The 144,179-nt window shown below is 61.6% G+C and overlaps 1 long non-coding RNA gene across 1 annotated transcript; it reads left to right on the forward strand.

Annotated features, from left to right (window-relative positions):
* Positions 1–15,585: 15,585 nt before the first annotated feature.
* On the forward strand, positions 15,586–63,432 carry LOC139825779 (uncharacterized). Its single transcript, XR_011735979.1, has 4 exons — positions 15,586–15,898; positions 18,765–18,846; positions 20,036–20,095; positions 61,833–63,432. It is a non-coding gene; the product is annotated as an uncharacterized lncRNA (long non-coding RNA).
* Positions 63,433–144,179: the final 80,747 nt, after the last annotated feature.

Genomic DNA, 144,179 nt, shown 5'->3' on the forward strand with positions numbered 1-144,179 from the left:
TTTTAGGAAGTAGGGCTGGGGTTAGGGTTACGTTTGGGTTAGAGTTAGTGGTAGGGTCAGGGTTTGATTAGGATTAGGGTTAGAGTTAAGGTGAGGGGTTTTGGGTGAGGGATAGAGTTTGGTTTTAGGTTTAGGCATAGATTTCTGATTAGAGTAAGAGGGCTAAGCATTAGGTTTAGAGTTGGAGTTAGGGGTAGAGGTTGGTCTTCGATTTAGCCTTGCTTTAGGATTACAGTAAGTGATTGGACTAATACTAGAAGTTTAGATGAAGGGATAGGTGTTAGGGGTAGGTTTAGGGTTATTATTAGGGTTTGATTAGGATTAGGTTTAGGGCTTATGGGTAGGGATGTGGTTAGTGATAAGGGTTAGTATTAGGGTTAATGTTAGGAGTAAGGATTAAGGTTAGGGGTTAGGGAATAGTGTTTGTGTAAGCAGTAAGACTTCAGGTTTAGGGGGAAAGGGTAGGAATATGGTTAAGGTTGGCATAGGGTTAGGAGTTTGGGTTAGGGTTAGGCTTAGGTTTTGGAGTTTGGGTTAGGGTTAGGCTTAGGAGTTTGGGTTAGGCTTAGACTTAGGGTTAGGAGTTTGAGTTAGGATTTAGGGTTAGTCTTAAGGCTAGGAGTTTGGGTTAGGGTTAGGGTTGGGCGTCTGGGTTGGGCTTAGGCGTCTGGGTTGGGCTTAGGCGTCTGGGTTGGGCTTAGGCGTCTGGGTTGGGCTTAGGCTTAGAGTTAGGAGTTTGGGTTAGGGTTAAGGGTTTGGGTTTGGCTTAGAGTTAAGGATTTGGGTTAGGGTTAAGGGATTGGGTTAGGATTGGGTTTAGGGTTAGGAATTAGGCTTAGGTTTAGGATTAGGATTAGCGTTATGGTCTGGGTTAGGAGTTTGGGTTAGGGTTAGAGGTTAGGGTTAAGAGTTAGGGATTAGGGTTAGGAGTTGGGGTTAGGAGTTGGGGTTAGGAATCTTAACCCTCGACAGGGACAAAGGGGGTCCCCAGGATGTCACAATGGGCCCTGGGAAGTCACAATGGGCCCTGGGGACAACGGGCGGTCCTGGGATGTCACAATGGGCCCTGGGGACAAATGGGGGTCCCGACGGTGTCACAATGGGCCCTGGGGACAAGTTGGGGTCCTGGGATGTCACAATGGACCCTGGCGACAAAGGGAGTCCGCAGCATGTCACAATGGGCCCTGGGAACAAAGGAGGCGTCCCCAGGATTTCACAATGGGCCCTAAGGACAATGGGGGGTCCTGCGACGTCACAATGGGCACTGGAGCCAAGGGGGGTCCCCAGGATGTCACAATAGGCCCTGGGGACAAAGAGGGTCCCCAGCATGTCACAATGGGCCCTAAGGGCAAGGGGGGGTCCTTGGATGTCACAGTGGGCCCCAGTGACAAAGGGATCCCCCATGGTGCGAAAATGGGCCCTGGGGACAAAGGGGGTCCCTAGGATGTCACAATGGGCTCTGGGGACAATGGGGGGTCCTGGGATGTCACAATGGGACCTGGGGACAAAGGGGGTCCCCACGGTGTCACAATGGACCCTGGGGACAACAGGGAGTCATGGGACGTCCAGTGGGCCCTGGGGACAATGGGGGGTCCTGTGAAGTCATAATGGGCCCTGGAGAAAAGGGTGGGTCCCCAGGATGTTACAATGGGCTCTGGGGACAATGGGGGGTGTCCAGGATGTCACAATGGGCCCTGAGGACAAGGCGGGGTCCCCATGGTGTCACAATGGGTTCCCAGTGAAAAGGGGGGGTCCCCATAGTGTCACAATGGTCCCTGGGGACAAAGAGGGGTCCCCTGAATGTCATAATGGGCCCTGGGGACAAAGTGGAGTCCTGGGATGTCACAGTGGGCTCCAGTGACAAAGGGGGTCCCCATTGTGCCACAACGGGCCCTGGGGACAAACGGGATCCCCAGGATGTCACAATGGGCCCTGACGACAAAGGGGGTCCCCAGCATGTCACAATGGGCCCTGAGGACAAGGTGTGGTCTCCATGGTGTCACAATGGGCCCTGGGGACAAAGTGGGGTCCTGGGATGTCAGAAGAGGCACTGGGGACAACGAGGGGTCCTGGGAAGCCTCGATGGTCCCTGGGGACAAAGGGGGTCCCCACAGTGTCCCAATGGGCCCTGGGGACAAAGGGGGGTCCCCAGGATGTCACAATAAGTCCTGGGGACAAAGGGGGTCCCCAGGATGTCACAATAAGTCCTGGGGACAAAGGGGGTCCTGGGACGTCACAATGGGCCCATGGGATAAAGAGTGGTCCCCTGAATGTCACAATGGGCTGTGGGGACAAGCGGGGTCCCCACGGTGTCAGAATGGGTCCTGGGGACAAAGGGGGGTCCTGGATTGTCACAATGTGCACCAGTGACAAAGGGGGTCCCCTGAATGTCACAATGGGCCCTGGGGACAAGAGGGGTCTCCACGGTGTCACAGTGGGCCCTGGGGACAAAGAGGTGTCCCAAGGATGTCACAATAGGCCCTGGGAACAAAGGGGGTCACCATGGTGCCACAATGGGCCCTGGGGACAAGGGGTTAGGGGGTTGTGTTAGGGGTTTGGAGGATTAGGTGGTGCAGGATTTGGGGGTTCAGGGTTTAGGGGTGCAGTGGTTTGGAGTGCAGTGTTTTGGGGTGCAGGGTTTGGGGAAGGAGGATATGGAGGTGCAGGGTTTAGGGTGCAGGATCTTGGGGTGCAGGGGTTTGGGGTGGAGGGCTTGGTAGGGCAGGATTTGGGGGTGGAAAGTTTATTGGGTAGGGCTGGGGGTGCAGGATTTGGGGGTGAAGGGGTTGTGGGGTGCAGGGTTGTGGGGTGCAGGGTTTGGGAGATCGGGACGTGGGGCTGGAGGATTTGGGGGTGCAGGGTTTGGAGCAGCAGGATCTGAGGGTGCAGAGTTGGGGGGTGCAAGATTGGGGGTAGCAGGGTTTTGGGGAGCAGGGTTTCGGGGTCAGGCTTTAGGGGGACAGGGTTTGGGGGGCAGGGTTGGGAGGGATGATTTTGGGGTGCAGGGTTTAGGTCAGCAGGATCTTGGGGTGAAGGGGTTTGGGGTGAAGGGTTGGGTAGGACAGGATTTGGGGTGCAGGTTTTTAGGGTGCAACTTGTGGGGGTCAGGATTTGGGGTACAGGGTTTGGGGGTGCAGGATTTAGTGGTGCAGGGTTTGGGGGTGCAGGTCTTGGGGACGCAGAATTGGGGGTGCAGGTTATTGGAGTTAAGGGATTTGGGGGTGCAGATTTTGGGTGTTCAGGACCTGGGGGTGCAGGATTTGGGGATGTAGGTTTGGGGGGGCAGGGCTTAGGGTTTCAGTATCTTGGGTTGAAGAGGTTTGGAGTGAAGGGTTGTGTACGGCAGGATTTGGGGGTGCAGGGCTTTGGGCTGAAGGTTTGGGGGTGCAGGGTTCGCATGTTCAGGAACTGGGGGTGCAGGATTTGTGTTTGCAGGTTTGGGGAATTTTGCGGTAAAGGATTTGGGGTGCAGGGTTGGGGACGCAGGATCTGAGGGTGCAGCGTTTGGGGTGCAGAGTTAGGGGCTGCAGGATCTGGGGTGCAGGGTTTGGGGGGCACTGTTTTGGGGGGAAGGATTTGCGAGATGCAGGGTTTAAGGGTTTAGAATTTGGAGGTGTCGAATTTTGGGGTGCAGGAGGTGTGGGGTTTGGGGTTGCAGGATTTGGGGCAGAATGGTTTGGGGGTGCAAGACTTGAGGGCGCAGGGTTTGGGGGTTTGGGACATGGGGCTGGAGGATTTGGGGGTGCAGGATTTGGGGTGCAGTGTGTGGGGGTGCAAGATCTTGGGGTGTACGAGCTTTGGGTGTGGGATTTGAAGGACAATGATTTGGGGGTGCAGGGATTGGGGGTGTAGGGTTTTGGGGTTGCTGCGTTTGGAGATTCGGGATGTGGAGGTCAAGGATTTAGGGCTACAAGGGCTGGTTGCAGGATTTGGGGTACAGGGTTTGAAGTGCAGGGCTAAAGGGGCCAGGATTTGGAGGGCCCATTGTGACAGGGTGGGGACCCCCTTTGTCTCCAGGACCCATTGTGAACATCCTGGGGACCCCTTTGTCCCCAGGGCCCGTTGTGACACCGTGGGTACCCCCTTGTCCCCCGGGGCCCATTGTGACGTCCCAGGACCCTCCATTGTTCCCAGGGACCATTGTGACACTGTGGGGACTCCCCGTTGTCCCCAGGGCCCATTGTGACATCCCAGGACTCCCCATTGTCCCCAGGACCCATTGTGACACCATGGGGACCCCCCTTTTCCTCAGGACCCATTGTGACATCCTAGGGACCCCCTTTGTCCCCAGGGCCCATTGTGGCACCATGGGGACTGCCTTTGTCACTGGGGCCCATTGTGACATTCCAGAATTCCACTTTGTCCCTAGGGCCCGTTCTGACACCGTGGGGACCCCCATTGTCCCCAGGGCCCATTGTGACACTGTGGGGACGCCCTCTTGTCCCCAGGACCCATTGTGACGTCCCAGCACTCCCCGTTGTCCCCAGGGCCCATTGTGACACCGTGGGGACCAACCTTGTTAGTGGGGCCCATTTTGACATCCTGGGTGACCTCCTTTGTCCCCAGGCCCCAGTGTGACAGGGTGGGGACCCCCCTTGTCCCCAGGGCCCATTGTGACATCCTGGGGACCCCCCTTGTCACTGGGGACCCATTGTGATACCATGGGGACCCCCCCTTGTTCTCAGGGCACATTGTGACACAGTAGGGACCCCTGTTGTCCCCAGGGCCCATTGTGACATCCGAGGACCCCCCATTGTCCCCAGGGTCCATTGTGACATCCTGGGCACCCCCTTTGTCCCCAGGGCCCATTGTGGCACCATGGGACCCCATTTTGTCACAGTGGCCCAGTGTGACATCCCAGGACCCCACTTTGTACCCAAGGCCCATTGTGACACCGTGGAGACCCACCTTGTCACTTGGGCCCATTGTGACACCATGGGAACCCACCCTTGTCCCCAGGGCCCATTTTGAGATCCTGGGGACCTCCTTGTCCCCAGGGACCATTGTGACACCGTGGAGACCCCCCTGGTCCCCAGGGCTCGTTGTGACATCCTTGGGAACCTCTTTGTCCCCAGAGCCCATTGTGACACCGTGGAGACCCCCCCTTGTCCCCAGGTCCCATTGTGACATCCCAGGACCCCCCATTGTCCCCAGTGCCCATTGTGACACCATGGAGACCCCCATTTTTCCCCAGGGCCCATTGTGACATCCTGGGCACCCCCTTTGTCCCCAGGGCCCATTGTGACATCCTGGGGACCCTCTTTGTCGCCCCGGCCCATTTTGGCACCATGGGGACCCACCTTGTCCCCACAGACTGTTGTGACGTCCCAGGACCCTCCTTTGTCCCCAGGGCCCATTGTGACACCGTGGGGACCCTCCTTTGTCCCCAGGGCCTATTGTGACATCCCAGTACCCCACTTTGTCCCCAGGGCCCATTGTGACACCGTGGGGACCCTCCTTTTTCCCCAGGGCCCATTGTGACGTCCCAGGAGCCCCCGTTATCCCCAGGGCCCATTGTGACATCCTGGTAACCCCCTTTGTCCCCAGGGCCCATTGTGAGCTTCAAGGGACCCCCCATTGTCCCCAAGGCCCATTGTGACATCCTGGGGACTCCCCTTTGTATCCAGGGCCCATTGTGTCATTCAGGGGACCCCTCTTTGTCCCCAGGGCCCATTGTGACATCCCAGGACCCCACCATGTCCCCAGGACACATTGTGACATCCTGTGGACCCCCTTTGTGCCCAGAACCCGTTGTGACATCCTTGGGAGCCCCCTTTGTTCCCAGGGCCCATTGTGTCATTCAGGGGACCCCTCTTTGTTCCCAGGGCCCATTGCGACATCCCAGGACCCCCCATTGTCCCCAGGGTCCATTGCGACATCCTGGGGACCCGCTTTGTCCCCAGGGCCCATTGTAACATCCCAGGACCCCCACTTGTCCCCAGGGCCCATTGTGACATCCTTGGGACCCCCTTGTCCCCAGGGCCCATTGTGACATCCTGGGGACTCCCTTTGTCCCCAGGGCCCATGGTGACATCCCAGGACCCCCCTAGTCCTCAGGGCCCGATTGTGAAATTCAGGGGACCCTCCTTTCTCCCCAGGGCCCATTGTGACATCCTGTGGCCCCCGTTTGTCCCCAGGGCCCGTTGTGACAGGGTGGACACCCCCTTTGTGCCCAGGGCCCATTGTGACATCTCAGGACCCCCCATTGTCCCCAGGGCCCCTTGTGAGTAGCCTGGGGACCACCCTTTGTCCCCAGGGCCTATTCTGACATCCCAGGACCCCCATTGTCCCCAGGGTCCATTGTGAAAGTGTGGGGACCCTCTTGTCCCCAGGGCCCATCGTGGCACCGTGGAGACTCCCCCTTTGTCTCCAGTGCCCAATGTGACATCTTGTGGACCCCCCTTGTCCCCAGAGCCCATTGTGACATCCCAGGACACCCATTGTCTCCAGGGCCCATTGTGAACATCCTGGGAACCCCCATTTATCCACAGGGTCCATTGTGACATCCCAGGACCCCGCATTGTCCCAAGGGCCCATTGTGACATCATGAGGCCGCCCTTTGTCCCCAGGGCCCATTGTGACATCCTGGGGACCCCCTTTGTCCCCAGGGCTCATTGTGGCACCATGAGGACGCCCCTTGTCATTGGGGCCCATTGTGACATCCCAGGACCCCACTATGTCCCCAAGGCCCATTGTGACATTGAGGGGACCCCTGTTTTTCCCCAGGGCCCAATGTGACATCCCAGGACCCCCTCTTGTCCGCAGAGCCCATTGTGACATCCAGGGGAGCCCCCTTTCTCCCCAGGGCCCATTGTGACATCCTGAGGACGCCCTTTGTCTCCAGGGTCCATTGTGATGTCCAAAGACTCCCAGTTGTCTGCAGGGCCGATTGTGACATCCTGGGGATCCCCCTTGTCACCAGAGCCCATTGTGACATTCAGGGGACCCCTCTTTGTCCCCAGGGCCCCTTGTGACATCCTGGGGACCCCGTTTGTCCCCAGGGCCCATTGTGACATCCCAGGACCTCCCATTGTCCCCAGGGCCCATTGTGAACATCCTGGGGACCCTCCTTGTCCACAGAGCCCATTGTGAACACCATGGGGACCCCCTTTGTCCCCAGGTCCCATTGTGACAGGGTGGGACCCCCCTTTTCCCCAGGGTCCATTGTGACATTCAGGGGACCTCTCTTTGTCTCCAGAGCCTATTGTGACATCCTGGGGACCCCCCTTCTCACTGGGGCCCATTGTGACATCCCAGGACCCCCTTTGTCCCCAGGGGCCATTGTGACATCCTTGGGACCCCTTTTGTCCCCAGGACCCATTGTGATGTCCCAGGACCCCCGTTGTCCCCAGGGCCCATTGTGACAGGGTGGGGACCCCGTTTGTCCCCAGGGCCCATTGTGACACCATGGGGACGCCCTTTGTCCCCAGGGACCATTGTGACATCCTTGGGACCTCGTTTGTCCCCATGGGCCATTGTGACGTCCCAGGAACCCCCGTTTTCCCCAGGGCCCATTGTGACATTCTGGGGACCCCTCTGTCACCAGAGCCCATTGTGATATCCTAGAGAGCCCCCTTTGTCCCCAGTGTCCGTTGTGACGTCCCAGGACCCCCCGTTGTCCCCAGGGGCCATTGTGACATCCTGGGGACCCCCTTTGTCCCCAGGGTCCATTGTGACACCGTGGGTACCCCCTTTGTCCCCAGGGCCCATTGTGACGTCCCAGGACCCCCAGTTGTCCACAGGGCCCATTGTGAACATCCTGGGGACCCCTCTTTCTCCCCAGGGCCCATTGTGACATTGCAGGACCCCCCATTGTCCCCAGGGCACATTGTGACATCGCAGGACCCCCCATTGTCCCCGGGGCACATTGTGACATCCTGGGGACCCCCCTTTGTCCCCAGGGGCCATTGTGACATCCCAGGACCCCACCTTGTCCCGAGGGCCATCGTGACATCCTGGGGACCCTATTGTCACCAGAGCCCATTGTGATATCCTGGGGACCCCCCTTTGTCCCCAGGGCCCATTGTGACATGCCAGGACCCCTATTGTCCCCAGGGCCCATTGTGAACATCCTGGGGACCCCCCTTTGTCCCCAGGGCCCGTTGTGATATCCTGTGTTCCCCCCCTTGTCCCCAGGGCCCATTGTGACATCCCAGGACCCCCTTTGTCCCTGTCGAGGGTTAAGATTGCGGGGTGACAATCAAACCCTGGCAGATGTGTTGTCAACCTCCTCTCCCCCCCACTCCCCCTTTTGCCCCTCCCTCTCCCCCCTTCCCACTCAGCACAGGCGATCGGGAGGGGAAGAAGCACAGAGGGGAGAGAGTTGGAAAAGTTCAAGATGTTTTACTGATGCTACTGATGAGAACAGAGAAAATAATACAAATATACAAAACCCATCTTGTAAGTCTGAGCAACTGCAGAGCCAGCACCCAAAGTCCTGGATCAGACTCTGCAGCCAACCGGAGCTGGATTCAGTCTCTCACTGGCCTCCGTTCGCAGGGACGACCAGCAAGGTCCTCTCCTGATGTCGGCCATGAGCAGAAGGGAAGGAAAAAGGCAAAAGGGAAGGGAAAAAGGGACGAGATCCTCGTGATCTCCCACTTTTATATGAAGTCTTCACGTGAACGGAATGTTATACACAGTTGGTCACCGGTTTCTCGTTGCCCCTCTCGCGAGATGTCCATCTGTGCTTGTCAATAAGTTTCCATTCCATTGCTGGGTTTGCCAAAACATGTGTCTGGTTCTCCAGGAAAATGCAGCTGACATGAAGGCTTTGGCTGACAGGCAAAATTCACTAAAAGAGAAACTTGTTTTTAACAAAACCAGGACAGGTGGGGGCGCAGAGGCTGCTGAGACATGGAGATGGACTGGGACACGGAGGTGGGCTGGGACATAGAGATAGGCTGGGACATGGATGGCCTGGGTCACAGAGACTGCTGGGATGTGCAGACGGGCTGGGTCATGGGCACGAGTCAGAGCCAGCACAGGAGCAGGGAGGCTGGGGCAGCTCCATCCTGCAGACGTGCTTGTCCTGGCCATGCCAGCCATGGGATACGTGCCCCAGCACAGACACACACCCGTGGGACACACAGCTGGCCACAGGGACCCCAGAGACACACGCACGCCCCGTGCCATCATTCCAGTTCACTGGTGGAGCCGTGGGGGTCACTGGGGTGGCGGTGGCCAAGGGTGGCGAGGGTGGCACCGAGGTGCTCACAGTCCAAACTGATCACTGTGTTTAAAAAGATAATCGAGGGGGAAGGGCAACCAAAGAGCCAGGAATCCATATTTCAAATAAATCAATAAGGTGAGAGGGTTGTTAATTAGATGAATGAGACAGGTAAACTGAGGCCAGCCCTGGGGAGTCTGTAACCCCTGCAGTGCCAAGCGCTGGGGAGCAGGGCAGGGAATGTGCAGCTGGGGTTGGGGGATGTGTAAGCGGGGGCTTTTTGTCCCATTCCCTGTGCTGTCTTTGGGTAGAACACCTGGTCTTGCCAAATCGTTTATAAAATACGCTTTGCTGAGAGATCCTGCCCGGGGCTGTTCTCTTGGCAAGGGGATTGTTTCCCACAGCAGGGTTTGGCAGCAGAAGTTTGGCAGGACAAGAGGGCCCATGAGGTCAGAAAGCACAGCAGAGCTGGAACGTGGGGTCACGGGCACCAAACCCAGCTCGGGTGGGAGCCAAGAGGGTCCCCTCGTGTGCAGGGCCCAAAGCGCCATCTGTGGCATCTGCCCGTCCTTCTGAGCGCCCAGAGCCTCCCTCTTGGGGCCAAATCCTCATGTTTAGGGTCCCAACGCATCTTTCATCACCCACGGCCTTTGGTCAGGGCCCGCAGCTTCATTTTCAGGTGGAGCTTGCTGCCTGGCAACAACCGCCCGGAAGTCTGTGGACAGCCAGGGGATGAAATGCAGCCAATCACATTTGAGGAGGCGGGGCAAGTCATGTGATTGAAACGTAAGCAGCCAATCGAGCTTTGAGACCTGCAGGACAGTTGGCGACAGTTGGACAAACTGGGCAGCGCTCAGGGGCGGGCAGTGCTGGCTGCACCAATCACACCTGGTGGGAGTGCAGCAGAGGGATGATTGACAAATAACCTGACCAATCATTTGGTGGGGGGAGCCAGTGGGAAATCCCAGACAGCCAATCAGAGAAAAGAGCGGGTCAGGGAAGGCGGACACTGTGGGGGCAGTAACCCCTCAGGCCGCCAATCAGAGAGAGTATCACCTCAGGGCAGGGCGAGCCCCAAAGCAGGACAGAATCACTGCCCAGGCAGCCAATCAGCTCAGGGGAGGAGACTGACAGCCCTCCCGACCAATGGTGGCGCAGCCCAGGCTGAGCAGGCGGTTGCTCTGCAGGCGGCCAGCGTGAGCTTTGCCATGGCGCCCGTGGAGCTGCCCGAGGCCGAGCAGCGCCCGGCCCAGCCCTGGGGCCCTTTTTCCTCCCTCTGGGGCCCTGGAGATGTCTTGCTGCCTCTGGCCCAGGTGTGTGTGGGCTGCTCTGGCCTTGTTCTGCTGGGCGGGGGAGGGGGCAGGGGGCACTTGCTGGAGAGGAGCTGCTGGGGCTGGAGCTGGAGAGAGCAGGAGAAGGGGAAGCAGCTGGAGGGTGAAGTGCAGGGGATCCCCACAGCTGCTGCTGCAGCTGCCCCAGAGACAGCTGCCCCTCTGGGTGAGGAAGAGTCCCTGTGAGCAGCCTCAGCAGAGCAGATCACAAACGTGCACCGCAGGGTCTGTGTAAGTGGGGAAAATCACTGTCCGGCCGTATAGTGTGTGTGTGTGTGGGGTGCGTCTGGGGAGCCTCGTGCTGTGAGAGCTGTCAGACACCCATGTGTTCTCTTAGGTGCGGGATGGACAAACGGCTGGAGCTACAGAATAGGAGGGGAGGGAAAGGCAGGCAGACAGAAGTGCCTGAACTGCACAGCTTACCTGGCAGTGCAGAGAGCAGGAACTGTGGTGAGTGCTGGGCCCTTGGGCTCATTTCGTCCTGTTTTGTGCTCCCCTCCCTCCCTCCCTGCTCCTTCCTCTTTCCTACCGTGTCCTTCTCCCTCTTCATCTCTTCTCTCTCTGCCCCTCTCTGCTTCTTCCTCACCGTTTCCTCCACCCGTCTCCACCTCTGTGCAGGGTTTCTCGTATCTCCCTCTCTGTCTCCGCTGCTCTGTGCTTCTCATCATCCCTGGTTTCTCTTTGTCACCATTCTGCTCTGTTGCTGTGTCCTGCTCCCTGCCCCATCATTTCTCACTGTATCCCTCTGTCCTGCTCCCTGCACCTATTCCTGCCCCTCTTCTTTTTTACTCCCTCTCCATCTTGCTGCCCGCCCCAGGATTTTTTCCCCAATCTCTGTCCTGCCCCCAACCCTTGTTGTTCTTTCTCTCTCCTGCTCCCCTTCTGTCTTCTGCCTGTCTTCCCTTTCCCGGCTGCTTCTTTCTCCAGCTCTGTCCAGATTACTGCCCCTCTTCCTTTTGATGTCTTTCTCGCCTGGTTTTCCTTCTGTCTCCCATCCCTGTTCCCAGTGCCATCCCTTCTCACTATATCACCCCTGTCCAGCTGGCTCTGCCTTTTCTTTGTCTTCTCTTCCTCTTTCCTGCTGCTCAGCCCTCTTTTCCTCTTTCTCCAGCTCCTTGCTGCATGTTTCCCCTTTCCAGTCTCTTCATTTGGATCCCAACTTTGCTTTATTTCTCACTCCCTTTGTTCTGTTCCCTGTCTTTCTTTTTGTCTCTCCATCTGTGCATCCCCCTCCCTGTCTTTCTCCAGCCCCTTCCTGCTTCTCCTCCTCCCCCCTCCCCATCTCTCTGTCCTGCTCATCAGCCCTGCTGGTTCTTCCTCCCTGTCTCATCCCAGCTCATTGTGCCTTTTTGCCTTCATCTCTCCGTCCTTTTCCCTGTGTGTTTGTTTCTCTCTCAGCTCCTCTGTCTTCTCTCTTGTCTGATTTGTCTCTTGCTAGTCCTCTGTCCTTCTCCCCAGCAGCTTCAACTGAATGGCCAGGTGTCCCTGCACTCTGGTGGTTCCTCATCACTGCCCTGGGCTGTGTCTGTAGGGCTGGGGATCATTTAGGAGCTGCTCTCCTTCTGCAGACAGCAGAGCCTGGTGCAGCTACAGCAGAGGTTGTTCTCAGCTGCTGCTTATGCAGCTCGTTGGAAGAGCAGCTGTGGGCCTTCTTTGGAAGGGAGGTTTCTTGTTCTGTGCTTACTGCTCCTGGGGACCCTGCACAGGAGCGGTGTTGGGGTCTGCAGGGACGGGTGGGACCTGCTGTGATTCCTGGTGAACGTGAACTGAACTTGTCCTGATGTACTCGAATGAAAACAGACTGACTGGAGATGGTTTACTGCCCTGTTTCAGTTCCAAACTACATGCTTGGCACTGGAGAACATGAGACTTTGTGCTGCTTTCCAGATGTCAGCTGAGAACATCACTGCCTTTGGTACCAGGGCAGGTGGTCTGTGATCAGGGCTGCGGACTTGCATGGCAGTGCTTTAATGAACATTTTATGGTCTTGCCACTTCAAAGCCCTTCATTTTCCTAGAAATTTGAAGATGGCATTTCTCATTCGGAGGTTCAGACTTCGGTTGGACTTGATGTTGAATGGTCCATACAATGGGGTGCATAAAAGAAGAATCTCGCTTCCTTGTTGTTGTTGTTTTCTAACGCTGTCTGAATTTGGTAAGCAAGAGGAAGAGTGGCTTGCAGTGTCTGCTTTTGAGAGGAACGTATTCCTGACTGTCTCCATCTCTGTATGGTGAAGCTTTCTGCCTGCACTATGATTTTGCTGGGCTGTGAGGCTGTGTTGGAGCAGCAGAGCTCAGAAGTGGTGGCTTTAAAGGCGTTGAAGCTGTGGTCAAACTAGCAGGAAAAGCTGGTTTCTTCCCAGAGAGCTGCCTGACAAATATAGCTACAAGTAAAGACCCTTGAAGTTGGCTTTTTTTATTTAAATTTACTATTAATATGTAGCTTTTGGGATTGATTGATTGATTGATTTCTGGGAAGCAAGAAGTGAGAGCCTGTGCACTCCCACAGGCAGAGCTGCCTCCCAAAATAGGTGCCCCCTTCTCCACTTCTGTTCCTTCCATGCTGGTGTAGCACAAGGCCATGCAGCAGTGTGCAGATGTGGTGATTCCAATGTGACTGTGAGGTCAGAGCCCCTCGGTGACGTGCTGTGCTGTGTCTTGGCAGCAGCAGCATCATGGGGCGAGCGTGGGGGCCATGGTCCTCACCCTGTTCCTCCTCCTGGTGTCCCTGCCAGCCCGGGACGCCCAGGCTGCTCCAGCCGAGCGCAGGGAGCAGGTGGGCGAGCAGGGGCAGCACCCAGCCCCGAGCAGCTCAGCAGGGCAGCAGTGGGGCCAGGGCTGGGGCTGGGGCCGGGAGAGCAGCCGGGCTGCAATAGTTGAGCCTTGCAGTAGCCAGCAGGCTCTGATTTAGGAGAAACATGGATGATCATTTTTTGCCCTGGTGCTCCATGCTCCCACGTTAGTGTGGGTTTCCTTTTGTGTGTGTGAGAGGTCTCCTGGTCAGAAGGCCCTGAGAGGCCCCGTGTTGGTCCATCTGGTCCTTGAGGGGTGTTGCATGTGGCCTGGACACAGTAGTTTGGAAGCTGCCAGGTCCCAGACAAGGGCTCTGCAGCCCCTCTGCAGCTTTGGCAATTTCAGCATGCGTCTGGGTCCCGTGTTGTTGCCTGACCCCCGTCCAGGCGCTGCAGGTCATTTCACAACGTGAAATGGAAACGCTTTTCCTTTCTGCTCGATTCCAGCCGTCCCTGTAGGCAGCGGCTCCTTGACTGCTTCACCTGAGTGTGTCCGTGAGCCTCGGGGCCATCCCACAGGTACGACCTGGGAACAGATGAGCGTTTCCATGTTAATTTTCTGTTCCTGTGAAATTTAGCTTGCTGCTTTCTTGGCTGACGCTCGGTCACGCAGAGGGGAAGTGGGTCCAGCTCAGTGCTGTGCCCCAGAGGGCTCTGCCTTGCAAAGCTCTTTGCCAGCTGCTCCATCTCTGCGCCGCTCGCAGTGCCGGCTGCCGAGGCAGCAGCAGGTTGGGGCTGAGTTTAGAGCTGGGTGAGCTCCAGGGAGTCCTTTCTCCTGACAGCTCCAGGCCTGCTTAGTGGCCACTGAGTTTGGGTTTGGGTTAGGGTTAGGCTTAGGTTTTGGAGTTTGGGTTAGGGTTAGGCTTAGGAGTTTGGGTTAGGCTTAGTCTTAAGCTTAGGAGTTTGGTTTAGGCTTAGACTTAGGGTTAGGAGTTTGAGTTAGGATTTAGGGTTAGTCTTAAGGCTAGGAGTTTGGGTTAGGGTTAGGAGTTTCCGTTAGGGTTAGGCTTAGTGTTAGGAGTTTGGCTTAGGCGTCTGGGTTGGGCTTAGGCGTCTGGGTTGGGCTTAGGCTTAGAGTTAGGAGTTTGGGTTAGGGTTAAGGGATTGGGATAAGGGTTAAGAGATTGGGTTAGGGTTAAGGGATTGGGTTAGGATTGGGTTTAGGGTTAGGAATTAGGCTTAGGTTTAGGATTAGGATTAGCGTTATGGTCTGGGTTAGGAGTTGGGGTTAGGAGTTGGGGTTAGGAATCTTAACCCTCGACAGGGACAAAGGGGGTCCCCAGGATGTCACAATGGGCCCTGGGGACAACATGGGGCCCTGGGAATTCACAATGGGCCCTGGGGACAAAGAGGGGTCCTCTGAATGTCACAATGGGCCCTGGGGACAAATGGGGGTCCCGATGGTGTCACAATGGGCCCTGGGGACAAAGTAAGGTCCTGGAATGTCACAATGGGACCCAGTAACAAAGGGGGTCCCCATGGTGCGAAAATGGGCCCTGGGGACAAAGGGGGTCCCTAGGATGTCACAATGGGCTCTGGGGACAATGGGGGGTCCTGGGATGTCACAATGGGCCCTGGGGACAAGGGGGTCCCCCGAATATCACAATGGGCCCTGGGGACAAAGGGGGTCCCCACGGTGTCCCAATGATCCCTGGGGACAATGGGGGGTCCTAGGAAGTCACAATGCGCCCAGGGGAGAAAGCGGGGTCCTCTGGATGTCACAATGGGCCATGGGGACAAGGGGGAGTCATGGGACGTCCAATGGGCCCTGGGGACAAAGGGGGTCCCCAGGATGTCACAATGGGCTCTGGGGACAAGGCGGGGTCCCCATGGTGTCACAAAACACCGTCCTCAGGGATACGGGTCAGTGCCAGGGGTGGGTTATGCTTGGCCTCCATGACCTCGAGGGTCTTTTCCAACCAAAATGAGTTTTTAGGGTTTATCCCAAATGATGGGAACCCCCGCTTCCAGCTCTGCTCTTCACCAAACACCTTTTAGAGGATGAAGAGGAAGGAGACGCAACACCTCAGCATACGGAGGGTCTTCCCCAAAGGGGTGGTCTGGGGTATCCAAAACACAAGGGGTGCTGTGGGCATCCGAAGCACAAGGGGTGGTCTGGGGTATCCAAAACACAAGGGGTGGTGTGGGCATCCGAAGCACAAGGGGTGGTCTGGGGTATCCAAAGCTCTCCTGGAGCGACTGCTGCTTCTTCTTGCTTTCCATCAGCTTCTTGATGTCTTCCCGCGTGGGGACACGCTCGTCATCTTCATCATCTTCGTCATCTTCGTCATCTTCGTCATCTTCGTCATCTTCGTCATCTTCGCCATCAGATTCCGAGGATTCTGGAGGAGCGAACAGCGAGAAATGGGCTGGGGAGGGTCCAGCACCGGCCCTGGCTCTTCCTGCCCAGCATCCCAGGCCCATCCCCAGCTGCTCCAGCTTCATCCAAAAGAGGTGGCGAGCTCCAAAAACTCAGTGGCTCCTCCAAGAGCGTCCAATGGGAAGAGGCCCCAGGCAGAGAAGTCGTGGGCTCAAAGGAAAGCACCACGTTGCGAGGATCTCCAGAGGATCCCTGGCCTGCTCCAGAAGATCCCCATCATCAACAAGGTGAGGTCGTCCATGTTGTTTTCAAAGGCGAGGAGGAGCTCAAGGGCCCTCAGCATCGGGGCTCGCGTGCGGTTATGAGAGGGCAAGGAGGGAAGGAAGGAGGGAAGGAAGGAGGGAAGGAAGGAGGGAAGGAAGGAGGGAAGGAGGGAAGGAGGGAAGGAGGGAAGGAAGGAAGGAGGGAAGGAAGGAGGGAAGGAAGGAGGGAAGGAAGGAAGGAGGGAAGGAAGGAGGGAAGGAGGGAAGGAAGGAAGGAGGGAAGGAAGGAAGGAAGGAAGGAGGGAAGGAAGGAGGGAAGGAGGGAAGGAAGGAAGGAGGGAAGGAAGGAAGGAAGGAGGGAAGGAAGGAAGGAAGGAGGGAAGGAGGGAAGGAGGGAAGGAGGGAAGGAAGGAGGGAAGGAAGGAAGGAAGGAGGGAAGGAAGGAGGGAAGGAAGGAAGGAGGGAAGGAGGGAAGGAAGGAAGGAAGGAGGGAAGGAAGGAAGGAGGGAAGGAGGGAGGGAAGGAGGGAGGGAAGGAGGGAGGGAAGGAGGGAAGGAAGGAAGGAAGGAAGGAAGGAAGGAAGGAAGGAAGGAAGGAAGGAAGGAAGGAAGGAACCGGGGGTTCCCATCATTTGGGATAAACCCTAAAAACTCATTAATCACTTTGGTTGGAAAAAAGCACCCACCTCCATAGGACCCCATAGGGACCCATAGAGACCATAGAGGCCCATAGGGAGCCACAGAGCCCCATGGAACCCCATAGGGACCCATAGAGACCCAAAGGGACCCATAGGGACCCATAGAGACCATAGAGACCCATAGGGACCCATAGGGACCGTAGAGCCTGTAGAGACCCATAGGGACCCATAGAGCTCCATAGGACCCCATAGGGACCCATAGAGACCATAGAGGCCCATAGGGAGCCGCAGAGCCCCACGGAACCCCATAGGGACCCATAGAGACCCAAAGGGACCCATAGGGACCCATAGGGACCGTAGAGCCTGTAGAGACCCATAGGGACCCATAGAGCTCCATAGGACCCCAGAGGGACCCATAGAGACCATAGAGGCCCATAGGGAGCCACAGAGCCCCATGGAACCCCATAGAGACCCATAGGGACCGTAGAGCCTGTAGAGACCCATAGGGACCCATAGAGCTCCGTAGGACCCCATAGGGACCCATAGAGACCATAGAGGCCCATAGGGAGCCACAGAGCCCCATGGAACCCCATAGAGACCCATAGGGACCGTAGAGCCTGTAGAGACCCATAGGGACCCATAGAGCTCCGTAGGACCCCATAGGGACCCATAGAGACCATAGAGGCCCATAGGGAGCCACAGAGCCCCATGGAACCCCATAGAGACCCATAGGGACCCATAGAGACCCAAAGGGACCCATAGAGAGGGAGGGTTTTAGGACCCTGGGGGTTCCATAGAGACCCATAGAGCATCAAGGAGCCCCATAGGGACCCATAGAGCCTGTAGAGACCCGTAGAGACCCATAGGGACCCGTAGAGACCCATAGAGACCCATAGGGACCCATAGAGACCCAAGGAGCCCCATAGAGACCCATTAAGACCCATAAGGACCCATAGGGACCCATAGGGACCCATAGAGCCCCATAGAGGCCCATAGGAAACCACAGAGCCCCATGGAACCCCATAGGGACCTAGAGAGCTCCATAGGGACCCATAGGGACCCATAGAGCTCCATAGGGACCCATAGAGCCCCATAGGGACCCATAGAGAGGGAGGGTTTTAGGACCCCGGGGGTTCCTGCTGGGCTCAACTATGGCAAGAAAACCTTAACGAATAATTAACCGAATATTAATGAATGCAAAAGGCCAGGAACCAATGAGGAGTGAGCACTGAGCCCTGGGACAGCGGGGACAGGGACAGCGGGAATGCGACCCTGGGACCCATTGACTCCCATTGACCCCATTGACCCCATTGACTGACCCCATTGACCCCCATTGACCCCCATTGACCGATTGACCCCCATTGACCCATTGACCCCATTGACCCCATTGACCCATTGATCCCCATTGCCCCCCATTGATCCCCATTGCCCCATTGATCCCCATTGCCCCATTGACCCCATTGACCCATTGATCCCCATTGACCCCATTGACCCATTGACCCCATTGATCCCCATTGACCCATTGATCCCCATTGACCCCATTGACCCCCATTGACCCCATTGATTCCCATTGACCCACTGACCCCACTGACCCCATTGACCCATTGATCCCCATTGACCCCCATTGAGTCATTGAGTCATTGACTTCATTGGCCCCCCATTGATCCCCATTGCCCCCATTGCCCCCCATTGATCGCCATTGACCCCCATTGACCCCCATTGACCCCGTTGACCCATTGATCCCCATTGCCCCCCATTGACTCCCATTGCCCCCATTGCCCCCATTGACCCCATTGACCCATTGACCCATTGACCGCATTGACTCCCATTGCCCCCATTGACCCCATTGCCCCCCATTGCCCCCCATTGCCCCCCATTGCCCCCATTGCCCCCATTGCCCCCATTGTACCCACTGCCCCCATTGTCCCCCATTGTCCCCCATTGCCCCCCACTGACCCCATTGCCCCCCACTGACCCCATTGCCCCCCATTGACCCCATTGCCCCCCATTGCCCCCATTGTCCCATTTCAGGTAAAAGAGGACATAAAGAAGAGAGAAAAAACAAAACACAACACATTTGGGTACTCCTGGGTCCTTTGGGGCACCCCTGGGTCCCTCCTGAACTCCTGGGTCCTTTGGGGCACTCCTGGGTCCCTCCTGAACTCCTGGGTCCTTTGGGGCACTCCTGGGTCCCTTGGGGTACTCCTGGGTCCCTCCTGAACTCCCCATAGACCCCCATAATTTCCCCCTTAGGGACCCAGGAGTGCCCCATAGTGACCCATAAGTGACTCATGGAGCCCCCTAAGTGTGTTCGGGTCCCTTCGGGTCCCTTCGGGTGAGTGCGGGCCCCACTCGGGTCCCTTCGGGTCCCTTCGGGTGTGTTCGGGTCCCACTCGGGTCCCTTCGGGTGCGTTCGGGTCCCTTCGGGTGCGTTCGGGTCCCTTCGGGTGCCTTCGGGTGCCTTCGGGTCCCCTCGGGTGCGTTCGGGCCCCACTCGGGTCCCTTCGGGTGCGTTCGGGTCCCTTCGGGTGCGTTCGGGTCCCTTCGGGTGCGTTCGGGTCCCTTCGGGTCCCCTCGGGTCCCTTCGGCTCCCTTCGTGTATCTTCGGCTCCTCTCGGAGCCGCCTCCGCGCACGCCACGCACAGTGGGCGTGGCCACGCACCCACCCCGCTTCCCATTGGCCGCCGCCTGAGGAAGGGGGCGTGGCCTCGCTCGCAGCCACCGCCGCGGCGGGAAACGATCGTGAGGCGGGAAAAGGGGAAGAAAGGGGGCGGGGGGAGGAAGAGGAGGGGCCGGGGGGGGAGCGGAACACGGGTTTTGGGGTAAAAAGGGGGGGATTTGGGAGTTTGGCGCCTTTTGGGGCACTTTCGGGTGGGTTCGGGTCCCTTCGGGGAGACTTCGGGTCCCTTCGGGGAGACTTCGGGCCCCTTCGGGTGGGTTCGGGCCCCTTCGGGGAGACTTCGGGTCCCTTCGGGTGCGTTCGGGTCCCTTCGGGTGCGTTCGGCTCCACTCGGAACCCTTCGGGTGCGTTCGGGTCCCTTCGGGTGGGTTCGGGTCCCTTCGGGTTTGTTCGGCTCCACTCGGGCCCCTTCGGGTGGGTTCGGGTCCCTTCGGGTGCGTTCGGCTCCACTCGGACCCCTTCGGGAAGACTTCGGGTCCCTTCGGGTGCGTTCGGCTCCACTCGGACCCCTTCGGGAAGACTTCGGGTCCCTTCGGGTGCGTTCGGCCCCGGCCGGGACTCGGGCGCCGCTCGGCTCCGCTCGGGCTCCGCTCGGGCGCCGCTCGTCTCCGCTCGGGCCCATTCGGCTCCGCTCGGGCCCATTCGGCTCCGCTCGGCTCTTTCCGTCTCCGCTCGTTTTCCCGCGCTTTCCCTCAGAGCGCGAAGCGAAGCGCGGGGACCCCCGGGGCCGCTTTTTTCGCGCTTTTCCCGAGGTGACAACAGCGGGGGCTTTGGGGACACAGCTCGGGGAGCCTCAGCGGGAGGGTTTTGGGTTGAAAAAGCGCTATTTTGGGTCAATTTTGAGGTGGTTTGTGGCCCTCCCGGCGGGGCAAGATGGCGGCTCCGGACATCGAGGGGCTGCTGGGTGAGTAATGAGGGGGAATTAGGGGTGATTAGCGCGAATTAGGGGGTAATTAGGGGGCAGCGGGGATACGGGGGGGTGGGGGGGGTGTTAATTAGCGCTGCTGAGGGTGTTAATTGTTAATGAATGCAGAGGAGGAGCCGTTGCAGGAGCTGCACCCCGGGCTGGCCCCGCTGAGGGGGATTGGGGGGGTGGGAGCGGAGCTGGAGAGGGAGGTGAGACAGGTAAGGGGGCATTGGGGACAATGGGGACAGAGAGAGAGAGTGTGTGCGGATCAGCAGTGATCACCCCAAACCTGCCCCGCAGACACGGCACCCAAAATCCTGCACCCCAAAATACTCTTCCCAAACCTGCACCCCAGATCCTGACCCCAAGCCCTGCACCAAAACCCTGCCCCTCAATCCTGCACCCCCAAATCCTCCACCCCCGATCCTGTCTTCCCAAACCCTGCACCCCAGATCCTGCACCCCCAAATTCGGCCCTACCAAACTCTGCACCCCTAAACCCTACAACTGAAACCTTGCACCCCCTAATCCTGCCCTCCCTACCTTCCTGAACCCCGAAACCTGCACCCCAAACCCTGCATTCCCAAATCTTTCCGTCCTATACCCTACACCCCTAAACCTGCCCCCAAACCCTGTACCCCAAAGAATTCCCTCCCAAACCCTGCACCTCCAAATCCTGCACCTCAAAGGCCTGGCAACCCAAGCCCTTCAACCCCATCCCTGCAACACCAAATCCTGTACCCCAAACCCAGCACCCCAGAATCCTGCACCCCAAATCCTGCCTACCAAACCTTTCACTGCAAACCCCTGCACCCCAAGATTGTGCTGCCCTAAACACTGAACCCCCAAATCCTGAAGACCCGGATCCTTGCCTCCCAAGACTCTGCACCCCCAAATCCTGCACCCAAATCTCTCACCCCCACCACCCTGCACTCCCAACCCCTGCACCCCAAAACTCCACACCTCCAAATCCTGAACCCTGAAACCCCGCACCCCCAAATCCTGTGCCCCAGTCCTGTGCACCCCACACTCTGCAACCTTAAATTTCCCCCCAAGCCCCTGCACCCCAAACGCTGCACTCTTAGACCTGACTTCTAAACCCAAGGGCCCATTGTGACATCCCAGAACCTCCTATTGTCCCCAGGGCCCATTGTGACATCCTGGGAACCCCCATTGTCCCCAGGGCGCATTGTGACATTCAGGGGACTCCTCTTTGTCCCCAGGGCCCATTGTGACATCCTGGGGACCGCCCCTTGTCACTGGGGCCCATTGTGACGTCACAGGACCCCCCGTTGTCCCCAGGGTTCATTGTGACGTCTTAGGACCCCCCATTGTCCCCAGGGCCCATTGTGACATCCTGGGGAACCCCCTTGTCCCCAGGGCCCATTGTGACGTCCCAGAACCCGCCATTGTCCCCAGGGCCCATTGTGACATCCTGGGGATCCCTCCTTGTCACTGGGGACCCATTGTGACACCATGGAGACCCCTGCTTGTCCTCAGGGTCCATTGTGACATCTTGGGCACCTCCCATTGTCCCCAGGACCCATTGTGACATCCTGGGGACCCCCTTGCTCCCAGGGCCCATTGTGGCACCATGTGGACATCCCCTTTGTCCCCAGGGCCCATTGTGACATTCCAGGACCCCCCATTGTCCCCAGGGCCCATTGTGACATCCACTGCACCCCCTTGTCCCCAGGGCCCATTGTGACATTCAGGGGACCCCTCTTTGTCCCCAGGGCCCATTGTGACGTCCCAGGACCCCCCATTGTCCCCAGGGCCCATTGTGACATCCTGGGGATCCCTCCTTGTCCTCAGGGCCCATTGTGACGTCTTAGGACCCCCCATTGTCCCCAGGGCCCATTGTGACATTCAGGGGACGCCTCTTTGAAACCCAGGGCACATTGTGACATCCTGGGGACCCCCCCTTGTCCCCACAGCCCATTGTGACGTCCCAGGACCCCCCATTGTTCCCAGGGCCCATTGTGACATCCTGGGGATCCCTCCTTGTCCCCAGGGCCCATTGTGACACTATGGGGACCCCCCCTTGTTCCCAGGGCCCATTGTGACATCCTGGGTACCACCCTTGTCCGCACGGCTCATTGTGACGTCCCAGGACCCCCCATTGTCCCCAGGGCCCATTGTGACATCCTGGGGATCCCTCCTTGTCCGCAGGGCCCATTGTGACGTCCCAGGACCCCCCATTGTCCCCAGGGCCCATTGTGACATCCTCTGCACCCCCTTGTCCCCAGGGCCCATTGTGACATTCCGGGGACCCCTGTTTGTTCCCAGGGCCCATTGTGACATCCTGGGGACCCCCTCTTGTCACTGGGGCCCATTGTGACGTCCCAGGACCCGCTATTGTCCCCAGGGCCGATTGTGACATTCAGGGGACCCCTCTTTGTCCCCAGGGCCCATTGTGACATCCTGGGGATCCCTCCTTTTCCCCACGACCCATTGTGACATCCTGGGGACCCTCCTTGTCCCCAGAGCCCATTGTGACATCCAAGGGACCCCCTTTGTCTCCAGGGCCCATTGTGGCACCATGGGGACCCCCTTTGACACTGGGGCCCATTGTGACACCGTCGACACCCCCCTTTGTCCCCAGAGCCCATTGTGACGTCCTGGGGACCCCCCTTGTCCCCAGAGCCCATTGTGACATCCAGGGGACCCCCTCTTGTCCCCAGGGCCCATTGTGACGTCCCAGGACCCTCCATTGTCCCCAGGACCCATTGTGACATCCTGGGGATCCCTCCTTGTCCCCAGGGCCCATTGTGACGTCCCAGGACCCCCCATTGTCCCCAGGACCCATTGTGACATTCAGGGGACCCCCTTTGTCACTGGGGCCCATTGTGACATCCCAGGAGCCCACATTGTCCCCAGGGCCCATTGTGACATCCTGGGGACCCCACTTGTCCCCAGGACCCATTGTGACACTATGGGGACCCCCCCTTGTCCCCAGGGCCCATTGTGACGTCCTGGGTACCACCCTTGTCCGCAGGGCTCATTGTGACGTCTCAGGACCCCCCATTGTCCCCAGGGCCCATTGTGACATCCTGGGGATCCCTCCTTGTCCGCAGGGCCCATTGTGACGTCCCAGGACCCCCCATTGTCCCCAGGGCCCATTGTGACATCCTCGGCACCCCCTTGTCCCCAGGGCCCATTGTGACATTCAGGGGACCCCTGTTTGTCCCCAGGGCCCATTGTGACATCCTGGGGACCCCCTCTTGTCACTGGGGCCCATTGTGACGTCCCAGGACCCCCCATTTTCCCCAGGGCCCATTGTGACATTCAGGGGACCCCTCTTTGTCCCCAGGGGCCATTGTGACGTCTAACGACCCCCCATTGTCCCCAGGGCCCATTGTGACATCCTGGGGATCCCTCCTTGTCCTCAGGGCCCATTGTGACGTCCCAGGACCCCCCATTGTTCCCAGGGCCCATTGTGATGTCCTTGGGAGCCCCCTCTCTTCCCAGGGCTCATTGTGACTCTCAGGGGACCCCGCCTTGTCCCCAGGACTGCTTGTGACGTCCTAGGGCCCCTCTGTGTCCCCAGGGCCCATTGTGACGTCCCAGGACCCCCATTGTCCCCAGGGCCCATTGTGACATCCTCGGCACCCCCTTATCCACAGGGCCCATTGTGACATTCAGGGGACCCCTCTTTGTCCCCAGGGCCCATTGTGACATCCTGGGGACCCCCTCTTGTCCCCAGGGCCCATTGTGACGTCCCAGGACCCCCCATTGTCCCCAGGGCCCATTGTGACATCCTGGGGATCCCTCCTTGTCCCCAGGGCCCATTGTGACGTCCCAGGAACCCCCATTGTCCCCAGGACCCATTGTGACATTCAGGGGACCCCCTTTGTCACTGGGGCCCATTGTGACATCCTGGGGACCCCCATGCCACTGGGGCCCATTGTGACGTCCCAGGACCTCGCATTGTCCCGAGGGCCCATTGTGACACCTTGGGGACCCCCTTGTCACTGGAGACCCGTTGTGACATCATGGGGACCACCCCTTGTCCTCAGGGCCTATTGTTACGTCCCAGGACCCCCCATTGTCCCCAGGGCCCATTGTGACATTCAGGGGACCCCCTTTGTCACTGGGGCCCATTGTGACATCCCAGGACCCCACATTGTCCCCAGGGCCCATTGTGAGTTCCTGGAGACCCCCTTGTCCCCAGGTCCCATTGTGACATCCTGGGCAGCCTCTTTGTCCCCAGGGCCCCTTGTGACATCCTGGGGACCTCCTTGTCCCCAGGACCCATCCTGGCACCGTGGAGACATCCCTTGTTACTGGGGACCTATTGTGACACCATGGGGACCTCCCATTGTCCTCAGGGCCCATTGAGACATCCTGGGGACACCCTTTGTCACTGGGGACCTAATGTGACATCCCAGGAACCCCATTGTCCCAAGGGCCCATTGTGACATCCTGGGGACCCCCCTTTGTCTCCAGGACATATTGTGACACCGTGGGGACCACATTAGTCCCCAGGGCCCATTGTGACATCCTAGGGATCCCCTCTTGTCCCCAGGGCCCATTGTGACGTCCCAGGACCCCCCATTGTCCCCAGGGCCCATTGTGACCTCCTCGGCACCCCCTTGTCCCTAGGGCCCATTGTGACATTCACGGGACCCCCCTTTGTCCCCAGGACCCATTGTGACATCCTGGGGACCCTCCTTGTCCCCAGAGCCCATTGTGACATCCAGGGGACCCCCTTTGTCCCCAGGGCCCATTGTGACATCCTGGGGTCCCCCCTTTGTCCCCAGGGCCCATTGAAATGTCCCAGGACCACCGTTTGTCCCCAGGGTTCATTATGACATCCTGGGGACCCCATTTGTCCCCACGGCCCATTGTGGCACCATGGGGACCCCCTTTGTCACTGGGGCCCATTGTGACATCCCAGGACCCCACTTTGTCCCCAGGGCTTATTGTGACACCATGGGGATCTCCCTTGTCCCCAGGGCCCATTGTGACATCCCATGACCCCCTTTATCCCCAGTGCTATTGTGAAATCCTGGGGACCCCTTTTGTCCCCAGGGCCCATTGTGGCACCATGGGGAACCCCTTTGTCACTGGGGGCCTTTGTGACATCCCAGGATTCCACTTTGTCCCCAGGGCTCGTTCTGACACCTTGGGGACTCCCATTGTCCCCAGGGCCCATTCTGACATCCTGGGCAACCCCATTGTCCCCAGGGCCCATTGTGACATCTGGGGGACGCCCTTGTCCCCAGGACCCATCGTGGCACCGTGGGGACCCTCCTTGTCACTTGGGCCCATTGTGACATCCTGGGCACCCCTTTTGTCCCCACAGCCCATTGTGGCACCATGGGGACCCCCTTTGTCACTGGGGCCCATTGTGACATCCCAGGACCCCACATTGTCCCCAGGGCCCTTGTGACATCCTGGGGACCCCACTTGTCCCCAGGACCCATTGTGACACTATAGGGACCCCCCTTGTGCCCAGTGACCATTGTGACACCGTGGGTACCACCCTTGTCCGCAGGGCCCATTGTGACATCCTGGGGACACCCCCTTGTCTCCAGGGCCCATTGTGACATCCTGGGAATCCCTCCTTGTCCTCAGGGCCCATTTTGACATTCAGGGGACCCCCCATTGTCCCCAGGGCCCATTGTGACATCCTCGGCACCTCCTTGTCCCCAGGGCCCATTGTGACATTCAGGGGACCCCACATTGTCCCCAGGGCCCATTGTGACATCCTGGGGACCCCCCTTTGTCCCCAGGGCCCATTGTGACATCCAAGGGACCCCCCCTTGTCCCCAGGGCCCATTGTGACGTCCCAGGACCCCCCACTGTCCCCAGGGCCCATTGTGACATTCAGGGGACCCCCCTTTGTCCCCAGGGCCCATTCTGATACCGTCGGGACCCCCTTTGTCCCCAGGGCCCATTGTGACATCCTGGGGGACTCTCCTTGTCCCCAGAGCCCATTGTGACATCCAGGGGACCCCCTTTGTCCCCAGGGCCCATTGTGGCACCGTGAGGACCCTCTTTATCACTGGGGCCCATTGTGACATCCCGGGACCCCCTTTGTCCCCAGGGCCCATTGTGACATCCTGGGGGACCCTCCTTGTCCCCAGAGCCCATTGTGACATCCCAGGACCCCACTTTGTCCCCAGGGCTTATTGTGACACCATGGGAATCTCCCTTGTCCCCAGGGCCCATTGTGACATCCCATGACCCCCCTTTGTCCCCAGTGCTATTGTGAAATCCTGGGGACCCCTTTTGTCCCCAGGGCCCATTGTGGCACCATGGGGAACCCCTTTGTCACTGGGGGCCATTGTGACATTCCAGGATTCCACTTTGTCCCCAGGGCTCGTTCTGACACCTTGGGGACTCCCATTGTCCCCAGGGCCCATTGTGACATCCTGGGCAACCCCATTGTCCCCAGGGCCCATTGTGACATCCTGGGGACCCCCATTGTCCCCAAGGCCCATTGTGACATTCCAGGACCCACCATTGTCCCCAGGGCCCATTGTGACATCCACTGCACCCCCTTGTCCCTAGGGCCCACTGTGACATTCAGTGGACCCCTCTTTGTCCCCAGGGCCCATTGTCACATCCTGGGGACCCCCGTTGTCACTGGGGCCCATTGTGACATCCAAGGGACCCCCCCTTGTCCCCAGGGCCAATTGTGACGTCCCAGGACCCCCCATTGTTCCCAGGGCCCATTGTGATGTCCTGGGGAGCCCCCTCTGTTCCCAGGGCTCATTGTGACTTTCAGGGGACCCCCCCTTGTCCCCAGGGCCCATTGTGACGTCCCAGGACCCACCATTGTCCCCAGGACCCATTGTGACATTCAGGGGGCCCCTTTGTCCCCAGGGCCCATTATGACATCCCAGGACCCCCCATTGTCCCCAGGGCCCATTGTGACGTCCCAGGACCCCCCATTGTCCCCAGGGCCCATTGTGACATCCTCAGCACCCCCTTGTCCCCAGGGCCCATTGTGACATTCAGGGGACCCCTCTTTTTCCCCAGGGCCCATTGTGACATCCTGGGGACCCCCCCTTGTCCCCAGGGCCCATTGTGACGTCCCAGGACCCGCCATTGTCCCCAGGGCCCATTGTGACATCCTGGGGATCCCTGCTTGTCCCCAGGGCCCATTGGGACGTCCCAGGACCCGCCATTGTCCCCAGGGCCCATTGTGACATTCTGGGGATCCCTCCTTGTCCCCATGGCCAATTGGGACGTCCCAGGACCCCCATTGTCCCCAGGGCCCATTGTGACATTCAGGGGCCCCCGTTTGTCACTGGGGCCCATTGTGACATCCCAGGACCCCACATTGTCCCCAGGGCCCATTGTGACATCCTGGGGACACCCCCTTATCTCCAGGGCCCATTGTGACATCCTGGGAATCCCTCCTTGTCACTGGGGCCCATTTTGACATTCAGGGGACCCCTCTTAGTCCCCAGGGCCCATTGTGACATCCTGGGGACCCCACTTGTCCCCAGGACCCATTGTGACACTATGGGGACCCCCCCTTGTGCCCAGTGCCCATTGTGACACCGTGGGTACCACCCTTGTCTGCAGGGCTCATTGTTTCATCCCAGGACCCCCCATTGTCCCCAGGGCCCATTGTGACATTCAGGGGACCCCCCTTTGTCCCCAGGGCCCATTCTGATACCGTGGGGACCCCCTTTGTCCCCAGAGCCCATTGTGACATGTTGGGGACGCTCTTTGTCCCCAGGGCCCATTGTGACATCCTGGGGACCCTCCTTGTCCCCAGAGCCCATTGTGACATCCAGGGGACCCCCTTTGTCCCCAGGGCCCATTGTGGCACCATAGGGACCCCCTTTGTCACTAGGGCCCATTGTGACATCCCAGGACCCCCCCTAGTCCCCAGGGCCCATTGTGACATCCTGGGGACCCTCCTTGTCCCCAGAGCCCATTGTGACATCCAGGGGACCCCCTTTGTCCCCAGGGCCCATTGTGGCACCATAGGGACCCCCTTTTTCACTGGGGCCCATTGTGACATCCCAGGACCCCCCCTGGTCCCCAGGCCCCATTGTGACATCCTGGGGACCCCTTTGTCCCAAGACTTCATTGTGACATCCTGGGGACCCCCCTTGTCCTCAGGGTCCATTGTGACAGCCCAGGACCTTACATTGTCCCCAGGGCCCATTGTGATATCTGGGGGACCCCCTTGTTCCCAAGGCCCATTGTGACATCCTGGGGACCCACCCTTGTCCCCAGGGCCCATTGTGACATCCTGGGGACCCCCCCTTGCTCCCAGGGCCCGTTGTGGCACCGTGGGGACACCCCGTTTGTCCCCAGGGCCCATTGTGACATCCCAGGACCCCCCTTTGTACCCAGGGCCATTGTAGCACCATGGGGTCCCCTTTGACCCCATGGCCCATTGTGGCACCATGGCAACCCCTTTTGTCCCCAGGGCCCATTGTGACATTCTTGGACCCCACTTTGTCCCCAGGGCCTATTGTGACACCATGGGGACCCCTCCTTGTCACTGGGGACCCATTGTGACACCATGGGGACCCCCCCTTGTCCTCAGGACTCATTCTCACATCCTGGACACCCCCCATTGTCCCCAGGGCCCATTGTGACATCCACTGCACCCCCTTGTCCCCAGGGCCCATTGTGACATTCAGTGGACCCCTGTTTGTCCCCAGGGCCCATTGTGACATCCTGGGGACCCCCCCTTGTCCCCAGGGCCCATTGTGACGTCCCAGGACCCCCCTTTGTCCCCAGTGCTATTGTGAAATCCTGGGGACCCCTTTTGTCCCCGGGGCCCATTGTGACACCATGGGGAACCCCTTTGTCACTGGGGGCCATTGTGACATTCCAGGATACCACTTTGTCCCCAGGGCTCGTTCTGACACCTTGGGGACTCCCATTGTCCCCAGGGCCCATTGTGACATCCTGGGCAACCCCATTGTCCCCAGGGCCCATTGTGACGTCTCACGAGCCCCCATTGTCCCCAGGGCCCATTGTGACATCCTGGGGATCCCTCCTTGTCCCCAGGGCCCATTGTGATGTCCCAGGACCCCCCATTGTCCCCAGGGCCCATTGTGACATCCTCTGCACCCCCTTGTCCCCAGGGCCCATTGTGACATTCAGGGGACCCCTCTTTGTCCCCAGGGCCCATTCTGACATCCTGGGGATCCCTCCTTGTCCCCAGGGCCCATTGTGACGTCCCAGGACCCCCCATTGTCCCCAGGACCTATTGTGACATTCAGGGGAGCCCCTTTGTCACTGGGGCCCATTGTGACACCATGGAGACCCCCGCTTGTCCTCAGGGTCCATTGTGACATCCTGGCCACCCCCTTGCTCCCAGGGCCCGTTGTGGCACCATGGGGACACCCCCTTTGTCCCCAGGGCCCATTGTGACATCCCAGGACCCCCCTTTGTCCCCAGGGCCATTGTAGCACCATGGGGACCCCCTTTGACCTCAGGGCCAATTGTGGCACCATGGCAACCCCTTTTGTCCCCAGGGCCCATTGTGACATTCTTGGACCCCACTTTGTCCCCAGGGCCTATTGTGACACCATGGGGACCCCTCCTTGTCACTGGGGACCCATTGTGACACCATGGGGACCCCCCCTTGTCCACAGGACTCATTCTCACATCCTGGACACCCCCCATTGTCCCCAGGGCCCATTGTGACATCCAGGGGACCCCCTTTGTCCCCAGGGCCCATTGTGGCACCATGAGGACCCTCTTTGTCACTGGGGCCCATTGTGACATCCCAGGACCCCCCTTTGTCCCCAGGGCCCATTGTGACATCCTGGGGACCCTCCTTGTCCCCAGAGCCCATTGTGACATCCCAGGACCCCACTTTGTCCCCAGGGCTTATTGTGACACCATGGGGATCTCCCTTGTCCCCAGGGCCCATTGTGACATCCCATGACCCCCCTTTGTCCCCAGTGCTATTGTGAAATCCTGGGGACCCCTTTTGTCCCCAGGGCCCATTGTGACACCATGGGGAACCCCTTTGTCACTGGGGGCCATTGTAACATTCCAGGATTCCACTTTGTCCCCAGGGCTCGTTCTGACACCTTGGGGACTCCCATTGTCCCCAGGGTCCATTGTGACATCCTGGGCAACCCCATTGTCCCCAGGGCCCATTGTGACATCCTGGGGACCCCCATTGTCCCCAAGGCCCATTGTGACATTCCAAGACCCCCCATTGTCCCCAGGGCCCATTGTGACATCCTCTGCACCCCCTTGTCCCCAGGGCCCATTGTGACATTCAGGGGACCCCTCTTTGTCCCCAGGGCCCATTGTGACATTCAGGGGACCCCCCCTTGTCACTGGGGCCCATTGTGACGTCCCAGGACCCCCCACTGTCCCCAGGGCCCATTGTGACATCCTGGGGATCCCTCCCTGTCCCCAGGGCCCATTGTGACGTCCCAGGACACCCCATTGTCCCCAGGACCCATTGTGACATTCAGGGGGCCCCTTTGTCACTGGGGCCAATTGTGACATCCCAGGACCCCACATTGTCCCCCGGGCCCATTGTGACACCGTGGGTACCACCCTTGTCCGCAGGGCTCATTGTGACATCCCAGGACCCCCCTTTGTCCCCAGGGCCCATTCTGATACCGTGGGGATCCCCTTTGTCCCCAGAGCCCATTGTGACATCCAGGGGACCCCTTTGTCCCCAGGGCCCATTGTGACATCGCAGGACCCCCCTGGGCCCCAGGGCGCATTTTGACATCCTGGGGATGCCCCCTTGTCACCGGGACCCATTGTGTCGTCCCAGGACCCCCCATTGTCTCCAGGGCCCATTGTGACATCCTGGGGATCCCTGCTTGGCCCCAGGGCCCATTGTGACGTCTTAGGACCCCCCATTGTCCCCAGGGCCCATTGCGACATTCAGGGGACGCCTCTTTGTCCCCAGAGCCCATTCTGACATCCAGGGGACCCCCTTTGTCCCCAGGGCCCATTGTGACATCGCAGGACCCACCCTGGTCCCCAGGGCCCATTGTGACATCCTGGGCACCCCTTTTATCCCCACAGCCCATTGTGGCACCATGGGGACCCCCTTTGTCACTGGGGCCCATTGTGACATCCCAGGACCCCACATTGTCCCCAGGGCCCTTGTGACATCCTGGGGACCCCACTTGTCCCCAGTACCCATTGTGACACTATAGGGAACCCCCCTTGTGCCCAGTGACCATTGTGACACCGTGGGTACCACCCTTGTCCGCAGGGCCCATTGTGACATCCTGGGGACACCCCCTTGTCCCCAGGGCCCATTTTGACATTTAGGGGACCCCCCATTGTCCCCAGGGCCCATTGTGACATCCTCGGCACCTCCTTGTCCCCAGGGCCCATTGTGACATTCAGGGGACCCCACATAGTCCCCAGGGCCCATTGTGACATCCTGGGGACCCCCCTTTGTCCCCAGGGCCCATTGTGACATGCTGGGGACCCTCCTTGTCCCCAGAGCCCATTGTGACATCCAGGGGACCCCCTTTGTCCCCAGGGCCCATTGTGGCACCGTGAGGACCCTCTTTATCACTGGGGCCCATTGTGACATCCCAGGACCCCCTTTGTCACCAGGGCCCATTGTGACATCCTGGGGGACCCTCCTTGTCCCCAGAGCCCATTGTGACATCCCAGGACCCCACTTTGTTCCCAGGGCTTATTGTGACACCATGGGAATCTCCCTTGTCCCCAGGGCCCATTGTGACATCCCATGACCCCCCTTTGTCCCAAGTGCTATTGTGAAATTCTGGGGACCCCTTTTGTCCCGAGGGCCCATTGTGGCACCCTGGGGAACCCCTTTGTCACTGGGGGCCATTGTGACATTCCAGGATTCCACTTTGTCCCCAGGGCTCGTTCTGACACCTTGGGGACTCCCATTGTCCCCAGGGCCCATTGTGACATCCTGGGCAACCCCATTGTCCCCAGGGCCCATTGTGACATCCTGGGGACCCCCATTGTCCCCAAGGCCCATTGTGACATTCCAGGACCCCCCATTGTCCCCAGGGCCCATTGTGACATCCACTGCACCCCCTTGTCCCCAGGGCCCATTGTGACATTCAGTGGACCCCTCTTTGTCCCCAGGGCCCATTGACACATCCTGGGGACCCTCCTTGTCCCCAGGGCCCATTGTGACGTCGCAGGACCCCCTGTTGTCCCCAGGACCCATTGTGACATTCAGGGGGCCCCTTTGTCACTGGGACCCATTGTGACACCGTGGGTACCACCCTTGTCCGCAGGGCTCATTGTGACATCCCAGGACCCACCTTTGTCCCCAGGGCCCATTCTGATACCGTGGGGATCCCCTTTGTCCCCAGAGCCCATTGTGACATCCAGGGGACCCCCTTTGTCCCCAGGGCCAATTGTGACATCGCAGGACCCCCCTGGGCCCCAGGGCGCATTTTGACATCCTGGGGATCCCTCCTTGTCCCCAGGGCCCATTGTGACATCCCAGGACCCCCCATTGTCCCCAGGACCTATTGTGACATTCAGGGGACCCCCTTTGTCACTGGGGCCCATTGTGACACCATGGAGACCCCCGCTTGTCCTCAGGCTCCATTGTGACATCCTGGGCACCCCCCATTTTCCCCAGGACTCATTGTGACATCCTGGCCACCCCCTTGCTTCCAGGGCCCGTTGTGGCACCATGGGGACACCCCCTTTGTCCCCAGGGCCCATTGTGACATCCCAGGACCCCCCTTTGTCCCCAGGGCCCATTGTAGCACCATGGGGACCCCCTTTGACCCCAGGGCCCATTGTGGTACTATGGCAACCCCTTTTGTCCCCATTGCCCATTGTGACATTCTTGGACCCCACTTTGTCCCCAGGGCCTATTGTGACACCATGGGGACCCCTCCTTGCCACTGGGGACCCATTGTGACACCATGGGGACCCCCCCTTGTCCTCAGGACTCATTCTCACATCCTGGACACCCCGCATTGTCCCCAGGGCCCATTGTGACATCCACGGCACCCCCCTGTCCCCAGGGCCCATTGTGACATCCAGGGGACTCCTCTTTGTCCCCAGGGCCCATTGTGACATCCTGGGGACCCCCCCTTGTCCCCAGGGCCCATTGTGACGTCCCAGGACCCGCCATTGTCCCCAGGGCCAATTGTGACATCCTGGGGATCCCTCCTTGTCTTCAGGGCCCATTGTGATGTCCGAGGACCCCCCATTGTCCCCAGGGCCCATTGTGACATCCTCTGCACCCCCTTGTCCCCAGGGCCCATTGTGACATTCAGGGGACCCCTCTTTGTCCCCAGGGCCCATTGTGACATCCTGGGGATCCCTCCTTGTCCCCAGGGCCCATTGTGACGTCCCAGGACCCCCCATTGTCCCCAGGACCTATTGTGACATTCAGGGGACCCCCTTTGTCACTGGGGCCCATTGTGACACCATGGGGACCCCTCCTTGTCACTGGGGACCCATTATGACACCATGGGGACCCCCCTTGTCCTCAGGACTCATTCTCACATCCTGGACACCCTGCATTGTCCCCAGGGCCCATTGTGACATCCACTGCATCCCCTTGTCCCCAGGGCCCATTGTGACATTCAGGGGACCCCTCTTTGTCCCCAGGGCCCATTGTGACATCCTGGGGACCCCCCCTTGTCCCCAGAGCCCATTGTGACGTCCCAGGACCCCCCATTGTCCCCAGGACCCATTGTGACACTATGGGGACCCCCCCTTTTGCCCAGGGGCCATTGTGACCCCGTGGGTACCACCCTTGTCCCCAGGGCCCATTGTGACATCCTCTGCACCCCCTTGTCCCCAGGGCCCATTGTGACATTCAGGGGACCCCTCTTTGTCCCCAGGGCCCATTGTGACATCCTGGGGACCCTCTTTGTCACTGGGGCCTATTGTGACATCCCAGGACCCCCCTTTGTCCCCAGGGCCCATTGTAGCACCATGGGGACCCCCTTTGACCCCAGGGCCCATTGTGGCACCATGGCAACCGCTTTTGTCCCCAGGGCCCATTGTGACATTCTTGGACCCCACTTTGTCCCCAGGGCCTATTGTGACACCATGGGGACGCCTCCTTGTCACTGGGGACCCATTGTGATACCATGGGGACCCCGCCTTGTCCTCAGGACTCATTCTCACATCCTGGACGCCCCCCATTGTCCCCAGGGCCCATTGTGACATCCACTGCACCCCCTTGTCCCCAGGGCCCATTGTGACATTCAGGGGACCCCTCTTTGTCCCCAGGGCCCATTGTGACATCCTGGGGACCCCCCCTTGTCCCCAGGGCCCATTGTGACGTCCCAGGACCCCCCATTGTCCCCAGGGCCCATTGTGACATCCTGTGGATCCCTCCTTGTCCCCAGGGCCCATTGTGACGTCCCAGGACCCCCCATTGTCCCCAGGGCCCATTGTGATATGTTGGGGAGCCCTCTTTGTCCCCAGGGCCCATTGTGAAATTCAGGGGACCCCAACTTGTCCTCAGGGCCCATTCTGATATCCTGGTGACACTCTTTGTCCCCAGGGCCCATTGTGACATCCTGGGGACCCCATTGTCACCAAAGCCCATTGTGATATCCTGGCGACCACCTTTTGTCCCCAGGGCCCATTGTGATATCCTGAGGACCGCCCTTTGTCCCCAGGGCCCATTGTGACGTCCCAGGACCCCCCATTGTCCCCAGGGCCCATTGTGACATTGAGGGGCCCCCGTTTGTCATTGGGGCCCATTGTGAGATCCCAGGACCCCACATTGTCCCAAGGGCCCATTGTGACTTTCAGGTGACTCCACTTGTCCCCAGGACCCATTGTGACACTATAGGGACCCCCCCTTGTGCCCAGTGCCCATTGTGACACCGTGGGTACCACCCTTGTCCGCAGGGCCCATTGTGACATCCTGGGGACACCCCCTTGTCCCCAGGGCCCATTGTGACATTCAGGGGACCCCTCTTTGTCCCCAGGGCCCATTGTGACATCCTGGGGACCCCCCCTTGTCCCCAGAGCCCATTGTGATGTCCCAGGAGCCCCCATTGTCCCCAGGACCCATTGTGACATTCAGGGGACCCCCTTTGTCACTGGGGCCCATTGTGAAATCCCAGGACCCCACACTGTCCCCAGGGCCCATTGTGACATCCTGGGGACCCCCCCTTTGTCCCCAGTGGCCATTGTGACATCCTGCGGACCCCCCTTTGTCCCCAGGGCCCATTTTGACATTCAGGGGACCCACCATTGTCCTCAGGGCCCATTGTGAGGTCCCAGGACCCCCCATTGTCCCCAGGGCCCATTGTGACATCCTCGGCACCCCCTTGTCCCCAGGGTCCATTGTGACACTGTGGGTACCACCCTTGTCTGCAGGGCTCATTGTGACATCCCAGGACCCCCCATTGTCCCCAGGGCCCATTGTGACATTCAGGGGACCCCCCTTGTCCCCAGGGCCCATTCTGATGCCGTGGGGACCCCCTTTGTCCCCAGGGCCCATTGTGACATGCTGGGGATCCTCTCTGTCCCCAGGGCCCATTGTGACATCCTGGGAACCCTCCTTGTCCCCAGAGCCCATTGTGACATCCAGGGGACCCCCTTTGTCCCCAGGGCCCATTGTGGCACCATAGGGACCCCCTTTGTCACTGGGGCCCATTGTGACATCCCAGGACCCCCCCTGGTCCCCAGGGCCCATTGTGACATCCTGGGGACCCCCTTTGTCCCAAGACTTCATTGTGACATCCTGGGGACCCCCCTTGTCCTCAGGGTCCATTGTGACAGCCCAGGACCTTACATTGTCCCCAGGGCCCATTGTGATATCTGGGGGACCCCCTTGTTCCCAAGGCCCATTGTGACATCCTGGGGACCCCCCCTTGTCCCCAGGGCCCATTGTGACATCCCAGGACCATACTTTGTCCCCAGGGCCCATTGTGACATCCTGGCGACCCCCCCTTGTCCCCAGGATCCATTGTGACATCCTGGGGATCCCTCCTTGTCCCCAGGGCCCATTGTGACATCCCAGGACCCCCCATTGTCCCCAGGGCCCATTGTGACATCCCCTGCACCCCCTTGTCCCCAGGGCCCATTGTGACATTCAGGGGACCCCTCTTTGTCCCCAGGGCCCATTGTGACATCCTGGGGACCCCCCCTTGTCCCCAGGGCCCATTGTGACATCCTGGGGATCCCTCCTAGTCCCCAGGGCCCATTGTGACGTCCCAGGACCCCCCATTGTTCCCAGGGCCCATTGTGATGTCCTTGGGAGCCCCCTCTCTTCCCAGGGCTCATTGTGACTCTCAGGGGACCCCATCTTGTCGCCAGGGCTGATTGTGACGTCCTAGGGCCCCTCTGTGTCCCCAGGGCCCATTGTGACGTCCCAGGACCCCCATTGTCCCCAGGGCCCATTGTGACATCCTCGGCACCCCCTTGTCCCCAGGGCCCATTGTGACATTCAGGGGACCCCTCTTTGTCCCCAGGGCCCATTGTGACATCCTGGGGACCCCCTCTTGTCCCTAGGGCCCATTGTGACGTCCCAAGACCCTCCATTGTCCCCAGGGCCCATTGTGACATCCTGGGGATCCCTCCTTGTCCCCAGGGCCCATTGTGACGTCCCAGGACCCCCCATTGTCCCCAGGGCCCATTGTGACATTCAGGGGACCCCCTTTGTCACTGGGGCCCATTGTGACATCCCAGGACCCCACATTATCCCCAGGGTCCATAGTTACATCCTGGGGACCCCCTTGTCCCCAGGACCCATCATGACACCATGGGGACCCTCCTTGTCACTGGGGACCCATTGTGACACCATGGGGACCCCCCCTTGTCCTCAGGGCTCATTGTGACATCCTGTGCATCCCCCTTTGTCCCCCGGGACCATTGTAACACCGTGCGGACCCCCTTTGTCCCCAGGACCCATTTTGACACTGTGGGGAACCCCCTTGTCCCCAGGGCCTATTGTTACGTCCCAGGACCCCCCATTGTCCCCAGGGCCCATTGTGACACCTTGGGGACCCCCTTGTCACTGGAGACCCATTGTGACAGCATGGGGACCACCCCTTGTCCTCAGGGCCTATTGTGAACATCCTGGGGAACCTCCATTGTCCCCAGAGCCCATTGTGAGTTCCTGGAGACCCCCTTGTCCCCAGGTCCCATTGTGACATCCTGGGGAGCCTCTTTGTCCCCACGGCCCATTGTGACATCCTGGGGACCTCCTTGTCCCCAGGACCCATCCTGGCACTGTGGAGACCTCCCTTGTCACTGAGGACCCATTGTGACACCATGGGGACCTCCCATTGTCCTCAGGGCACATTGAGACATCCTGGGGACCCCCTTTGTCACTGGGGACCCATTGTGACATCCCAGGAACCCCATTGTCCCAAGGGCCCATTGTGACATCCTGAGGACCCCTCTTTGTCTCCAGGACATATTGTGACACCGTGGGGACCACATTAGTCCCCAGGGCCCATTGTGACATCCTAGGAATCCCCTCTTGTCCCCAGGGCCCATTGTGACATCCCAGGACCCCCCTTTGTCCCCAGGGCTCATTGTGACATTCTAGGACCCCACTTTGTCCCCAGGGCCTATTGTGACACCATGGGGAACCCTCCTTGTCACTGGGGACCCATTGTGACACCATGGGGACCCCCCCTTTGTCCCCAGTACCCATTGTGACATCCTGCCCACCCCCCTTTGTCCCCAGGGTCCATTGTGACATCCTGGGCAACCCCATTGTCCCCAGGGCCCATTGTGACATCTAGGGGGACGCCCTTGTCCCCAGGACCCATCGTGGCACCGTGGGGACCCCCATTGTCCCCAGGGCCCATTGTGACGTCCCAGGACCCCCATTGTCCCCAGGGCCCATTGTGACATCCCAGGACCCCACTTTGTCCCCAGGGCTTATTGTGACACCATGGGGATCTCCCTTGTCCCCAGGGACCATTGTGACATTCAGGGGACGCCTCTTTGTCCCCAGGGCCCATTGTGACATCCTGGGGATCCCTCCTTGTCCCCAGGGCCCATTGTGACGTCCCGGGACCCCCCATTGTCCCCAGGGCCCATTGTGACATTCAGGGGCCCCCGTTTGTCACTGGCGCCCATTGTGACATCCCAGGACCCCACATTGTCCCCAGGGCCCATTGTGACTTTCAGGGGACCCCACTTGTCCCCAGGACCCATTGTGACACTATAGGGACCCCACCTTGTGCCCAGCGCCCATTGTGACACCGCGGGTACCACCCTTGTCCGCAGGGCCCATTGTGACATCCTGGGGACACCCCCTTGTCCCCAGGGCCCATTGTGACATCCAGGGGACCCCCCATGTCCCCAGGGCCCATTGTGACGTCCCAGGACCCGCCAATGTCCCCAGGGCCCATTGTGACATCCTGGGGATCCCTCCTTGTCCCCAGGGCCCATTGTGACGTCCCGGGACCCCCCATTGTCCCCAGGGCCCATTGTGACATTCAGGGGCCCCCGTTTGTCACTGGGGCCCATTTTGACATTCAGGGGACCCACCATTGTCCTCAGGGCCCATTGTGACTTTCAGGGGACCCCACTTGTCCCCAGGACCCATTGCGACACTATACGGACCCCCCCTTGTGCCCAGTGCCCATTGCGACACCGTGGGTACCACCCTTGTCCGCAGGGCCCATTGTGACATCCTGGGGACACCCCTTTGTCCCCAGGGCCCATTGTGACATCCTGGGGATCCCTCCTTGTCCCCAGGGCCCATTGTGACGTCCCAGGACCCCCCATTGTCCCCAGGACCCATTGTGACATTTAGGGGACCCCCTTTGTCACTGGGGCCCATTGTGAAATCCCAGGACCCCACATTGTCCCCAGGGCCCATTGTGACATCCTGGGGACACCCCCTTTGTCCCCAGTGCCCATTGTGACATCCTGCGGACCCCCCTTTGTCCCCAGGGCCCATTTTGACATTCAGGGGACCCACCATTGTCCTCAGGGCCCATTGTGAGGTCCCAGGACCCCCCATTGTCCCCAGGGCCCATTGTGACATCCTCGGCACCCCCTTGTCCCCAGGGCCCATTGTGACATTCAGGGGACCCCACATTGTCCCCAGGGCCCATTGTGACATCCTGGGGACCCCACTTGTCCCCAGGACCCATTGTGACACTATGGGGACCCCCCCTTGTGCCCAGGTCCCATTGTGACACCGTGGGTACCACACTTGTCTGCAGGGCTCATTGTGACATCCCAGGACCCCCCATTGTCCCCAGGGCCCATTGTGACATTCAGGGGACCCCCCTTTGTCCCCAGGGCCCATTCTGATACCGTGGGGACCCCCTTTGTCCCCAGGGCCCATTGTGACATGCTGGGGACGCTCTTTGTCCCCAGGGCCCATTGTGACATCCAGGGGACCCCCTTTGTCCCCAGGGCCCATTGTGGCACCATAGGGACCCCCTTTGTCACTAGGGCCCATTGTGACATCCCAGGACCCCCCCTAGTCCCCAGGGCCCATTGTGACATCCTGGGGACCCTCCTTGTCCCCAGGGCCCATTGTGACATCCAGGGGACCCCCTTTGTCCCCAGGGCCCATTGTGGCACCATAGGGACCCCCTTTGTCACTGGGGCCCATTGTGACATCCTGGGGACCCCCCCTGGTCCCCAGGCCCCATTGTGACATCCTGGGGACCCCCTTTGTCCCAAGACTTCATTGTGACATCCTAGGGACCCCCCTTGTCCTCAGGGTCCATTGTGACAGCCCAGGACCTTACATTGTCCCCAGGGCCCATTGTGATATCTGGGGGACCCCCTTGTTCCCAAGGCCCATTGTGACATCCTGGGGACCCACCCTTGTCCCCAGGGCCCATTGTGACATCCCAGGACCCCCCATTGTCCCCAGAGCCCATTGTGACATCCTCGGCACCCCCTTGTCCCCAGGGCCCATTGTGACATGCTGGGGACCCCCCCTTCTTCCCAGGGCCCATTGTGACGTCCCAGGACCCCCCATTGTCCCCAGGGCCCATTGTGACATCCTGGGGATCCCTCCTTGTCTCCAGGGCCCATTGTGATGTCCCAGGACCCCCCCTTGTCCCCAGGGCCCATTGTGACATTCAGGGGACCCCTCTTTGTCCCCAGGGCCCATTCTGACATCCTGGGGATCCCTCCTTGTCCCCAGGGCCCATTGTGACGTCCCAGGACCCCCCATTGTCCCCAGGACCTATTGTGACATTCAGGGGACCCCCTTTGTCACTGGGGCCCATTGTGACACCATGGAGACCCCCGCTTGTCCTCAGGGTCCATTGTGACATCCTGGGCACCACCCATTTTCCCCAGGACCCATTGTGACATCCTGGCCACCCCCTTGCTCCCAGGGCCCGTTGTGGCACCATGGGGACACCCCCTTTGTCCCCAGGGCCCATTGTGACATTCTTGGACCCCACTTTGTCCCCAGGGCCTATTGTGACACCATGGGGACCCCTCCTTGTCCCCAGGGCCCATTGTGACGTCCTGGGGACCCCCCCTTGTCCCCAGGGCCCATTGTGACGTCCCAGGACCCGACATTGTCCCCAGGGCCCATTGTGACATCCTCTGCACCCCCTTGTCCCCAGGGCCCATTGTGACGTCCCAGGACCCCCCCTTGTCCCCAGGGCCCATTGTGACGTCACAGGACCCCCTTTGTCCCCAGGGCCCATTGTGACATGCTGGGGACCCCCTTTGTCCCCAGGGCCCATTGTGGTACCATGAGGACCCTCTTTGTCACTGGAGCCCATTGTGACATCCCATGACCCCCCTTTGTCCCCAGTGCTATTGTGAAATCCTGGGGACCCCTTTTGTCCCCACGGCCCATTGTGACACCATGGGGAACCCCTTTGTCACTGGGGGCCATTGTGACATTCCAGGATTCCACTTTGTCCCCAGGGCTCGTTCTGACACCTTGGGGACTCCCATTGTCCCCAGGGCCCATTGTGACATCCTGGGCAACCCCATTGTCCCCAGGGCCCATTGTGACATCTGGGGGACGCCCTTGTCCCCAGGACCCATCGTGGCACCGTGGGGACCCTCCTTGTCACTTGGGCCCATTGTGACACCATGGGGACGCCCCCCTTTGTCCCCAGTGCTCATTGTGACATCCTGCGGACCCCCCTTTGTCCCCAGGGCCCATTGTGACATTCAGGGGACCCACCATTGTCCTCAGGGCCCATTGTGACATCCCAGGACCCCCCATTGTCCCCAGGGCCCATTGTGACATCCTCGGCACCCCCTTGTGCCCAGGGCCCATTGTGACATTCAGGGGACCCCTCTTTGTCCCCAGGGCCCATTGTGACGTCCTGGGGACCCCCCCTTGTCCCCAGGGCCCATTGTGACGTCCCAGGACCCGCCATTGTCCCCAGGGCCCATTGTCACATCCTGGGGATCCCTCCTTGTCCCCAGGGCCCATTGTGACATCCCAGGACCCCCCATTGTCCCCAGGGCCCATTGTGACATTCAGGGGCCCCCGTTTGTTCACTGGGGCCCATTGTGACATCCCAGGACCCCACATTGTCCCCAGGGCCCATTGTGACGTCCCAGGACCCGCCATTGTCCCCAGGGCCCATTGTGACATCCTGGGGATCCCTGCTTGTCCCCAGGGCCCATTGGGACGTCCCAGGACCCGCCATTGTCCCCAGGGCCCATTGTGACATTCTGGGGATCCCTCCTTGTCCCCATGGCCAATTGGGACGTCCCAGGACCCCCATTGTCCCCAGGGCCCATTGTGACATTCAGGGGCCCCCGTTTGTCACTGGGGCCCATTGTGACATCCCAGGACCCCACATTGTCCCCAGGGCCCATTGTGACATCCTGGGGACACCCCCTTATCTCCAGGGCCCATTGTGACATCCTGGGAATCCCTCCTTGTCACTGGGGCCCATTTTGACATTCAGGGGACCCCTCTTAGTCCCCAGGGCCCATTGTGACATCCTGGGGACCCCACTTGTCCCCAGGACCCATTGTGACACTATGGGGACCCCCCCTTGTGCCCAGTGCCCATTGTGACACCGTGGGTACCACCCTTGTCTGCAGGGCTCATTGTTTCATCCCAGGACCCCCCATTGTCCCCAGGGCCCATTGTGACATTCAGGGGACCCCCCTTTGTCCCCAGGGCCCATTCTGATACCGTGGGGACCCTCTTTGTCCCCAGAGCCCATTGTGACATGTTGGGGACGCTCTTTGTCCCCAGGGCCCATTGTGACATCCTGGGGACCCTCCTTGTCCCCAGAGCCCATTGTGACATCCAGGGGACCCCCTTTGTCCCCAGGGCCCATTGTGGCACCATAGGGACCCCCTTTGTCACTAGGGCCCATTGTGACATCCCAGGACCCCCCCTAGTCCCCAGGGCCCATTGTGACATCCTGGGGACCCCCCTAGTCCCCAGGGCCCATTGTGACATCCTGGGGACCCTCCTTGTCCCCAGGGCCCATTGTGACATCCTGGGGACACCCCCTTATCTCCAGGGCCCATTGTGACATCCTGGGAATCCCTCCTTGTCACTGGGGCCCATTTTGACATTCAGGGGACCCCTCTTAGTCCCCAGGGCCCATTGTGACATCCTGGGGACCCCACTTGTCCCCAGGACCCATTGTGACACTATGGGGACCCCCCCTTGTGCCCAGTGCCCATTGTGACACCGTGGGTACCACCCTTGTCTGCAGGGCTCATTGTTTCATCCCAGGACCCCCCATTGTCCCCAGGGCCCATTGTGACATTCAGGGGACCCCCCTTTGTCCCCAGGGCCCATTCTGATACCGTGGGGACCCCCTTTGTCCCCAGAGCCCATTGTGACATGTTGGGGACGCTCTTTGTCCCCAGGGCCCATTGTGACATCCTGGGGACCCTCCTTGTCCCCAGAGCCCATTGTGACATCCAGGGGACCCCCTTTGTCCCCAGGGCCCATTGTGGCACCATAGGGACCCCCTTTGTCACTAGGGCCCATTGTGACATCCCAGGACCCCCCCTAGTCCCCAGGGCCCATTGTGACATCCTGGGGACCCTCCTTGTCCCCAGAGCCCATTGTGACATCCAGGGGACCCCCTTTGTCCCCAGGGCCCATTGTGGCACCATAGGGACCCCCTTTTTCACTGGGGCCCATTGTGACATCCCAGGACCCCCCCTGGTCCCCAGGCCCCATTGTGACATCCTGGGGACCCCTTTGTTCCAAGACTTCATTGTGACATCCTGGGGACCCCCCTTGTCCTCAGGGTCCATTGTGACAGCCCAGGACCTTACATTGTCCCCAGGGCCCATTGTGATATCTGGGGGACCCCCTTGTTCCCAAGGCCCATTGTGACATCCTGGGGACCCACCCTTGTCCCCAGGGCCCATTGTGACATCCTGGGGACCCCCCCTTGCTCCCAGGGCCCGTTGTGGCACCGTGGGGACACCCCGTTTGTCCCCAGGGCCCATTGTGACATCCCAGGACCCCCCTTTGTACCCAGGGCCATTGTAGCACCATGGGGTCCCCTTTGACCCCATGGCCCATTGTGGCACCATGGCAACCCCTTTTGTCCCCAGGGCCCATTGTGACATTCTTGGACCCCACTTTGTCCCCAGGGCCTATTGTGACACCATGGGGACCCCTCCTTGTCACTGGGGACCCATTGTGACACCATGGGGACCCCCCCTTGTCCTCAGGACTCATTCTCACATCCTGGACACCCCCCATTGTCCCCAGGGCCCATTGTGACATCCACTGCACCCCCTTGTCCCCAGGGCCCATTGTGACATTCAGTGGACCCCTGTTTGTCCCCAGGGCCCATTGTGACATCCTGGGGACCCCCCCTTGTCCCCAGGGCCCATTGTGACGTCCCAGGACCCCCCTTTGTCCCCAGTGCTATTGTGAAATCCTGGGGACCCCTTTTGTCTCCAGGGCCCATTGTGACACCATGGGGAACCCCTTTGTCACTGGGGGCCATTGTGACATTCCAGGATACCACTTTGTCCCCAGGGCTCGTTCTGACACCTTGGGGACTCCCATTGTCCCCAGGGCCCATTGTGACATCCTGGGCAACCCCATTGTCCCCAGGGCCCATTGTGACGTCTCACGAGCCCCCATTGTCCCCAGGGCCCATTGTGACATCCTGGGGATCCCTCCTTGTCCCCAGGGCCCATTGTGATGTCCCAGGACCCCCCATTGTCCCCAGGGCCCATTGTGACATCCTCTGCACCCCCTTGTCCCCAGGGCCCATTGTGACATTCAGGGGACCCCTCTTTGTCCCCAGGGCCCATTCTGACATCCTGGGGATCCCTCCTTGTCCCCAGGGCCCATTGTGACGTCCCAGGAGCCCCCCATTGTCCCCAGGACCTATTGTGACATTCAGGGGAGCCCCTTTGTCACTGGGGCCCATTGTGACACCATGGAGACCCCCGCTTGTCCTCAGGGTCCATTGTGACATCCTGGCCACCCCCTTGCTCCCAGGGCCCGTTGTGGCACCATGGGGACACCCCCTTTGTCCCCAGGGCCCATTGTGACATCCCAGGACCCCCCTTTGTCCCCAGGGCCATTGTAGCACCATGGGGACCCCCTTTGACCTCAGGGCCAATTGTGGCACCATGGCAACCCCTTTTGTCCCCAGGGCCCATTGTGACATTCTTGGACCCCACTTTGTCCCCAGGGCCTATTGTGACACCATGGGGACCCCTCCTTGTCACTGGGGACCCATTGTGACACCATGGGGACCCCCCCTTGTCCTCAGGACTCATTCTCACATCCTGGACACCCCCCATTGTCCCCAGGGCCCATTGTGACATCCAGGGGACCCCCTTTGTCCCCAGGGCCCATTGTGGCACCATGAGGACCCTCTTTGTCACTGGGGCCATTGTGACATCCCAGGACCCCCCTTTGTCCCCAGGGCCCATTGTGACATCCTGGGGACCCTCCTTGTCCCCAGAGCCCATTGTGACATCCCAGGACCCCACTTTGTCCCCAGGGCTTATTGTGACACCATGGGGATCTCCCTTGTCCCCAGGGCCCATTGTGACATCCCATGACCCCCCTTTGTCCCCAGTGCTATTGTGAAATCCTGGGGACCCCTTTTGTCCCCAGGGCCCATTGTGACACCATGGGGAACCCCTTTGTCACTGGGGGCCATTGTAACATTCCAGGATTCCACTTTGTCCCCAGGGCTCGTTCTGACACCTTGGGGACTCCCATTGTCCCCAGGGTCCATTGTGACATCCTGGGCAACCCCATTGTCCCCAGGGCCCATTGTGACATCCTGGGGACCCCCATTGTCCCCAAGGCCCATTGTGACATTACAAGACCCCCCATTGTCCCCAGGGCCCATTGTGACATCCTCTGCACCCCCTTGTCCCCAGGGCCCATTGTGACATTCAGGGGACCCCTCTTTGTCCCCAGGGCCCATTGTGACATCCTGGGGACCCCCCCTTGTCACTGGGGCCCATTGTGACGTCCCAGGACCCCCCACTGTCCCCAGGGCCCATTGTGACATCCTGGGGATCCCTCCCTGTCCCCAGGGCCCATTGTGACGTCCCAGGACCCCCCATTGTCCCCAGGACCCATTGTGACATTCAGGGGGCCCCTTTGTCACTGGGGCCAATTGTGACATCCCAGGACCCCACATTGTCCCCAGGGCCCATTGTGACACCGTGGGTACCACCCTTGTCCGCAGGGCTCATTGTGACATCCCAGGACCCCCCTTTGTCCCCAGGGCCCATTCTGATACCGTGGGGATCCCCTTTGTCCCCAGAGCCCATTGTGACATCCAGGGGACCCCTTTGTCCCCAGGGCCCATTGTGACATCGCAGGACCCCCCTGGGCCCCAGGGCGCATTTTGACATCCTGGGGATGCCCCCTTGTCACCGGGACCCATTGTGTCGTCCCAGGACCCCCCATTGTCTCCAGGGCCCATTGTGACATCCTGGGGATCCCTGCTTGGCCCCAGGGCCCATTGTGACGTCTTAGGACCTCCCATTGTCCCCAGGGCCCATTGCGACATTCAGGGGACGCCTCTTTGTCCCCAGAGCCCATTCTGACATCCAGGGGACCCCCTTTGTCCCCAGGGCCCATTGTGACATCGCAGGACCCACCCTGGTCCCCAGGGCCCATTGTGACATCCTGGGCACCCCTTTTATCCCCACAGCCCATTGTGGCACCATGGGGACCCCCTTTGTCACTGGGGCCCATTGTGACATCCCAGGACCCCACATTGTCCCCAGGGCCCTTGTGACATCCTGGGGACCCCACTTGTCCCCAGTACCCATTGTGACACTATAGGGAACCCCCCTTGTGCCCAGTGACCATTGTGACACCGTGGGTACCACCCTTGTCCGCAGGGCCCATTGTGACATCCTGGGGACACCCCCTTGTCCCCAGGGCCCATTTTGACATTTAGGGGACCCCCCATTGTCCCCAGGGCCCATTGTGACATCCTCGGCACCTCCTTGTCCCCAGGGCCCATTGTGACATTCAGGGGACCCCACATAGTCCCCAGGGCCCATTGTGACATCCTGGGGACCCCCCTTTGTCCCCAGGGCCCATTGTGACATGCTGGGGACCCTCCTTGTCCCCAGAGCCCATTGTGACATCCAGGGGACCCCCTTTGTCCCCAGGGCCCATTGTGGCACCGTGAGGACCCTCTTTATCACTGGGGCCCATTGTGACATCCCAGGACCCCCTTTGTCACCAGGGCCCATTGTGACATCCTGGGGGACCCTCCTTGTCCCCAGAGCCCATTGTGACATCCCAGGACCCCACTTTGTTCCCAGGGCTTATTGTGACACCATGGGAATCTCCCTTGTCCCCAGGGCCCATTGTGACATCCCATGACCCCCCTTTGTCCCAAGTGCTATTGTGAAATTCTGGGGACCCCTTTTGTCCCGAGGGCCCATTGTGGCACCCTGGGGAACCCCTTTGTCACTGGGGGCCATTGTGACATTCCAGGATTCCACTTTGTCCCCAGGGCTCGTTCTGACACCTTGGGGACTCCCATTGTCCCCAGGGCCCATTGTGACATCCTGGGCAACCCCATTGTCCCCAGGGCCCATTGTGACATCCTGGGGACCCCCATTGTCCCCAAGGCCCATTGTGACATTCCAGGACCCCCCATTGTCCCCAGGGCCCATTGTGACATCCACTGCACCCCCTTGTCCCCAGGGCCCATTGTGACATTCAGTGGACCCCTCTTTGTCCCCAGGGCCCATTGACACATCCTGGGGACCCTCCTTGTCCCCAGGGCCCATTGTGACGTCGCAGGACCCCCTGTTGTCCCCAGGACCCATTGTGACATTCAGGGGGCCCCTTTGTCACTGGGACCCATTGTGACACCGTGGGTACCACCCTTGTCCGCAGGGCTCATTGTGACATCCCAGGACCCACCTTTGTCCCCAGGGCCCATTCTGATACCGTGGGGATCCCCTTTGTCCCCAGAGCCCATTGTGACATCCAGGGGACCCGCTTTGTCCCCAGGGCCAATTGTGACATCGCAGGACCCCCCTGGGCCCCAGGGCGCATTTTGACATCCTGGGGATGCCCCCTTGTCACCGGGACCCATTGTGACGTCCCAGGACCCCCCATTGTCTCCAGGGCCCATTGTGACATCCTGGGGATCCATGCTTGGCCCCAGAGCCCATTGTGACGTCTTAGGACCCCCCCTTGTCCCCAGGGCCCATTGCGACATTCAGGGGACGCCTCTTTGTACCCAGGGCACATTGTGACATCCTGGGGACCCCCCCTTGTCCCCAGGGCCCATTGTGACATCCTGGGGATCCCTCCTTGTCCCCAGGGCCCATTGTGACGTCCCAGGACCCCCATTGTCCTTAGGACCCATTGTAACATTCAGGGAACCCCTTTGTCACTGGGTCCCATTGTGACATCCCAGGACCCCACATTGTCCCCAGGGCCCATTGTGACATCCTGGGGACCCCATTTTCCCCAGGACCCATTGTGACACTATGGGGAACCCCCCTTGTTCCCAGGGCCCATTGTGACACCGTGGGTACCACCCTTGACCGCAGGGCTCATTGTGACATCGCAGGACCCCCCTTTGTCCCCAGAGCCCATTGTGAAAACCAGGGGACACCCTTTGTCCCCAGGGCCCATTGTGACATCGCAGGACCACCCTGGTCCCCAGGGCCCATTGTGACATCCTGGGCACCCCTTTTGTCCCCACGGCCCATTGTGGCACTATGGGGACCCCCTTTGTCACTGGGGCCCATTGTGACATCCCAGGACCCCACTTTGTCCCCAGGGCTGATTGTGACGTCCCAGGGCCCCTCTGTGTCCCCAGGGCCCATTGTGACACTTTAGGGACCCCTCTTTGTCCCCAGGGCCCATTGTGACATCCTGGAGACCCCCCCTTGTCCCCAGGGCCCATTGTGACGTCCCAGGACCCCCCATTGTTCCCAGGGCCCATTGTGATGTCCTGGGGAGCCCCCTCTGTTCCCAGGGCTCATTGTGACTTTCAGGGGACCCCCCCTTGTCCCCAGGGCTGATTGTGACGTCCTAGGGCCCCTCTGTGTCCCCAAGGCCCATTGTCACATCCCATGACTCCCCTTTGTCCCCAGTGCTATTGCGAAATCCTGGGGACCCCTTTTGTCCCCAGGGCCCATTGTGACACCATGGGGAACCCCTTTGTCACTGGGGGCTATTGTGACATTCCAGGATTCCACTTTGTCCCCAGGGCTCGTTCTGAACACCTTGGGGCCTCCCATTGTCCCCAGGGCCCATTGTGACATCCTGGGCAACCCCATTGTCCCCAGGGCCCATTGTGACATCTGGGGGACGCCCTTGTCCCCAGGACCCATCGTGGCACCGTGGGGACCCTCCTTGTCACTTGGGCCCATTGTGACACCATGGGGACCCCCCCTTTATCCCCAGTGCCCATTGTGACATCCTGCGGACCCCCCTTTGTCCCCAGGGCCCATTTTGACATTCAGGGGACCCACCATTGTCCTCAGGGCCCATTGTGAGGTCCCAGGACCCCCCATTGTCCCCAGGGCCCATTGTGACATCCTCGGCACCCCCTTGTCCCCAGGGTCCATTGTGACATCCCAGGACCCCCCATTGTCCCCAGGGCCCATTGTGACATTCAGGGGACCCCCCTTTGTCCCCAGGGCCCATTGTGACATCGTGGGGACCCCCTTTGTCCCAAGACTTCATTGTGACATCCTGGGGTCCCCCCTTGTCCTCAGGGTCCATTGTGACAGCCCAGGACCTTACATTGTCCCCAGGGCCCATTGTGATATCTTGGGGACCCTCTTGTTCCCAAGGCCCATTGTGACATCCTGGGGACCCCCCCTTGTCCCCAGGGCCCATTGTGACGTCCCAGGACCCCCCATTGTCCCCAGGGCCCATTGTGACATCCTGGGGATCCCTCCTTGTCCCCAGGGCCCATTGTGATGTCCCAGGACCCCCCATTGTCCCCAGGGCCCATTGTGACATCCTCTGCACCCCTTTGTCCCCAGGGCCCATTGTGACATTCAGGGGACCCCTCTTTGTCCCCAGGGCCCATTGTGACATCCTGGGGACCCCCCCTTGTCCCCAGGGCCCATTGTGACATCCTGGGGACCCCCCCTTGTCCCCAGGGCCCATTGTGACGTCCCAGGTCCCCCCATTGTCCCCAGGGCCCATTGTGACATCCTGGGGATCCCTCCTTGTCCCCAGGGCCCATTGTGACATCCCAGGACCCCCCATTGTCCCCAGGACCTATTGTGACATTCAGGGGACCCCCTTTGTCACTGGGGCCCATTGTGACACCATGGAGACCCCCGCTTGTCCTCAGGCTCCATTGTGACATCCTGGGCACCCCCCATTTTCCCCAGGACTCATTGTGACATCCTGGCCACCCCCTTGCTTCCAGGGCCCGTTGTGGCACCATGGGGACACCCCCTTTGTCCCCAGGGCCCATTGTGACATCCCAGGACCCCCCTTTGTCCCCAGGGCCCATTGTAGCACCATGGGGACCCCCTTTGACCCCAGGGCCCATTGTGGTACTATGGCAACCCCTTTTGTCCCCATTGCCCATTGTGACATTCTTGGACCCCACTTTGTCCCCAGGGCCTATTGTGACACCATGGGGACCCCTCCTTGCCACTGGGGACCCATTGTGACACCATGGGGACCCCCCCTTGTCCTCAGGACTCATTCTCACATCCTGGACACCCCGCATTGTCCCCAGGGCCCATTGTGACATCCACTGCACCCCCCTGTCCCCAGGGCCCATTGTGACATCCAGGGGACTCCTCTTTGTCCCCAGGGCCCATTGTGACATCCTGGGGACCCCCCCTTGTCCCCAGGGCCCATTGTGACGTCCCAGGACCCGCCATTGTCCCCAGGGCCAATTGTGACATCCTGGGGATCCCTCCTTGTCTTCAGGGCCCATTGTGATGTCCGAGGACCCCCCATTGTCCCCAGGGCCCATTGTGACATCCTCTGCACCCCCTTGTCCCCAGGGCCCATTGTGACATTCAGGGGACCCCTCTTTGTCCCCAGGGCCCATTGTGACATCCTGGGGATCCCTCCTTGTCCCCAGGGCCCATTGTGACGTCCCAGGACCCCCCATTGTCCCCAGGACCTATTGTGACATTCAGGGGACCCCCTTTGTCACTGGGGCCCATTGTGACACCATGGGGACCCCTCCTTGTCACTGGGGACCCATTATGACACCATGGGGACCCCCCTTGTCCTCAGGACTCATTCTCACATCCTGGACACCCTGCATTGTCCCCAGGGCCCATTGTGACATCCACTGCATCCCCTTGTCCCCAGGGCCCATTGTGACATTCAGGGGACCCCTCTTTGTCCCCAGGGCCCATTGTGACATCCTGGGGACCCCCCCTTGTCCCCAGAGCCCATTGTGACGTCCCAGGACCCCCCATTGTCCCCAGGACCCATTGTGACACTATGGGGACCCCCCCTTTTGCCCAGGGGCCATTGTGACCCCGTGGGTACCACCCTTGTCCCCAGGGCCCATTGTGACATCCTCTGCACCCCCTTGTCCCCAGGGCCCATTGTGACATTCAGGGGACCCCTCTTTGTCCCCAGGGCCCATTGTGACATCCTGGGGACCCTCTTTGTCACTGGGGCCTATTGTGACATCCCAGGACCCCCCTTTGTCCCCAGGGCCCATTGTAGCACCATGGGGACCCCCTTTGACCCCAGGGCCCATTGTGGCACCATGGCAACCGCTTTTGTCCCCAGGGCCCATTGTGACATTCTTGGACCCCACTTTGTCCCCAGGGCCTATTGTGACACCATGGGGACGCCTCCTTGTCACTGGGGACCCATTGTGATACCATGGGGACCCCGCCTTGTCCTCAGGACTCATTCTCACATCCTGGACGCCCCCCATTGTCCCCAGGGCCCATTGTGACATCCACTGCACCCCCTTGTCCCCAGGGCCCATTGTGACATTCAGGGGACCCCTCTTTGTCCCCAGGGCCCATTGTGACATCCTGGGGACCCCCCCTTGTCCCCAGGGCCCATTGTGACGTCCCAGGACCCCCCATTGTCCCCAGGGCCCATTGTGACATCCTGTGGATCCCTCCTTGTCCCCAGGGCCCATTGTGACGTCCCAGGACCCCCCATTGTCCCCAGGGCCCATTGTGATATGTTGGGGAGCCCTCTTTGTCCCCAGGGCCCATTGTGAAATTCAGGGGACCCCAACTTGTCCTCAGGGCCCATTCTGATATCCTGGTGACACTCTTTGTCCCCAGGGCCCATTGTGACATCCTGGGGACCCCATTGTCACCAAAGCCCATTGTGATATCCTGGCGACCACCTTTTGTCCCCAGGGCCCATTGTGATATCCTGAGGACCGCCCTTTGTCCCCAGGGCCCATTGTGACGTCCCAGGACCCCCCATTGTCCCCAGGGCCCATTGTGACATTGAGGGGCCCCCGTTTGTCATTGGGGCCCATTGTGAGATCCCAGGACCCCACATTGTCCCAAGGGCCCATTGTGACTTTCAGGTGACTCCACTTGTCCCCAGGACCCATTGTGACACTATAGGGACCCCCCCTTGTGCCCAGTGCCCATTGTGACACCGTGGGTACCACCCTTGTCCGCAGGGCCCATTGTGACATCCTGGGGACACCCCCTTGTCCCCAGGGCCCATTGTGACATTCAGGGGACCCCTCTTTGTCCCCAGGGCCCATTGTGACATCCTGGGGACCCCCCCTTGTCCCCAGAGCCCATTGTGATGTCCCAGGAGCCCCCATTGTCCCCAGGACCCATTGTGACATTCAGGGGACCCCCTTTGTCACTGGGGCCCATTGTGAAATCCCAGGACCCCACACTGTCCCCAGGGCCCATTGTGACATCCTGGGGACCCCCCCTTTGTCCCCAGTGGCCATTGTGACATCCTGCGGACCCCCCTTTGTCCCCAGGGCCCATTTTGACATTCAGGGGACCCACCATTGTCCTCAGGGCCCATTGTGAGGTCCCAGGACCCCCCATTGTCCCCAGGGCCCATTGTGACATCCTCGGCACCCCCTTGTCCCCAGGGTCCATTGTGACACTGTGGGTACCACCCTTGTCTGCAGGGCTCATTGTGACATCCCAGGACCCCCCATTGTCCCCAGGGCCCATTGTGACATTCAGGGGACCCCCCTTGTCCCCAGGGCCCATTCTGATGCCGTGGGGACCCCCTTTGTCCCCAGGGCCCATTGTGACATGCTGGGGATCCTCTCTGTCCCCAGGGCCCATTGTGACATCCTGGGAACCCTCCTTGTCCCCAGAGCCCATTGTGACATTCAGGGGACCCCCTTTGTCACTGGGGCCCATTGTGACATCCCAGGACCCCACATTATCCCCAGGGTCCATAGTTACATCCTGGGGACCCCCTTGTCCCCAGGACCCATCATGACATCATGGGGACCCTCCTTGTCACTGGGGACCCATTGTGACACCATGGGGACCCCCCCTTGTCCTCAGGGCTCATTGTGACATCCTGTGCATCCCCCTTTGTCCCCCGGGACCATTGTAACACCGTGCGGACCCCCTTTGTCCCCAGGACCCATTTTGACACTGTGGGGAACCCCCTTGTCCCCAGGGCCTATTGTTACGTCCCAGGACCCCCCATTGTCCCCAGGGCCCATTGTGACACCTTGGGGACCCCCTTGTCACTGGAGACCCATTGTGACAGCATGGGGACCACCCCTTGTCCTCAGGGCCTATTGTGAACATCCTGGGGAACCTCCATTGTCCCCAGAGCCCATTGTGAGTTCCTGGAGACCCCCTTGTCCCGAGGTCCCATTGTGACATCCTGGGGAGCCTCTTTGTCCCCACGGCCCATTGTGACATCCTGGGGACCTCCTTGTCCCCAGGACCCATCCTGGCACTGTGGAGACCTCCCTTGTCACTGAGGACCCATTGTGACACCATGGGGACCTCCCATTGTCCTCAGGGCACATTGAGACATCCTGGGGACCCCCTTTGTCACTGGGGACCCATTGTGACATCCCAGGAACCCCATTGTCCCAAGGGCCCATTGTGACATCCTGAGGACCCCTCTTTGTCTCCAGGACATATTGTGACACCGTGGGGACCACATTAGTCCCCAGGGCCCATTGTGACATCCTAGGAATCCCCTCTTGTCCCCAGGGCCCATTGTGACATCCCAGGACCCCCCTTTGTCCCCAGGGCTCATTGTGACATTCTAGGACCCCACTTTGTCCCCAGGGCCTATTGTGACACCATGGGGAACCCTCCTTGTCACTGGGGACCCATTGTGACACCATGGGGACCCCCCCTTTGTCCCCAGTACCCATTGTGACATCCTGCCCACCCCCCTTTGTCCCCAGGGTCCATTGTGACATCCTGGGCAACCCCATTGTCCCCAGGGCCCATTGTGACATCTAGGGGGACGCCCTTGTCCCCAGGACCCATCGTGGCACCGTGGGGACCCCCATTGTCCCCAGGGCCCATTGTGACGTCCCAGGACCCCCATTGTCCCCAGGGCCCATTGTGACATCCCAGGACCCCACTTTGTCCCCAGGGCTTATTGTGACACCATGGGGATCTCCCTTGTCCCCAGGGACCATTGTGACATTCAGGGGACGCCTCTTTGTCCCCAGGGCCCATTGTGACATCCTGGGGATCCCTCCTTGTCCCCAGGGCCCATTGTGACGTCCCGGGACCCCCCATTGTCCCCAGGGCCCATTGTGACATTCAGGGGCCCCCGTTTGTCACTGGCGCCCATTGTGACATCCCAGGACCCCACATTGTCCCCAGGGCCCATTGTGACTTTCAGGGGACCCCACTTGTCCCCAGGACCCATTGTGACACTATAGGGACCCCACCTTGTGCCCAGCGCCCATTGTGACACCGCGGGTACCACCCTTGTCCGCAGGGCCCATTGTGACATCCTGGGGACACCCCCTTGTCCCCAGGGCCCATTGTGACATCCAGGGGACCCCCCTTGTCCCCAGGGCCCATTGTGACGTCCCAGGACCCGCCAATGTCCCCAGGGCCCATTGTGACATCCTGGGGATCCCTCCTTGTCCCCAGGGCCCATTGTGACGTCCCGGGACCCCCCATTGTCCCCAGGGCCCATTGTGACATTCAGGGGCCCCCGTTTGTCACTGGGGCCCATTTTGACATTCAGGGGACCCACCATTGTCCTCAGGGCCCATTGTGACTTTCAGGGGACCCCACTTGTCCCCAGGACCCATTGCGACACTATACGGACCCCCCCTTGTGCCCAGTGCCCATTGCGACACCGTGGGTACCACCCTTGTCCGCAGGGCCCATTGTGACATCCTGGGGACACCCCTTTGTCCCCAGGGCCCATTGTGACATCCTGGGGATCCCTCCTTGTCCCCAGGGCCCATTGTGACGTCCCAGGACCCCCCATTGTCCCCAGGACCCATTGTGACATTTAGGGGACCCCCTTTGTCACTGGGGCCCATTGTGAAATCCCAGGACCCCACATTGTCCCCAGGGCCCATTGTGACATCCTGGGGACACCCCCTTTGTCCCCAGTGCCCATTGTGACATCCTGCGGACCCCCCTTTGTCCCCAGGGCCCATTTTGACATTCAGGGGACACACCATTGTCCTCAGGGCCCATTGTGAGGTCCCAGGACCCCCCATTGTCCCCAGGGCCCATTGTGACATCCTCGGCACCCCCTTGTCCCCAGGGCCCATTGTGACATTCAGGGGACCCCACATTGTCCCCAGGGCCCATTGTGACATCCTGGGGACCCCACTTGTCCCCAGGACCCATTGTGACACTATGGGGACCCCCCCTTGTGCCCAGGTCCCATTGTGACACCGTGGGTACCACACTTGTCTGCAGGGCTCATTGTGACATCCCAGGACCCCCCATTGTCCCCAGGGCCCATTGTGACATTCAGGGGACCCCCCTTTGTCCCCAGGGCCCATTCTGATACCGTGGGGACCCCCTTTGTCCCCAGGGCCCATTGTGACATGCTGGGGACGCTCTTTGTCCCCAGGGCCCATTGTGACATCCAGGGGACCCCCTTTGTCCCCAGGGCCCATTGTGGCACCATAGGGACCCCCTTTGTCACTAGGGCCCATTGTGACATCCCAGGACCCCCCCTAGTCCCCAGGGCCCATTGTGACATCCTGGGGACCCTCCTTGTCCCCAGGGCCCATTGTGACATCCAGGGGACCCCCTTTGTCCCCAGGGCCCATTGTGGCACCATAGGGACCCCCTTTGTCACTGGGGCCCATTGTGACATCCTGGGGACCCACCCTGGTCCCCAGGCCCCATTGTGACATCCTGGGGACCCCCTTTGTCCCAAGACTTCATTGTGACATCCTAGGGACCCCCCTTGTCCTCAGGGTCCATTGTGACAGCCCAGGACCTTACATTGTCCCCAGGGCCCATTGTGATATCTGGGGGACCCCCTTGTTCCCAAGGCCCATTGTGACATCCTGGGGACCCACCCTTGTCCCCAGGGCCCATTGTGACATCCCAGGACCCCCCATTGTCCCCAGAGCCCATTGTGACATCCTCGGCACCCCCTTGTCCCCAGGGCCCATTGTGACATGCTGGGGACCCCCCCTTCTTCCCAGGGCCCATTGTGACGTCCCAGGACCCCCCATTGTCCCCAGGGCCCATTGTGACATCCTGGGGATCCCTCCTTGTCTCCAGGGCCCATTGTGATGTCCCAGGACCCCCCCTTGTCCCCAGGGCCCATTGTGACATTCAGGGGACCCCTCTTTGTCCCCAGGGCCCATTCTGACATCCTGGGGATCCCTCCTTGTCCCCAGGGCCCATTGTGACGTCCCAGGACCCCCCATTGTCCCCAGGACCTATTGTGACATTCAGGGGACCCCCTTTGTCACTGGGGCCCATTGTGACACCATGGAGACCCCCGCTTGTCCTCAGGGTCCATTGTGACATCCTGGGCACCACCCATTTTCCCCAGGACCCATTGTGACATCCTGGCCACCCCCTTGCTCCCAGGGCCCGTTGTGGCACCATGGGGACACCCCCTTTGTCCCCAGGGCCCATTGTGACATTCTTGGACCCCACTTTGTCCCCAGGGCCTATTGTGACACCATGGGGACCCCTCCTTGTCCCCAGGGCCCATTGTGACGTCCTGGGGACTCCCCCTTGTCCCCAGGGCCCATTGTGACGTCCCAGGACCCGACATTGTCCCCAGGGCCCATTGTGACATCCTCTGCACCCCCTTGTCCCCAGGGCCCATTGTGACGTCCCAGGACCCCCCCTTGTCCCCAGGGCCCATTGTGACGTCACAGGACCCCCTTTGTCCCCAGGGCCCATTGTGACATGCTGGGGACCCCCTTTGTCCCCAGGGCCCATTGTGGTACCATGAGGACCCTCTTTGTCACTGGAGCCCATTGTGACATCCCATGACCCCCCTTTGTCCCCAGTGCTATTGTGAAATCCTGGGGACCCCTTTTGTCCCCACGGCCCATTGTGACACCATGGGGAACCCCTTTGTCACTGGGGGCCATTGTGACATTCCAGGATTCCACTTTGTCCCCAGGGCTCGTTCTGACACCTTGGGGACTCCCATTGTCCCCAGGGCCCATTGTGACATCCTGGGCAACCCCATTGTCCCCAGGGCCCATTGTGACATCTGGGGGACGCCCTTGTCCCCAGGACCCATCGTGGCACCGTGGGGACCCTCCTTGTCACTTGGGCCCATTGTGACACCATGGGGACGCCCCCCTTTGTCCCCAGTGCTCATTGTGACATCCTGCGGACCCCCCTTTGTCCCCAGGGCCCATTGTGACATTCAGGGGACCCACCATTGTCCTCAGGGCCCATTGTGACATCCCAGGACCCCCCATTGTCCCCAGGGCCCATTGTGACATCCTCGGCACCCCCTTGTGCCCAGGGCCCATTGTGACATTCAGGGGACCCCTCTTTGTCCCCAGGGCCCATTGTGACGTCCTGGGGACCCCCCCTTGTCCCCAGGGCCCATTGTGACGTCCCAGGACCCGCCATTGTCCCCAGGGCCCATTGTCACATCCTGGGGATCCCTCCTTGTCCCCAGGGCCCATTGTGACATCCCAGGACCCCCCATTGTCCCCAGGGCCCATTGTGACATTCAGGGGCCCCCGTTTGTTCACTGGGGCCCATTGTGACATCCCAGGACCCCACATTGTCCCCAGGGCCCATTGTGACTTTCAGGGGACCCCACTTGTCCCCAGGACCCATTGTGACACTATAGGGACCCCCCCTTGTCCCAGTGACCATTGTGACACCGTGGGTACCACCCTTGTTCGCAGGGCCCATTGTGACATCCTGGGGACCCCCCCTTGTCCCCAGGGCCCATTGTGACATCCTGGGAATCGCTCCTTGTCCCCAGGGCCCATCGTGACATTCAGGGGACCCGTCTTTGTCCCCAGGGCCCATTGTGACATCCTGGGGACCCCCCCTTGTTCCCAGGGCCCACTGTGACGTCCCAGGACACGCCATTGTCCCCAGGGCCCTGTGTGACATCCTGGGGTGCCCTCCTTGTCCCCAGGGCCCATTGTGACGTCCCAGGACCCCCCATTGTCCCCAGAGCCCATTGTGACATCCAGGGGACCCCCTTTGTCACTGGGGCCCATTGTGGCACCATGAGGACCCTCTTTGTCACTGGGGCCCATTGTGACATCCCAGGACCCCCCCTGGTCCCCAGGGCCCATTGTGACATCCTGGGGTCCCCCCTTTGTCCCCAGGGCCCATTGAAATGTCCGAGGACCACCCTTTGTCCCCAGGGCTTATTGTGACACCATGGGGATCTCCCTTGTCCCCAGGGCCCATTGTGACATCCCACGACCCCCCTTTGTCCCCAGTGCTATTGTGAAATCCTGGGGACCCCTTTTGTCCCCAGGGCCCATTGTGGCACCATGGGGAACCCCTTTGTCACTGGGGGCCATTGTGGCATTCCAGGATTCCACTTTGTCCCCAGGGCTCGTTCTGAACACCTTGGGGCCTCCCATTGTCCCCAGGGCCCATTGTGACATCTGGGGGACGCCCTTGTCCCCAGGACCCATCGTGGCACCGTGGGGACCCTCCTTGTCACTTGGGCCCATTGTGACACCATGGGGACCCCCCCTTTATCCCCAGTGCCCATTGTGACATCCTGCGGACCCCCCTTTGTCCCCAGGGCCCATTTTGACATTCAGGGGACCCACCATTGTCCTCGGGGCCCATTGTGAGGTCCCAGGACCCCCCATTGTCCCCAGGGCCCATTGTGACATCCTCGGCATCCCCTTGTCCCCAGGGTCCATTGTGATACTATGGGGACCCCCCCTTGTCCCCAGGGCTCATTGTGACATCCCAGGACCCCCCATTGTCCCCAGGGCCCATTGTGACATTCAGGGGACCCCCCTTGTCCCCAGGGCCCATTCTGACACCGTGGGGACCCCCTTTGTCCCCAGGGCCCATTGTGACATCCTGGGGACCCCCTTTGTCCCAAGATTTCATTGTGACATCCTGGGGACCCCCCTTGTGCTCAGGGTCCATTGTGACAGCCCAGGACCTTACATTGTCCCCAGGGCCCATTGTGATATCTGGGGGACCCCCTTGTTCCCAATGCCCATTGTGACATCCTGGGGACCCCACCTTGTCCCCAGGGCCCATTGTGACATCCCAGGACCCCCCATTGTCCCCAGGGCCCATTGTGACATCCTGGGGACCCCCCCTTGTCCCCAGGGCCCATTGTGACGTCCCAGGACCCCCCATTGTCCCCAGGGCCCATTGTGACATCCTGGGGATCCCTCCTTGTCCCCAGGGCCCATTGTGATGTCCCAGGACCCCCCATTGTCTCCAGGGCCCATCGTGACGTCCTCTGCACCCCCTTGTCCCCAGGGCCCATTGTGACATTCAGGGGACCCCTCTTTGTCCCCAGGGCCCATTGTGACATCCTGGGGACCCCCCCTTGTCCCCAGGGCCCATTGTGACGTCCCAGGACCCCCCATTGTCCCCAGGGCCCATTGTGACATCCTGGGGATCCCTCCTTGTCCCCAGGGCCCATTGTGACGTCTCAGGACCCCCTATTGTCCCCACGACCTATTGTGACATTCAGGGGACCCCCTTTGTCACTGGGGCCCATTGTGACACCATGGAGACCCCCGCTTGTCCTCAGGGTCCATTGTGACATCCTGGGCACCCCCCATTTTCCCCAGGACCCATTGTGACATCCTGGCCATCCCCTTCCTCCCAGGGCCCGTTGTGGCACCATGGGGACACCCCCTTTGTCCCCAGGGCTCATTGTGACATCCCAGGACCCCCCTTTGTCCCCAGGGCCCATTGTAGCACCATGGGGACCCCCTTTGACCCCAGGGCCCATTGTGGCACCATGGCAACCCCTTTTGTCCCCAGGGCCCATTGTGACATTCTTGGATCCCACTTTGTCCCCAGGGCCTATTGTGACACCATGGGGACCCCTCCTTGTCACTGGGGACCCATTGTGACACCATGGGGACCCCCCCTTGTCCTCATGACTCATTCTGACATCCTGGATGCCCCCCATTGTCCCCAGGGCCCATTGTGACATCCACTGCACCCCCCTGTCCCCAGGGCCCATTGTGACATTCAGGGGACCCCTCTTTGTCCCCAGGTCCCATTGTGACATCCTGGGGACCCCCCCTTGTCCCCAGGGCCCATTGTGACGTCCCAGGACCCCCCATTGTCCCCAGGACCCATTGTGACATTCAGGGGACCCCCTTTGTCACTGGGGCCCATTGTGAAATCCCAGGACCCCACATTGTCCCCAGGGCCCATTGTGACATCCTGGGGACCCCCCCTTTGTCCCCAGTGCCCATTGTGACATCCTGCGGACCCCCCTTTGTCCCTAGGGCCCATTTTGACATTCAGGGGACCCACCATTGTCCTCAGGGCCCATTGTGCGGTCCCAGGACCCCCCATTGTCCCCAGGGCCCATTGTGACATCCTCGGCACCCCCTTGTCCCCAGGGTCCATTGTGACACTATGGGGACCCCCCCTTGTGCCCAGGGCCCATTGTGATACTGTGGGTACCACCCTTGTCTGCAGGGCTCATTGTGACATCCCAGGACCCCCCATTGTCCCCAGGGCCCATTGTGACATTCAGGGGCCCCCCTTGTCCCCAGGGCCCATTCTGATACCGTGGGGACCCCCTTTGTCCCCAGGGCCCATTGTGACATCCTGGGGACCCTCCTTGTCCCCAGAGCCCATTGTGACATCCAGGGGACCCCCTTTGTCCCCAGGGCCCATTGTGGCACCATAGGGACCCCCTTTGTCACTGGGGCCCATTGTGAGATTCCAGGACCCCCGCTTTGTCCCCAGGGCCCATTGTGACATCCTGGGGACCCCCTTTGTCCCAAGACTTCATTGTGACATCCTGGGGACCCCCCTTGTCCTCAGGGTCCATTGTGACAGCCCAGTACCTTCCATTGTCCCCAGGGCCCATTGTGATATCTGGGGGACCCCCTTGTTCCCAAGGCCCATTGTGACACCCTGGGGACTCCCATTGTCCCCAGGGCCCATTGTGACATTCAGGGGACCCCTCTTTTTCCCCAGGGCCCATTGTGACATCCTGGGGACCCCCCCCTTGTCCCCAGGGCCCATTGTGACGTCCCAGGACCCCCCATTGTCCCCAGGACCCATTGTGACACTATGGGGACCCCCCGTTGTGCCCAGGGCCCATTGTGACACCGTGGGTACCACCCTTGTCCTCAGGGCTCATTGAGACATCCCAGGACCCCCCATTGTCCCCAGGGCCCATTGTGACATTCAGGGGACCCCCCCTTGTCCCCAGGGCCCATTGTGACGTCCCAGGACCCCCCATTGTCCCCAGGACCCATTGTGACACTATGGGGACCCCCCGTTGTGCCCAGGGCCCATTGTGACACCGTGGGTACCACCCTTGTCCGCAGGGCTCATTGAGACATCCCAGGACCCCCCATTGTCCCCAGGGCCCATTGTGACATTCAGGGGACCCCCCTTTGTCCCCAGGGCCCATTCTGATACCGTGGGGACCCCCTTTGTCCCCGGGGCCCATTGTGACATGCTGGGGACGCTCTTTGTCCCCAGGGCCCATTGTGACATCCTGGGGACCCCCCCTTGTCCCCAGGGCCCATTGTGACGTCCCAGGACCCCCCATTGTCCCCAGGGCCCATTGTGATATGCTGGGGAGCCCTCTTTGTCCCCAGGGCCCATTGTGAAGTTCAGGGGACCCCCCCTTGTCCCCAGGGCCCATTGTGACATCCTGGGGACCCCATTGTCACCAGAGCCCATTGTGATATCCTGGCGACCGCCCTTTGTCCCCAGGGCCCATTGTGACATCCCAGGACCCCCTTTGTCCCTGTCGAGGGTTAAGATTGCGGGGTGACAATCAAACCCTGGCAGATGTGTTGTCAACCTCCTCTCCCCCCCCCAATTCCCCCTTTTGCCCCTCCCTCTCCCCCCTTCCCACTCAGCACAGGCGATCGGGAGGGGAAGAAGCACAGAGGGGAGAGAGCTGGAAAAGTTCAAGATGTTTTACTGATGCTACTGATAAGAGCAGAGAAAATAATACAAATATACAAAACCCATCTTGTAAGTCTCAGCAACTGCAGAGCCAGCACCCAAAGTCCTGGATCAGACTCTGCAGCCAACCGGAGCTGGATTCAGTCTCTCACTGGCCTCAGTTCGCAGGGACGACCAGCAAGGTCCTCTCCTAATGTCAGCCATGAGGAGAAAAGGGAGAAAGGGAAAAGGGGCGAGATCCTCGTGATCTCCCACTTTTATATGAAGTATTCACGTGAATGGAATGTTATTCACCGTTGGTCAGTCTCTCGATCACCAGTTTCTCGTTGCCCCTCTCGCGAGATGTCCATCTGTGCTTGTCAATAAGTTTTCATTCCATTGCTGGGTTTGCCAAAACATGTGTCTGGTTCTCCAGGAAAATGCAGCTGACATGAAGGCTTGAGCTGACAGGCAAATTCACTAAAAGAGAAACTTGTTTTTAACAAAACCAGGACATTCCACCCCTTATCATATGACATTCACTGAATACTTAAACCTTATCAATACAATCTATCAATACAATCTAATTAATCACTACTACTATATATATATACATATATATATGTACATATATACACAGGAGTAATTAATCAGTGGACCATCCTTTGAAAAGTTCATTAAGTTCATTTTGTCACCACAGTCTCCCAGGGCAGGGAAAATGGTCCAAGTGCATCTCATGACCCCTGTTGGTGGGTTAAGGACACCAACTTCCAAGAAGGTGTCGGGCGCCACTCGAAGAAGCCAGCGCTGGTTTCATCACCATTGTCTTGATCTGAAAGACACTTATTAAACATTGTTAGTGCGGCAATTCACATCGTACAGTTCAGCATTGCATATTTTCACCTAAAATCAAATCCCCTTGAGGTGCACACCGAACTTCTCCATCCTTAAGCATCACCCACCAGGTGCTGCCAGGTCCCTGGGCAAAAACAATCCCACGAATAGGTTTGCCTGTGCCTGAGGCAGGAGGAACCCAGACTGCCTTTCCTAACATATTTTTCATGTGTACTACAGGGACTTTATCTCCTTCTACAGTCCATAGAATTTCTGATTGGGCAGGCCCGGCTCGATTGATTGATCCCCTAGTGTTGACCAACCAAGTGGCTTTTGCTAAATGTGAATCCCAGTTTTTAAAGGCTCCACCACCAAGTGCCTTTAGTGTAGTTTTTAACAAACCATTGCACCTTTCAGTTTTCCCAGAGGCTGGTGCATGATATGGAATATGATACACCCACTCAATACCATGTTCTTTGGCCCAATTGTCTATAATACTGTTTTTGAAATGAGTACCATTGTCTGATTCAATTCTTTCTGGCGTACCCGGCCACCAAAGGACTTGCTTCTCAAGGCCCAAGATGGTATTTCGGGCTGTAGCATGAGGTACGGCAGATGTTTCCAACCATCCAGTGGTTGCTTCCACCATTGTAAGTACATAACGCTTACCTTGGCGTGTTTGTGGAAGTGTAATATAATCAATCTGCCAAGCTTCTCCATACTTACACTTTAACCATCGCCCCCCATACCATACAGGCTTTAACCGTTTTGCTTGTTTGATTTCGGCGCAAGTTTCACATTCATGAATAACCTGTGAAACAGTGTCCATAGTTAAATCCACCCCTCGATCACGAGCCCATTTTCATGTTGCATCTCTACCTTGATGCCCTGAAGCACCATGGGCCCACCGAGCTAGGAAAAGTTCACCTTTATGTTGCCAGTCCAAGTCCACCTCAGCTACTTTAATCTTAGCAGCTTGATCCGCTTGTTGGTTGTTTCGATGTTCCTCGGTGGCTTGACTTTTAGGCACATGAGCATCTACATGACCAACTTCCCCAGGCAGGCTCTCCAGCCAAGCAGCAATGTCTTCCCACAGCGTGGTTCCCAATGGTTTCACCTCTGCGCTGCCAGTTACTTTTCTTCCATTGCCGTAGCCACCCCCACAAGGCATTTGCTCCCATCCATGAGTCAGTATAGAGACAAAGCATTGGCCACTTCTCTCGTTCGGCAATGTCCAAAGCCAGCTGGATGGCTTTCACTGCTGCAAACTGACTGGATTCACCTTGTCCTTCAGTGGCTTCTGTAACTTGTCGTGTGGGACTCCACACAGCAGCTTTCACCTTCGATGTTTTCCTACAGACGACAGGATCCACCTGTGAACAGTGCACACTGCTTATCAGTCTCTGAAAGCGGATTATATGGTGGTGCTTCTTCAGCACGTTTTACTTCCTCCTCATCTGCAGACATCCCAAAGTCTTTGCTTTCTGGCCAGTCTGTAATCACTTCTAATATCCCTGGACGGTTGGGACTTCCAATCCGAGCTCATTGCGTGATCAGTGCAATCCATTTACTCCATGTAACTTCGGCTGCATGATGTGGAGAGGGAACCGTCCCTTTGCACACCCAGCTCAGCACCGGCAGTCGAGGTGCAGGAGGAGCTGTGCTTCAGTGCCCATCACTTCTGAAGCAGCTCGAACTCCTTCATATGCTGCCAGTCTCTCCTTTTCAGTTGCAGTACAGTTGGCCTCATATCCTTTGTATCCTCGACTCCAAAAACCTAAGGGTCGACCTCGGGTTTCTCCTGGTGCTTTCTGCCAGAGGCTCCAGGTAAGTCCATTATCTCCGGCTGCGGTGTAGAGCACATTTTTAACACCTAGTCCAGTTCGGACTGGTCCCAGGGCCACCGCATGAGTTATCTCACGCTTCATTTGTTCAAAGGCTTGGCGTTGTTCAGGGCCCCACTCAAATTGGTTCTTTTTACGAGTCACTCGATAGAGAGGGCTCACAATGTGGCTGTAGTCAGGAATGTGCATTCTCCAAAAACCTACAATGCCCAAGAAAGTCTGTGTCTCCTTTTTATTAGTAGGTGGAGACATTGCTGCAATTTTGTTGATCACATCCATTGGGATCTGACGACGACCATCTTGCCATTTTATTCCTAAAAACTGGATCTCTCGTGCAGGTCCCTTGACCTTGCTTCGTTTTATGGCAAAACCAGCAAGGTCCTCTCCTAATGTCAGCCATGAGGAAAAAGGGAAAAAAGGCAAAGGGGACGAGATCCTCGTGATCTCCCACTTTTATATGAAGTATTCACGTGAACGGAATGTTATTCACCATTGGTCAGTCTCTCGGACATCAGTTTTCTCGTTGCCCCTCTCGCGAGATGTCCATCCGTGCTTATCAATAAGTTTCCATTCCATTGCTGGGTTTAACCAAAACATGTGTTGGGTTCTCCAGGAAAATGCAGCTGACATGAAGGCTTTAGCTGACAGGCAAATTCACTAAAAGAGAAACTTGTTTTTAACAAAACCAGGACACACCCCCACACACTGCACCCCAAATCCTGCACCCCCAAATCCTCCAGCCCCATGTCCCAAACCCCCAAACCCTGCACCCTCAAGTCTTGCACCCTAATTCTGCCCCCCCAAGACCTGCACCCCCAAACCCTGCACCACTAAACCCTGCACCCCCAAACCCTGTACCCCAAATCCTGGCCCCCACAAGTTGCACCCTAAAAACCTGCACCCCAAATCCTGTCCTACCCAACCCTTCACACCAAACCCCTTCACCCCAAGATCCTGCTGCCCTAAACCCTGCACCCCAAAATCATCCCTCCCAACCCTGCCCCCCAAACCCTGTCCCCCTAAAGCCTGACCCCGAAACCCTGCTCCCCAAAACCCTGCTACCCCCAATCTTGCACCCCCCAACTCTGCACCCCCAGATCCTGCTGCTCCAAACCCTGCACCCCCAAATCCTCCAGCCCCACGTACCGATCTCCCAAACCCTGCACCCCACAACCCTGCACCCCACAACCCCTTCACCCCCAAATCCTGCACCCCCAGCCCTACCCAATAAACTTTCCACCCCCAAACCCTGCCCTACCAAGCCCCCCACCCCAAACCCCTGCACCCCAAGATCCTGCACCCTAAACCCTGCACCTCCATATCCTCCTTCCCCAAACCCTGCACCCCAAAACACTGCACTCCAAACCACTGCACCCCTAAATCCTGCAACCCCAAATCCTGGCCCCCAAACCCGGCACCCCAAACTCCTGCACCCAAATATCCTACTGCCCTAAACCCTGAACCCCCAAATCCTGCACCCCTGGAACCTGCAACCCCAGACTCTGCAGCCACAAATCAGGCCCCGCAAAATCCTTGCACCCCCAAATCCTGCACCACCTAATCCTCCAACCCCCTAACACAACCCCCTAAACCCTTCTCCCCAGGGTCCATTGTGACACCCTGGGGATCCCCCTTGTCCCCAGGGCCCATTGTGACACCATGGGGGACCCCCTTCTCACTGAGGACCCATTGTGACACCATGGGGACCTCCCCTTGTCCTCAGGGCCCATTGTGACATCCTGGGGACTCCCCTTTGTCCCCAGGGCCCATTGTGGCACCATGGGGACCCCCTTTGTCCCCAGGGCCAATTGTGACATCCTAGGACCCCCCTTTGTCCCCAGGGCCCATTGTGACAGGGTGGAGATCCCCCTTGTCCCCAGGCCTGTTGTGATGTCCCAGGACTCCCCATTGTCCCCAGGGCCCATTGTGACACCTTGGGGACCCCCCTTGTCCTAAGGGCCCATTGTGACATCCTGGGGACCCCCTTGTCCCCAGGGCCCATAGTGAAGTCCCAGGACCCCCTTTGTCCCCAGGGCCCATTGTGACATCCTGGGGACCACCCTTGTCACTGGGGACCCATTGTAACACTATGGGGACCCCCCCTTGTCCCCAGAGCCCATTGTGACATCCTGGGGACCCCCCCTTGTCCCCAGAGCCCATTGTGACATCCTGGGGACCCACTTTGTCACTGGGGCCCATTGTGACGTCCTGGGGACCCCCTTTGTCCCCAGGGCCCATTGTGACGTCCCCGGATCCCCCATTGTCCCCAGAGCCCATTGTGACATCCTGGGGACCCCAATTGTCCACAGGGCCCATTGTGACATTCAGGGGACAGCCTTTGTCCCTAGGGCCCATTGTGACACCGTCGGGACCCCCGTTGTCCCCAGGGCCCATTGTGACATCCCAGGACCCCCCATTGTCTCCAGGGCCCATTGTGACATACTGGGGACTCCCCTTTGTCCCCAGAGCCCATTGTGACACCATGGGGACCCCCTTTGTCCACAGGGCCCATTGTGGTATCTAAGGACCCCCCAATTGTGCCCAGGGTTCATTGTAACATATCAGGACGTCCCATTGTCCCCAGGGCCCATTGTGACGTCCCAGGACCCCCCGTCATCCCCAGGGCCCATTGTGTCATCCTGGGGACCTCCTTTGTCCCCAGAGCCCATTGTGACATCCTGGGGAACCCTTTGTCCCCAAGGCCCATTGTGACGTCCCAGGACCCCCCTTTGTCCCCAGGGTCCATTGTGAAATCCTGGGGACCCCTCTTTGTCCCCACGGCCCAATGTGACATCCTGAGGACCCCCTTGTCCCCAGGGCCCATTGTGACGTCTCAGGAGCCCCCATTGTCCCCAGGACCCATTGTGACATTCAGGGGACCCCCTTTGTCACTGGGCCCATTGTGAGATCCCAGGACCCCACATTGTCCCAAGGGCCCATTGTGACTTTCAGGGGACTCCACTTGTCCCCAGGACCCATTGTGACACTATGGGGACCCCCCCTTGTGCCCAGTGCCCATTGTGACACCGTGGGTACCACCCTTGTCCGCAGGGCCCATTGTGACATCCTGGGGACACCCCCTTGTCCCCAGGGCCCATTGTGACATTTTGGGAATCCCTCCTTGTCCCCAGGGCCCATTGTGACGTCTCAGGAGCCCCCATTGTCCCCAGGACCCATTGTGACATTCAGGGGACCCCCTTTGTCACTGGGCCCATTGTGAAATCCCAGGACCCCACACTGTCCCCAGGGCCCATTGTGACATCCTGCGGACCCCCCCTTTGTCCCCAGTGCCCATTGTGACATCCTGCGGACCCCCCTTTGTCCCCAGGGCCCATTTTGACATTCAGGGGACCCACCATTGTCCTCAGGGCCCATTGTGAGGTCCCAGGACCCCCCATTGTCCCCAGGGCCCATTGTGACATCCTCGGCACCCCCTTGTCCCCAGGGTCCATTGTGACACTATGGGGACCCCCCCTTGTGCCCAGGGCCCATTGTGACACTGTGGGTACCACCCTTGTCTGCAGGGCTCATTGTGACATCCCAGGACCCCCCATTGTCCCCAGGGCCCATTGTGACATTCAGGGGACCCCCCTTGTCCCCAGGGCCCATTCTGATACCGTGGGGACCCCCTTTGTCCCCAGGGCCCATTGTGACATGCTGGGGATCCTCTTTGTCCCCAGGGCCCATTGTGACATCCTGGGGACCCTCCTTGTCCCCAGAGCCCATTGTGACATCCAGTGGACCCCCTTTGTCCCCAGGGCCCATTGTGGCACCATAGGGACCCCCTTTGTCACTGGGGCCCATTGTGACATCCCAGGACCCCCCCTGGTCCACAGGGCCCATTGTGACATCCTGGGGACCCCCTTTGTCCCAAGACTTCATTGTGACATCCTGGGGAACCCCCTTGTCCTCAGGGTCCATTGTGACAGCCCAGGACCTTACATTGTCCCCAGGGCCCATTGTGATATCTGGGGGACCCCCTTGTTCCCAAGGCCCATTGTGACATCCTGGGGACCCCCCCTTGTCCCCAGGGCCCATTGTGACATCCCAGGACCTTACTTTGTCCCCAGGGCCCATTGTGACATCCTGGCGACCCCCGTTGTCCCCAGGGCCCATTGTGACATCCTCGGCACCCCCTTGTCCCCAGGGCCCATTGTGACATTCAGGGGACCCCTCTTTGTCCCCAGGGCCCATTGTGACATCCTGGGGACCCCCTCTTGTCCCTAGGGCCCATTGTGACGTCCCAGGACCCCCCATTGTCCCCAGGGCCCATTGTGACATCCTGGGGATCCCTCCTTGTCCCCAGGGCCCATTGTGACGTCCCAGGACCCCCCATTGTCCCCAGGGCCCATTGTGACATTCAGGGGACCCCCTTTGTCACTGGGGCCCATTGTGACATCCCAGGACCCCACATTGTCCCCAGGGCCCATTGTGACATCCTCGGGACCCCCATGTCACTGGGACCCATTGTGACGTCCCAGGACCCCCCATTGTCCCCAGGGTCCATTGTTACATCCTGGGGACCCCCTTGTCCCCAGGACCCATCATGTACACCATGGGGACCCTCCTTGTCACTGGGGACCCATTGTGACACCATGGGGACCCCCCCTTGTCCTCAGGGCCCATTGTGACATCCTGGGCATCCCCCTTTGTCCCCCGGGACCATTGTAACACCGTGCGGATCCCCTTTGTCCCCAGGGCCCATTGTGACACTGTGGGGAACCCCCTTGTCCCCAGGGCCTATTGTTACGTCCCAGGACCCCCCATTGTCCCCAGGGCCCATTGTGACACCTTGGGGACCCCCTTGTCACTGGAGACCCATTGTGACAGCATGGGGACCACCCCTTGTCCTCAGGGCCTATTGTGAACATCCTGGGGAACCTCCATTGTCCCCAGAGCCCATTGTGAGTTCCTGGAGACCCCCTTGTCCCCAGGTCCCATTGTGACATCCTGGGGAGCCTCTTTGTCCCCACGGCCCATTGTGACATCCTGGGGACCTCCTTGTCCCCAGGACCCATCCTGGCACTGTGGAGACCTCCCTTGTCACTGGGGACCCATTGTGACACCATGGGGACCTCCCATTGTCCTCAGGGCCCATTGAGACATCCTGGGGACCCCCTTTGTCACTGGGGACCCATTGTGACATCCCAGGAACCCCATTGTCCCAAGGGCCCATTGTGACATCCTGGGGACCCCTCTTTGTCTCCAGGACATATTGTGACACCGTGGGGACCACATTAGTCCCCAGGGCCCATTGTGACATCCTAGGAATGCCCTCTTGTCCCCAGGGCCCATTGTGACATCCTGGGGACACCCCCTTTGTCCCCAGTGCCCATTGTGACATCCTGCGGACCCCCCTTTGTCCCCAGGGCCCATTTTGACATTCAGGGGACCCACCATTGTCCTCAGGGCCCATTGTGAGGTCCCAGGACCCCCCATTGTCCCCAGGGCCCATTGTGACATCCTCGGCACCCCCTTGTCCCCAGGGCCCATTGTGACATTCAGGGGACCCCACATTGTCCCCAGGGCCCATTGTGACATCCTGGGGACCCCACTTGTCTGCAGGACCCATTGTGACACTATGGGGACCCCCCCTTGTGCCCAGGGCCCATTGGGACACCGTGGGTACCACACTTGTCTGCAGGGCTCATTGTGACATCCCAGGACCCCCCATTGTCCCCAGGGCCCATTGTGACATTCAGGGGACCCCCCTTTGTCCCCAGGGCCCATTCTGATACCGTGGGGACCCCCTTTGTCCCCAGGGCCCATTGTGACATGCTCTGGACGCTCTTTGTCCCCAGGGCCCATTGTGACATCCTGGGGACCCTCCTTATCCCCAGAGCCCATTGTGACATCCAGGGGACCCCCTTTGTCCCCAGGGCCCATTGTGGCACCATAGGGACCCCCTTTGTCACTAGGGCCTATTGTGACATCCCAGGACCCCCCCTAGTCCCCAGGGCCCATTGTGACATCCTGGGGACCCTCCTTGTCCCCAGAGCCCATTGTGACATCCAGGGGACCCCCTTTGTCCCCAGGGCCCATTGTGGCACCATAGGGACCCCCTTTGTCACTGGGGCCCATTGTGACATCCCAGGACCCCCCCTGGTCCACAGGGCCCATTGTGACATCCTGGGGACCCCCTTTGTCCCAAGACTTCATTGTGACATCCTGGGGAACCCCCTTGTCCTCAGGGTCCATTGTGACAGCCCAGGACCTTACATTGTCCCCAGGGCCCATTGTGATATCTGGGGGACCCCCTTGTTCCCAAGGCCCATTGTGACATCCTGGGGACCCCCCCTTGTCCCCAGGGCCCATTGTGACATCCCAGGACCTTACTTTGTCCCCAGGGCCCATTGTGACATCCTGGCGACCCCCGTTGTCCCCAGGGCCCATTGTGACATCCTCGGCACCCCCTTGTCCCCAGGGCCCATTGTGACATTCAGGGGACCCCTCTTTGTCCCCAGGGCCCATTGTGACATCCTGGGAACCCCCTCTTGTCCCTAGGGCCCATTGTGACGTCCCAGGACCCCCCATTGTCCCCAGGGCCCATTGTGACATCCTGGGCATCCCTCCTTGTCCCCAGGGCCCATTGTGACGTCCCAGGACCCCCCATTGTCCCCAGGGCCCATTGTGACATTCAGGGGACCCCCTTTGTCACTGGGGCCCATTGTGACATCCCAGGACCCCACATTGTCCCCAGGGCCCATTGTGACATCCTCGGGACCCCCATGTCACTGGGACCCATTGTGACGTCCCAGGACCCCCCATTGTCCCCAGGGTCCATTGTTACATCCTGGGGACCCCCTTGTCCCCAGGACCCATCATGTACACCATGGGGACCCTCCTTGTCACTGGGGACCCATTGTGACACCATGGGGACCCCCCCTTGTCCTCAGGGCCCATTGTGACATCCTGGGCATCCCCCTTTGTCCCCCGGGACCATTGTAACACCGTGCGGATCCCCTTTGTCCCCAGGGCCCATTGTGACACTGTGGGGAACCCCCTTGTCCCCAGGGCCTATTGTTACGTCCCAGGACCCCCCATTGTCCCCAGGGCCCATTGTGACACCTTGGGGACCCCCTTGTCACTGGAGACCCATTGTGACAGCATGGGGACCACCCCTTGTCCTCAGGGCCTATTGTGAACATCCTGGGGAACCTCCATTGTCCCCAGAGCCCATTGTGAGTTCCTGGAGACCCCCTTGTCCCCAGGTCCCATTGTGACATCCTGGGGAGCCTCTTTGTCCCCACGGCCCATTGTGACATCCTGGGGACCTCCTTGTCCCCAGGACCCATCCTGGCACTGTGGAGACCTCCCTTGTCACTGGGGACCCATTGTGACACCATGGGGACCTCCCATTGTCCTCAGGGCCCATTGAGACATCCTGGGGACCCCCTTTGTCACTGGGGACCCATTGTGACATCCCAGGAACCCCATTGTCCCAAGGGCCCATTGTGACATCCTGGGGACCCCTCTTTGTCTCCAGGACATATTGTGACACCGTGGGGACCACATTAGTCCCCAGGGCCCATTGTGACATCCTAGGAATGCCCTCTTGTCCCCAGGGCCCATTGTGACATCCTGGGGACACCCCCTTTGTCCCCAGTGCCCATTGTGACATCCTGCGGACCCCCCTTTGTCCCCAGGGCCCATTTTGACATTCAGGGGACCCACCATTGTCCTCAGGGCCCATTGTGAGGTCCCAGGACCCCCCATTGTCCCCAGGGCCCATTGTGACATCCTCGGCACCCCCTTGTCCCCAGGGCCCATTGTGACATTCAGGGGACCCCACATTGTCCCCAGGGCCCATTGTGACATCCTGGGGACCCCACTTGTCTGCAGGACCCATTGTGACACTATGGGGACCCCCCCTTGTGCCCAGGGCCCATTGGGACACCGTGGGTACCACACTTGTCTGCAGGGCTCATTGTGACATCCCAGGACCCCCCATTGTCCCCAGGGCCCATTGTGACATTCAGGGGACCCCCCTTTGTCCCCAGGGCCCATTCTGATACCGTGGGGACCCCCTTTGTCCCCAGGGCCCATTGTGACATGCTCTGGACGCTCTTTGTCCCCAGGGCCCATTGTGACATCCTGGGGACCCTCCTTATCCCCAGAGCCCATTGTGACATCCAGGGGACCCCCTTTGTCCCCAGGGCCCATTGTGGCACCATAGGGACCCCCTTTGTCACTAGGGCCTATTGTGACATCCCAGGACCCCCCCTAGTCCCCAGGGCCCATTGTGACATCCTGGGGACGCTCTTTGTCCCCAGGGCCCATTGTGACATCCTGGGGACCCCCTTTGTCCCCAGGGCCCATTGTGGCACCATAGGGACCGCCTTTGTCACTGGGGCCCATTGTGACATCCTGGGGACCCCCCCTGGTCCCCAGGCCCCATTGTGACATCCTGGGGACCCCCTTTGTCCCAAGACTTCATTGTGACATCCTAGGGACCCCCCTTGTCCCCAGGGCCCATTGTGACATCCCAGGACCCCCCATTGTCCCCAGAGCCCATTGTGACATCCTGGGGACCCCCCCTTCTTCCCAGGGCCCATTGTGACGTCCCAGGACCCCCCATTGTCACCAGGGCCCATTGTGACATCCTGGGGATCCCTCCTTGTCTCCAGGGCCCATTGTGATGTCCCAGGACCCCCCATTGTCCCCAGGGCCCATTGTGACATCCTCTGCACCCCCTTGTCCCCAGGGCCCATTGTGACATTCAGGGGACCCCTCTTTGTCCCCAGGGCCCATTCTGACATCCTGGGGATCCCTCCTTGTCCCCAGGGCCCATTGTGACGTCCCAGGACCCCCCATTGTCCCCAGGACCTATTGTGACATTCAGGGGACCCCCTTTGTCACTGGGGCCCGTTGTGACACCATGGAGACCCCCGCTTGTCCTCAGGGTCCATTGTGACATCCTGGACACCCCCCATTTTCCCCAGGACCCATTGTGACATCCTGGCCACCCCCTTGCTCCCAGGGCCCGTTGTGACATCCTCTGCACCCCTTTGTCCCCAGGGCCCATTGTGACATCCCAGGACCCCCCTTTGTCCCCAGGGCCCATTGTAGCACCATGGGGACCCCCTTTGTCCCCAGGGCCCATTGTGACATCCCAGGACCCCCCTTTGTCCCCAGGGCCCATTGTAGCACCATGGGGACCCCCTTTGACCCCAGGGCCCATTGTGGCACCATGGCAACCCGTTTTGTCCCCAGGGCCCATTGTGACATTCTTGGACCCCACTTTGTCCCCAGGGCCTATTGTGACACCATGGGGACCCCTCCTTGTCACTGGGGACCCATTGTGACACCATGGGGACCCCCCCTTGTCCTCAGGACTCATTCTCACATCCTGGACACCCCCCATTGTCCCCAGGGCCCATTGTAACATCCACTGCACCCCCTTGTCCCCAGGGCCCATTGTGACATTCAGGGGACCCCTCTTTGTCCCCAGGGCCCATTGTGACATCCTGGGGACCCCCCCTTGTCCCCAGGGCCCATTGTGACGTCCCAGGACCCCCCCTTGTCCCCAGGGCCCATTGTGACGTCCCAGGATCCCCCTTTGTCCCCAGGGCCCATACTGATACCGTGGGCACCCCCTTTGTCCCCAGGGCCCATTGTGACATGCTGGGGACCCTCCTTGTCCCCAGGGCCCATTGTGACATCCAGGGGACCCCCTTTGTCCCCAGGGCCCATTGTGGCACCATGAGGACCGTCTTTGTCACTGGAGCCCATTGTGACATCCCATGACCCCCCTTTGTCCCCAGTGCTATTGTGAAATCCTGGGGACCCCTTTTGTCCCCACGGCCCATTGTGACACCATGGGGAACCCCTTTGTCACTGGGGGCCATTGTGACATTCCAGGATTCCACTTTGTCCCCAGGGCTCGTTCTGACACCTTGGGGACTCCCATTGTCCCCAGGGCCCATTGTGACATCCTGGGCAACCCCATTGTCCCCAGGGCCCATTGTGACATCTGGGGGACGCCCTTGTCCCCAGGACCCATCGTGGCACCGTGGGGACCCTCCTTGTCACTTGGGCCCATTGTGACACCATGGGGACGCCCCCCTTTGTCCCCAGTGCCCATTGTGACATCCTGCGGACCCCCCTTTGTCCCCAGGGCCCATTGTGACATTCAGGGGACCCACCATTGTCCTCAGGGCCCATTGTGACATCCCAGGACCCCCCATTGTCCCCAGGGCCCATTGTGACATCCTCGGCACCCCCTTGTGCCCAGGGCCCATTGTGACATTCAGGGGACCCCTCTTTGTCCCCAGGGCCCATTGTGACGTCCTGGGGACCCCCCCTTGTCCCCAGGGGCCATTGTGACGTCCCAGGACCCGCCATTGTCCCCAGGGCCCATTGTGACATCCTGGGGATCCCTCCTTGTCCCCAGGGCCCATTGTGACGTCCCAGGACCCCCCATTGTCCCCAGGGCCCATTGTGACATTCAGGGGCCCCCATTTGTCACTGGGGCCCATTGTGACATCCCAGGACCCCACATTGTCCCCAGGGCCCATTGTGACACCGTGGGTACCACCCTTGTCCTCAGGGTCCATTGTGACAGCCCAGGACCTTACTTTGTCCCCAGGGCCCATTGTGACATCCTGGGGACCCCCCCTTGTCCCCAGGGCCCATTGTGACGTCCCAGGACCCCCCATTGTCCCCAGGGCCCATTGTGATATGCTGGGGAGCCCTCTTTGTCCCCAGGGCCCATTGTGAAATTCAGGGGACCCCAACTTGTCCCCAGGGCCCATTGTGACATCCTGGGGACCCCATTGTCACCAGAGCCCATTGTGATATCCTGGCGACCGCCCTTTTTCCCCAGGGCCCATTGTGACATCCCAGGACCCCCTTTGTCCCTGTCGAGGGTTAGGATTGCGGGGTGACAATCAAACCCTGGCAGATGTGTTGTCAACCTCCTCTCCCCCCCCCAATTCCCCCTTTTGCCCCTCCCTCTCCCCCCTTCCCACTCAGCACAGGCGATCGGGAGGGGAAGAAGCACAGAGGGAAGAGAGCTGGAAAAGTTAAAGATGTTTTACTGATGCTACTGATAAGAACAGAGAAAATAATACAAATATACAAAACCCATCTTGTAAGTCTCAGCAACTGCAGAGCCAGCACCCAAAGTCCTGGATCAGACTCTGCAGCCAACCGGAGCTGGATTCAGTCTCTCACTGGCCTCCGTTCGCAGGGACGACCAGCAAGGTCCTCTCCTAATGTCAGCCATGAGGAAAAAAGGGAGAAAGGGAAAAGGGGCGAGATCCTCGTGATCTCCCGCTTTTATATGAAGTATTCACGTGAATGGAATGTTATTCACCGTTGGTCAGTCTCTCGATCACCAGTTTCTCGTTGCCCCTCTCGCGAGATGTCCATCCGTGCTTATCAATAAGTTTGCATTCCCTTGCTGGGTTTAACCAAAACATGTGTTGGGTTCTCCAGGAAAATGCAGCTGACATGAAGGCTTGAGCTGACAGGCAAATTCACTAAAAGAGAAACTTGTTTTTAACAAAACCAGGACATTCCACCCCTTATCATATGACATTCACTGAATACTTAAACCTTATCAATACAATCTATCAATACAATCTAATTAATCACTACTACTATATATATATACATATGTACATATATACACAGGAGTAATTAATCAGTGGACCATCCTTTGAAAAGTTCATTAAGTTCATTTTGTCACCACAGTCTCCCAGGGCAGGGAAAATGGTCCAAGTGCATCTCATGACCCCTGTTGGTGGGTTAAGGACACCAACTTCCAAGAAGGTGTCGGGCGCCACTCGAAGAAGCCAGCGCTGGTTTCATCACCATTGTCTTGATCTGAAAGACACTTATTAAACATTGTTAGTGCAGCAATTCACATCGTACAGTTCAGCATTGCATATTTTCACCTAAAATCAAATCCCCTTGAGGTGCACACCGAACTTCTCCATCCTTAAGCATCACCCACCAGGTGCTGCCAGGTCCCTGGGCAAAAACAATCCCACGAATAGGTTTGCCTGTGCCCGAGGCAGGAGGAACCCAGACTGCCTTTCCTAACATATTTTTCATGTGTACTACAGGGACTTTATCTCCTTCCACAGTCCATAGAATTTCTGATTGGGCAGGCCCGGCTCGATTGGTTGATCCCCTGGTGTTGACCAACCAAGTGGCTTTTGCTAAATGTGAATCCCAGTTTTTAAAGGCTCCACCACCAAGTGCCTTTAGTGTAGTTTTTAACAAACCATTGTACCTTTCAATTTTCCCAGAGGCTGGTGCATGATATGGAATATGATACACCCACTCAATACCATGTTCTTTGGCCCAATTGTCTATAATACTGGTTTTGAAATGAGTACCATAGTCTGATTCAATTCTTTCTGGCGTACCCGGCCTCCAAAGGACTTGCTTCTCAAGGCCCAAGATGGTATTTCGGGCTGTAGCAGGAGGTACGGCAGATGTTTCCAACCATCCAGTGGTTGCTTCCACCATTGTAAGTACATAACGCTTACCTTGACGTGTTTGTGGAAGTGTAATATAATCAATCTGCCAAGCTTCTCCATACTTACACTTTAACCATCGCCCCCCATACCATACAGGCTTTAACCGTTTCGCTTGTTTGATTTCGGCGCAAGTTTCACATTCATGAATAACGTGTGAAACAGTGTCCATAGTTAAATCCACCCCTCGATCACGAGCCCATTTTCATGTTGCATCTCTACCTTGATGCCCTGAAGCACCATGGGCCCACCGAGCTAGGAACAGTTCACCTTTATGTTGCCAGTCCAAGTCCACCTCAGCTACTTTAATCTTAGCAGCTTGATCCGCTTGTTGGTTGTTTCGATGTTCCTCGGTGGCTTGACTTTTAGGCACATGAGCATCTACATGACCAACTTCCCCAGGCAGGCTCTCCAGCCGAGCAGCAATGTCTTCCCACAGCGTGGTTCCCAATGGTTTCACCTCTGCGCTGCCAGTTACTTTTCTTCCATTGCCGTAGCCACCCCCACAAGGCATTTGCTCCCATCCATGAGTCAGTATAGAGACAAAGCATTGGCCACTTCTCTCGTTCGGCAATGTCCAAAGCCAGCTGGATGGCTTTCACTGCTGCAAACTGACTGGATTCACCTTGTCCTTCAGTGGCTTCTGTAACTTGTCGTGTGGGACTCCACACAGCAGCTTTCACCTTCGATGTTTTCCTACAGACGACAGGATCCATCTGTGAACAGTGCACACTGCTTATCAGTCTCTGAAAGCGGATTATATGGTGGTGCTTCTTCAGCACGTTTTACTTCCTCCTCATCTGGAGACATCCCAAAGTCTTTGCTTTCTGGCCAGTCTGTAATCACTTCTAATATCCCTGGACGGTTGGGACTTCCAATCCGAGCTCATTGCGTGATCAGTGCAATCCATTTACTCCATGTAACTTCGGTTGCATGATGTGGAGAGGGAACCGTCCCTTTGCACACCCAGCTCAGCACCGGCAGTCGAGGTGCAGGAGGAGCTGTGCTTCAGTGCCCATCACTTCTGAAGCAGCTCCAACTCCTTCATATGCTGCCAGTCTCTCCTTTTCAGTTGGAGTACAGTTGGCCTCAGATCCTTTGTATCCTCGACTCCAAAAACCTAAGGGTCGACCTCGGGTTTCTCCTGGTGCTTTCTGCCAGAGGCTCCAGGTAAGTCCATTATCTCCGGCTGCGGTGTAGAGCACATTTTTAACACCTAGTCCAGTTCGGACTGGTCCCAGGGCCACCGCATGAGTTATCTCACGCTTCATTTGTTCAAAGGCTTGGCGTTGTTCAGGGCCCCACTCAAATTGGTTCTTTTTACGAGTCACTCGATAGAGAGGCTCACAATGTGGCTGTGGTCAGGAATGTGCATTCTCCAAAAACCTACAACGCCCAAGAAAGTCTGTGTCTCCTTTTTATTAGTAGGTGGAGACATTGCTGCAGTTTTGTTGATCACCTCCATTGGGATCTGACGACGGCCATCTTGCCATTTTACTCCTAAAAACTGGATCTCTCGTGCAGGTCCCTTGACCTTGCTTCGTTTTATGGCAAAACCAGCAAGGTCCTCTCCTAATGTCAGCCATGAGGAAAAAGGGAAAAAAGGCAAAGGGGACAAGATCCTCGTGATCTCCCACTTTTATATGAAGTATTCACGTGAATGGAATGTTATTCACCGTTGGTCAGTCTCTCGGACATCAGTTTTCTCGTTGCCCCTCTCGCGAGATGTCCATCCGTGCTTATCAATAAGTTTCCATTCCATTGCTGGGTTTAACCAAAACATGTGTTGGGTTCTCCAGGAAAATGCAGCTGACATGAAGGCTTTAGCTGACAGGCAAATTCACTAAAAGAGAAACTTGTTTTTAACAAAACCAGGACACACCCCCACACACTGCACCCCAAATCCTGCACCCCCAAATCCTCCAGCCCCATGTCCCAAACCCCCAAACCCTGCACCCTCAAGTCTTGCACCCTAATTCTGCCCCCCCAAGACCTGCACCCCCAAACCCTGCACCACTAAACCCTGCACCCCCAAACCCTGTACCCCAAATCCTGACCCCCACAAGTTGCACCCTAAAAACCTGCACCCCAAATCCTGTCCTACCCAACCCTTCACACCAAACCCCTTCACCCCAAGATCCTGCTGCCCTAAACCCTGCACCCCAAAATCATCCCTCCCAACCCTGCCCCCCAAACCCTGTCCCCCTAAAGCCTGACCCCGAAACCCTGCTCCCCAAAACCCTGCTACCCCCAATCTTGCACCCCCCAACTCTGCACCCCCAGATCCTGCTGCTCCAAACCCTGCACCCCCAAATCCTCCAGCCCCACGTACCGATCTCCCAAACCCTGCACCCCACAACCCTGCACCCCACAACCCCTTCACCCCCAAATCCTGCACCCCCAGCCCTACCCAATAAACTTTCCACCCCCAAACCCTGCCCTACCAAGCCCCCCACCCCAAACCCCTGCACCCCAAGATCCTGCACCCTAAACCCTGCACCTCCATATCCTCCTTCCCCAAACCCTGCACCCCAAAACACTGCACTCCAAACCACTGCACCCCTAAATCCTGCAACCCCAAATCCTGGCCCCCAAACCCGGCACCCCAAACTCCTGCACCCAAATATCCTACTGCCCTAAACCCTGAACCCCCAAATCCTGCACCCCTGGAACCTGCAACCCCAGACTCTGCAGCCACAAATCAGGCCCCGCAAAATCCTTGCACCCCCAAATCCTGCACCACCTAATCCTCCAACCCCCTAACACAACCCCCTAAACCCTTCTCCCCAGGGTCCATTGTGACACCCTGGGGATCCCCCTTGTCCCCAGGGCCCATTGTGACACCATGGGGGACCCCCTTCTCACTGAGGACCCATTGTGACACCATGGGGTCCTCCCCTTGTCCTCAGGGCCCATTGTGACATCCTGGGGACTCCCCTTTGTCCCCAGGGCCCATTGTGGCACCATGGGGACCCCCTTTGTCCCCAGGGCCAATTGTGACATCCTAGGACCCCCCTTTGTCCCCAGGGCCCATTGTGACAGGGTGGAGATCCCCCTTGTCCCCAGGCCTGTTGTGATGTCCCAGGACTCCCCATTGTCCCCAGGGCCCATTGTGACACCTTGGGGACCCCCCTTGTCCTAAGGGCCCATTGTGACATCCTGGGGACCCCCTTGTCCCCAGGGCCCATAGTGAAGTCCCAGGACCCCCTTTGTCCCCAGGGCCCATTGTGACATCCTGGGGACCACCCTTGTCACTGGGGACCCATTGTAACACTATGGGGACCCCCCCTTGTCCCCAGAGCCCATTGTGACATCCTGGGGACCCCCCCTTGTCCCCAGAGCCCATTGTGACATCCTGGGGACCCACTTTGTCACTGGGGCCCATTGTGACGTCCTGGGGACCCCCTTTGTCCCCAGGGCCCATTGTGACGTCCCCGGATCCCCCATTGTCCCCAGAGCCCATTGTGACATCCTGGGGACCCCCATTGTCCACAGGGCCCATTGTGACATTCAGGGGACAGCCTTTGTCCCTAGGGCCCATTGTGACACCGTCGGGACCCCCGTTGTCCCCAGGGCCCATTGTGACATCCCAGGACCCCCCATTGTCTCCAGGGCCCATTGTGACATACTGGGGACTCCCCTTTGTCCCCAGAGCCCATTGTGACACCATGGGGACCCCCTTTGTCCACAGGGCCCATTGTGGTATCTAAGGACCCCCCAATTGTGCCCAGGGTTCATTGTAACATATCAGGACGTCCCATTGTCCCCAGGGCCCATTGTGACGTCCCAGGACCCCCCGTCATCCCCAGGGCCCATTGTGTCATCCTGGGGACCTCCTTTGTCCCCAGAGCCCATTGTGACATCCTGGGGAACCCTTTGTCCCCAGGGCCCATTGTGACGTCCCAGGACCCCCCTTTGTCCCCAGGGTCCATTGTGAAATCCTGGGAACCCCTCTTTGTCCCCACGGCCCAATGTGACATCCTGAGGACCCCCTTGTCCCCAGGGCCCATTGTGACACCGTGGGGACCCCCTTTGTCCCCAGGGCCCATTGTGACAACCTGGGGACCCCCTTTGTCCTCAGGGCCCATTGTGACACCGTGGGGACCCCCTTTGTCCCCAGGGCCCATTGTGACAACCTGGGGACCCCCTTTGTCCCCAGGGCCCGTTGTGACATCCCAGGACCCCCTTTGTCCCCAGCCCCATTGTGACATCCAAGGGACCCCCCTTTGTCCCTAGGGACCATTGTGACATTCCAGGACCCCCCATTGTCCCCAGAGCCCATTGTGATATCCAGGGCACCATCCTTGATCCGCAGGGCCCATTGTGACGTCCCAGGACCCCCCTTTGTCCCCAGGGCCCATTGTGACATCCCAGGACCCCACTTTATACTGAAGGCCCATTGTGGCATCCTGGGGACCCCCTTTGTCCCCAGGGCCCATTGTGACGTCCCCGGACCCCCCATTGTCCCCAGGGTCCATTGTGACATCCTGGGGACCCCCATTGTCCCCAGGGCCCATTGTGACATTCAGGGGACAGCCTTTGTCCCAAGGGCCCATTGTGACACCGTCGGGACCCCTGTTGTCCCCAGAGCCCATTGTGACATCCTGGAAACCCCCTTTGTGCCCAGGGCACATTGTGACCTCCCAGGACCCCACTTTGTCCCCAGGGCCCATTGTGACATCCTCGGGACGCCCCTGGTCCCCAGAGCCCGTTGTGACATCCTGGGGACTCCCCTCTGTCCCCTGGGCCCATTGTGACACCGTGGGGACCCCCTTTGTCCCCAGGGCCCATTGTGACATTTAGGGACCTCCCAGTTGTGCCCAGGGCCCATTGTGACATCCCAGGACCCCCCGTCATCCCCAGGGCCCATTGTGACATCCTGGGGACCCCCTTGTCCCCAGTGCCTATTGTGAAATCCTGGGGACCCCCTTTGTCCCCAGGGCCCATTGTGACATTCCAGGACACCCCTTGTCCCCATGGCCCATTGTGAAATCCTGGGGACCTCCTTTGTCCCCAGGGCCCATTGTGACGTCCCAGGACCCCCCTTTGTCCCCAGGGCCCATTGTGACAGGGTGGGGACTCCCTTTGTCCCCAGGGGCCATTGTGATGTCCCAGGATCCCCCTTTGTCCCCAGGGCCCATTGTGACATCTCAGGACACCCCAATTGTTTTTTTAGGGCCCATTGTGACATCCTGGGGACCGCCCAGTTGTCCCCAGGGCCCATTGTGGCATCCTGGGTACCCCTTTTATCCCCGGGGCCCATTGTGACATCCTGGGGACTCCCCTTGTCACTGGGGACCCATTGTGACACCATGGGGACCACCCCTTTCTCCCCAGTGCCCATTGTGACATCCTGGGGACCCCTTTGTCCCCAGAGCCCATTGTGACATCCTGGTGAGCCCCCTTTGTCCCCAGGGCCCATTGTGACATCCCAGGACCCCCCTTTGTCACCAGGGCCCATTGTGACGTCCCAGGACCCCTCTTTGTCCCCAGGGCCCATTGTGACATCCCCGGACCCCCCATTGTTCCCAGAGCCCATTGTGACATCCTTGGGACCCCCATTGTCCCCAGGGCCCATTGTGACATTCAGGGGACAGCCTTTTTCCCAAGGGCCCATTGTGACACCATCGGGACCCCCGTTGTCCCCAGGGCCAATTGTGACACCATGGGGACCCTCCTCGTCACTGCGGACCCATTGTGACACCATGGGGACCTGCCCTTGTCCTCAGGGCCAATTGTGACATCGTGGGGACCCTCTTGTCCCCAGGGCCCATAGTTGCACCCTGGGGACCCCCTCTTTTTTCCCAGTGCCCATTGTGACATCCCAGGACCCCCCTATGTCCCCAGGGCCCATTGTGACACCATGGGGACACCCCTTTGACTCCAGGGCCCATTGTCACATCCCGGGACCTCCCAATTGTCCCCAGGGCCCATTGTGACATCCTGGGGACCCGCCCTTGTCCGCAGGACCCATAGTGAAGTCCCAGGACCCCCTTTGTCCCCAGGGCCCATTGTGACATCCTGGGGACCCCCCTTGTCACTGGGGACCCATTGTATACACCATGGGGACCCCCATTGTCCCCAGGGCCCATTGTGACATCCTGGGGACCCCCCCTTGTCACTGGTGACCCATTGTGACACCATGGGGACCCCCGTTTGTCCCCAGGGCTCATTGTGACATCCCAGGACCCCCCATTGTCCCAAGGACCCATTGTGACATCTCAGGACCCCACTTGTCACTGGGGACCCATTGTGACACCATAGGGACCCCCGTTTGTCCCCAGGGCTCATTGTGACATCCCAGGACCTCCCATTGTCCCCAGGGCCCATTGTGACATCATGGGGACCGCCTTGTCCCTCTGGCCCGTTGTGGCACCGTGGGGACCTCCTTTGTCCCCAGGGCCCATTGTGACACCATGGGGACCCCTTTTGTCACTGTGGTCCAATGTGACATCCCAGGACCCCACTTTGTACCCAAGGCCCATTGTGACATCCTGGGGACCCCCCTTGTCTCCAGGGCCCACCGTGGCACCGTGGGGACCACCCTTGTCACTGGGACCCATTGTAACACTATGGGGATCCCCCCTTGTCCCCAGAGCCCATTGTGACATCCTGGGGACCCCCTTGTTCCCCAGGGCCCACTGTGATGTCCCAGGACCCCCCCTTGTCCCCAGAGTCCATTGTGACATCCTGGGGACGCCCTTTTTCCCCAGGACCCATTGTGGCCCCATTGGGACCCCGTTTGTTCACTGGGGCCCATTGTGACTTCCCAGGACCTCACTTTGTCCCCAGGGCCCATTGTGACTTCCGGGGGACCCCCTTTGTCACCAGGGCCCATTGTGACATTTCTGGACCCCCCACTGTCTCCAGGGCCCATTGTGAACATCCTGGGGACCCCTCTTTGTCCCCAGGGCCCATTGTGACATCCTGGGCTGCCCCGTATGTCACCAGGGCCCATTTTGACACCGTGGGGACCCCCTGTTGTCCTCAGGGCCCATTGTGACATCCCAGGACCCCCAATTGTCCCCAGGGCCTATTGTGACACCATGGGGAACCCTCTTGTCACTGGGGATGCATTGTGACACAATGGGGACCCCACCTTTGTCTCAAGTGCCCATTGTGACATCCTGGGGACCCCCTTTATCCCCAGGACCCCATTTGTCCCCAGGGCCCATTGTGACATCCCAGGGCCCCACTTTGTCCCCAGGGCCCATTGTTACAGGGTGGGACCCCCCTTGTCCCCAGGGCCCATTGTGACATCCTGGTGACTCCCTTTGTCCCCAGGGCCCATTGTGGCACCATGGGGACCCTCTTTGTCACTGGGGCCCATTGTGACATCCCAGGACCCCACTTTGTCTTAGAAGGTCACTGATCGGACTACTGGTACATCCTGACTCTGCTTTCTCAATAAACATTGAAGAACACCTGGGGTTTGTTTGCTCCAAGGGAAAACTTCCCTGCCACGGTTCCTGGTTCCCGGTCCTGTTTCCCGGTCCGGTTTGGCTTCGCTATCAGAACAGCTGCTGCCTCCACAGCCGCGCTCGAAGTCCCCGTTGTGACACCGGGATGGCGGGAGAAGGGGGGTGGCGGGGGCGGCAGCGGCGGCGATTGGAGGGGGGCAGTCGGGGCTGGGCGGACAAGCGGCGGCTGCTGCGGCTCCTCAGGCAGCGACAGCAGCAGCGATCGGGGGGACGTGGGGGGGCGGACAAGCGGCGGCTGCTGCGGCTCCTCAGGCAGCGACAGCAGCAGCGATCGGGGGGACGTGGGGGGCGGACAAGCGGCGGCTCCTGCGGCTCCTCAGGCAGGACAGCAGCAGCGATCGGGGGGACGTGGGGGGCGGACAAGCGGCGGCTCCTCCGGCCGCGGCCAGGACGTGGCTTCGCCGGCACCGGGGCCCGAGACCGCGCGCTGTGGGGCTGCGGGGCGGGTGTGGGGCCGGGGGTCTCCGGGGGTCCCGCAGCGGCCGCTGTGGGGAGGGATGGGGCGGCTGTGGAATTACCTGTGGGGCACTCATGGGGCTGCTGTAGGGGTCTTAAGAGGCATGTCTGGAGCACTTATGGGGCGACTATGGGGCAGGTGCTGGGCTGCTACAGCGGGACCTGTGGGGCAGCCATAGGGCTGCTATGGGGTTGGTTATGGGTCACAGATGGGAGGGGGCAGCTGGGTGTGGCCCCGCCTACATGGGGTGGGGTCAGTGCCGAGGGGCGGGTACTGAGAGGGCACGCCCACGGGGAGCCCCTCGGGGGGGCGGAGCCTCTGTGTCACGCCCCATGGGAGGTGGTCTGGGGGTGGGCATTCTCTGGGGCACGCCCCCATGGGAGGAGCCTCTTGGGGTAGGGAGAGGGTGCGGTCAACATGGCACGGCCCCAAGGGGGCGTGGCTTAGCTCGGGAAGAGGTGGAGCCGAGAAGGGGCTGCCCGACCCGGCTCTCCAGGCGGCTCTGAGACGGAGCGGAGCGGGCCGGGCGGGGCCGGGCCGGGCACTCCCCGGGGCCTCGCAGAAACAGCGGCGCAGCGAGTCCGCTCCGGGCTCCAACGGTGCGCGCACGTGGCCGCCGAGAGCGCCCCGTGCACCTCGCAGCGCCCATTTCTGCGCATGCGCATTGGGAAGCCCTCGAGACAACCCTTCCCCCGCGGCCCGCCCCTTCTCTTCCCTCTCCGCAATCTGATTGGCCAGCTAAGCACGTCAATTTCCATTCTCTCCGCCTATCATCACCCGTCCCCGTTTGCCCCGCGCTGCGCTCTGATCCAGTGTCTATTTACACTTAAATACATTTAAACTTCCATTTTAACACTCAGGTGTCTTTTCAAATTTACAGATTTTGACATATTTACAATTATATATATTTAGACTGGGATATCGATTTACATTTATTAATAAATTAAAGGTATGTATACGGGTGTGAGTGGATATATATAGATGATATTTATTACCTATTTAGACTATGTAACACGTAGTAATTATACAGAGCTCTGCCTACTCACACTTTTTTCTATTTTAAGTTCCTATCTAGATATTTTTTTCTTTTTCAAGTCCTTCACTTTTTAATCTACAAATAGATAAGATGTTTGTATTCTTAAAACCATCAACAGAAATTTTTTACATTCTAAAATCCTTTATATAACAGAGTAGAAAAGGGGTTTTATTTTAAAATCATTTTATATCTACATGAATACCATTCTGCAATATATAAATACAAACGACAGACTTCTCTCTGTTTGAAATTCTCACGCTCATATTTACAGGGTTTAATAAGTTTTATCCTCCCCCAGGAATTTTCAGGCATTTTTGGACTGTGACCCCCTCTTTTCAGGGGGACTCCCTTTTGAGCCCCACATTGTGGGGGATTTGAGGGATTTTCTTGCAGTCAGTGAACATTGTATGGAACTGAACTGAACTGAACAGGGCTCTGAGGCCTCTGTGTCCTGCAAGAGAGCAGGAGCGGAGCAGCCCCCGTGTCTACGTGACTGTACAGCCTTCTTCAGTGTTGGAACCGAGCTGCTTCGCCTTCTGTTTGTCCACGTGCACACACACCATTCCTCACTGGAAAACAGGCAGAAACCTTTCCACACGCACCCAGGTCTGTGCACCCAGGCCTTGTCTATTCCTGTCGGGTTTGCTGGGCTCTGTCAGGCTCCTCTGGCTCTGTCGTGCTGTGACAGCCTCTGTCAGGCCCGGCCAGACTCCACTGTTCGCTGTCAGGCGCTGTCGGGATTTGTCGGCCCCTGTTGAGTTCTATCAGGCTCTGTCAAGCCCTGTTGGGCTCTGTCGCGCTTTGTCAGGCTCTGCCTGGCTTTATCATGTTCCATAAGTGCTCCAAAAACTGGATGCTCTTGCGATGCTTGTATTCACACAATTATCGCATATTCATTACAATTTGGGGGAATTTTTAGCATCAAACGCATCTATAGTAAGAAAAAATGTCATAAACCTAGGGTTAGACTGAGGTTAATAATTTCATGGTCTTTGCTGCCATCTAGCGTCCCTTAAGAGAATGCACAGAACACACGTTCGGAGGGTGCCTGCAGGTATGTGCCTGTTCTTGGACGAACCTGTGCGCGAAAGCCTTAGTGCCTATAAACGTTGGTCTGTCCACATGTGAGTGCCTTGATGTCAGCTCCATTTATGCTAAAGCTGGAGCATTATCGTTCAGACGTGTGCGTGTGTGCAGTGTGCCAAACATCCACGCACGTGTTTACCCTCAAGCACGTCAGTACATTTCACGTACGTCTTTCTGTCAATAGATGGGACTGGGCACGCTTGTGGAAGTGTGCGTGTGTGTGGCCACGTGTTTGCTTACACATCAGTGTGTAGCTGCGTGTGCGTGCACGCGGTGCTGGGTGCACATACCTGGGTGCCCCACAGGTCCCGCTGTAGCAGCCCAGCACCTGCCCCATAGTCGCCCCATAAGTGCTCCAGACATGCCTCTTAAGACCCCTACAGCAGCCCCATGAGTGCCCCACAGGTAATTCCACAGCCGCCCCATCCCGCCCCACAGCGGCCGCTGCGGGACCCCCGGAGACCCCCGGCCCCACACCCGCCCCGCAGCCCCACAGCGCGCGGTCTCGGGCCCCGGTGCCGGCCAAGCCACGTCCTGGCCGCGGCCGGAGGAGCCGCCGCTTGTCCACCCCCCACGTCCCCCCGATCGCTGCTGCTGTCGCTGCCTGAGGAGCCGCAGCAGCCGCCGCTTGTCCGCCCCCCCACGTCCCCCCGATCGCTGCTGCTGTCGCTGCCTGAGGAGCCGCAGCAGCCGCCGCTTGTCCGCCCCCCACGTCCCCCCGATCGCTGCTGCTGTCGCTGCCTGAGGAGCCGCAGCAGCCGCCGCTTGTCCGCCCCCCACGTCCCCCCGATCGCTGCTGCTGTCGCTGCCTGAGGAGCCGCAGCAGCCGCCGCTTGTCCGCCCAGCCCCGACTGCCCCCCTCCAATCGCCGCCGCTGCCGCCCCCGCCACCCCCCTTCTCCCGCCATCCCGGTGTCACAACGGGGACTTTGAGCGCGGCTGTGGAGGCAGCAGCTGTTCTGATAGCGAAGCCAAACCGGACCGGGAAACAGGACCGGGAACCAGGAACCGTGGCAGGGAAGTTTTCCCTTGGAGCAAACAAACCCCAGGTGTTCTTCAATGTTTATTGAGAAAGCAGAGTCAGGATGTACCAGTAGTCCGATCAGTGACCTTCTAAGACAAAGTGGGGTCCTGGGATGTCACAATGGGCCCCAGTGACAAAGAGGGTCCCCATGGTGCCACAATGGGCCCTGGGGACAAAGGGAGTCACCAGGATGTCACAATGGGCCCTGGGGACAAGGGGGGTCCCACCCTGTAACAATGGGCCCTGGGGACAAAGTGGGGCCCTGGGATGTCACAATGGGCCCTGGGGACAAATGGGGTCCTGGGACGTCACAATGGGTCCTGGGGATAAAGGGGGTCCCCAGGATGTCACAATGGGCACTTGAGACAAAGGTGGGGTCCCCATTGTGTCACAATGCGTCCCCAGTGACAAGAGGGTTCCCCATGGTGTCACAATGGGCCCTGGGGACAATTGGGGGTCCTGGGATGTCACAATGGGCCGTGAGGACAACAGGGGGTCCCCACGGTGTCAAAATGGGCCCTGGTGACATACGGGGCAGCCCAGGATGTCACAATGGGCCCTGGGGAAAAGAGGGGTCCCCAGGATGTTCACAATGGGCCCTGGAGACAGTGGGGGGTCCAGAAATGTCACAATGGGCCCTGAGGACAAAGGGGGCTCCCCAGGATGTCACAATGGGCTCTGGGGACAAAGGGGGTCCCCACGGTGTCACAATGCACCCTGGGGACAATGGGGGGTCCTGGGACGTCACAATGGGCCCTGGGGACACAGGGGTCCCAAGGATGTGATAATGGGCTCTGGGGACAAGTGGGGTCCCCAGGATGTCACAATGGGCACTGGGGAGAAAGGGGTGGTCCCCATGGTGTCACAATGGGCCCTAGTGACAAGGAGGGTCCCCACGGTTCCACGATGGGCCCTGGGGACAAGGGGGTCCACCAGATGTCACAATGGGCCCTGGGGAAAACAGGGGGTCCCCACGGTGTCACAATGGGCCCTGGGGACAAAGGGAGGTCCTAGGACGTCACAGTGGGCCCTGGGGACAAAGTGGGGTCCCCTGAATGTCACATTGGGGCCTGCAGACAAAGGGGGGTCCTGGGATGTCACAATGGGCCCCAGTGACAAAGGGGGTCCCCAGGATGTCACAACAGGCCCTGGGGACAAAGAGGGCTCTCCTGAATGTCAAAATGGGCCCTGGGGACAAGGGGGGACCCCAGGATGCAACAACGGGCCCTGGGGACAAAGAGGGGTCCCCTGAATGTCACAAAGGGCCCTGGAGACAAGGGGTGTCCTGGGATGTCACAATGGGCCCCAGTGACAAAGGGCGTCCCTGTGGTGCCAAAATGGGCCCTGGGGACAAAGGGGGTCCCCAGGATGTCACAATGGGTCCTGGGGACAAAGGGCATCCCCATGGTGCCACAATGGACCCTAGTGACAAACGAGGTCCCCAGGATGTCACAACGGGCCCTGGGGACAAAGCGGGGTCCTGGGATGTCACAGTGGGCCCTGGGGACAAAGATGAGTCCCCTAAATGTCACAATGGGCCCTGGAGACAGAGGGGCTCCCCATGGTGCCACAATGGGCCCTGAGGAAAAAGCGGGGTCGCCAGGATGTCACAATGGGCTCTTGGAAAAATGGAGGGTCCAGGGACGTCACAATGGGCCCTGGGGACAAAGGAGGTCCCCAGTATGTCACAATGACCCCTTGGGACAACGGGGCCATTGTGGACATCACAATGGGTCCTGGGAACAAAGTGGGGTCCCCAGGATGTCACAATGGGCCTTTGGGACAAAGGGGGTCCCCAGAATTTCACAATGGACCCTGGGGACAAAGGGAGTCCCCACACTGTCACAATAGGCCCTGGGGACAAAGGGTGTGCCCAGGATGTCACAATGGGTCCTGGGGACAAAGGGGGTCCCCAGGATTTCACAATGGGCCCTGGGGACAAAGGGGGTCCCCATGGTGCCACAATGGACCCTGGGGACAAACGAGGTCCCCAGGATGTCACAATGGGCCCTAGGGACAAAGGGAGTCCCCACCCTGTCACAATAGGCCCTGGGGACAAAGGGGGTGCCCAGGATGTCACAATGGGTCCTGGGGACAAAGGGCATCCCCATGGTGCCACAATGGACCCTAGTGACAAACGAGGTCCCCAGGATGTCACAACGGGCCCTAGGGACAAAGGGGGGTCCCCAGGATGTCAAAATAGGCCCTGGGGACAAAGGGGGGGCCTAGGACATCACAATGGGCCCTGGGGACAATGGGGGGTCCTGGGATGTCACAATGAGCCCTGGGCACAATTGGGGGGTCCTTAGATGTCACAACGGGCTCTGGGGACAAAGGGCGTCTCCAGGATGTCACAATGGGCCCTGGGGACAAAGTGGGGTCCTGAAATGTCACAATGGGCCCTGGGCACAAAGGGGGTTCCCAGGATGTCACAATGGGCTCTGAGGACAACGGGGATTCCAACGGTGTCACAATGGGCCCTTGGGACAAAGGCTGTCCCCTGAATGTCACAATGGGCCCTGGGGACAAAGCGGGTCCCCAAGATGTCACAATGGGTCTGGGGACAATGGGGGGTCCGGGGACGTCACAATGGGCCCTGGTGACAAAGGGGGTCCCCCGGAAGTCACAATGGGCCCTGGGGACAAAGTGAGGTCCTGGGAAGTCACAATGGGCCCCAGTGACAAAGGGGGTCCCAATGGTGCCACAATGGGTCCTGGGGAAAAAGGGCGTCCCCAGGATGTCACAATGGGCTCTGGGGACAAGGGGGGGGTCCTGGGACATCACAGTGGGCCATGGGGAACAAGGGGGTCCCCAGGATGTCACAATGGGCTCTGGGGACAAGGGGGGATCCCCATAGTTTTACAATGGGTCCCAGTGACAAGGGTGGTCCCCACGGTGTCACAATGGGCCTTGGGTACGAAGTGGGGTCCTGGGATGTCACATTGGACCACAGTGACAAAAGGGGTCCCCATGGTGTCACAATGGGCCCTGGGGACAAAGGAGGTCCCCACGGTGCCACAACGGGCCAGAGGGACAAGGCGGTCCCCATGATGTCACAATGGGCCCTGGGGACAATGGGAGGTCCTGGGATGTCACAATGAGCCCTGGGGACAAACGGGGGTCCCCATGGTGTCACAATGGGTCACCAGTGACAAGGGGGGTCCCCAGGATGTCACAATGGGCCCTGGGGACAATGGGGGTCCCCATGGTGTATACAATGGGTCCCCAGTGACAAGGGGGGTCCCCAGGATGTCACAATGGGCCCTGGGGACAAAGGGGGTCCTGGGACTTCACAATGGGCCCTGCGGACAAGGGCGGGTCCCCAGGATGTCACAATGGGCCCTGGGGACAATTGGGAGGTCCTGGGATGTGACAATGGGCCCTGGAGTCAAAGGGGTGTCCCCATGGTGTCACAATGGGCCCTGGGGACATAGGGGGGTCCTGGGATGTCACAATGGGCACTGGGAATAAAGAGGGGGTCCCCAGGGTGCAACTATGGGCCCTGGGGACAAGAGGGTCCCCAGGATGTCACAATGGGCCCTGAGGACGAGGGCAGGTCCCCATGGTGTCACAATGGGTCCGCAGTGACGAGGAGGGTCCCCATGGTGTCACAATTGGCCCTGGGGACAACGGGGGTCCCGATGGTGTCACAATGGGCCCTTGGGAAAAAGGCTGTCCCCTGAATGTCACAATGGGCCCTGGGGACAATGGGGGTCCCAAGGATGTCACAATGGGCTCTGGGGACAATGGGGGGTCCGGGGATGTCACAATGGGCCCTGGGGACAAAGAGGGGTCCTGGGATGTCACAATGGGCCCTGGGGAGAAAGGGGTGGTCCCCATGGTGTCACAATGGGTCCCCAGTGACAAGGGGAGTCCCCAGAATGTCACAATGGGCCCCGGGGATAAAAGGGGTACCCAGGATGCCACAATGGGCCCTGGAGACAACTGGGCGGTCCCCAGGATGTCACAATGGGCCCTGGAAACAATTGGGGTGTCCTGAGATGTCACAATGGGCCCTGGGGACAAAGGGGGATCCTGAGATGTCACAATGGGCCCTGGGGACAAAGGGAGTCCCCACCCTGTCACAATGGGCCCTGGGGACAAAGAGGGTCCCCAGGATGTCACAATGGACCCTGGGGACAAAGGGGGGTCCTGGGACGTCACAATGGGCCCTGGGGACAAAGGAGGTCCCCAGGATTTCACAATGGGCCATGGGGACAAGGGGTGTCCTGGAATGTCACAATGGGCCCTGGGGATAAAGGGGGTGCCCAGGATTTCACAATAGGCACTGGGGACAAGGGGGTCCCCAGGATGTCACAATGGGCCCTGGGGACAAAGAGCATCCCCAGCATGTCACAATGGGCCCTGGGGACAAAGTGAAATCCTGGAATGTCACAATGGCCCCCAGTGACAAAGGGGTTCCCCACGGTGTCACAATGGGCCCTGGGGACAAAAGGGGTCCCCAGGATTTCACAATAGCACTGGGGACAAAGGGGGGTCATGGGATGTCACAATGGGCCCTGGGGACAAGGGAGATCCCCATGGTGTCACAATAAGCCCTGGGGACAAAGTGGGGTCCTGGGATGTCACAATGGGCTCTGGGGACAAGGAGGGTCCCCAGGATGTCACAATGGGCCCTGGAGACAAAGGGGGTCCCCACGGTATCAGAATGGGCCCTGGGGACAAAGGGGGTCCCCTGAATGTCACAATGGGCTCTGGGGACAGTGGGGGGTCCTGGGACGTCTCAATGGGCCCTGGGGACAAGGGGGGGTCCCCAGGATGTCACAATGGGCCCTGGGGACAAAGAGGGGTCCCCTGAATGTCACAATGGGCCCTGGGGACAAGGGGGTGCAGTGGATGTCACAATGGGCCCTGGGGACAATGGGGGGTGTCCAGGATGTGAGAATGAGTCCTGAGGACAAGGGGGGGTCCCCATGGTGTCACAATGGGTCCCGAGTGACAAGGGGGGGTCCCCATGGTGTCACAATAGGCCCTGGGGACAAAGTGGGGTCCAAGAATGTCACAATGGGCCCTGGGGACAAAAGGGGTTGCCATGGTGCCACAATGGGCCCTGGGGTCAAAGGGGGTCCCCATGGTGCTACAATGGCCCTGGGGACAAAGGGGGGTCCTGGGATGTCACAATGGGTCCTGGGGACAAAGGGGGTGTCCCCATGGTGCCACAACGGGCCCTGGGAGCAAGGGGGTGGCCAGGATGTCACAATGGGTCCTGCGGAAAATGGGGGGTGCCCAGGATGTCACAATGGACCCTGGGTACAAAGAGGCGTCCCCGGAATGTCACAATGGGCCCTGGGGACAAGGGGGTTCCCTGAATGTCACAATGGGCCCTGGGGACAATGGGGGGTCCTAAGACGTCACAATGGGCCCTGGGGACAAGGAGGGATCCCCAGGATGTCACAATGGGCCCTGGGGACAATGGGGGGTCCTGGGACGTCACAATGGGCCCTAGTGACAAGGGTGGGTCCCCAGGATGTCACAATGGGCCCTGGGGACAAAGAGGGGTCCCCTGAATGTCACAATGGGCCCTGGGGACAAGGGGGTGCCCTGAATGTCACAATGGGCCCTGGGGACAATGGGGGGTCCTGGAATGTCACAGTGGGCCCTGGGGACAATGGGGGTCCCCAGGATGTCACAATGGGCCCTGGGGACAATGGGAGTCCCCAAGGTGTCAGAACGAGCCCTGGGGACAAAGTAGAATCCTGGAATGTCACAATGGCCCCCAGTGACAAAGGGGCTCCCCATGGTGTCACAATGGGCCCTGGGGACATAAGGGGTCCCCAGGATTTCACAATACCACTGGGGACAAAGGGGGTGTCCTGGGATGTCACAATGGGCCCTGGGGACAAAGGGGGGTCCTGGGATGTCACAATGGGGCCCAGTGACAAAGAGGGTCCTCATGGTGCCACAATGGGCCCTGGGGACAAAGGGGGTCCCCTGGATGTCACAATGGGCTCTGGGGACAAGGAGGGTCCCCAGGATGTCACAATGGGCCCTGGGGACAAAGAGCGTCCCCAGCATGTCACAATGGGCCCTGGGGACAAAGAGGGGTCCCCTGAATGTCACAATGGGCCCTGGGGACAAGGGGGTGCAGTGGATGTCACAATGGGCCCTGGGGACAATGGGGGGTGTCCAGGATGTGAGAATGAGTCCTGAGGACAAGGGGGGGTCCCCATGGTGTCACAATGGGTCCCCAGTGACAAGGAGGTGTCCCCATGGTGTCACAATAGGCCCTGGGGACAAAGTGGCGTCCAAGAATGTCACAATGGGCCCTGGGGACAAAAGGGCTTGCCATGGTGCCACAATGGGCCCTGGGGTCAAAGGGGGTGTCCCCATGGTGCCACAACGGGCCCTGGGAGCAAGGGGGTGGCCAGGATGTCACAATGGGTCCTGGGGAAAATGGGGGGTGCCCAGGATGTCACAATGGACCCTGAGGACAATGAGGGTCCCCAGGATGTCACAATGGGCCCTGGGGACAATGGCGGGTGCCCAGGATGTGAGAATGAGTCCTGAGGACAAGGAGGGGTCCCCATGGTGTCACAATAGGCCCTGGGGACAAAGTGGGGTCCTAGAATGTCACAATGGGCCCTGGGGACAAAAGTGGTCCCCATGGTGCTACAATGGCTCCTGGGGACAAAGGGGGGTCCTGGGATGTCACAATGGGCACCGGGGACAAGGGGGTGTCCCCATGGTGCCACAATGGGCCCTGGGAGCAAGGGGGTGGCCAGGATGTCACAATAGGTCCTGGGGACAATGGGGAGTCCTGGGACGTCACAATGGGCCCTGGGGTCAAGGAGGGATCCCCAGGATGTCACAATGGGCCCTGGGGACAAAGAGGGGTCCCCTGAATGTCACAATGGGCCCTGGGGACAAGGGGGTGCCGAGGATGTCACAATGGGCCCTGGGGACAATGGGGGGTCCTGGGATGTCACAATGGGCCCTGGGGACAAGGGTGGGTCCCCAGGATGTCACAATGGGCCTTGGGAACAAGGGGTTCCCCCAGATAACACAATGGGCCCTGGGGACATTGTAAGGTCCTGGGCTGTCACAATGGACCCTGAGGACAAGGGGGGTCCCCAGGATGTCACAATGAAGTCCTGGGACAAAGGGGGTCCCCAGGATGTCACAATGGGGCCTGGGGACCAGGGAGGGTCCTGGGATGTCACAATGGGCCCCAGTGACAAAGGGGGTCCCTATGGTGCCACAATGGGCCCTGGGGACAAAGGGGGTCCCCAGGATGTCACAATGGGCCCTGGGGACAAAGAGCGTCCCCAGCATGTCACAATGGGCTCTGGGGACAAAGGGGGTCCCCTGAATGTCACAATGGGCCCTGGGGACAATGGGGGGTCCTGGGATGTCACAATGAGCCCTGCAGACAAGGGTGGTACCCACGGTGTCACTATGGGCCCTGGGCACAAGGGGGGGTCCCCATAGTGTCACAATGGACACTGGGGACAAGTGGGGTCCCCACGATGTCACAATGGGCCCTGGGGACAATGGGGGGTACCCAGGATGTGAGAATGAGTCCTGAGGACAAGGAGTGGTCCCCATGGTGTCACAATAGGCCCTGGGGACAAAGTGGGGTCCTAGAATGTCACAATGGGCCCTGGGGACAAGGGGGTATCCCCATGGTGCCACAATGGGCCCTGGGAGCAAGGGGGTGCCCAGGATGTCACAATGGACCCTGAGGACAAGCAGGGGTCTCCATGGTGTCACAATGGGCCCCCAGTGACAAGGGGGAGTCCCCATGGTGCCACAATACGCCGTGGGGAGAAACGGGTCCCCAGGATGTCACAATGGGCCCTAGGGACAAAGGGGGGTCCGCCGGATGTCACAATGGGCCCTGGGGACCAGGGGGGGTCCTGGGATGTCACAATGGGCCCCAGTGACAAAGTGGGTCCCTATGGTGCCACAATGGGCCCTGGGGACAAAGGGGGTCCCCTGGATGTCACAATGGGCTCTGGAGACACGGAGGATCCCCAGGATGTCACAATGGGCCCTGGGGACAAACAAGGTCCCCACGGTATCAGAACGGGCCCTGGCGACAAAGGGGGGTCCCCTGAATGTCACAATGGGCCCTGGGGACAATGGGGGGTCCTGGGATGTCACAATGAGCCCTGCGGACAAGGGTGGTACCCACAGTGCCACAATGGGCCCTGGGCACAAGTGGATGTCCACATAGTGTCACAATGGGTCCTGGGGACAAGTGGGGTCCCCAGGATGTCACAATGGGCCCTGGGGACAATGTGGGGTCCTGGGATGTCACAATGGGCCCCAGAGACAAAGGGGGTCCCCCTGCATGTCACAATGGGTCCTGGGGACAATGGGGGGTCCTAGGACGTCAAAATGGGCCCTGGGGACAAGGAGCGATCCCCAGGATGTCACAATGGGCCCTGCGGACTATGGGGGGTCCTGGGATGTCACAATGGGCCCTGGGGATAAGGGGGGGTCCCCAGGATGTCACAGTGTGCCCTGGGTACAAAGAGGCGTCCCTGGAATGTCACAATGGGCCCTGGGGACAAGGGGGTGCCCTGAATGTCACAATGGGCCCTGGGGACAATGGGGGGTCCTGGGACATCACAATGGGCCCGAGTGACAAGGAGGGGTCCCCAGGATGTCACAATGGGCCCTGGGGACAATGGCGGGTCCCCTGAATATCAAAATGGGCCCTGGGGACAAGGGGGTGCAGTGGATGTCACAATGGGCCCTAGGGACAATGGGGGTCCCCAGGATGTCACAATGGGCCCTGGGGACAAAGGGGGGTCCTGGGATGTCACAATGGGCCCCAGTGACAAAGGGGGTCCCCATGGTGCCACAATGGGCCCTGGGGACAAGGGGGTTCCCCTGGATGTCACAATGGGCTCTGGGGACAAGGAGGGTCCCCAGGATTTCACAATGGGCCCTGGGGACAATGGGGGGTCCCGTGAATGTCACAATGGGCCCTAGGGACAAGGGGGTGCCGAGGAGGTCACAATGGGCCCTGGGGACAATGGGGGGTCCTGGGACGTCACAATGGGCCCGGGAGACAAGAGGGGATCCCTAGGATGTCACAATGGGCCCTGGGGACTAATGAGGTCCCCACGGTCTCACAATATGTCCTGGAGACAAAGGGGGGTCCCCTGAATGTCACAATGGGCCCTGGTGACAAGGGGGGATCCCCAGGATGTCACAATGGGCCCTGGGGACAATGGGGGGTCCTGGGACGTCACAATGGGCCCTGGGGACAAGAGGGGGTCCCCAGGATGTCACAATGGGCCCTGGGGACAATGGGGGTCCTGGGACGTCACAATGGGCCTTGGGGACACAGAGGGGCCCTAGGACGTCACAATCAGCCCTGGGGACAAGGGGGGATCCCCTGAAAGTCACAATGAGCCCTGGGAACAGAGGGGGGTCCTGGGACGTCACAATGGGCCCTGGGGACAAGGGGGGGTCTCCAGGATGTCACAATGGGCCCTGGGGACAAAGAGGGGTCCCTAAAGTGTCACAATGGGCCCTGGGGACACAGAGGGGCCCTGGGACGTCACAATCAGCCCTGGGGACAAAGTGGGGTCCTGGGATGTCACAATGGGCCCCAGTGACAAAGGGGGTCCCCATGGTGTCACAATGGGCCGTGGGGACAAAAGGGGTGCCCAGGATGTCACAATGGGCCCTGGGGACCAGGGTGGGTCCTGCGATGTCACAATGGGCCCTGGGGACAAAGGGGGTCCCCTGTATGTCACAATGGGCTCTGGGGACAAAGGGGGGTCCTGCGATGTCACAATGAGCCCTGCGGTCAAGGGTGGTACCCACGGTGTCACAATGGGCCCTGGGAACAAGGGGGGGTCCCCATAGGGTCACAATGGGTCCTGGGGAAAATGGGGTCCCCAGGATGTCACAATGGGCCCTGGGGACAATGGGCGGTCCTGGGATGTCACAATGGGCCCCAGTGACAAAGGGGTTCCCTGAATGTTACAATGGGTCCGGAGGACAATGGGGGGTCCTGGGACATCACAATAGGCCCTGGGGACAAGGAGGGATCCCCAGGATGTCACAATGGGCCCTGGGGACAATGGGGGGTCCTGGGACGTCACAATGGGCCCCAGTGACAACGGGGGTCCCCAGGATGTCACAATGGGCCCTGGGGACAAAGAGGGGTCCCCTGAATGTCACAATGGGCCCTGGGGACAAGGGGGTGCAGTGGATGTCACAATGGGCCCTGGGGACAATGGGGGGTCCTGGAATGTCACAATGGGCCTTGGGGACAATGGGGGTCCCCAGGATGTCACAATGGGCCCTGGGGACAATGGGGTTGCCCAGGATGTCACAATGGGCCCTGGGGACAATGGGAGTCCCCAAGGTGTCAGAACGAGCCCTGGGGACAAAGTGAAATCCTGGAATGTCACAATGGCCCCCAGTGACAAAGGGGTTCCCCACGGTGTCACAATGGGCCCTGGGGACAAAAGGGGTCCCCAGGATTTCACAATAGCACTGGGGACAAAGGGGGGTCATGGGATGTCACAATGGGCCCTGGGGACAAGGGAGATCCCCATGGTGTCACAATAAGCCCTGGGGACAAAGTGGGGTCCTGGGATGTCACAATGGGCTCTGGGGACAAGGAGGGTCCCCAGGATGTCACAATGGGCCCTGGGGACAAAGGGGGGTCCTGTGATGTCACAGTGGGCCCCAGTGACAAAGAGGGTCCTCATGGTGCCACAATGGGCCCTGGGGACAAAGGGGGTCCCCTGGATGTCACAATGGGCTCTGGGGACAAGGAGGGTCCCCAGGATGTCACAATGGGCCCTGTGGACAAAGAGCGTCCCCTGAATGTCACAATGGGCCCTGGGGACAAAGGGGGTCCCCACGGTATCAGAATGGGCCCTGGGGACAAAGGGGGTCCCCTGAATGTCACAATGGGCCCTGGGGACAGTGGGGGGTCCTGGGACGTCTCAATGGGCCCTGGGGACAAACAGGGGTCCCCTGAATGTCACAATGGGCCCTGGGGACAAGGGGGTGCCGAGGATGTCACAATGGGCCCTGGGGACAATGGGGGGTCCTGGGACGTCACAATGGGCCCTGCGGGCAAGGAGGGATCCCCAGGATGTCACAATGGGCCCTGGGGACAAACAGGGGTCCCCTGAATGTCACAATGGGCCCTGGGGACAAGGGGGTGCCGAGGATGTCACAATGGGCCCTAGGGACAATGGGGGGTCCTGGGACGTCACAATGGGCCCTGCAGACAAGGAGGGATCCCCAGGATGTCACAATGGGCCCTGGGGACAATGGGGGGTCCTGGGACGTCACAATGAGCCCTGCGGACAAGGGTGGTACCCAGGACGTCACAATGGGCCCTGGGGACAAGGGGGTTCCCCATAGTGTCACAATGGGTCCTGGGGACAAGTGGGGTCCCCACGATGTCACAATGGGCCCTGGGGACAATGGGCGGTCCTGGGATGTCACAATGGGCCCCAGTGACAAAGGGGGTCCCCTGAATGTCACAATGGGTCCTGTGGACAATGGGGGGTCCTGGGACGTCACAATGGGCCCTGGGGACAAGGAGGGATCCCCAGGATGTCACAATGGGCCCTGGGGACAATGGGCGGTCCTGGGACATCACAATGGGCCCTGAGGACAAGGAGGGATCCCCAGGATGTCACAATGGGCCCTGGGGACAATGGAGGGTCCTGGGACGTCACAATGGGCCCTGGGGACAAGAGGGTGTCCCCTGGATGTCACAATGGGCTCTGGGGACAAGGGGGGTCCTCAGGATGTCACAATGGGCCCTGGGGACAAAGGGGGGTGTCGACGGTGTCACAATGGGCCCCAGTGTCAAAGGGGGTCCCCATGGTGCCACAATGGGCCCTGGAGACAAAGGGGGTCCCTTGGATGTCACAATGGGCTCTGGGGACAAGGAGGGTCCCCAGGATGTCACAATGGGCCCTGGGGACAAGGAGGGATCCCCAGGATGTCACAATGGGCCCTGGGGACAATGGGGGGTCCTTTGACTTCACAATGGGTCCTGGGGACAAAGAGGGGTCCCCTGAATGTCACAATGGGCCCTGGGGACAATGGGGGGTCCTGGGACGTCACAATGGGCCCCAGTGACAAGAGGGGGTCCCCAGGATGTCACAATGGGTCCTGGGAACAAAGGGGGTCCCCTGAATGTCACAATGGGCCCTGGGGACAAGGGGGTGCCGAGGATGTCACAATGGGCCCTGGGGACAATGGGGGTTCCTGGGACGTCACAATGGGCCCTGCGGACAAGGAGGGATCCCCAGGATGTCACAATGGGCCCTGGGGACAATGGGGGGTCCTGGGACGTCACAATGAGCCCTGCGGACAAGGGTGGTACCCAGGATGTCACAATGGGCCCTGGGAACAAGGGGGGGTCCCCATAGTGTCACAATGGGTCCTGGGGACAAGTGGGGTCCCCAGGATGTCACAATAGGTCCTGGGGACAATGTGGGGTCCTGGGATGTCACAATGGGCCCCAGTGACAAAGGGGCCCCCTGACTGTCACAATGGGCCCTGGGGACAATGGGGTGTCCTGGGACGTCACAATGGGCCCTGGGGACAAGGAGGGATCCCCAGGATGTCACAATGGGCCCTGGGGACAATGGGGGGTCCTGGGACGTCACAATGGCCTCTGGGGACAAGGGGGGGTCCCCAGGATGTCACAATGTGCCCTGGGTTTCAAAGAGGCGTCCCCTGAATGTCACAATGGGCCCTGGGGACAATGGGGGGTCCTAAGACGTCACAATGGACCCTGAGGACAAGGAGGGATCCCCAGGATGTCACAATGGGTCCTGGGGACAATGGGGGGTCCTGGGACGTCACAATGGGCCCCAGTGACAAGGGGGGGTCTCCAGGATGTCAGAATGGGCCCTGGGGACAAAGAGGGGTCCCCTGAATGTCACAATGGGCCCTGGGGAGAAAGGGGGTCCCCAGGATGTCAAAATGGGCCTTGGGGACAAAGTGGGGTTCTTGGATATCACATTGTGACACAGTGACAAAGGGGGTCCCCATGGTGCCGCAATGAGCCCTGGGGACAAAGGGAGGTCCCTAGGATGTCACAATGGGCCCTTGGGACAATGGGGTTCCTGGGATGTCACAATGGGTCCCCAGTGACAAAGGGGGTCCCCAGGATGTCTCAATGGGCCCTGAGGACAATGGGAGGTCCCCATGGTGTCACAAAGGGTCCCCAGTGACAAGGGAGGTCCCCACGGTGCCAGGATGGGTCCTGCGGACAAGGAGGTCCCCAGGATGCCACAATGGGCCCTGGGGACAAAGAGACTCCCCAGGATGTCACAATGGGACCTGGGGACAAGGGGGTCCCCAGGAACTCACAATGGGCTCTGGGGACAATGGAGGTTCCCCAGGATGTTCACAATAGGCCCTGAGGACAAGGGGTGGTCCCCATGGTGTCACAATGGGTCCCCAGTGACAAGGGGGTCCCCAAGGTGTCACAATGGGCCCTGGGAACAATGGGGGGTCCTGGGACGTAACAATAGGCCCTAGGGACAAAGGGGGTCCCCACGGTGTTACTATGGTCCCGGGTGACAAAGGGGGATGCCCAGAATGTCACAATGGGCCCTGAGGACAAGGAGGGGTCTCCATGGTGTCACAATGGGTCCCCAGTGACAAGGAGGGTCCCCATGGTGTCACGATGGGTCCTGGGGACAAGGGGGTCCCCAGGATGTAAGAATGAACCCTGGGGACAATGGGGGGTCCTGGGACGTCACAATGGGTCCTGGGGACAAAGGGTGTCTCCAGGATGTCACAATGGGCTCTGGGGACAATGCAGGGTCCTGGGACGTCACAATGGGTCCTTAGGACAAAGAGGGGTCCCCAGGATGTCACAATGGGCCCTGGGGACAATGTGGGGTCCTGGGATGTCACAATGGGCCCCAGTGACAAAGGGGGTCCCCTGAATGTCACAATGGGCCCTGGGGACAATGGGGGGGTCCTGGGACGTCACAATGGGCCCTGGGGACAAGGAGGGATCCCCAGGATGTCACAATGGGCCCTGGGGACAATGGGGGGTCCTGGGACGTCACAATGGGCCCTGGGGACAAGGGGGGGTCCCCAGGATGTCACAATGGGCCCTGGGGACAAAGAGGTGTCCCCTGAATGTCACAATGGGCCCTGGGGACAAGGGGGTGCAGAGGATGTCACAATAGGCCCTGGGGACAATGGGGGGTCCTGGGACGTCACAATGGGCCCTGGGGACAAGGAGGGATCCCCAGGATGTCACAATGGGCCATGGGGACAATGGGGGGTCCCAGGACATCACAATGGGCCCGGGGAACAAGGGGGTTCCCCAGGATGTCACAATGGGCCCTGGGGACAAAGAGGGGCCCTACAACGTCACAATCAGCCCTGGGTACAAGGGGGGATCCCCTGAAAGTCACAATGAGCCTTGGGATCAGAGGGGGCTCCCCAGGACGTCACAATGGGCCCTGGGAACAATGGGGGTCCCTTGAAGGTCACAATGGGCCCTGGGGACAATGGTGGGTCCCCTGAATGTCAAAATGGGCCCTGGAGACAAAGGGGGGTCCGCAGGATGTCACAATGGGCACTGGGGACAAAGGGGAGGTCCCCATGGTGTCACAATGGGCCCAAGTGACAAGGAGGGTCCCCACGGTGCCACGATGGGTCCTGGGGACAAGGGGGTCCCCCAGATGTCACAATGGGCCGTGGGGACAATGGGGTTGCCCAGGATGTCACAATGGACCCTGGGGACAAAGGGGGATCCCCAGGATGTCACAATGGGCCCTGGGGACCAGGGGGGTCCTGCGATGTCACAATGGGCCCTGGGGACAATGGAGTTGCCCAGGATGTCACAATGGACCCTGGGGACAAAGAGGGATCCCCAGGATGTCACAATGGGCCCTGGGGACCAGGGGGGTCCTGCCATGTCACAATGGGCCCTGGGGAGAAAGGGGGTCCCCTGGATGTCACAATGGGCTCTGGGGACAAGGAGGGTCCCCAGGATGTCACAATGACCCCTGCGGACAAGGGGGGTGTCGATGGTGTCACAATGGGCCCTGGGAACAAGGGGGGGTCCCCATAGTGTTCACAATGGGTCCTGGGGACAAGTGGGGTCCCCAGGATGTCACAATGGGTCTTGGGGACAATGTGGAGTCCTGGGATGTCACAATGGGCCCTAGTGACAAAGGGGTTCCCCATGGTGCCACAATGGCCCCTGGGGACAAAGGGGGTCCCCAGGATTTGACAATAGCACTGGGGACAAATGGGGGTCATGGGATGTCACAGTGGGCCCTGGGGACAAGGGAGGTCCCCATGGTGTCACAATAAGCCCTGGGGACAAAGTGGGGTGCTGGGATGTCACAATGGGCCCCAGTGACAAAAGGGGGTCCCCATGGTGCCACAATGGGCCGTGGGGACCAGGGGGGGTACTGCGATGTCACAATGGGCCCTGGGGATAAAGGGGGTCCCCTGGATGTCACAATGGGCTCTGGGGACAAGGAGTGTCCCCAGGATGTCACAATGGGCCCTGGGGACAAACGGGGGTGTCGACGGTGTCAAAATGGGTCCTGGGGACAAAGGGCGTCCCCAGGATGTCACAATATGCCCTGGGGACAAAGGGGGTCCCCACGGTATCAGAATGGGCCCTGGGGACAAAGGGGGGTCCCCTGAATGTCACAATGGGCCCTGGGGACAATGGGGGTCCTGGGATGTCACAATGAGCCCTGCGGACAAGGGTGGTACCCACAGTGTCATAATGGGCCCTGGGCACAAGGGGTGGTCCCCATAGTGTCACAATGGGTCCTGGGGACAAGTGGGGTCCCCAGGATGTCACAATAGGTCCTGGGGACAATGTGGGGTCCTGGGATGTCACAATGGGCCCCAGTGACAAAGGGGGTCCCCTGAATGTCACAATGGGTCCTGGGTACAATGTGGGGTCCTGGGACGTCACAATGGGCCCTGGGGACAAGGAGGGATCCCCAAAATGTCACAATGGGCCCTGGGGACAATGGGGGGTCCTGGGACGTCACAATGGCCCCAGTGACAAGGGGGGGTCCCCAGGATGTCACAATGGGCCCTGAGGACAAAGAGGGGTCCCCTGAATGTCACAATGGGCCCTGGGGACAAGGGCGTGCCGAGGATGTCACAATGGGCCCTGGGGACAATGGGGGGTCCTGGAATGTCACAATAGGCACTGGGGACTATGGGGGTCCCCAGGATGTCACTATGGGCCTTGGGGACAATAGGAGGTTCTGGGATGTCACAATGGGCCCTGGGGACAATGGGGGGTGCCCAGGATGTGAAAATGAGTCCTGAGGACATGGGGGGGTCCCCATGTTGTCACAATGGGTCCCCAGTGACAAGGAGGGGTCCCCATGGTGTCACAATAGGCCCTGGGGACAATGGGGTCCCCTGAATGTCACAATGGGCCCTGGGAACAAAAGTGGTTGCCATGCTGCCACAAGGGGCCCTGGGGTCAAAGGCGGTCCCCATGGTGCTAAAATGGGCCCTGGGAGCAAGGGGGTGGCCAGGATGTCACAATGGGTCCCGGGGACAATGGGGGGTGCCCAGGATGTCACAATGGACCCTGAGGACAAGGGGGGGTCTCCATGGTGTCACAATGGGTCCCCAGTGACAAGGGGGGGTCCCCATGGTGCCACAATGAGCCCTGGGGACAAAGGGAGGTCCCTATGATGTCACAATGGGCCCTGGGGACTAATGAGGTCCCCACGGTGTCACAATGTGTCCTGGAGAAAAAGGGGGGTCCCCAGGATGTTACAATGGGCTCTTGGCACAATGGGGTTCCTGGGATGTCACAATGGGTCCCCAGTGACAAAGGGGGTCCCCAGGATGTCTCAATGGGCCCTGAGGACAATGGGAGGTCCCCATGGTGTCACAAAGGGTCCCCAGTGACAAGGGAGGTCCCCACGGTGCCACGATGGGTCCTGGGGACAAGGAGGTCCCCAGGATGCCACAACGGGCCCTGGGGATAAAGGGGGTCCCCAGGATGTCACAATGGGACCTGGGGACAAGGGGCTCCACAGGATCTCACAATGGGCTCTGGGGACAATGGAGGTTCCCCAGGATGTTCACAATAGGCCCTGAGGACAAGGGGTGGTCCCCATGGTGTCACAATGGGCCCTGGGGACAATGGGGGTCCTGGGACGTAACAATAGGCCCTGGGGAGAAGGGGGGGGTCCCCTGAATGTCACAATGGCCCCTGGGGAGAAAGGGGGTCCCCAGGATGTCCAAATGGGCCATGGGGACAAAGTGGGGTTCTGGGATATCACAATGTGCCACAGTGACAAAGGGGGTCCCCATGGTGCCACAATGAGCCCTGGGGACAAAGGGAGGTCCCTAGGATGTCACAATGGTCCCCGGGGACTAATGAGGTCCCCACGGTGTCACAATGCGTCCTGGAGACAAAGGGGGGTCCCCTGGATGTCACAATGGGCCCTTGGGACAATGGGGTTCCTGGGATGTCGCAATGGGTCCCCAGTGACAAAGGGGGTCCCCAATATGTCTCAATGGGCACTGAGGACAATGGGAGATCCCCAGGATGTCACAATGGGCCCTGGCGACAATGGGGGGTCCTGGGACGTCACAATAGGCCCTGGGGACAAAGGGAGTCCCCTGAATGTCACAATGGGCCCTGGGGACAAAGAGGCTCCCCAGGATGTCACAATGGGCCCTGGGGAAAATGTGGGGTCCTGGGACATCACAATGGGCCCTGGGGACAAAGGGGGTCCCCAGGATGTCACAATGGGCCCTGGGGACAAAGAGGCTCCCCAGGATGTCACAATGGGACCTGGGGACAAGGGGGTCCCCAGGACTAACAGTGGGCTCTGGGGACAATGGAGGTTCCCCAGGATGTTCACAATAGGCCCTGAGGACAAGGGGTGGTCCCCAAGGTGTCACAATGGGCCCTGGGGACAATGGGGGTCCCGGGACGGAATAATAGGCCCTGGGGACAAGGGGGGTCCCCACAGTGTCACAATGGGCCCTGGGGACAAAGGGGGTCCCCACGGTGTTACAATGGTCCCGGGGGACAAAGGGGGATGCCCAGGATGTCACAATGGGCCCTGAGGACAAGGGGGGCTCCCCAGGGTGTCGGAATGGGTCCCCAGTGACAAGGAGGGTCCCCATGGTGTCACGATGGGTCCTGGGGACAAGGGGGTCCCCAGGATGTAACAATGGACCCTGGGGACAATGGGGGGTCCTGGGACGTCACAATGGGCCCTGGAGACAAAGGGGGTCCCCAGGATGTCACAATGAGCCCTGGGGACAATGTGGGGTCCTGGGACGTCACAATGGGCCCCAGTGACAAAGGGGGTCCCCAGGATGTCACAATGGGCCCTGGGGACAATCTGGGGTCCTGGGACGTCACAATGGGCCCTGGGGACAGGGAGGGATCCCCAGGATGTCACAATGGGCCCTGGGGACAATGAGGGGTCCTGGGACGTCACAATGGGCCCTGGGGACAAGAGGGGGTCCCCAGGATGTCACAATGGGCCCTGGGGACAATGAGGGGTCCTGGGACGTCACAATGGGCCCTGGGGACAGGGAGGGATCCCCAGGATGTAACAATGGACCCTGGGGACAATGGGGGGTCCTGGGACGTCACAATGGGCCCTGGAGACAAAGGGGGTCCCCAGGATGTCACAATGAGCCCTGGGGACAATGTGGGGTCCTGGGACGTCACAATGGGCCCCAGTGACAAAGGGGGTCCCCAGGATGTCACAATGGGCCCTGGGGACAATCTGGGGTCCTGGGACGTCACAATGGGCCCTGGGGACAGGGAGGGATCCCCAGGATGTCACAATGGGCCCTGGGGACAATGAGGGGTCCTGGGACGTCACAATGGGCCCTGGGGACAAGGGGGTGCCGAGGATGTCACAATGGGCCCTGGGGACAAGGGGGGGTCCCCAGGATGTCACAATGGGCCCTGGGGACAAAGAGGGGTCTCTAAAGTGTCACAATGGGCCCTGGGGACACAGAGGGGCCCTAGGACATCACAATCAGCCCTGGGGACAAGGGGGGGGTCCCCTGAAAGTCACAATGAGCCCTGGGAACAGAGGGGGTCCCCAGGACGTCACAATGGGCCCTGGGAACAATGGGGGTCCCTTGAAGGTCACAATGGGCCCTGGGGACAATGGTGGGTCCCCTGAATGTCAAAATGGGCCCTGGGGACAAAGGGGGGGTCCGCAGGATGTCACAGTGGGCACTGGGGACAAAGGGGGCATCCCCATGGTGTCACAATGGGCCCAAGTGACAATGAGGGCACCCACGGTGCCACGATGGGTCCTGGGGACAAGGGGGTCCCCCAGATGTCACAATGGGCCCTGGGGACATTGGGGTTGCCCAGGATGTCACAATGGGCCCTGGGGACAATGGTGGGTCCCCTGAATGTCAAAATGGGCCCTGGGGACAAAGGGGGGTCGCAGGATGTCACAATGGGCACTGGGGACAAAGGGGGCGTCCCCATGGTGTCACAATGGGCCCAAGTGACAAGGAGGGCCCCACGGTGCCACGATGGGTCCTGGGGACAAGGGGGTCCCCTAGATGTCACAATGGGCCGTGGGGACAATGGGGTTGCCCAGGATGTCACAATGGACCCTGGGGACAAAGGGGGATCCCCAGGATGTCACAATGGGCCCTGGGGACAAGGGGGTCCCCAGGACTAACAGTGGGCTCTGGGGACAATGGAGGTTCCCCAGGATGTTCACAATAGGCCCTGAGGACAAGGGGTGGTCCCCAAGGTGTCACAATGGGCCCTGGGGACAATGGGGGTCCCGGGACGGAATAATAGGCCCTGGGGACAAGGGGGGTCCCCACAGTGTCACAATGGGCCCTGGGGACAAAGGGGGTCCCCACGGTGTTACAATGGTCCCGGGGGACAAAGGGGGATGCCCAGGATGTCACAATGGGCCCTGAGGACAAGGGGGGCTCCCCAGGGTGTCGGAATGGGTCCCCAGTGACAAGGAGGGTCCCCATGGTGTCACGATGGGTCCTGGGGACAAGGGGGTCCCCAGGATGTAACAATGACCCTGGGGACAATGGGGGGTCCTGGGACGTCACAATGGGCCCTGGAGACAAAGGGGGTCCCCAGGATGTCACAATGAGCCCTGGGGACAATGTGGGGTCCTGGGACGTCACAATGGGCCCCAGTGACAAAGGGGGTCCCCAGGATGTCACAATGGGCCCTGGGGACAATCTGGGGTCCTGGGACGTCACAATGGGCCCTGGGGACAGGGAGGGATCCCCAGGATGTCACAATGGGCCCTGGGGACAATGAGGGGTCCTGGGACGTCACAATGGGCCCTGGGGACAAGAGGGGGTCCCCAGGATGTCACAATGGGCCCTGGGGACAAAGAGGGGTCCCCTGAATGTCACAATGGGCCCTGGGGACAAGGGGGTGCCGAGGATGTCACAATGGGCCCTGGGGACAAGGGGGGGTCCCCAGGATGTCACAATGGGCCCTGGGGACAAAGAGGGGTCTCTAAAGTGTCACAATGGGCCCTGGGGACACAGAGGGGCCCTAGGACATCACAATCAGCCCTGGGGACAAGGGGGGGGTCCCCTGAAAGTCACAATGAGCCCTGGGAACAGAGGGGGTCCCCAGGACGTCACAATGGGCCCTGGGAACAATGGGGGTCCCTTGAAGGTCACAATGGGCCCTGGGGACAATGGTGGGTCCCCTGAATGTCAAAATGGGCCCTGGGGACAAAGGGGGGGTCCGCAGGATGTCACAGTGGGCACTGGGGACAAAGGGGGCGTCCCCATGGTGTCACAATGGGCCCAAGTGACAATGAGGGCACCCACGGTGCCACGATGGGTCCTGGGGACAAGGGGGTCCCCCAGATGTCACAATGGGCCCTGGGGACATTGGGGTTGCCCAGGATGTCACAATGGGCCCTGGGGACAATGGTGGGTCCCCTGAATGTCAAAATGGGCCCTGGGGACAAAGGGGGGTCGCAGGATGTCACAATGGGCACTGGGGACAAAGGGGGCGTCCCCATGGTGTCACAATGGGCCCAAGTGACAAGGAGGGCCCCACGGTGCCACGATGGGTCCTGGGGACAAGGGGGTCCCCTAGATGTCACAATGGGCCGTGGGGACAATGGGGTTGCCCAGGATGTCACAATGGACCCTGGGGACAAAGGGGGATCCCCAGGATGTCACAATGGGCCCTGGGGACAATGGGAGTGCCCAAGGTGTCAGAACGAGCCCTGGGGACAAAGTGGAATCCTGGAATGTCACAATGGCCCCCAGTGACAAAGGGGTTCCCCATGGTGCCACAATGGGCCCTGGGCACAAAGGGGGTCCCCAGGATTTCACAATAGCACTGGGGACAAAGGGGGGTCACGGGATGTCACAATGGGCCCTGGGGACAAAGTGGGGTCCTGGGATGTCACAATGGGCCCCAGTGACAAAGGGGGTCCCCATGGTGCCACAATGGGCCGTGGGGACAAAAGGGGTCCCCTGGATGTCACAATGGGCCCTGGGGACCAGGGGGGGGTCCTGCGATGTCACAATGGGCCCTGGGGACAAAGGGGGTCCCCTGGATGTCACAATGGGCTCTGGGGACAAGGGTGGTACCCACGGTGTCACAATGGGCCCTGGGAACAAGGCGGGGTGCCCATAGTGTCACAATGGGTCCTAGGGACAAGTGGGGTCCCCAGGATGTCACAATGGACCCTGGGGACAATGTGGGGTCCTGGGATGTCACAATGGGCCCTGGGGACAAGGGGGGGTCCCCAGGATGTCACAATGTGCCCTGGGTACAAAGAGGCGTCTCCTGAATGTCGCAATGGGCCCTGGGGACAATGGGGGGTCCTGGGATGTCACAATGGGCCCTGGGGCCAAACAGGGATCCCCAGGATGTCACAATGGGCCCTGGGGACAATGGGGGGTCCTGGGAACGTCACAATGGGCCCCAGTGATAAGGGGGCATCCCCAGGATGTCATAATGGGCCCTGGGGACCAGAGGGGTCCTTCAATATCACAATGGGCCCTGGGGACAAAGGGGGTCCCCTGGATGTCACAATGGGCCCTGGGGACAAAGGGGGGTCCTGGGATATCACAATGGGCCCCAGTGACAAAGGGGCCCCCTGAATGTCACAATGGGTCCTGGGGACAATGGGGGGTCCTGGGACGTCACAATGGGCCCTGGGGACAAAGAGGCGTCCCCGGAATGTCACAGTGGGCCCTGGGGACAAGGGGGTGCCCTGAATGTCACAATGGGCCCTGGGGACAATGGGGGATCCTGGGACGTCACAATGGGCCCCAGTGACAAGGGGGGGTCCCCAGGATGTCACAATGTGCCCTGGGGACAAAGAGGCGTCCCCGGAATGTCACAATGGGCCCTGGGGACAAGGGGGTGCCCTGAATGTCACAATGGGCCCTGGGGACAAGTGGGGTCCTAAGACTTCACAATGGGCCCTGGGGACAAGGAGGGATCCTGGGACGTCACAATGGGCCCCAGTGACAAGGGGGGGTCCTCAGGATGTCACAATGGGCCCTGGGGACAAAGAGGGGTCCCCAGGATGTCACAATGGGCCCTGGGGACAATGGGGGGTCCTAAGACGTCACAATGAACCCTGGGGACAACGGGGGGTCCTGGGACGTCACAATGGGCCCCAGTGACAAGGGGGGGTCCCCAGGATGTCACAATGGGCCCTGGGGACAAAGAGGGGTCCCCTGAATGTCACAATGGGCCCTGGGGACAATGGGGGTTCCTGGAATGTCACAATGGGCCCTGGGGACAATAGGAGGTTCTGGGATGTCACAATGGGCCCTGGGGACAATGAGGGTCCCCAGGATGTCACAATGGGCCCTGGGGACAATGGGGGGTGCCCAGGATGTGAGAATGAGTCCTGAGAAGAAGGGGGGGTCCCCATGGTGTCATAATGGGTCCCCAGTGACAAGGAGGGGTCCCCATGGTGTCACAATAGGCCCTGGGGACAAAGTGGGGTCCTAGAATGTCACAATGGGCCCTGGGGCAAAAGGGGTTGCCATGGTGCCACAATGGGCCCTGGGGTAAAAGGGGGTCCCCATGGTGCTAAAATGGGCCCTGGGGACAAAGCGGGGTCCTGGGATGTCACAATGGTTCCTGGGGACAAAGGTGATGTCCTCATGGTGCCATAATGGGCCCTGGGAGCAAGGGGGTCCCCAGGATGTCACAATAGGTCCTGGGGACAATGGGAGGTGCCCAAGATGTCACAATGGACCCTGAGGACAAGCGGGGGTATCCATGGTGTCACAATGGGCCCCCAGTGACAAGGGGGGGTCCCCATGGTGTCACAATGGGTCCTGGGGTCAATGGGAGGTGCCCAAGATGTCACAATGGACCCTGAGGACAAGCGGGGGTCTCCATGCCCGACAGATCCTGACAGGGCCCGAGCAAACCTGACAGGGCCCGACGGAGCCCGACAGGGCACGAGCAAACCCGACAGGGCCCGAGCAAACCCGACAGGGTTCGACAAAGCCTGACAGGGCTCGATGGAGCCCGACAGGGCCCGAGGAAACCCGACAGGGCCCGACGGAGCCTGACAGGGCCCGAGCAAACCCGACAGGGCTCGACGGAGCCTGACAGGGCCCGAGCAAACCCGACAGGGCCCGAGCAAACCTGACAGGGCACGAAGGAGCCCGACAGGGCCCGAGCAAACCCGACAAGGCCCAACGGATCCCGACAGGGCCTGAGCAAACCTGACAGGGCCCGACGGAGCCCGACAGGGCACGAGCAAACCCGACAGGGCCTGACGGAGCCTGACAGGGCCTGAGCAAACCTGACAGGGCCCGAGAAAATCTGACAGGGCCCGACGGAGCCCGACAGGACGCAGGCAAACCCGACAGGTCCCGAGCAAACCCGACAGGGCCTGACAAGGCCTGACAGGGCCCGAGCAAACCCGACAGGGCCCGAGCAAACCTGATAGGGCACGAAGGAGCCCGACAGGGCCCGAGCAAACCCGACAAGGCCCACTGGATCCCGACAGGGCCCGAGCAAACCTGACAGGGCCCGAGAGAACCTGACAGGGCCCGACGGAGCCCGACAGGGCGCGAGCAAACCCGACAGAGGCTGACAAGGCCCGACAGGGCCTGAGCAAACCCGACAGGACCCGCCAAAGCCTGATAGGGTCCGATGGAGCCCGACAGGGCCCGAGCAAACCCGACAGGGCCCGAGCAAACCTGACAGGGCTCGATGGAGCCCGACAGGGCCCGAGGAAACCCGACAGAGCGCGACGGAGCCTGACAGGGCCCGAGCAAACCCGACAGGGTTCGACGGAGCCCGACAGGGCCCGAGCAAACCCGACAGGGTCCGACGAAGCCTGACAGGGCTTCAGCAAACCCGACAGGGCCCAAGCAAACCCGACAGGGCCCGAGCAAACCCGACAGGGCCAGACGGAGCCCGACAGGGCCCGAGGAAACCAGACAGGGCCCGACAGAGCCCGACAGGACCCGAGCAAACCCGAGAGGGCCCGAGCAAACCCGACAGGGTTCGACAAAGCCTGACAGGGCTTGATGGAGCCCGACAGGGCCCGAGGAAACCCGACAGGGCCCGACGGAGCCTGACAGAGCCCGAGCAAATCCGACAGGGCTCGACGGAGCCCGATAGGGCCCGAGCAAACCCGACAGGGCCTGACGGAGCCCGACAGGGCCCGAGCAAACCCGAAAGGGCCCGACGAAGCCTGACAGGGCTCGATGGAGCCCGACAGGGCCCGAGGAAACCCGACAGGGCCCGAGGAAACCCGACAGGGCCCGACGGAGCCCGATAGGGCCCGAGCAAACCCGACAGGGCCCGATGGAGCCCGACAGGGCTCGAGCAAACCCGACAGGGTCCGACGAATCCTGACAGGGCTTCAGCAAACCCGACATGGCCCGAGCAAACCCGACAGGGCCCGACGGAGCCCAACAGAGCCCGAGGAAACCAGACAGGGCCCGATGGAGCCCGACAGGGCCCGAGCAAACCCGACAGGGCCCGACAGAGCCCGACAGGGCCCGAGCAAACCCGAAAGGGCCCGACAGAGCCTGACAGGGCTCGATGGAGCCAGACAGGGCCCGAGGAAACCCGACAGGGCCTGATTGAACCCGATAGGGCCCGAGCAAACCCGACAGGGCCTGACGGAGCCTGACAGGGCCCGGGCAAACCCGACAGGACCCGACAAAGCCTGACGGGGTCCGATGGTGCCCGACAGGGCCTGATCAAACCCGACAGGGCTCGATGGAGCCCGACAGGGCCCGAGGAAACCCGACAGGGCGCGACGGAGCCTGACAGGGCCCGAGCAAACCCGACAGGGCTCGACGGAACCCGACAGGGCCTGAGGAAACCAGACAGGGCCCGACGGAGCCCGACAGGGCCCTAGCAAACCCGACAGGGCCTGAGCAAACCCGACAGGGCTCGACGGAGCCCGACAGGGCCTGAGGAAACCAGACAGGGCCCAACAGAGCCCGACAGGGCCCTAGCAAACCCGACAGGGCTTGACAAAGCCTGACAGGGCCCGAGCAAACCCGACAGGACCCGAGCAAACCCGACAGGGCCCGACGGAGCCCGACAGGGCCCGAGCAAACCCGAAAGGGCCCGACGGAGCCTGACAGGGCTCGATGGAGCCCGACAGGGCCCGAGCAAACCCGACAGGGCTCGACGGACCCCGATAGGGCCCGAGCAAACCCGACAGGGCCTGACAAAGCCCGACAGGGCCCGAGCAAACCCGACAGGGCCCGAGCAAACCTGACAGGGCTCGATGGAGCCCGACAGGGCCCGAGGAAACCCGACAGAGCGCGACGGAGCCTGACAGGGCCCGAGCAAACCCGACACGGTTCGACGGAGCCCGACAGGGCCCGAGCAAACCCGACAGGGTCCGACGAAGCCTGACAGGGCTTCAGCAAACCCGACAGGGCCCAAGCAAACCCGACAGGGCCCGAGCAAACCCGACAGGGCCAGACGGAGCCCGACAGGGCCCGAGGAAACCAGACAGGGCCCGACAGAGCCCGACAGGACCCGAGCAAACCCGAGAGGGCCCGAGCAAACCCGACAGGGTTCGACAAAGCCTGACAGGGCTTGATGGAGCCCGACAGGGCCCGAGGAAACCCGACAGGGCCCGACGGAGCCTGACAGAGCCCGAGCAAACCCGACAGGGCTCGACGGAGCCCGATAGGGCCCGAGCAAACCCGACAGGGCCTGATGGAGCCCGACAGGGCCCGAGCAAACCCGAAAGGGCCCGACGAAGCCTGACAGGGCTCGATGGAGCCCGACAGGGCCCGAGGAAACCCGACAGGGCCTGAGGAAACCCGACAGGGCCCGACGGAGCCCGATAGGGCCCGAGCAAACCCGACAGGGCCCGATGGAGCCCGACAGGGCTCGAGCAAACCCGACAGGGTCCGACGAATCCTGACAGGGCTTCAGCAAACCCGACATGGCCCGAGCAAACCCGACAGGGCCCGACGGAGCCCAACAGAGCCCGAGGAAACCAGACAGGGCCCGATGGAGCCCGACAGGGCCCGAGCAAACCCGACAGGGCCCGACAGAGCCCGACAGGGCCCGAGCAAACCCGAAAGGGCCCGACAGAGCCTGACAGGGCTCGATGGAGCCAGACAGGGCCCGAGGAAACCCGACAGGGCCTGATTGAACCCGATAGGGCCCGAGCAAACCCGACAGGGCCTGACGGAGCCTGACAGGGCCCGGGCAAACCCGACAGGACCCGACAAAGCCTGACGGGGTCCGATGGTGCCCGACAGGGCCTGATCAAACCCGACAGGGCTCAATGGAGCCCGACAGGGCCCGAGGAAACCCGACAGGGCGCGACGGAGCCTGACAGGGCCCGAGCAAACCCGACAGGGCTCGACGGAACCCGACAGGGCCTGAGGAAACCAGACAGGGCCCGACGGAGCCCGACAGGGCCCTAGCAAACCCGACAGGGCCTGAGCAAACCCGACAGGGCTCGACGGAGCCCGACAGGGCCTGAGGAAACCAGACAGGGCCCAACGGAGCCCGACAGGGCCCTAGCAAACCCGACAGGGCTTGACAAAGCCTGACAGGGCCCGAGCAAACCCGACAGGACCCGATGGAGCCCGACAGGGCTCAAGCAAACCCGACAGGGCCTGAGCAAATCCGACAGGGCCCGACGGAGCCCGACAGGTCTTGAGCAAACCCGAAAGGGCCCGACGGAGCCTGACAGGGCTCGATGGAGCCCGACAGGGCCCGAGGAAACCCGACAGGGCCTGATTGAGCCCGATAGGGCCCGAGAAACCCGACAGGGCCTGACGGAGCCTGACAGGGCCCGGGCAAACCCGACAGGGCACGCTGGAGCCCGACAGAGCCCGAGCAAACCCGACAGGGCCCGACAAGGCCCGACAGGGCCCGAGCAAACCTGACACGTCCTGACAAAGCCTGACAGGGCCCGACGGAGCCCGGCAGGGCCCGAGCAAACCCGAAAGAGCCTGACGGAGCCTGACAGGGCTCAGTGGAGTCCGACAGGGCCCGAGGAAACCCGACAGGGCCCGACGGAACCCGACAGGGCCCGAGCAAACCCGACAGGACCCGAAAAAGCCTGACAAGGCCCGAGAAAACCTGACAGGGCTCGACGGAGCCCGACAGGGCCCGAGCACACTCGACAGGGTCCGACGAAGCCTGACAGGGCTTCAGAAAACCCGACAGGGCCCGAGCAAACCGACAGGGCCCAACGGAGCCCGACAGGGCCCGAGGAAACCAGACAGGGCCCGACAGAGCCCGACAGGGCCCGAGCAAACCCGACAGGACCTGAGCAAACCCGACAGGGTTCGACAAAGCCTGACAGGGCTCGATGGAGCCCGACAGGGCCCAAGGAAACCCGACAGGGCCCGACAGAGCCCAACAGTGCCCAAGCAAACCTGACAGGGCCCGACGGAGCCCGACAGGGCACGAGCAAACCAGACAGGGCTCGACGGAGCCTTACAGGGCCCGAGCAAACCCGACAGGGCCCGAGCAAACCTGACAAAGCTCGACGGAGCCTGACAGGGCCCGAGCAAAGCCGAAAGTGCCCGAGCAAACCTGACAGGGCACGAAGGAGCCCGACAGGGCCCGAGCAAACCCGACAGGGCCCAAAGGATCCCGACAGGGCCTGAGCAAACCTGACAGGGCCCGACGGAGCCCGACAGGACGCGGGCAAACCCGACAGGGCCCGAGCAAACCCGACAGGGCCTGAGAAGGCTTGACGGTGCCTGAGGAAACCCGACAGGACCCGACAAAGCCTGACAGGGTCCGATGGAGCCCGACAGGGCCCGAGCAAACCCGACAGGGCTCGATGGAGCCCGACAGGGCCCGAGGAAACCCGACAGGGCGCGACGGAGCCTGACAGGGCCCGAGCAAACCCGACAGGGCTCGACGGAGCCCAACAGGGCCTGAGGAAACCAGACAGGGCCCGACGGAGCCCGACAGGGCCCTAGCAAACCCGGCAGGGCCTGAGCAAACCCGACAGGGCCCGACGGAGCCCGACAGGGCCTGAGGAAACCAGACAGGGCCCGACGGAGCCCGACAGGGCCCTAGCAAACCCGACAGGGCTTGACAAAGCCTGACAGGGCCCGAGCAAACCCGACAGCGCCCGACGGAGCCCGACAGGGCCAGAGCAAACCCGTAAGGGCCCGACGGAGCCTGACAGGGCTCGATGGAGCCCAACAGGGCCCAAGGAAACCCGACAGGGCCCGAGGGAGCCCGATAGGGCCCGAGCAAACCCGACAGGGCCTGACGGAGCCCGACAGGGCGCGAGCAACCCCGACAGGGCCTGACGGAGCCTGACAGGGCCCGGGCAAACCCGACAGGGTACGCTGGAGCCCGACAGAGCCCGAGAAAACCCGACAGGGCCCGACAAGGCCCGACAGGGCCCGAGCAAACCTGACAGGGCCTGACGGAGCCCGACAGGGCCCGAGCAAACCCGAAAGGGCCCGACGAAGCCTGACAGGGCTCGATGGAGCCCGACAGGGCCCGAGGAAACCCGACAGGGCCCGATGGAGCCCGATAGGGCCCGAGCAAACCCGACAGGACCCGATGGAGGCCGACAGGGCTCGAGCAAACTCGACAGGGCCTGAGCAAATCCGACAGGGCCCGACGAAGCCCGACAGGGCCCGAGCAAACCCGAAAGGGCCCAACGGAGCCTGACAGGGCTCGATGGAGCCCGACAGGGCCCGAGGAAACCCGACAGGGCCCCACGGAGCCCGATAGGGCTCGAGCAAACCCGACAGGGCCTGATGGAGCCTGACAGGGCCCGGGCAAACCCGACAGGGCACGCTGGAGCCCGACAGAGCCCGAGCAAACCCGACAGGGCCCGACGGAGCCCGACAGGGCCTGAGCAAACCCGAAAGAGCCCGACGGAGCCTGACAGGGCTCGATAGAGTCCGACAGGGCCCGAGGAAACCCGACAGGGCCCGACGGAACCCGAGAGGGCCCGAGGGAATCCGACAGGGCCCGACGGAGCCTGACAGGGCCCGAGCAAACCCGACAGGGCCCGACAGAGCCCGACAGGACCCGAGCAAACCCGACAGGGCCCGAGCAAACCCGACAGGGCCCGACGGAGCCTGACAGGGCCCGAGCAAACCCGACAGGGCCCGAGCAAACCTGACAGGGCACGAAGGAGCCCGACAGGGCCCGAGCAAACCCGACAAGGCCCAACGGATCCCGACAGGGCCTGAGCAAACCTGACAGGGCCCAACAGAGCCCGACAGGGCACTAGCAAATCCGACAGGGCCTGACAAAGCCTGACAGGGCCCGAGCAAACCCGACAGGGCCCGAGCGAATCTGACAGGGCCCGACGGAGCCCGACAGGGCCCGAGCAAACCCGACAGGGCCTGAGCAAACCCGACAGGGTTCGACAAAGCCTGACAGGGCCCGACGGAGCCCGACAGTGCCCGAGCGAATCTGACAGGGCCCGACGGAGCCCGACAGGACGCGGGCAAACCCGACAGGTCCCGAGCAAACCCGACAGGGCCTGACAAGTCCCGACAGGGCCCGAGCAAACCTGACAGGGCTCGATGGAGCCCGACAGGGCCCGAGGAAACCCGATAGGGCCTGACGGAGCCTGACAGGGCCCGAGCAAACCCGACAGGGTTCGACGGAGCCCGACAGGGCCCGAGCAAACCCGACAGGGTCGGACGAAGCCTGACAGCGCTTCAGCAAACCCGACAGGGCCCGAGCAAACCCGACAGGGCCCAACGGAGCCCGACAGGGCCCGAGGAAACCAGACAGGGCCCGACAGAGCCCGACAGGGCCCGAGCAAACCCGACAGGGCCTGAGCAAACCCGACAGGGTTCGACAAAGCCTGACAGGGCCCGACGGAGCCCGACAGTGCCCAAGCAAACCTTACAGGGCCCGACGGAGCCCGACAGGGTACGAGCAAACCAGACAGGGCCTGACGGAGCCTGACAGGGCCCGAGCAAACCCGACAGGGCTCGACGGAGCCTGACAGGGCCTGAGCAAACCCAACAGGGCCCGAGCAAACCTGACAGGGCTCGACGGAGCCTTACAGGGCCCGAGCAAACCCGACAGGGCCCGAGCAAACCTGACAGGGCACGAAAGAGCCCGACAGGGCCCGAGCAAACCCGACAGGGCCCAACGGATCCCGACAGGGTGTGAGCAAACCTAACAGGGCCCGACGGAGCCTGACAGGGCCCGAGCAAACCCGACAGGGCCTGACGGAGCCTGACAGGGCCCGAGCAAACCCGACAGGGCCCGAGCGAATCTGACGGGGCCCGACGGAGCCCCACAGGACGCGGGCAAACCCGACAAGGCCCGAGCAAACCCGAAAGGGCCTGACAAGGCCCGACAGGGCCTGAGCAAACCCGACAGGACCCGACAAAGCCTGACGGGGTCCGATGGTGCCCGACAGGGCCTGAGCAAACCCGACAGGGCTCGATGGAGCCCGACAGGGCCCGAGGAAACCCGACAGGGCGCGACGGAGCCTGACAGGGCCCGAGCAAACCCGACAGGGCTCGACGGAACCCGACAGGGCCTGAGGAAACCAGACAGGGCCCGACGGAGCCCGACAGGGCCCTAGCAAACCCGACAGGGCCTGAGCAAACCCGACAGGGCTCGACGGAGCCCGACAGGGCCTGAGGAAACCAGACAGGGCCCAACGGAGCCCGACAGGGCCCTAGCAAACCCGACAGGGCTTGACAAAGCCTGACAGGGCCCGAGCAAACCCGACAGGACCCGAGCAAACCCGACAGGGCCCGACGGAGCCCGACAGGGCTCGATGGAGCCCGACAGGGCCCGAGCAAACCCGACAGGGCTCGACGGACCCCGATAGGGCCCGAGCAAACCCGACAGGGCCTGACAAAGCCCGACAGGGCCCGAGCAAACCCGAAAGGGCCCGACGAAGCCTGACAGGGCTCGATGGAGCCCGACAGGGCCCGAGGAAACCCGACAGGGCCCGACAGAGCCCAATAGGGCCCGAGCAAACCCGACAGGACCCGATGGAGCCCGACAGGGCTCAAGCAAACCCGACAGGGCCTGAGCAAATCCGACAGGGCCCGACGGAGCCCGACAGGTCTTGAGCAAACCCGAAAGGGCCCGACGGAGCCTGACAGGGCTCGATGGAGCCCGACAGGGCCCGAGGAAACCCGACAGGGCCTGATTGAGCCCGATAGGGCCCGAGAAACCCGACAGGGCCTGACGGAGCCTGACAGGGCCCGGGCAAACCCGACAGGGCACGCTGGAGCCCGACAGAGCCCGAGCAAACCCGACAGGGCCCGACAAGGCCCGACAGGGCCCGAGCAAACCTGACACGTCCTGACAAAGCCTGACAGGGCCCGACGGAGCCCGGCAGGGCCCGAGCAAACCCGAAAGAGCCTGACGGAGCCTGACAGGGCTCAGTGGAGTCCGACAGGGCCCGAGGAAACCCGACAGGGCCCGACGGAACCCGACAGGGCCCGAGCAAACCCGACAGGGCCCGACAAAGCCTGACAAGGCCCGAGAAAACCTGACAGGGCTCGACGGAGCCCGACAGGGCCCGAGCACACTCGACAGGGTCCGACGAAGCCTGACAGGGCTTCAGAAAACCCAACAGGGCCCGAGCAAACCGACAGGGCCCAACGGAGCCCGACAGGGCCCGAGGAAACCAGACAGGGCCCGACAGAGCCCGACAGGGCCCGAGCAAACCCGACAGGACCTGAGCAAACCCGACAGGGTTCGACAAAGCCTGACAGGGCTCGATGGAGCCCGACAGGGCCCAAGGAAACCCGACAGGGCCCGACAGAGCCCAACAGTGCCCAAGCAAACCTGACAGGGCCCGACGGAGCCCGACAGGGCACGAGCAAACCAGACAGGGCCTGACGGAGCCTGACAGGGCCCGAGCAAACCCGACAGGGCTCGACGGAGCCTTACAGGGCCCGAGCAAACCCGACAGGGCCCGAGCAAACCTGACAAAGCTCGACGGATCCTGACAGGGCCCGAACAAACCCGAAAGTGCCCGAGCAAACCTGACAGGGCACGAAGGAGCCCGACAGGGCCCGAGCAAACCCGACAGGGCCCAAAGGATCCCGACAGGGCCTGAGCAAACCTGACAGGGCCCGACGGAGCCCGACAGGACGCGGACAAACCCGACAGGGCCCGAGCAAACCCGACAGGGCCTGAGAAGGCTTGACGGTGCCTGAGGAAACCCGACAGGACCCGACAAAGCCTGACAGGGTCCGATGGAGCCCGAGAGGGCCCGAGCAAACCCGACAGGGCTCGATGGAGCCCGACAGGGCCCGAGGAAACCCGACAGGGCGCGACGGAGCCTGACAGGGCCCGAGCAAACCCGACAGGGCTCGACGGAGCCCAACAGGGCCTGAGGAAACCAGACAGGGCCCGACGGAGCCCGACAGGGCCCTAGCAAACCCGGCAGGGCCTGAGCAAACCCGACAGGGCCCGACGGAGCCCGACAGGGCCTGAGGAAACCAGACAGGGCCCGACGGAGCCCGACAGGGCCCTAGCAAACCCGACAGGGCTTGACAAAGCCTGACAGGGCCCGAGCAAACCCGACAGCGCCCGACGGAGCCCGACAGGGCCAGAGCAAACCCGTAAGGGCCCGACGGAGCCTGACAGGGCTCGATGGAGCCCAACAGGGCACAAGGAAACCCGACAGGGCCCGAGGGAGCCCGATAGGGCCCGAGCAAACCCGACAGGGCCTGACGGAGCCCGACAGGGCGCGAGCAACCCCGACAGGGCCTGACGGAGCCTGACAGGGCCCGGGCAAACCCGACAGGGCACGCTGGAGCCCGACAGAGCCCGAGAAAACCCGACAGGGCCCGACAAGGCCCGACAGGGCCCGAGCAAACCTGACAGGGCCTGACGGAGCCCGACAGGGCCCGAGCAAACCCGAAAGGGCCCGACGAAGCCTGACAGGGCTCGATGGAGCCCGACAGGGCCCGAGGAAACCCGACAGGGCCCGATGGAGCCCGATAGGGCCCGAGCAAACCCGACAGGACCCGATGGAGGCCGACAGGGCTCGAGCAAACCCGACAGGGCCTGAGCAAATCCGACAGGGCCCGACGAAGCCCAACAGGGCCCGAGCAAACCCGAAAGGGCCCAACGGAGCCTGACAGGGCTCGATGGAGCCCGACAGGGCCCGAGGAAACCCGACAGGGCCCCACGGAGCCCGATAGGGCTCGAGCAAACCCGACAGGGCCTGATGGAGCCTGACAGGGCCCGGGCAAACCCGACAGGGCACGCTGGAGCCCGACAGAGCCCGAGCAAACCCGACAGGGCCCGACAAGGCCCGACAGGGCCCAAGCAAACCTGACAGGACCTGACAAAGCCTGACAGGGCCCGACGGAGCCCGACAGGGCCTGTGCAAACCCGAAAGAGCCCGACGGAGCCTGACAGGGCTCGATAGAGTCCGACAGGGCCCGAGGAAACCCGACAGGGCCCGACGGAACCCGAGAGGGCCCGAGGGAATCCGACAGGGCCCGACGGAGCCTGACAGGGCCCGAGCAAACCCGACAGGGCCCGACAGAGCCCGACAGGACCCGAGCAAACCCGACAGGGCCCGAGCAAACCCGACAGGGCCCGACGGAGCCTGACAGGGCCCGAGCAAACCCGACAGGGCCCGAGCAAACCTGACAGGGCACGAAGGAGCCCGACAGGGCCCGAGCAAACCCGACAAGGCCCAACGGATCCCGACAGGGCCTGAGCAAACCTGACAGGGCCCAACAGAGCCCGACAGGGCACTAGCAAATCCGACAGGGCCTGACAAAGCCTGACAGGGCCCGAGCAAACCCGACAGGGCCCGAGCGAATCTGACAGGGCCCGACGGAGCCCGACAGGGCCCGAGCAAACCCGACAGGGCCTGAGCAAACCCGACAGGGTTCGACAAAGCCTGACAGGGCCCGACGGAGCCCGACAGTGCCCAAGCAAACCTTACAGGGCTCGACGGAGCCCGACAGGGTACGAGCAAACCAGACAGGGCCTGACGGAGCCTGACAGGGCCCGAGCAAACCCGACAGGGCTCAACGGAGCCTGACAGGGCCTGAGCAAACCCAACAGGGCCCGAGCAAACCTGACAGGGCTCGACGGAGCCTTACAGGGCCCGAGCAAACCCGACAGGGCCCGAGCAAACCTGACAGGGCACGAAAGAGCCCGACAGGGCCCGAGCAAACCCGACAGGGCCCAACGGATCCCGACAGGGCCTGAGCAAACCTAACAGGGCCCGACGGAGCCTGACAGGGCCCGAGCAAACCCGACAGGGCCTGACGGAGCCTGACAGGGCCCGAGCAAACCCGACAGGGCCCGAGCGAATCTGACAGGGCCCGACGGAGCCCCACAGGACGCGGGCAAACCCGACAAGGCCCGAGCAAACCCGAAAGGGCCTGACAAGGCCCGAGAGGGCCTGAGCAAACCCGACAGGACCCGACAAAGCCTGACGGGGTCTGATGGTGCCCGACAGGGCCTGAGCAAACCCGACAGGGCTCGATGGAGCCCGACAGGGCCCGAGGAAACCCGACAGGGCGCGACGGAGCCTGACAGGGCCCGAGCAAACCCGACAGGGCTCGACGGAACCCGACAGGGCCTGAGGAAACCAGACAGGGCCCGACGGAGCCCGACAGGGCCCTAGCAAACCCGACAGGGCCTGAGCAAACCCGACAGGGCTCGATGGAGCCCGACAGGGCCTGAGGAAACCAGACAGGGCCCAACGGAGCCCGACAGGGCCCTAGCAAACCCGACAGGGCTTGACAAAGACTGACAGGGCCCGAGCAAACCCGACAGGACCCGAGCAAACCCGACAGGGCCCGACGGAGCCCGACAGGGCCCGAGCAAACCCGAAAGGGCCCGACGGAGCCTGACAGGGCTCGATGGAGCCCGACAGGGCCCGAGCAAACCCGACAGGGCTCGACGGACCCCGATAGGGCCCGAGCAAACCCGACAGGGCCTGACAAAGCCCGACAGGGCCCGAGCAAACCCGAAAGGGCCCGACGAAGCCTGACAGGGCTCGATGGAGCCCGACAGGGCCCGAGGAAACCCTACAGGGCCCGACAGAGCCCAACAGGGCCCGAGCAAACCCGACAGGACCCGATGGAGCCCGACAGGGCTCAAGCAAACCCGACAGGGCCTGAGCAAATCCGACAGGGCCCGACGGAGCCCGACAGGTCTTGAGCAAACCCGAAAGGGCCCGACGGAGCCTGACAGGGCTCGATGGAGCCCGACAGGGCCCGAGGAAACCCGACAGGGCCTGATTGAGCCCGATAGGGCCCGAGAAACCCGACAGGGCCTGACGGAGCCTGACAGGGCCCGGGCAAACCCGACAGGGCACGCTGGAGCCCGACAGAGCCCGAGCAAACCCGACAGGGCCCGACAAGGCCCGACAGGGCCCGAGCAAACCTGACACGTCCTGACAAAGCCTGACAGGGCCCGACGGAGCCCGGCAGGGCCCGAGCAAACCCGAAAGAGCCTGACGGAGCCTGACAGGGCTCAGTGGAGTCCGACAGGGCCCGAGGAAACCCGACAGGGCCCGACGGAACCCGACAGGGCCCGAGCAAACCCGACAGGGCCCGACAAAGCCTGACAAGGCCCGAGAAAACCTGACAGGGCTCGACGGAGCCCGACAGGGCCCGAGCACACTCGACAGGGTCCGACGAAGCCTGACAGGGCTTCAGAAAACCCGACAGGGCCCGAGCAAACCGACAGGACCTGAGCAAACCCGACAGGGTTCGACAAAGCCTGACAGGGCTCGATGGAGCCCGACAGGGCCCAAGGAAACCCGACAGGGCCCGACAGAGCCCAACAGTGCCCAAGCAAACCTGACAGGGCCCGACGGAGCCCGACAGGTCACGAGCAAACCAGACAGGGCCTGACGGAGCCTGACAGGTCCCGAGCAAACCCGACAGGGCTCGACGGAGCCTTACAGGGCCCGAGCAAACCCGACAGGGCCTGAGAAGGCTTGACGGGGCCTGAGGAAACCCGACAGGACCCGACAAAGCCTGACAGGGTCCGATGGAGCCCGACAGGGCCCGAGCAAACCCGACAGGGCTCGATGGAGCCCGACAGGGCCCGAGCAAACCCGACAGGGCGCGACGGAGCCTGACAGGGCCCGAGCAAACCCGACAGGGCTCGACGGAGCCCAACAGGGCCTGAGGAAACCAGACAGGGCCCGACGGAGCCCGACAGGGCCTGAGGAAACCAGACAGGGCCCGACGGAGCCCGACAGGGCCCTAGCAAACCCGACAGGGCTTGACAAAGCCTGACAGGGCCCGAGCAAACCCGACAGCGCCCGACGGAGCCCGACAGGGCCAGAGCAAACCCGTAAGGGCCCGACGGAGCCTGACAGGGCTCGATGGAGCCCAACAGGGCCCAAGGAAACCCGACAGGGCCCGAGGGAGCCCGATAGGGCCCGAGCAAACCCGACAGGGCCTGACGGAGCCCGACAGGGCGCGAGCAACCCCGACAGGGCCTGACGGAGCCTGACAGGGCCCGGGCAAACCCGACAGGGCACGCTGGAGCCCGACAGAGCCCGAGAAAACCCGACAGGGCCCGACAAGGCCCGACAGGGCCCGAGCAAACCTGACAGGACCTGACGGAGCCCGACAGGGCCCGAGCAAACCCGAAAGGGCCCGACGAAGCCTGACAGGGCTCGATGGAGCCCGACAGGGCCCGAGGAAACCCGACAGGGCCCGATGGAGCCCGATAGGGCCCGAGCAAACCCGACAGGACCCGATGGAGGCCGACAGGGCTCGAGCAAACCCGACAGGGCCTGAGCAAATCCGACAGGGCCCGACGAAGCCCGACAGGGCCCGAGCAAACCCGAAAGGGCCCAACGGAGCCTGACAGGGCTCGATGGAGCCCGACAGGGCCCGAGGAAACCCGACAGGGCCCCACGGAGCCCAATAGGGCTCGAGCAAACCCGACAGGGCCTGATGGAGCCTGACAGGGCCCGGGCAAACCCGACAGGGCACGCTGGAGCCCGACAGAGCCCGAGCAAACCCGACAGGGCCCGACAAGGCCCGACAGGGCCCGAGCAAACCTGACAGGACCTGACAAAGCCTGACAGGGCCCGACGGAGCCCGACAGGGCCTGAGCAAACCCGAAAGAGCCCGACGGAGCCTGACAGGGCTCGATAGAGTCCGACAGGGCCCGAGGAAACCCGACAGGGCCCGACGGAACCCGAGAGGGCCCGAGGGAATCCGACAGGGCCCGACGGAGCCTGACAGGGCCCGAGCAAACCCGACAGGGCCCGACAGAGCCCGACAGGACCCGAGCAAACCCGACAGGGCCCGAGCAAACCCGACAGGGTCCGACGGAGCCTTACAGGGCCCGAGCAAACCCGACAGGGCCCGAGCAAACCTGACAGGGCACGAAAGAGCCCGACAGGGCCCGAGCAAACCCGACAGGGCCCAACGGATCCCGACAGGGCCTGAGCAAACCTAACAGGGCCCGACGGAGCCTGACAGGGCCCGAGCAAACCCGACAGGGCCTGACGGAGCCTGACAGGGCCCGAGCAAACCCGACAGGGCCCGAGCGAATCTGACAGGGCCCGACGGAGCCCCACAGGACGCGGGCAAACCCGACAAGGCCCGAGCAAACCCGAAAGGGCCTGACAAGGCCCGACAGGGCCTGAGCAAACCCGACAGGACCCGACAAAGCCTGACGGGGTCCGATGGTGCCCGACAGGGCCTGAGCAAACCCGACAGGGCTCGATGGAGCCCGACAGGGCCCGAGGAAACCCGACAGGGCGCGACGGAGCCTGACAGGGCCCGAGCAAACCCGACAGGGCTCGACGGAACCCGACAGGGCCTGAGGAAACCAGACAGGGCCCGACGGAGCCCGACAGGGCCCTAGCAAACCCGACAGGGCCTGAGCAAACCCGACAGGGCTCGACGGAGCCCGACAGGGCCTGAGGAAACCAGACAGGGCCCAACGGAGCCCGACAGGGCCCTAGCAAACCCGACAGGGCTTGACAAAGCCTGACAGGGCCCGAGCAAACCCGACAGGACCCGAGCAAACCCGACAGGGCCCGACGGAGCCCGACAGGGCCCGAGCAAACCCGAAAGGGCCCGACGGAGCCTGACAGGGCTCGATGGAGCCCGACAGGGCCCGAGCAAACCCGACAGGGCTCGACGGACCCCGATAGGGCCCGAGCAAACCCGACAGGGCCTGACAAAGCCCGACAGGGCCCGAGCAAACCCGAAAGGGCCCGACGAAGCCTGACAGGGCTCGATGGAGCCCGACAGGGCCCGAGGAAACCCGACAGGGCCCGACAGAGCCCAATAGGGCCCGAGCAAACCCGACAGGACCCGATGGAGCCCGACAGGGCTCAAGCAAACCCGACAGGGCCTGAGCAAATCCGACAGGGCCCGACGGAGCCCGACAGGTCTTGAGCAAACCCGAAAGGGCCCGACGGAGCCTGACAGGGCTCGATGGAGCCCGACAGGGCCCGAGGAAACCCGACAGGGCCTGATTGAGCCCGATAGGGCCCGAGAAACCCGACAGGGCCTGACGGAGCCTGACAGGGCCCGGGCAAACCCGACAGGGCACGCTGGAGCCCGACAGAGCCCGAGCAAACCCGACAGGTCCCGACAAGGCCCGACAGGGCCCGAGCAAACCTTACACGTCCTGACAAAGCCTGACAGGGCCCGACGGAGCCCGGCAGGGCCCGAGCAAACCCGAAAGAGCCTGACGGAGCCTGACAGGGCTCAGTGGAGTCCGACAGGGCCCGAGGAAACCCGACAGGGCCCGACGGAACCCGACAGGGCCCGAGCAAACCCGACAGGGCCCGACAAAGCCTGACAAGGCCCGAGAAAACCTGACAGGGCTCGACGGAGCCCGACAGGGCCCGAGCACACTCGACAGGGTCCGACGAAGCCTGACAGGGCTTCAGAAAACCCGACAGGGCCCGAGCAAACCGACAGGGCCCAATGGAGCCCGACAGGGCCCGAGGAAACCAGACAGGGCCCGACAGAGTCCGACAGGGCCCGAGCAAACCCGACAGGACCTGAGCAAACCCGACAGGGTTCGACAAAGCCTGACAGGGCTCGATGGAGCCCGACAGGGCCCAAGGAAACCCGACAGGGCCCGACAGAGCCCAACAGTGCCCAAGCAAACCTGACAGGGCCCGACGGAGCCCGACAGGGCACGAGCAAACCAGACAGGGCCTGACGGAGCCTGACAGGGCCCGAGCAAACCCGACAGGGCTCGACGGAGCCTTACAGGGCCCGAACAAACCCGACAGGGCCCGAGCAAACCTGACAAAGCTCGACGGAGCCTTACAGGGCCCGAGCAAACCCGAAAGTGCCCGAGCAAACCTGACAGGGCACGAAGGAGCCCGACAGGGCCCGAGCAAACCCGACAGGGCTTGACAAAGCCTGACAGGGCCCGAGCAAACCCGACAGCGCCCGACGGAGCCCGACAGGGCCAGAGCAAACCCGTAAGGGCCCGACGGAGCCTGACAGGGCTCGATGGAGCCCAACAGGGCCCAAGGAAACCCGACAGGGCCCGAGGGAGCCCGATAGGGCCCGAGCAAACCCGACAGGGCCTGACGGAGCCCGAGAGGGCGCGAGCAACCCCGACAGGGCCTGACGGAGCCTGACAGGGCCCGGGCAAACCCGACAGGGCACGCTGGAGCCCGACAGAGCCCGAGAAAACCCGACAGGGCCCGACAAGGCCCGACAGGGCCCGAGCAAACCTGACAGGACCTGACGGAGCCCGACAGGGCCCGAGCAAACCCGAAAGGGCCCGACGAAGCCTGACAGGGCTCGATGGAGCCCGACAGGGCCCGAGGAAACCCGACAGGGCCCGATGGAGCCCGATAGGGCCCGAGCAAACCCGACAGGACCCGATGGAGGCCGACAGGGCTCGAGCAAACTCGACAGGGCCTGAGCAAATCCGACAGGGCCCGACGAAGCCCGACAGGGCCCGAGCAAACCCGAAAGGGCCCAACGGAGCCTGACAGGGCTCGATGGAGCCCGACAGGGCCCGAGGAAACCCGACAGGGCCCCACGGAGCCCGATAGGGCTCGAGCAAACCCGACAGGGCCTGATGGAGCCTGACAGGGCCCGGGCAAACCCGACAGGGCACGCTGGAGCCCGACAGAGCCCGAGCAAACCCGACAGGGCCCGACAAGGCCCGACAGGGCCCGAGCAAACCTGACAGGACCTGACAAAGCCTGACAGGGCCCGACGGAGCCCGACAGGGCCTGAGCAAACCCGAAAGAGCCCGACGGAGCCTGACAGGGCTCGATAGAGTCCGACAGGGCCCGAGGAAACCCGACAGGGCCCGACGGAACCCGAGAGGGCCCGAGGGAATCCGACAGGGCCCGACGGAGCCTGACAGGGCCCGAGCAAACCCGACAGGGCCCGACAGAGCCCGACAGGACCCGAGCAAACCCGACAGGGCCCGAGGAAACCTCCAGGGTCCGACGGAGCCTTACAGGGCCCGAGCAAACCCGACAGGGCCCGAGCAAACCTGACAGGGCACGAAAGAGCCCGACAGGGCCCGAGCAAACCCGACAGGGCCCAACGGATCCCGACAGGGCTTGAGCAAACCTAACAGGGCCCGACGGAGCCTGACAGGGCCCGAGCAAACCCGACAGGGCCTGACGGAGCCTGACAGGGCCCGAGCAAACCCGACAGGGCCCGAGCAAACCCGAAAGGGCCTGACAAGGCCCGACAGGGCCTGAGCAAACCCGACAGGACCCGACAAAGCCTGACGGGGTCCGATGGTGCCCGACAGGGCCTGAGCAAACCCGACAGGGCTCGATGGAGCCCGACAGGGCCCGAGGAAACCCGACAGGGCGCGACGGAGCCTGACAGGGCCCGAGCAAACCCGACAGGGCTCGACGGAACCCGACAGGGCCTGAGGAAACCAGACAGGGCCCGACGGAGCCCGACAGGGCCCTAGCAAACCCGACAGGGCCTGAGCAAACCCGACAGGGCTCGACGGAGCCCGACAGGGCCTGAGGAAACCAGACAGGGCCCAACGGAGCCCGACAGGGCCCTAGCAAACCCGACAGGGCTTGACAAAGCCTGACAGGGCCCGAGCAAACCCGACAGGACCCGAGCAAACCCGACAGGGCCCGACGGAGCCCGACAGGGCCCGAGCAAACCCGAAAGGGCCCGACGGAGCCTGACAGGGCTCGATGGAGCCCGACAGGGCCCGAGCAAACCCGACAGGGCTCGACGGACCCCGATAGGGCCCGAGCAAACCCGACAGGGCCTGACAAAGCCCGACAGGGCCCGAGCAAACCCGAAAGGGCCCGACGAAGCCTGACAGGGCTCGATGGAGCCCGACAGGGCCCGAGGAAACCCGACAGGGCCCGACAGAGCCCAATAGGGCCCGAGCAAACCCGACAGGACCCGATGGAGCCCGACAGGGCTCAAGCAAACCCGACAGGGCCTGAGCAAATCCGACAGGGCCCGACGGAGCCCGACAGGTCTTGAGCAAACCCGAAAGGGCCCGACGGAGCCTGACAGGGCTCGATGGAGCCCGACAGGGCCCGAGGAAACCCGACAGGGCCTGATTGAGCCCGATAGGGCCCGAGAAACCCGACAGGGCCTGACGGAGCCTGACAGGGCCCGGGCAAACCCGACAGGGCACGCTGGAGCCCGACAGAGCCCGAGCAAACCCGACAGGTCCCGACAAGGCCCGACAGGGCCCGAGCAAACCTGACACGTCCTGACAAAGCCTGACAGGGCCCGACGGAGCCCGGCAGGGCCCGAGCAAACCCGAAAGAGCCTGACGGAGCCTGACAGGGCTCAGTGGAGTCCGACAGGGCCCGAGGAAACCCGACAGGGCCCGACGGAACCCGACAGGGCCCGAGCAAACCCGACAGGGCCCGACAAAGCCTGACAAGGCCCGAGAAAACCTGACAGGGCTCGACGGAGCCCGACAGGGCCCGAGCACACTCGACAGGGTCCGACGAAGCCTGACAGGGCTTCAGAAAACCCGACAGGGCCCGAGCAAACCGACAGGGCCCAACGGAGCCCGACAGGGCCCGAGGAAACCAGACAGGGCCCGACAGAGTCCGACAGGGCCCGAGCAAACCCGACAGGACCTGAGCAAACCCGACAGGGTTCGACAAAGCCTGACAGGGCTCGATGGAGCCCGACAGGGCCCAAGGAAACCCGACAGGGCCCGACAGAGCCCAACAGTGCCCAAGCAAACCTGACAGGGCCCGACGGAGCCCGACAGGGCACGAGCAAACCAGACAGGGCCTGACGGAGCCTGACAGGGCCCGAGCAAACCCGACAGGGCTCGACGGAGCCTTACAGGGCCCGAACAAACCCGACAGGGCCCGAGCAAACCTGACAAAGCTCGACGGAGCCTGACAGGGCCCGAGCAAACCCGAAAGTGCCCGAGCAAACCTGACAGGGCACGAAGGAGCCCGACAGGGCCCGAGCAAACCCGACAGGGCCCAAAGGATCCCGACAGGGCCTGAGCAAACCTGACAGGGCCCGACGGAGCCCGACAGGACGCGGGCAAACCCGACAGGGCCCGAGCAAACCCGACAGGGCCTGAGAAGGCTTGACGGTGCCTGAGGAAACCCGACAGGACCCGACAAAGCCTGACAGGGTCCGATGGAGCCCGACAGGGCCCGAGCAAACCCGACAGGGCTCGATGGAGCCCGACAGGGCCCGAGGAAACCCGACAGGGCGCGACGGAGCCTGACAGGGCCCGAGCAAACCCGACAGGGCTCGACGGAGCCCAACAGGGCCTGAGGAAACCAGACAGGGCCCGACGGAGCCCGACAGGGCCCTAGCAAACCCGGCAGGGCCTGAGCAAACCCGACAGGGCCCGACGGAGCCCGACAGGGCCTGAGGAAACCAGACAGGGCCCGACGGAGCCCGACAGGGCCCTTACAAACCCGACAGGTCTTGACAAAGCCTGACAGGGCCCGAGCAAACCCGACAGCGCCCGACGGAGCCCGACAGGGCCAGAGCAAACCCGTAAGGGCCCGACGGAGCCTGACAGGGCTCGATGGAGCCCAACAGGGCCCAAGGAAACCCGACAGGGCCCGAGGGAGCCCGATAGGGCCCGAGCAAACCCGACAGGGCCTGACGGAGCCCGAGAGGGCGCGAGCAACCCCGACAGGGCCTGACGGAGCCTGACAGGGCCCGGGCAAACCCGACAGGGCACGCTGGAGCCCGACAGAGCCCGAGAAAACCCGACAGGGCCCGACAAGGCCCGACAGGGCCCGAGCAAACCTGACAGGGCCTGACGGAGCCCGACAGGGCCCGAGCAAACCCGAAAGGGCCCGACGAAGCCTGACAGGGCTCGATGGAGCCCGACAGGGCCCGAGGAAACCCGACAGGGCCCGATGGAGCCCGATAGGGCCCGAGCAAACCCGACAGGACCCGATGGAGGCCGACAGGGCTCGAGCAAACCCGACAGAGCCTGAGCAAATCCGACAGGGCCCGACGAAGCCCGACAGGGCCCGAGCAAACCCGAAAGGGCCCAACGGAGCCTGACAGGGCTCGATGGAGCCCGACAGGGCCCGAGGAAACCCGACAGGGCCCCACGGAGCCCGATAGGGCTCGAGCAAACCCGACAGGGCCTGATGGAGCCTGACAGGGCCCGGGCAAACCCGACAGGGCACGCTGGAGCCCGACAGAGCCCGAGCAAACCCGACAGGGCCCGACAAGGCCCGACAGGGCCCAAGCAAACCTGACAGGACCTGACAAAGCCTGACAGGGCCCGACGGAGCCCGACAGGGCCTGAGCAAACCCGAAAGAGCCCGACGGAGCCTGACAGGGCTCGATAGAGTCCGACAGGGCCCGAGGAAACCCGACAGGGCCCGACGGAACCCGAGAGGGCCCGAGGGAATCCGACAGGGCCCGACGGAGCCTGACAGGGCCCGAGCAAACCCGACAGGGCCCGACAGAGCCCGACAGGACCCGAGCAAACCCGACAGGGCCCGAGCAAACCTGACAGGGCCCGACGGAGCCTGACAGGGCCCGAGCAAACCCGACAGGGCCCGAGCAAACCCGACAGGGCCCGAGCAAACCTGACAGGGCACGAAGGAGCCCGACAGGGCCCGAGCAAACCCGACAAGGCCCAACGGATCCCGACAGGGCCTGAGCAAACCTGACAGGGCCCAACAGAGCCCGACAGGGCACTAGCAAATCCGACAGGGCCTGACAAAGCCTGACAGGGCCCGAGCAAACCCGACAGGGCCCGAGCGAATCTGACAGGGCCCGACGGAGCCCGACAGGGCCCGAGCAAACCCGACAGGGCCTGAGCAAACCCGACAGGGTTCGACAAAGCCTGACAGGGCCCGACGGAGCCCGACAGTGCCCAAGCAAACCTTACAGGGCCCGACGGAGCCCGACAGGGTACGAGCAAACCAGACAGGGCCTGACGGAGCCTGACAGGGCCCGAGCAAACCCGACAGGGCTCAACGGAGCCTGACAGGGCCTGAGCAAACCCAACAGGGCCCGAGCAAACCTGACAGGGCTCGACGGAGCCTTACAGGGCCCGAGCAAACCCGACACGGCCCGAGCAAACCTGACAGGGCACGAAAGAGCCCGACAGGGCCCGAGCAAACCCGACAGGGCCCAACGGATCCCGACAGGGCCCGAGCAAACCTAACAGGGCCCGACGGAGCCTGACAGGGCCCGAGCAAACCCGACAGGGCCTGACGGAGCCTGACAGGGCCCGAGCAAACCCGACAGGGCCCGAGCGAATCTGACAGGGCCCGACGGAGCCCCACAGGACGCGGGCAAACCCGACAAGGCCCGAGCAAACCCGAAAGGGCCTGACAAGGCCCGACAGGGCCTGAGCAAACCCGACAGGACCCGACAAAGCCTGACGGGGTCTGATGGTGCCCGACAGGGCCCGAGCAAACCCGACAGGGCTCGACGGAACCCGACAGGGCCTGAGGAAACCAGACAGGGCCCGACGGAGCCCGACAGGGCCCTAGCAAACCCGACAGGGCCTGAGCAAACCCGACAGGGCTCGACGGAGCCCGACAGGGCCTGAGGAAACCAGACAGGGCCCAACGGAGCCCGACAGGGCCCTAGCAAACCCGACAGGGCTTGACAAAGCCTGACAGGGCCCGAGCAAACCCGACAGGACCCGAGCAAACCCGACAGGGCCCGACGGAGCCCGACAGGGCCCGAGCAAACCCGAAAGGGCCCAACGGAGCCTGACAGGGCTCGATGGAGCCCGACAGGGCCCGAGCAAACCCGACAGGGCTCGACGGACCCCGATAGGGCCCGAGCAAACCCGACAGGGCCTGACAAAGCCCGACAGGGCCCGAGCAAACCCGAAAGGGCCCGACGAAGCCTGACAGGGCTCGATGGAGCCCGACAGGGCCCGAGGAAACCCGACAGGGCCCGATAGAGCCCAATAGGGCCCGAGCAAACCCGACAGGACCCGATGGAGCCCGACAGGGCTCAAGCAAACCCGACAGGGCCTGAGCAAATCCGACAGGGCCCGACGGAGCCCGACAGGTCTTGAGCAAACCCGAAAGGGCCCGACGGAGCCTGACAGGGCTCGATGGAGCCCGACAGGGCCCGAGGAAACCCGACAGGGCCTGATTGAGCCCGATAGGGCCCGAGAAACCCGACAGGGCCTGACGGAGCCTGACAGGGCCCGGGCAAACCCGACAGGGCACGCTGGAGCCCGACAGAGCCCGAGCAAACCCGACAGGGCCCGACAAGGCCCGACAGGGCCCGAGCAAACCTGACACGTCCTGACAAAGCCTGACAGGGCCCGACGGAGCCCGGCAGGGCCCGAGCAAACCCGAAAGAGCCTGACGGAGCCTGACAGGGCTCAGTGGAGTCCGACAGGGCCCGAGGAAACCCGACAGGGCCCGACGGAACCCGACAGGGCCCGAGCAAACCCGACAGGGCCCGACAAAGCCTGACAAGGCCCGAGAAAACCTGACAGGGCTCGACGGAGCCCGACAGGGCCCGAGCACACTCGACAGGGTCCGACGAAGCCTGACAGGGCTTCAGAAAACCCGACAGGGCCCGAGCAAACCGACAGGACCTGAGCAAACCCGACAGGGTTCGACAAAGCCTGACAGGGCTCGATGGAGCCCGACAGGGCCCAAGGAAACCCGACAGGGCCCGACAGAGCCCAACAGTGCCCAAGCAAACCTGACAGGGCCCGACGGAGCCCGACAGGTCACGAGCAAACCAGACAGGGCCTGACGGAGCCTGACAGGGCCCGAGCAAACCCGACAGGGCTCGACGGAGCCTTACAGGGCCCGAGCAAACCCGACAGGGCCTGAGAAGGCTTGACGGGGCCTGAGGAAACCCGACAGGACCCGACAAAGCCTGACAGGGTCCGATGGAGCCCGACAGGGCCCGAGCAAACCCGACAGGGCTCGATGGAGCCCGACAGGGCCCGAGCAAACCCGACAGGGCGCGAGGGAGCCTGACAGGGCCCGAGCAAACCCGACAGGGCTCGACGGAGCCCAACAGGGCCTGAGGAAACCAGACAGGGCCCGACGGAGCCCGACAGGGCCTGAGGAAACCAGACAGGGCCCGACGGAGCCCGACAGGGCCCTAGCAAACCCGACAGGGCTTGACAAAGCCTGACAGGGCCCGAGCAAACCCGACAGCGCCCGACGGAGCCCGACAGGGCCAGAGCAAACCCGTAAGGGCCCGACGGAGCCTGACAGGGCTCGATGGAGCCCAACAGGGCCCAAGGAAACCCGACAGGGCCCGAGGGAGCCCGATAGGGCCCGAGCAAACCCGACAGGGCCTGACGGAGCCCGACAGGGCGCGAGCAACCCCGACAGGGCCTGACGGAGCCTGACAGGGCCCGGGCAAACCCGACAGGGCACGCTGGAGCCCGACAGAGCCCGAGAAAACCCGACAGGGCCCGACAAGGCCCGACAGGGCCCGAGCAAACCTGACAGGGCCTGACGGAGCCCGACAGGGCCCGAGCAAACCCGAAAGGGCCCGACGAAGCCTGACAGGGCTCGATGGAGCCCGACAGGGCCCGAGGAAACCCGACAGGGCCCGATGGAGCCCGATAGGGCCCGAGCAAACCCGACAGGACCCGATGGAGGCCGACAGGGCTCGAGCAAACTCGACAGGGCCTGAGCAAATCCGACAGGGCCCGACGAAGCCCGACAGGGCCCGAGCAAACCCGAAAGGGCCCAACGGAGCCTGACAGGGCTCGATGGAGCCCGACAGGGCCCGAGGAAACCCGACAGGGCCCCACGGAGCCCGATAGGGCTCGAGCAAACGCGACAGGGCCTGATGGAGCCTGACAGGGCCCGGGCAAACCCGACAGGGCACGCTGGAGCCCGACAGAGCCCGAGCAAACCCGACAGGGCCCGACAAGGCCCGACAGGGCCCGAGCAAACCTGACAGGACCTGACAAAGCCTGACAGGGCCCGACGGAGCCCGACAGGGCCTGAGCAAACCCGAAAGAGCCCGACGGAGCCTGACAGGGCTCGATAGAGTCCGACAGGGCCCGAGGAAACCCGACAGGGCCCGACGGAACCCGAGAGGGCCCGAGGGAATCCGACAGGGCCCGACGGAGCCTGACAGGGCCCGAGCAAACCCGACAGGGCCCGACAGAGCCCGACAGGACCCGAGCAAACCCGACAGGGCCCGAGTAAACCCGACAGGGCCCGACGGAGCCTGACAGGGCCCGAGCAAACCCGACAGGGCCCGAGCAAACCTGACAGGGCACGAAGGAGCCCGACAGGGCCCGAGCAAACCCGACAAGGCCCAACGGATCCCGACAGGGCCTGAGCAAACCTGACAGGGCCCAACAGAGCCCGACAGGGCACTAGCAAATCCGACAGGGCCTGACAAAGCCTGACAGGGCCCGAGCAAACCCGACAGGGCCCGAGCGAATCTGACAGGGCCCGACGGAGCCCGACAGGACGCGGGCAAACCCGACAGGTCCCGAGCAAACCCGACAGGGCCTGACAAGGCCCGACAGGGCCCAAGGAAACCTGACAGGGCCTGACGGTGCCCGACAGGGCTCGAGCAAACCCGATAGGGCCTGACGGAGTCTGACAGGGCCCGAGCAAACCTGACAGGGCCCGAGAGAACCTTACAGGGCTCGACATAGCCCGACAGGGCGCGAGCAAACCCGACAGGGGCTGACAAGGCCGACAGGGCCTGAGCAAACTTGACAGGACTCGCCAAAGCCTGATAGGGTCCGATGGAGCCCGACAGGGCCCGAGGAAACCCGACAGGGCGCGACGGAGCCTGACAGGGCCCGAGCAAACCCGACAGGGTCCGACGAAGCCTGACAGGGCTTCAGCAAACCCGACAGGGCCCGAGCAAACCCGACAGGGCCCGACGGAGCCCGACAGGGCCGGAGGAAACCAGACAGGGCCCGACAGAGCCCGACAGGGCCCGAGCAAACCCGACAGGGCCCGAGCAAACCCGACAGGGTTCGACAAAGCCTGACAGGGCTTGATGGAGCCCGACAGGGCCCAAGGAAACCCGACAGAGCCCGACGGAGCCTGACAGAGCCCGAGCAAACCCGACAGGGCTCGACGGAGCCCGATAGGGCCCGAGCAAACCCGACAGGGCCTGACGGAGCCCGACAGGGCCCGAGCAAACCCGGAAGGGCCCGACGAAGCCTGACAGGGCTCGATGGAGCCCGACAGGGCCCGAGGAAACCCGACAGGGCCCGACGGAGCCCAATAGGGCCCGAGCAAACCCGACAGGGCCCGATGGAGCCCGACAGGGCTCGAGCAAACCCGACAGGGTCCGACGAAGCCTGACAGGGCTTCAGCAAACCCGACATGGCCCGAGCAAACCCGACAGGGCCCGACGGAGCCCGACAGAGCCCGAGGAAACCCGACAGGGCCCGACGGAGCCCGACAGGGCTCGAGCAAACCCGACAGGGCCCAACGGAGCCCGACAGGGCCCGAGCAAACCCGAAAGGGCCCGACGGAGCCTGACAGGGCTCGATGGAGCCCGACAGGGCCCGAGGAAACCCGACAGGGCCTGATTGAGCCCGATAGGGCCCGAGTAACCCCGACAGGGCCTGACGGAGCCTGACAGGGCCCGGGCAAACCCGACAGGGCACGCTGGAGCCCGACAGAGCCCGAGCAAACCCGACAGGGCCCGACAAGGCCCGACAGGGCCCGAGCAAACCTGACACGTCCTGACAAAGCCTGACAGGGCCCGACGGAGCCCGCCAGGGCCCGAGCAAACCCGAAAGAGCCCGACGGAGCCTGACAGGGCTCAGTGGAGTCCGACAGGGCCCGAGGAAACCCGACAGGGCCCGACGGAGCCCGATAGGGCCCGAGCAAACCCGACAGGGCCCGATGGAGCCTGACAGGGCTCGAACAAACCCGACAGGGCCTGAGCAAATCCGACAGGGCCCGACGGAGCCCGACAGGGCCCGAGCAAACCCGAAAGGGCCCGACGGAGCCTGACACGGCTCGATGGAGCCCGACAGGGCCCGAGGAAACCCGACAGGGCCCCACGGAGCCCGACAGGGCCCGAGCAAACCCGACAGGGCCTGACGGAGCCCGACAGGGCCCGAGCAAACCCGACAGGGCACGCTGGAGCCCGACAGAGCCCGAGCAAACCCGACAGGGCCCGACAAGGCCCGACAGGGCCCGAGCAAACCTGACACGACCTGACAAAGCCTGACAGGGCCCGACGGAGCCCGACAGGGCTTGAGCAAACCCGAAAGAGCCCGACGGAGCCTGACAGGGCTCGATGGAGCCCGACAGGGCCCGAGGAAACCCGACAGGGCCCCACGGAGCCCGATAGGGCCCGAGCAAACCCGACAGGGCCTGATGGAGCCTGACAGGGCCTGGGCAAACCCGACAGGGCACGCTGGAGCCCGACAGAGCCCGAGCAAACCCAACAGGGCCCGACAAGGCCCGACAGGGCCCAAGCAAACCTGACAGGACCTGACAAAGCCTGACAGGGCCCGACGGAGCCCGACAGAGCCCGAGCAAACCCGAAAGAGCCCGATGGAGCCTGACAGGGCTCGATAGAGTCCGACAGGGCCCGAGGAAACCCGACAGGGCCCGACAGAACCCGAGAGGGCCCGACGGAACCCGAGAGAGCCCGAGGAAATCCGACAGGGCTTGACAGAGCCCGACAGGACCCGAGCAAACCCGACAGGGCCCGAGCAAACCCGACAGGGTTCGACAAAGCCTGACAGGGCTCGATGGAGCCCGACAGGGCCCGAGGAAACCCGACAGGGCCCGACGGAGCCTGACAGGGCCCGAGCAAACCCGACAGGGCTCGACGGAACCCGAGAGGGCTCGACGGAACCCGAGAGGGCCCGAGGGAATCCGACAGGGCCTGACGGAGCCTGACAGGGCCCGAGCAAACCCGACAGGGCCCGACAGAGCCCGACAGGACCCGAGCAAACCCGACAGGGCCCGAGCAAACCCGACAGGGTTCGACAAAGCCTGACAGGGCTCGATGGAGACCGACAAGGCCCGAGGAAACCCGACAGGGCCCGACGGAGCCTGACAGGGCCCGAGCAAACCCGACAGGGCTCGACGGAGCCTGACAGGGCCCGAGCAAACCCGACAGGGCCCGAGCAAACCTGACAGGGCACGAAGGAGCCCGACAGGGCCTGAGCAAACCTGACAGGGCCCAACAGAGCCCGACAGGGCTCTAGCAAATCCGACAGGGCCTGACGGAGCCTGACAGGGCCCGAGCAAACCCGACAGGGCTCGACGGAGCCTTACAGGGCTCGAGCAAACCCGACAGGGCCCGAGCAAACCTGACAGGGCACGAAGGAGCCCGACAGGGCCCGAGCAAACCCGACAAGGCCCAACGAAACCCGACAGGGCCTGAGCAAACCTGACAGGGCCCGACGGATCCCGACAGGGCACGAGCAAACCCGACAAGGCCTGACGGAGCCTGACAGGGCCCGAGCAAACCCGACACGGCCCGAGCGAATCTGACAGGGCCCGACGGAGACCGACAGGACGCGGGCAAACCCGACAGGTCCCGAGCAAACCCGACAGGGCCTGACAAGGCCTGACAGGGCCCGAGCAAACCCGACAGGGCCCGAGCAAACCCGACAGGGTTCGACAAAGCCTGACAGGGCTCGATGGAGCCCGACAGGGCCCGAGGAAACCCGACAGGGCCCGACGGAGCCTGACAGGGCCCGAGCAAACCCGACAGGGCTCGACGGAGCCTGACAGGGCCCGAGCAAACCCGACAGGGCCCGAGCAAACCTGACAGGGCACGAAGGAGCCCGACAGGGCCCGAGCAAACCCGACAAGGCCCAACGAAACCCGACAGGGCCTGAGCAAACCTGACAGGGCCCGACGGAGCCCGACAGGGCACGAGCAAACCCGACAGGGCCTGACGGAGCCTGACAGGGCCCGAGCAAACCCGACAGGGCCCGAGCGAATCTGACAGGGCCCGACGGAGACCGACAGGACGCGGGCAAACCCGACAGGTCCCGAGCAAACCCGACAGGGCCTGACAAGGCCCGACAGGGCCCAAGCAAACCTGACAGGGCCTGACGGAGCCCGAAAGGGCTCGAGCAAACCCGATAGGGCCTGAAGGAGCCTGACAGGGCCCGAGCAAACCTGACAGGGCCCAAGAGAACCTGACAGGGCCCGACGGAGCCCGACAGGGCGCGAGCAAACCCGACAGGGGCTGACAAGGCCCGACAGGGCCCGAGCAAAACCGACAGGACCCGCCAAAGCCTGATAGGGTCCGATGGAGCCCGACAGGGCCCGAGCAAACCCGACAGGGCCCGAGCAAACCTGACAGGGCTCGATGGAGCCCGACAGGGCCCGAGGAAACCCGACAGGGCGCGACGGAGCCTGACAGGGCCTGAGCAAACCCGACAGGGTTCGACGGAGCCCGACAGGGCCCGAGCAAACCCGACAGGGCCCGAGCAAACCCGACAGGGACCGACGAAGCCTGACAGGGCTTCAGCAAACCCGACAGGGCCCGAGCAAAACTGACAGGACCCGAGCAAACCCGACAGGGCCTGACGGAGCCCGACAGGGCCCGAGGAAACCAGACAGGGCCCGACAGAGCCCGACAGGGCCCGAGCAAACCCGACAGGGCCCGAGCAAACCCGACAGGGTTCGACAAAGCCTGACAGGGCTTGATGGAGCCCGACAGGGCCCGAGGAAGCCCGACAGGGCCCGACGGAGCCTGACAGAGCCCGAGCAAACCCGACAGGGCTCGACGGAGCCCGATAGGGCCCGAGCAAACCCGACAGGGCCCGATGGAGCCCGACAGGGCTCGAACAAACCCGACAGGGCCTGAGCAAATTCGACAGGGCCCGACGGAGCCCGACAGGGCCCAAGCAAACCCGAAAGGGCCCGACGGAGACTGACACGGCTCGATGGAGCCCGACAGGGCCCGAGGAAACCCGACAGGGCCCCACGGAGCCCGATAGGGCCCGAGCAAACCCGACAGGGCCTGACGGAGCCCGACAGGGCCCGAGCAAACCCGACAGGGCACGCTGGAGCCCGACAGAGCCCGAGCAAACCCGACAGGGCCCGACAAGGCTTGACAGGGCCCGAGCAAACCTGACACGACCTGACAAAGCCTGACAGGGCCCGACGGAGCCCAACAGGGCTTGAGCAAACCCGAAAGAGCCCGACGGAGCCTGACAGGGCTCGATGGAGCCCGACAGGGCCCGAGGAAACCCGACAGGGCCCCACGGAGCCCGATACGGCCCGAGCAAACCCGACAGGGCCTGATGGAGCCTGACAGGGCCCGGGCAAACCCGACAGGGCACGCTGGAGCCCGACAGAGCCCGAGCAAACCCAACAGGGCCCGACAAGGCCCGACAGGGCCCGAGCAAACCTGACAGGACCTGACAAAGCCTGACAGGGCCCGACGGAGCTCGACAGGGCCTGAGCAAACCCGAAAAAGCCCGACGGAGCCTGACAGGGCTCGATAGAGGCCGACAGGGCCCGAGGAAACCTGACAGGGCCCGACGGAACCCGACAGGGCCCGACAGAACCCGAGAGGGCCTGAGGAAATCCGAAAGGGCTTGACAGAGCCTGACAGGACCCGAGCAAACCCAACAGGGCCCGAGCAAACCCGACAGGGTTCGACAAAGCCTGACAGGGCTCGATGGAGCCCGACAGGGCCCGAGGAAACCCGACAGGGCCCGACGGAGCCTGACAGGGCCCGAGCAAACCCGACAGGGCTCGACGGAGCCTTACAGGGCCCGAGCAAACCCGACAGGGCCCGAGCAAACCTGACAGGGCACGAAGGAGCCCGACAGGGCCCGAGCAAACCCGACAAGGCCCAACGAAACCCGACAGGGCCTGAGCAAACCTGACAGGGCCCGACGGAGCCCGACAGGGCACGAGCAAACCCGACAGGGCCTGACGGAGCCTGACAGGGCCCGAGCAAACCCGACAGGGCCCGAGTGAATCTGACAGGGCCTGACGGAGCCCGACAGGACGCGGGCAAACCCGACAGGTCCCGAGCAAACCTGACAGGGCCTGACAAGGCCAGACAGGGCCCGAGCAAACCTGACAGGGCCTGACGGAGCCCGACAGGGCTCGAGCAAACCCGATAGGGCCTGACGGAGCCTGACAGGGCCCGAGCAAACCTGACAGGGCCCAAGAGAACCTGACAGGGCCCGACGGAGCCCGACAGGGCGCGAGCAAACCCGACAGGGGCTGACAAGGCCTGACAGGGCCTGAGCAAACCCGACAGGACCCGCCAAAGCCTGATAGGGTCCGATGGAGCCCGACAGGGCCCGAGCAAACCCGACAGGGCCCGAGCAAACCTGACAGGGCTCGATGGAGCCCGACAGGGCCCGAGGAAACCCAACAGGGCGCGACAGAGCCTGACAGGGCCCGAGCAAACCCGACAGGGTTCGACGGAGCCCGACAGGGCCCGAGCAAACCCGACAGGGTCCGACGAAGCCTGACAGGGCTTCAGCAAACCCAACAGGGCCCGAGGAAACCCGACAGGACCCGAGCAAACCCGACAGGGCCCGAGCAAACCCGACAGGGTTCGACAAAGCCTGACAGGGCTCGATGGAGCCCGACAGGGCCCGAGGAAACCCGACAGGGCCCGACGGAGCCTGACAGGGCCCGAGCAAACCCGACAGGGCTCGACGGAACCCAGGAGGGCTCGACGGAACCCGAGAGGGCCCGAGGGAATCCGACAGGGCCTGACGGAGCCTGACAGGGCCCGAGCAAACCCGACAGGGCCCGACAGAGCCCGACAGGACCCGAGCAAACCCGACAGGGCCCGAGCAAACCCGACAGGGTTCGACAAAGCCTGACAGGGCTCGATGGAGACCGACAAGGCCCGAGGAAACCCGACAGGGCCCGACGGAGCCTGACAGGGCCCGAGCAAACCCGACAGGGCTCGACGGAGCCTGACAGGGCCCGAGCAAACCCGACAGGGCCCGAGCAAACCTGACAGGGCACGAAGGAGCCCGACAGGGCCTGAGCAAACCTGACAGGGCCCAACAGAGCCCGACAGGGCTCTAGCAAATCCGACAGGGCCTGACGGAGCCTGACAGGGCCCGAGCAAACCCGACAGGGCTCGACGGAGCCTTACAGGGCTCGAGCAAACCCGACAGGGCCCGAGCAAACCTGACAGGGCACGAAGGAGCCCGACAGGGCCCGAGCAAACCCGACAAGGCCCAACGAAACCCGACAGGGCCTGAGCAAACCTGACAGGGCCCGACGGATCCCGACAGGGCACGAGCAAACCCGACAAGGCCTGACGGAGCCTGACAGGGCCCGAGCAAACCCGACACGGCCCGAGCGAATCTGACAGGGCCCGACGGAGACCGACAGGACGCGGGCAAACCCGACAGGTCCCGAGCAAACCCGACAGGGCCTGACAAGGCCTGACAGGGCCCGAGCAAACCTGACAGGGCCCGAGCAAACCTGACAGGGCTCGATGGAGCCCGACAGGGCCCGAGGAAACCCGACAGGACCCGAGCAAACCCGACAGGGTCCGAGGGAGCCCGACAGGGCCCGAGGAAACCGGACAGGGCCCGACAGAGCCCGACAGGGCCCGAGCAAACCCGACAGGGCCCGAGCAAACCCGACAGGGTTCGACAAAGCCTGACAGGGCTCGATGGAGCCCGACAGGGCCCGAGGAAACCCGACAGGGCCCGACGGAGCCTGACAGGGCCCGAGCAAACCCGACAGGGCTCGACGGAGCCTGACAGGGCCCGAGCAAACCCGACAGGGCCCGAGCAAACCTGACAGGGCACGAAGGAGCCCGACAGGGCCCGAGCAAACCCGACAAGGCCCAACGAAACCCGACAGGGCCTGAGCAAACCTGACAGGGCCCGACGGAGCCCGACAGGGCACGAGCAAACCCGACAGGGCCTGACGGAGCCTGACAGGGCCCGAGCAAACCCGACAGGGCCCGAGCGAATCTGACAGGGCCCGACGGAGACCGACAGGACGCGGGCAAACCCGACAGGTCCCGAGCAAACCCGACAGGGCCTGACAAGGCCCGACAGGGCCCAAGCAAACCTGACAGGGCCTGACGGAGCCCGAAAGGGCTCGAGCAAACCCGATAGGGCCTGAAGGAGCCTGACAGGGCCCGAGCAAACCTGACAGGGCCCAAGAGAACCTGACAGGGCCCGACGGAGCCCGACAGGGCGCGAGCAAACCCGACAGGGGCTGACAAGGCCCGACAGGGCCCGAGCAAACCCGACAGGACCCGCCAAAGCCTGATAGGGTCCGATGGAGCCCGACAGGGCCCGAGCAAACCCGACAGGGCCCGAGC

This window comes from Patagioenas fasciata, chromosome 28 (genome assembly GCF_037038585.1).
Source record: "Patagioenas fasciata isolate bPatFas1 chromosome 28, bPatFas1.hap1, whole genome shotgun sequence".
NCBI lineage: Eukaryota > Metazoa > Chordata > Aves > Columbiformes > Columbidae > Patagioenas > Patagioenas fasciata.